The sequence below is a fragment of the Pseudochaenichthys georgianus genome, chromosome 4, assembly GCF_902827115.2.
Source record: "Pseudochaenichthys georgianus chromosome 4, fPseGeo1.2, whole genome shotgun sequence".
NCBI classification, from domain to species: Eukaryota; Metazoa; Chordata; class Actinopteri; order Perciformes; family Channichthyidae; genus Pseudochaenichthys; species Pseudochaenichthys georgianus.
In genome coordinates, this window is record NC_047506.1 from 24,437,951 (window position 1) to 24,542,277 (window position 104,327).

Sequence of the window (104,327 nt, forward strand, 5' to 3'; positions counted from 1 at the left end):
CTGCTCCTTTTCTGTGCCCTGCTGTCCTCTCTTCTCTCTCGGATGTAGTCAAGCACCTGTGGCCGACAAACTGCACCTCAGACAGCATTCCCTCTCGCTTCCTTAGAGATGTTTTTGAATCCGTTGGAGCAAGTGTTTTATTGATTGTAAACAATCAATCAATCAATCAATCAATGTTTATTTATATAGCCCAATATCACAAATGTTACATTTGTCTCAGTGGTCTTCACAGTGTTTACAGAATATCAGTATGACAATACGACACCCTCTGTCCTTAGACCCTCACATCGTACAAGGAAAAACCTCCGGAGAAAACCCACAGTTTAAAGGGGAAAATGGGAGAAACCTCAGGGAGAGCAACAGAGGAGGGATCCCTCTCCCAGGACGGACAGACGTGCAATAGATGCCGTGTGTAAATTGAAAAGATAATACATTTGAAACATAGGTAGTCCAAATGTTTGGAAATGCATGTGTGTATAATAGGAAGATGAATCCACGTGGATATGGATGTTGGATAGTTGGATATACTTTATTAATCCCCGTGGGGAAATTGTTTCTCTGCATTTGACCCATCCTAGTGTTAGATATCCATCCAGGACCAATTATCCAGGACCACAGCCACGACTCAAGATCCAGGGCTCGCGATCCAGGACACAGGACCGCAGGATCATCCATGACTCCGGATCCCGGCGTATATAGCAATTTGGGGAAGCTGGGTTAATCGGAACATGAGAGTACACAGGTATAGACAGAGAGAAGGAAGAAGTAAGATGTCCCCCGACAAACTAAGCCTATATCAGCAAAACTAGGGGCTGAATCTAATCAGCCCTAACTATAAGCTTTATCAAAAAGGAAGGTCTTAAGCGCACTCTTAAAAACGGATAGGGTGTCTGCCGCCCGAACACAAACTGGAAGCTGATTCCACAAATGTGGAGCTTGATAAGAAAAGGCTCTGGCTCCCATTGTACTTTTAGAGACTCTAGGAACAACCAACAACCCTGCATTCTTGGAACGCAATGCCCTAGTAGGACAGTAGAGTATAATGAGTTATTTAAGGTAAGATGGCGCCTGCCCATTAAGGGCTTTGTAGGCGAGAAGAAGAATTTTAAATTATATCCTGTGTGCTATAGGGAGCCAGTGTAAGGCAGCCAGAACAGGAGTAATGTGGTCCCTTTTCCTAACTCTGGTTAGTACACAAGCTGCAGCATTTTGAATCAGCTGAAGCGACTTGACTGACTTCTTGGTACACCCTGATAATAAGGAGTTACAATAATCCAGCCTTGAAGTAACAAATGCATGGACTAGTTTCTCTGCATCGTTTTAAGGCAAGATATGCCTGATTTTTGCAATGTTACGTAGATGGAAGTAGGCGGTCCTTTAAATTGATTTTATGTGGGCGTTAAAGGATAAATCCTGATCAAATATAACACCAAGATTCCTTACAGTCTCACTGGAGGCCATTCATTAATTAATGCCATCCATAGTTAGTATATCTTTAGATAATTTGTTTCGTAGATTCTTCGGGCCAAGTACAATAACTTCAGTTTTGGTCGTGTTTAACATCAAAAGGTTTAAGGTCATCCACGTTTTTAAGTCATTAAGGCAGTCTTGAATTGTATTTAGATGATTCATTTCATCAGGCTTGATTGATAAATATAGTTGAGTATCATCCGCATAACAATGAGAGTTTACAGAATGATTCCTTATAATATTGGCTAACGGAAGCATATATAATGTGAACAAAATAGGTCCGAGCACTGAACCCTGTGGCACTCCATGGCTAACTTTGGTTTGCGTGGAAGATTGATCGTTAACACGTACAAACTGAGAGCGTTCAGATAGATAGGACCTAAACCAGCCTAAAGCAGTTCCCTGTATGCCAACTAAGTGCTCTAGTCTTTGCAATAGGATATCATGGTCGATAGTATCAAATGCAGCACTGAGATCGAGCAAAACAAGAATAGAGACAAGTCCCTTGTCTGAGGCTATTATAATGTCATTTGTGACTTTAACCAGAGCTGTCTCTGTGCTATGATGTGTTCTAAAGCCAGACTGAAAATCTTCAGATAAATCATTGTTTTTTAAGTAATCACACAGCTGTTTTGCGACCGCTTTCTCAATAATTTTTGAGAGGAACGGAAGATTAGAAATAGGTCTATAGTTGGCTAAAACCTCTGGATCGAGGTTGTGCTTTTTAAGAAGCGGTTTTATCACTGCTACTTTGAATGATTGTGGAACATAGCCTGATAATAAAGACATATTCATAATATTTAATAAAGAAGTGCTAATTAATGGAAAAACGTCCTTCAACAGCTTAGTTGGAATTGGGTCTAACATGCACGTTGATGGTTTAGAAGAGAGAATCATTGAATGTAATTGTTCAAGGTTAATGGCTGAAAAGCATTCTAGTTTATTATCTAGTGTAATATTAGAACTTACGTTTCCGGGAGCTGTTGATAACACTATACTGGTCAAAGGCAAGAGGTCATTAATTTTGTTTCTAAGAGTAACAATTTTATCGTTAAAAAAGCAATACCGAACCCGCCTCGCTACCCGCACATATTGCCAATTAGTTCCGCGACCCGACCCGTCGGCACAAGATCCGCAACCCGACCCTAACCCGCATATATATCAGTGAAAACGTGCAATTATTAACACAAGCAGTTGCATATTTCTCTCAAAAAGAGGGGATGTTGGTTCTTTTCTCCATCTAGGATGACACCAAAAGCCTCCCAGACGTTGGATTTCGCTCTTGAGGAAGTGTTATTGAAAATGCTGTATTCTCCGCTAGAGAGCTTCACCTCAGCCATTTCGAATGTGGCGCGCAGAGCAGCAGATTGATGCGCTGCAGAGGTTATGATTATGCGTGGTCCCGCGGGGGAGAGGTCTGAGGATTTAAACATTAAACTAAATTATCATTATTTTAATATATTTATTATGCAACACCCGCGACCCGACCCGCATCATCTTTGTTTTACCCAGAACCGAACCCGGAAAAAAGCGTTATTAACGCGTTAACTTGACAGCCCTAATTATTAGTGTAGGACACTTTTGTATGTAGAACATCTGAAGATGTGTAGTTTTATTCATGTTTTCACAATTTTACAGGATATTGCTATATTATCACATATTGTAGTGTACACAATAATATCGATTTGTAAAACATCAGAGACTGAAAGGTATATCCGTCATTTAATGGTAAGCTATTGAAATTCTGATTCCATAGATGTGTCTCCCATCACCCAAAACCCCTGACTATTCTCTCAACTCAGTATTTACATTCTTTAATTCAAAGAAACTCAGTAATATCTTTAAAAACTACAACTCCTTTTATATAAGCTATGCACCATTATGGTGTAAATATAGCCTATCTACCAATCTACTGAATTAGTATTGATACTGCAAGGAGACGTATTGTGTGAAGAGAAATTGAAGATGTTGTTTAATTGCTGATATATTTATGATCCACGACACGTATTCAGTTTCGACGGCATTTCTTCCAGTTTGTCCAAAGGTCTTCTAATCAGGGCTTTATAAATAGAGAACTACGGCAGATGTGAAATATGTAATGCAGCCGAACCGTGTATTACAATGCCGTTATGTGATGACGTTCAAATAGAAAAGCAAGCACACTCTGAATAAAGTATTATTTTCTTTTTTAAATTTAAGTTTTCGGATTTCATATCGCATAAACACCATATCCCAATGTGCATTGCAGCTAAAACATCCAATCACCGAGCTTCAACGATAGCTGAGAATTATGGGTAGTTTGATGTTTTAGCCTATCAAAACCTCTGAAAAAAAGAAATGTGTCTCTCAGAAACGAAAGCGAAAAAACCTATGGGAAAAACACAAAAGCAGTGTACACAATTTAAACCAATTAATGTTGTGTAATTAACAAGGATAAACTGATATTTTTTAGTGGATAAGTACTGCAGATATCAATGTAAAATCATTTGACAGTGAGGGGAATACGGTTTTATTATGAAAACTTCGAGACCAGAAATACTGTTTTCACCCTGTGAGGGTTGACGCTAACTTTACATGGACGTTGCCGTCAATAGAAATGTATACGGGAAATACATAGTATATACAGTACACGTTCTCCTGGCGAGACCTCAAATCATCTTTGTAATATCTATCAAACTATATATCCTACACATCCACTGGACGTGGTTTCTAAAATATACACTTCTCGCTAGAAATCTAATCAAAAAGCATTTTAATGGCCAAACTATCCTACAATTTAGGATTTTCCAGAGAGGGTTATTTGTGAGTATACGACCCTCCGGAGCGTTTGCAATCAAAGGGAGCACTAGAGGTTGAAAACTGTAAAACGTGATTATAGGTCATAATAAGCACTTGAACTATCAACCTATTGTCGTAATAGGCTCTTGAACAATCAACCTATTTGGTCTTATGAGTTGGAGGACTTGTTGGTATGTTCAAAGACAACTTTTAAGATGGCAGGATAGCCATAATAGAGTTTAGTCGGAAAAACGTGTGTGACACTTCTTAATTTAAATCAGAGAACTGAAAATCAATGGAAAATATCTATGCAGATGAATTGTGTTAAATCGTCACTTGTTAAATCAATTCAAAAAGCCTTTTTCAAAGAACACATTTCGACCGTTCACTGTTAATAATGACTTTAATAATGGCTGAGTTCAATTTAGCTGATTTAGTGGGAATGCTGACACAGCATTCCAACTACCTGTTATGCTACGCACAAAATTATTTATTATTCCGCCGGGTTATTTTGCGCCTCTTCTTCTCCCACATTGAACATCGCAGAAACTCCGTTCAAACATCAAAACGTTCAGCTCGGTCGGGATTCGATGGCTATTACTTTTATCATTCATAACTCTCATAATTCCAGAGATACATCCCATAATTCATCACATTTTTAACATGGAAGTCAATGGAGAAACTCTTCAGACTTCAACAATCTTCATGCAACTTCAACTGCTAACTGCTCCTTCTTCAACTGCTAACTGCTCCTTCATACTTTCACTCAGAAACCTCGTTCCAACTTTAAAATGTTACACATCCTTCTGACATTATTCGTGTAACACAACTTTTAAATCTGATTCTTACTTTTAGAGATATAAAACATTGTTCAGACCTTGGTAAAGAGGCCTTCTTCAGATTTTACAGTGCGTGATGTCACAGCTAGAGTGGAGGACAGATTTCATTTTGCCTTCATATTTTCTTTTAAACCTGCCATAATTCCCAAACCCTACATTCATGAGACATAATTTCTCATGACAAACGTAGGAAATCATCTCGTAGCTTGAAAGATAAAAAATAATTAATCAAAATAATTAAACAAAATGCCTCTTGAGGGCATGAAGTGACAACAACTTTCAACATGTCTCCATTAAACCCCATTGTAAGTTCGGCCTCACCTTTCCCCACCACAGCAGCCACACACCTTTAGTTAATCTGCCAAAAAAGGCCACATTATTAACCCGAAAGTACATAAAAGGTACACTTCAGATGCTCAAGTTCCTTAACATGCTTCACGCTTTGAAATTTCACCGATATCTGTTACGGTTCTTCAACAAAACGTTCACATGTAAGAGGTTTATCTCTCATTCAGAACAATGTAAATGCTCTCCTCTCACTGATCACCATGGAAACCTTTGATCTCTGGACACATCGTTAGCTCAAATATAAACACCTGTTTCATGGAACACGATGATGTCATAACTCCAACTGACATGCTCAGAGCAGCAGACTTCAGATAATGGTTAACACAGCTCTACATCAGATCTGATGTTGCGTAATGTGGTGTTACTATCCCTCACCATAAAACGGCAGCAGACTTCAGATAATGGTGAATGGTCCTTCCCTCAACAGCTGTACATCAATTATGGGGTGTCATCATATGCCGTTTCCATGGAAGGCATGCGTATGCCTCGCCATAAAACACGATGTCGTTGTAGCTCCAATGGACACGGTCGGGTCGTCCCACAATCTTCACCTGGATCACCTCTCCATGCCTCAACAGCTCTACATCAAATCTGACATCTCACCATATGCCGTTTCCATGGAAACGCATCCCTCGCCATAAAACACGATGTTGTTGTAACGACTATGAAAAGGGTCAAAACAGCACCACACTTCAGATAATGGTTAACGGTCCAGCCCTCAACAGCTCTACGTCAATGATGGGGTTTCATCATATGCCGTTTCCATGGAAATGCATCCCTCGCCATAAAAGGCGATGTCGCTATAACTCCTATCAAAATGTTCAAAAAGTGCTCAAACTTCACATGTGTGTTAACAGTCCAGCCGTGAAGACATCTAGGGGACAGTATTGAGATTTCTTCAAATGCCGTTGCCATGGCAACACAATGGTCACCATGAAACACGGTTTTCTCGTAACTTCAGTGAAAATGCTCCAAACGGCCCAAAACTTCACAGGTTTGGTAACGATGCAGCCATCAACGCATCTAAGCGTATTATGGGATGTCATCAAATGCCATTGGCATGGCGACAGATCATTCGCCATCAAGTTAATTCAAAAGTTTGCAGTTCAAATATTCTCAAATATTACATTTCTCTAGTTTGTGCATGCTGTCTTATTCTCACTAGGACACTTGAATATGTCACAGCCATCGTTGGTGTTATTAGTTCCACCTGTGTTTATTCTACTAAGACAACTCAAAATGCCTGCTGTTTAAAATACCTATTGTACTGAAAATGACTATATTGATCCCTGATTTCCAAAAGTGTATACTCCCACAGGTCTTTTCAGTTTACCACAAATTGTATTACATTAATAATATATTAAAACACACTCCAACCAGTAGTCACCTCTAAAGTCAGACACTGAAACACTGAGTATCTCTAAAACACACTATTTGCATACATTTTCTAAACTCTAAAAGTAGGGTAGATAAGAATGGGGAAACCAGCTCGAGTGCGGTAGAATTTGAAAGTACAGGTCATGCTTTTTACAGCGCCACGGCTTCCACAGATTAAATGTTTTTATGTATTTATTGTCAAAGCATTTAATATATTCATTACTATCGGAATGTTAAGAGCATTCCATGGAATATAACAAAGTGTTTCTGAAGTAAATTACCTACCCCACCTTTAAGCTACACAAGTTTAACGTTGTGTTGTTTCTTTTGTTCACCAACAGCAGTGAAGGCCCTCATCAGAGCAAATCTATACATGTTCACTTATACTGTAGAGACATCCTCTCAGGTCAGGACATTTTACACATTGATAATGTCTGCAATAATCTATTTATTTTTACCTTTGAGGACAGCACAGCTCCACCATACCTCAATCTGAGAAGCTTAATCAGCAGGTAAAATGGAAACACCTGTGTGGGGGTGCTGGGTCTCTAGTAACCACCCACTCTTTCAGCTCAACTTTGACCCTTTAATAGCCATTCTCCTTTTTTGGACATGTTTTTAAAAAAAAAAGAAAACATGTTTTTATCATTACTCTCTCAAGATTAGACAAATAGTTTTCAAGGATGTATTACACAACTGCCCTGGATTGCGTGGCAAAATTACCCATTAACCAAAATGATATATCAGTACACATAACACATGCTCAAGATTCTTGATAGTTCCAGCCTCATAGGAAGAGAGTGTGTGGTGAAAGGTTAATTCGTTTAATGAAGCAGTTCTTCCTGCTTGGTGACATTAAACAAAACGTATATGTGAATGTCATTCAAAAAACGAATGTTTCCGGCACGACATATTCAGTTTTTAATGCCATAGTTTTCCTCAGTTTCCCCTTGGTGAGATAGGGAAAAGAGGGTATTTATTTGGGACTTGATACAGTCAGATACATACAGGAACTTCAATTGATACCAGGAGAGAAAAGTTGGACAGGTGCATCCTTTGTAGCAGTATTATGGATCATGAGTGAACAGAAAGAAAGTTTTTTTTTCTTTGCAACAACAAGCTAAAAGTTTTAATGACAACAGCAGTTTGGAAACTTTGATACATTCCCCCAATGGCCGTGGATCAATTTTCTCTTGAAGATCCTTTTCTGTCTCGCGCCTCCTTAATTTCCTGAAGCTTCCTGTCCCTTACCAAGGGAAAAGTTGCTCAATAACACAACAGTACATATCATTTCTGTGACACTGCATATCCTGTCCCGACAGTCCATTTGCATTCGACATTTCACATTGGACCACTACATCAATCCCCTTTATTCAGTTGCTCCTGCATCCTTGTACCCATTGACCAGTATCTTAAAGAGTTGTGTATATATCTGTAAGTGAAGAGCAGACTCAAAGTGAGAGATGTTTCTTATCTTAAAGTTAGCAGTTGGACGCATTTGAAATAGTTTAACGGAAGCAGCCATATCTCCTATAAAACACATTTGAATTTCTTATCAACGCACAGGTGGAGGCGCACAAAACAATTCTAGACCACATGAGCAGAACAAATTTGTTTAAGTTGTCTCCAGAGTTTTGAAAATGTATGCCGCAAGATTTGTAGCAGCTTTTTTTCAGACGTACCTAGGGGGAAATGGTGATCACGGACAGACAGTTCAGCTCAGGGGGCTCAACGCCGATAAATCATGTCTAGACAAGTAAAGTCAACGGAGGCATACTGTGGCTGCTACACCTGTCCTCCCACTTCTCAGGAAAGTCAGTTCAGATTATACATTTACTTCCACATCATTCACAATTACAGGAGAAGACACATGCAACTTTTAAGATTTTTAAAGACAGAGACGTGCAGTGAAGTGTTTGCGTATTTGCCTGCTGCTCTGCCTCATTCTGTTGTATGCATCAGGAAGATACATCATTCATTAACTCCAAACCCTCTGACTTGTGCAGTATAGTCATCCCCACCAGTGTTGGGCAAGTTACTTCCAAAATGTAATACAGTACATATTACTTGTTACTGTCTTTCTTAAGTAATAAGTAACATTACAATATTACTGTCTCTGAAATGTAATGAGCTACACTACTTTTATATTACTTTTGAGTTACCAAAATAACCGCAAAAGAATGGCTAGGTATTTTAAATACTAAAATGTAGTTTAGTGCAGCTCATTATACACAGGGCCGTCCCTGGCCAACATGAGGCCCCATGCAAAGTTATATGATGAAGCCCTCTGTGTCGCGAGCGTCGTGGGGGGGTGCATAAACGCATAGGTGTGCCACATTTTCGGCTCAGTTGAGGCACCCTCCGCAAGATGAGGCCCCCTCCGCAAGGTGAGGCCCCACGCCGTCTGCATGATCGGCCTGTAGGGAGGGACGGCCCTGATTATACATCCAGTGAAGGGCAATGTGGTATAGCATAACAACTGTGTAGGCCTAAGGCTACTAACAACTTTTATTACACGGCTTAGTTGAATACTCGATTCTGATTGTAAATTATTAACATGTGATACATTGTTAATACAGTAGTACAGACCACTGTCAAGGATTATAATGGAAGTTGCTAAGGAGGATCAAGAAAGAGAAAGGAAAAGAGGTTAAAAGACGGAGCGCTGGATGTCAGATAAATCACCAGAGGAAGGCAGAGGGGAAGTAAACAATAACAGGAACACGGAATGAGCTCTGTAGTTTGTTTAGTAGGCCTATATGGCCGTGTAATAAGCGGGATAATGTGCAGCGAGGCGCTCATTATGGGGAAAAGAACACCCGACAGGCTGATCGCAGTGGATGTCCGCTCATCATCTCAAGCTCAACCTTGACAAAACTGAACTGCTTTTCCTTCCGGGAAAAGATTGTCCCACTCTTGACCTGACTATCAACATCGGCACCTCTGTTGTTTCCCAGACCCAGACTGCAAGGAATCTGGGTGTGATCCTAGATAACAACCTGTCCTTCACTGCAAACATCGCTGCTACAACCCGTTGTTGCAGATACACGCTTTACAACATCAGGAAGATACGTCCCCAGCTGACCCAGAAAGCGACGCAGGTTCTGGTCCAGGCTCTTGTCACCTCACGCCTAGACCAGTGGTTCCCAAACGGTGTGCCGTGAGGCAAGTCCGGGTGTGCCGTGGGATTTTGTGACAACCATACGTTATTATTGCAATATACAACTACACACAAATAATTATTTTTTAATTCACTATATCAGTACTTTGTAGGTTTATATGTACGTAATCTGCGCGACTTGCGCGTCCACATCTCCACGTGGAGTGCTGCATAAACATGGCTGAGTCAGCGATAACTCTCGAGGGGTGGAGGTATGCCCATTATTTTGAGTTCATCCGAAGAATAGACAAGAATGTGACGGTGAGGTGCAAACTGTGTCCAGGCCAGAAGCTGTTATCCACTGCTGTAAACACCACGTCAAACCTCAACAAGCACCTGCAAAGAACACATGCTAAGGTGGAGCTACCGCACACGCTATTTGTTGTTTGTTTTTTCACAGTCTGTTCTTCTTCTCTGTCTTCCGGTTGTTGCCTGTTTTGAATGACGAATACACACTACCGCGGCCTGCTGGTAAGGAGAGTTATTGCCACTCACGCATGCGCAGTTCGTACGTGCTCGGCTGAAGTCTTTGCGGTGTCTGGTTCCAGTGCAACACATGGCCAACACGCAGGAGAACACGCCGACGCAACAGAGTGAGCATAGATAGACTGCGCAAAATATACAGATAGCAGGAGACAGAGAACAGCCAGATAGGAAAACATTCAGGATCTGGATCAGTCTTATGCGACAATGGAAACTGAACTAAAGAGAACATTTGAAACTTTAGCAGTCTGCGTGATCTGCCTGCAGGGAGGGGCGGGCCGGCCCTGCGAGTAAAGTAACGAGTAAAGTAACGAGTTACTTTATGTAGAGAGTAACGAAGTAGTGTAATATATTACTTTTTTTAAAAGTAATATGTAATATATTATTTTTTTTTAGTAACGACCCCATCTCTGCTGAAATGTTACATTTATAATTTGTAGTTCAGGACCATGGAAAATGCAGCTTCCTTGCATTGACAGTTCTCTGTGCTGAATGTCCTTTGTCTCATTTTTAATGTTGTGACCTGTCTGGTTTAAATGAGTGTGTTGCTGCTTTGATGAAGCCTAATTTGATAACGTTTCAAATTAATTTCTGAAATATTTCGTTAATAAATATTTCATGAGTAATATAGTTGTCTTTGTCACATTTTATTTGGCATTAGTAAATAATTATGCACATTTACAGATATTTTACATGATATGAGTGATAACACGTGTTATAAGGGCTATTTTGCACAATAGGTATGCCTTGAGATTTTTACTTGTCCTTTGGTGTGCCTTGGGCACAAAAAGTTTGGGAACCACTGGCCTAGACTACTGCAACTCCCTCCTGGCTGGTCTACCTGCATGTGCCATCCGACCTCTGCAGCTCATTCAGAATGCAGCGGCTCGTCTGGTCTTCAACCTTCCTAAATGTTCCCACACCACGCCACTCCTCCGCTCCCTTCATTGGCTTCCGGTAACTGCTAGAATTCACTTCAAGACACTGGTACTTGCGTACCATGCTGCGAATGGATCTGGCCCTTCCTACATCCAGGACATGGTTAAACTGTACACCCCAGCGCGTGCTCTACGCTCTGCATCAGCCAAACGACTCGCTGCACCCTCGCTGCGAGGGGGACCCAAGTTCCCATCAGCAAAAACACGTGGGTTTGCTATCCTGGCTCCAAAATGGTGGAATGAGCTCCCCATTGACATCAGGACGGCAGAAAGCTTACACACCTTCCGGCGCAAACTGAAAACTCATCTCTTTCGACTCCACTTCGAGCGATATAATTACTAACAAAGAACTGCTAACAGAGCACTTATATACTAATAAAGGACTGGCTTATCTATAGCCAGTTGAGTAGCACTTGAAATACTTGGCTCTATGAAACCTGATGTACTTATATGATTCTGTTTTCTTCAAGTTTGTATCTTCCTGGTCGAATGTACTTATGGTAAGTCGCTTTAGATAAAAGCGTCAGCTAAATGCAATGTAAAATGTAATGTAATGTAATGATCACCCGCACAATTTTTCTCTGGTGTCGGAATATCTCGCGATGTTGGTAAATTCTTAAAAAACAAAACACCATATCATTTTGGGTTAAAATGAATGCTGTCAAAATTATCGCGTTAACGGCGGTAATTAATTTTTTGAATTAATTGCGTTAAAAATATTTAACACATTTAACGCATGTGCAGAATGGCCCGCCCCATACATCCCACCAGTCAACACACTCTCACTCCATAATCGTCCAGGAGCGACGTTTGGTCAGTGTCAATATGAGTTGTTATTTCAGATTATGTGTGCAGTGGATGTACATGATCTTTAGTTTGCTAGTTATTACAAAGATTACTTCAGGAAATTGCGTCCATAGAACGTTTTCATTGTTACCAAGGTGGTTGCTCGGGACGCTGCTATCGATATTATTTCTGTTATGTTGTGTAACTGTTTAATGGTGTTATCTTTATTGCTACCCCCTTCCACGTCAATGTATTGTGTTGGTCCACAGCGCAAACGTATTAGTTTAACAAAATCCGCATCTAAAGATACGTTATTTCCCCCTGTGCAATTCCAGTCTAACATCTCACAGCACATCGTCATTAACAAATACCGGAAACAGACCGAAAACATTTAAAAAAAATCAAATAATACTTTATTCCGAGTGTGCTTGCTTTTCTCTTTGAAAGTCATCACATAACGGCATTGTAATACACGGTTCAGCTGCATTAAATATTACATATCTGCTGTAGTTCTCTATGTATAGAGCCCTGATGAGAAGACTTCTAGACAAACATGAGGAACTGAAAACGTGAGGTGGATCATAAATATATCAGCAGTTAAACAACATCTTACATTTATTTTCACACAATACGTCTCCTTGCAGTATCAACACTAATTCGGCTGACTTTTATATTTGATCCAATTGGTAGATAGGCTGTATTTACACCATAACGGTGCACAGCTGATATAAAGGGACACCTGGTGGTTAAAGCATGTTATTGAATTTCATTATTTTTATTATTAGATATTAATAGGATCCCTATACAGTATATTCATTACTCGTTATTCTCTACTAATAGTTAATTAAAGACTGTATATAATGACTATTTTGCACATCCCTTTCAAGATTTCAAGATTTTCTAAGGTTTATTGACATATCATATTCACAAACGGTGTAGTTATGCATTGAATGGAAAACTTGGGTCGCAGGTTCCTCAATAGTGCATTACAAGACATCTATCAATATTTGTGCATACCTCCAGCAATGTTAACTATGTTGAAGCACTTATTTTAACTGATATTATACATATGTATTATACTCTTATAAGATGTATGTAAATATTTAATCTCCGACCTTGTCAGGTATTGAACAATCAATAAATAAAGAACACAGAATTGTTAAATATAAAACACAGAATTTGTGTGATTATACTAAATGATGTAAATAAACACCACTGCATATTTACAACTGTTACACATGCTGATGTAACGCAAAATGTTTCCAACTTGGGATCAATAGAGTATATCTTATTTTAAGATGATCGATGGCTACTGCCATATTTGCAAAATGTGACTCTGAACCTTGACAAGTGCATGTTTCAGGCTTATCAATTAATGTAATGTAATGTAATGTAATGTAATGTAATGTTATCAATTAACAACAGGAGGGGTCACAAACATAAGACCAGCTGTTAAATAAAGCTCTTCTGACCTTAGCTGGCATGTGGGTATATATATTAATGCTTCCCATTATGGGCACAAGCAATTTTCACCCATGTATTAATTATATGTTTTAAATGTGAGTGTTTCCTATCCCCTAAACCTCCAGGGATGTACACAGTTTAATACTGGCAACTTCTTATTATGGGAAATACGAAAACGTCTTTTAAAACTACAACTCCCAGTAGAGACGTGCCATAGATAGAGAACATGTTGCGAAACACAATAGCCAGCATGTGTAGTTCTGGGGACGGGGTGGGGGAGGGGGGGCCGCGGTGGACCCGTTCAAATCCAGTTTTGGACAGTCTGCCGTGGTTCCATTCCATTTAAAGTGCTGTTCGACGCTCGGCGTAACCCTCGGAGCACACTCTCCAATCCCAGAGCTTGAGGACTATCACGGGGTTTGTCAAGCGAAGCGGAGAGAATACTTACTTCCCGGTGTAATATTCTCTAAAGCAAATGAGCTGCTCCGACCCTCGGTCCTGACGGACTCCAACTTGTGTTTATTAATCAAACAAATAAATAAACACAAGGATAATAATGTGTCATTGTTGAGTAAATGGAGAATTGCACAGGGGAAAATAACGTATCTATGCCACAATTTTAGATGCGGATTTTGTTAAACTAATACGTTTGCGTTGTGGACCAACACTATACATTGACGGGGAAGGGGGTAGCAATAAAGATAACACCATTAAACAGTTACACAACATAACAGAAATAATATCGATAGCAGCGTCCCTAGCAACCACCTTGGTAACAATGAAAACGTTCTATGGACGCAATTTCCTGAAGTAATCTTTGTAATAACTAGCAAACTAAAGATCATGTACATCCACTGCACACATAATCTGAAATAACAACTCATATTTCTCTCATCAAATGACATCAAAACGCATTTTAATGGCCAAACTAACTTTAAAATAGGCATTTTCCACAGAGAATAAAACGAAGTTCGATCACGTGACATAGACGCCAGCCATTGGAATGAATGGTGAAAAAAACGGGGTTTGTCAAACAGAGCACATGGTGTAGTCCTAAATGATAGCTGGGGATTCTGGGTAGTATAGTGTCTTTTGCCATCCTTTACTCCGAAAAAAACCTTTGTTTCTCCGAATCGAAGGGGAAAAATACAAAAGCATTGCACACAATTTAAACCAATCAATGTTGTGTAATTAACAAGGATAATCTGGTGTTTTTTAGTCGATGAGTAGTGCAGATATCACTGTAAAATCAATCGACAGTAAGGGGAATACTTACTTCCGGGTGTACAATTCTCCGTTATCCAATGGGAATGGACGCTCACATTGCCTTTAAGGGCAGCCGACACAAATGAATGCCGTGCTTCCATGAGCGTCAAATCCCGACGCAGATGGGAATACATTGCAATCAGTTGAAAGCTATTTGCGTCCCTTTATGAAGCTGAAGGAGCCTAGGACCGTCACAACTGCACGCCACGGACACTGACCAAACGTCGCTCCTGGACGATTATGGAGTGAGAGTGTGTTGCACCAGTGGCAGCGCTAGGGTATGGCTGGGGTAGGCTACACTAGTGATGGCGAGATGAAGCCATATGAAGCTTTTAAGCTTTCCAGCCAATTGGTTCACAAAAGGGTTCATCTCATGAGGCTTCATCATGGGCTTCATTTGAACACAAACCCCCCCTGTTGATAAAAAAAAATCAAAAAAAATCAAAAAAAATCTCATACCGAGTTCACAATGAGTAAAGCCTTAGAATAACTCTAAACAACGAACATAAAATCATATTTTCATGTTAACAATATTTTATTTATTCCAGTTGAATGATTGTGATTGAAAAGCCGAAGGAGGCTGGTAAACATTGCAAAGAGGGATTTGTGTTCCTTAATAATATTCATAAACTTAACCATGTTGTAGCCTGAGAAAGGCTAAACCATATCAAAGAATACATTAACTACATTATCTCATTTAGCTGTAGCTTTTATAAACAACAAAAAATACATATTGTTCAGTCGTCGAACCAGGGACCCTGCGGTCATGAGTCAACTGCTTTCCAGCTGAGCCACAGCACAGACACTACAGCTCCCTGAAAACACTGCAACATATGTATTCCTGTATTTATTGATGTTTTTGTTCCTACTTTTATTTATGCTTTTATTCATTAATACTTATGACATGTTCCGACCTCTATATAAATGAGGGTCTGAGCTCTCTTAATTCCTTCATGTCACCGGGCCCGGGTACAGGAGGGGTTATATTGTTATTATACATCCATGGGTATGAGCGTTGTGGTTCAACGGTTCAACCCTTACGGTACGTCCACACAGCAGCTTTAGACGAATCTTCTACCGCTTCCAACGCTTCCCTGCCCATTGACTTTGAATGGGGATGACGTCACTTTGCCTCGCTTTTCGCCGAACTGCATTGTGGGGGAGCGAAGCGAAGATTTCCAGGATTTCCAGTATTCAAAAGTTGAGCAATGTTCAACTTTTGAAGCTGAGCTGGAAGCGTCAGCCAATCAAACACGTTTATGCAAATCTGACAGTAGAAACGCTAGCCAATCAAACCGCGTGTAAGCAGGGAGAACCAGACCGCAGTTCATTTCCTCATATTCCAAATGAGAAATTACGGTAGCGAATCACCCGGTTCTTTACGACCAGAACTATTAACGGGATACGATCCGGAGGAACCAGGCATGGAGGGAGGTGGCAGAGACAGTGGGTGAAACTGGTAGGTTTCGCCTGTTTGGGGAGTTTATATATATATTAGGGCTGTCAGTCGATTAAAATATTTAATCGCGATTAATCGCATGATTGTCCATAGTTAATCGCGATTAATCCAAATTAATCGCACATTTTTGATCTGTTCTAAATGTACCTTAGAGGGATATTTTTCAAGTTTTTAATACTCTTATCAACATATGAGTGGACAAATATGCTTTATGCTAATGTTTATTATCATTTGAACAATGACAAATATTCTCATGAATATTAAACACAACAACCTCTGAACATTACAAATATTCACCTCAATTCAACCTGGAACCTCTCTCATACAATAATACAATACAAAGTGTGTGTGTGTGTGTGTGTGTGTGTGTGTGTGTGTGTGTGTGTGTGTGTGTGTGTGTGTGTGTGTGTGTGTGTGTGTGTGTGTGTGTGTGTGTGTGTGTGTGTGTGTGTGTGTGTGTGTGTGTGTGTGTGTGTGATGGATTGTTGGAGCTAAGTGCAACTCAAGGCATATGCTCAAACGGGAGCTGCCTGGACGCTGCAATCATGTTGCGCACTATCCGAGCTGAGTGTGCTGACTTTTCGTACAATGTCCCACTGTCTGGCTTCCTGCATAAAGTCAAGTGCTCGGCGCAGTTGTGTGGAAGGTCTCTCTCTCGCTCGCTCGGGCCACACATACACACACCCTCCCGGTCCTCCCAATAGCCAGTTGGTGCCTGCCGGTGAGCGTGGAAGTGTGGTCTGCTGCAAGCAGGCAGCAGGAGCGGGGCTGTCAGCATCAGCTTGTAGAATGTATTTTAAACTTGATGCTCTCTGAAACTACGGGGCGGCCGAGGAAAAAAAATGCACATGCGTTAATCGCGTCAAAATAATTAGTGACGTTAATTTTGTTTGAGTTAACGCGCTATTAACGCGTTAATAACGCATCATTAACGCGTCATTAACGCGTTATTAACGCGTTATTAGCGCGTTATTAACGCGTTATTAACGCGATGGCTTGCCAGCCCTAATATATATATATTGCTCGCATAAAATCCCCGGGGTTTTTTGCTTTGTATGTCGGGGGCGGGAGATACATGTGATTGGTTGTTGGTTGCATTGCTCGCAAAAAATCCCCAAGCTGTCAGACACGCCCAGTGGCGTTTCTATATGTACAAAAGTGGTGGGGCACAAAAAACTTAGATGTCTATATATAAGCTTCTGCAGTGAGGTTCATGGCTGGTGAGGCACTGGCACTGACTCTTCAGGTTTACAAATATTATATTTTGACCTAAATCAAAATATAATATTATTTTCAAAAGCTTTTTTTGTCTGATGCTTCAATTAATTTTAAACAGACAGTTCAACAGAAGGATACCCACAAAATGTAATTTTATCATTTAAATATTGAATTGTTCTCTCTTAGTAAGATCCCATTTTCAATAAAATTGCGGTCTTACCTTGACTTGAAGATTATGTCAATTTGCCTATCCTTCTGGACAAAAATCGCTATTACTTTTTTGTAAAAGTCCTCCTTATGTTCTTGTAGTTTCAAAAGTCTATCTAATCTAATCAATAGATTTATGATTAGAAAATTATAAAAGTAGGGTAGACATGTGGATATTATCCGGCTGAACAAAACGTTCATTTATCTAACAGGTTTGTTTCCCACAGACCTTATTTGGAGCTATTTTCTAAAATCCTATGGAGAAATATCATTGCTTTTTTGTTGAGGGAAGCCATGCACAGCTTACTTCCGGGTTTTAGGACGCCTCACTGCAGCTCTCTCGTCTCCTCTTCACACACCACACTTTTCGCGGCACACGTACTTACAGCCAATCAGCTCTGAATGATGTGAGATGACGTATGGTGGGGATGGCAGCACTATGCCCCTATGGTCATTATTTTTTTGCCACACACATTAAATAGGAAAATACTCTGCGCATGCGCAGTGTAGTTTTTACAGTCACCATTGACTTAGACAGTAAGAGGGAGGGGCAGGATCGGGTTTTGCCCCACATGGCTCTAAACAGCTCAATAGGCACACACTGTAGACACTAATTAGAAGAACACAGACTAAAACAGCAATGTACAGACGAATCAGATGATTAAACATGATCTTAAAATATATTTAATTAATTTTTAATAAATGTTTTGCATTTTTTTGTAATCATTATTTTTAATACTTTAATGCTGACACTAGGTGGGGCTGTGCCACTGGACACGCCCAGCTCCAAGATTTTCAAGATTTTTGAAAAGCTGCTGTGTGGACGTACCGTTATATGTCTATGGTTCAACCGATCTGGTATCGACAGGCAGCGAGGCTTCGTTTGTCATCGATGACATCACTGACCCAAAACGATACAAGCCTCGAAACATGCTTCACAAAAAGCTTCGGGGATTACTCGACACACGCTCCGAAGCCTCGGCGCAATACGTAACATCACTAGGCTACACCCATACCAAGAAATGGCTTAGCCTCACCATAAAAAATGATGTTAAAGTAAGCAAAATAAAGTCTGCCAACTCGCGCGGAGTAAATTGCACAGACAGCAGTTACAGTAGTAAGATTGATTTCAGTAGCCACTTGTCTGGAAATACCGAAGACCAGAAACGGTTTTGAAAACTTTGTCACGTAGGCCTAGTGATCGTCTTCTCAATAGAACATCTTTGACAATGTCTTCTGGCCAATCAGAATCAAGATAACTGCGTGGTGTTGTTGCAGGAAGTCCCGACGGAGAATACTTTTGCTGTAGTACAGGGGTGCACATAACTGGTACACAGGTTATGTGCGTAATCTGAAATGCGTACTGTCACTTGCGTCACAAAGCACATTTGCGGTGACGTACTTGTGAAGCTTTTCCAGAAGGCGGTTAGATCACCGGACGACAGAGTCGGTCTCCGTGTGCACAGACAAGGCTGCTGTTAACGTCGGTCTGTACCACGGAATTGTGCCAAAACTACGCCAACCGGCTGCGGAGGGAGACTCCCCCCTTCACTGGAGAACTGCGCTAAATCAGCTGATCACAACGTTCACACTCTGTGGTCACGAAGTACGGCCCCTACACACGGCGGCGTACGTTGCCGCTTGGCGGTGGGCGTGTCTTGACCTTGGGGAATCAACGCGAGCAGCCCGACCAACAACCAACCACATGAATGTCCCGCCCCGGACATACAAAGCAAAGCATTCATGCTACATCCATGCTGGCTAAATATACTGTCTATGCTTGCTAGCTGTCCATTCAAAACAAAATACACTGGATATAAACTCCCCAAACAAGCGAAAACCTACCAGTTTCCCCCACTGTCTTTGCCACCTCCCCCCATGCCTGGCTCCTCCGGTTTGTATCCCTGTATGTTCCCTACCGCCACGATCATTTTCTCCTCCTTTTGTTGACATATGGGAAATAACTGCGGTCTGGCTGTCCCAACATACACCCGGTTTGATTGGCTACTGCTTGTACTGTCAGATTTACATACGAGGGATTTGATTGGCTGACGCCTCCGTCGAGGCGGCAAAAGTAGAACATTGCTCTACTTTTGCAGCGAGCACCTCGAGAGAAGCTACGCTTTGCTCCCACAATGCAGTTCGGCAAATCGTGACGTCACAATGGGCAGAAGCGTTGAAGCGGCAACGCACGCCGCCGTGTGTAGGGGCCGGTACTCCACTAGCGCCCCCCCCCCCCCCCCCCTGTCGACTTTCTTGAAGTACTCCCCCGTTGATAGAAATCAACACGTAATGAATTAAGACCCCACGGTTTGATGATTGATACCTATCAAATCATCAAACCGTGGGAAAGTCTTTCATTTTGACACGCAGAAAAATGTTATAATAAACATAGATACTGTATGTTAAATGGATATATCCGCCTTCTTTCATTAATCTTTCCATTCCCACAACAATATACATAAAGAAATGGCATATTTTGGACATAATTCGAATGGTGATTAATCATGATTAATACATTTTTAAGCTGTGATTAATCTGATTAAAATTTGTAATCGTTTGACAGCCCGCCCCTAGTTAAAATGTGTTGTAACTGCGTTACTGAGCATTGTAACGGGTAATATATTACCCACATTTCATTAGTAATGCGTTACATTACTTTGTTACAGCAACAAGTAATACATTACTGTAACTGTTAGTTTTGGAACAAGTTACATCCAACACTGATCCCACACAACACATGGCCCTATTTTTCTCCAGCAGGGACACATACAGTACAGCTTGTCAGCGCCTGTCATAAAGAGTTATATGTTTATTTATAGCTGTAGAGCAGCTGGCAAGTTTAGTTTTTCTAGAAAACAAGCGCAATTAGGGACTGTCTCTGGTGGCCACAGAGCCTCAGAAACGGAAAAAATGAAGACGAGAGCAACTGGTCTTGTTCTCATCTCTGTTTCTAATGAATGGATCCTTGGATACAGTTGCATCAGATGACTCAGAATAGCCTTAAAGGGGTTTCCAGAGATTAAGTGTAGCTCTTCCATAAACTTGCAAGAGACGTTTAAACAACCTTTCAAGCTAGTGGCTCAGTGGTGCTTGATGTGAACATCAGCACAATGACATACTGAATAATTACAAGCAGGTGGCATGTTTACCATGTTTATCATTTAAGAACCTTAAGTTCACTTACAGCTGGAGCAGATTTTAATTAGTTTGGCAGTTTATAGCACCAGATGAAGAGGTTGACGATCACCAAAGTAATAAGAATGACATTGAATTGGCAATCCAGCCAATGGTTGTTGAGACACTGTCAACCAAATTGTGGTGCTACACGAAAAGTCAAGGCAGCAACAAATCATTGGAGTCCATCCTTTGGAGCATGAATGTCCATACAAAATTATATTGCAGTTGTAATTGTTGTTTAGATATAATTGTTTTTACCAAAATGGTGAACTAACTGACAAACATGACTCGAGCATAGCTAAAACTTTTAGTCCCTGAAGATCCATAAACATTGGAGGCTATATTCGCCATAATGCATGTCAATTTAGTTTGGCCCTCCTTGCCTGTTAAAAATGTACGTTTAATCTCAATGCTCCCAATTTAAAATGCAGTCATTCTGTTCAAGCCCCAAAACCCATGCTGATAACATCCCCATGACATCCTTTTGCTTATTTTCTCAAGTGACCTTTAAATATAGAGCTAGCTTTTTTTTTTTAAACATATGCTAATTATACCAATCAAATCAAAATGTACATTTCAAAAGCCACTGCTATAATCAAACAGAGTTTAATGGATGAAAATTGATTAAATACAGATTAATACACAACCCCAGAGTATGTGCATGAAACTTGTGTGAGTCTCGTATGTACCAGTAAAGTGTTGTAGAATGGAAAAAGGCATGCCTAGTAAATGATGTATAACCAGGCAAATGTATACATGTTGTCAATATTCGGCAGATATCCTGTTCTGTATGTACAACACATGTTTTCTTAGTAATAATTGTTTCCCATCAAGATATGCTGTCACAAAACCTGGTAAACTGGTTGTTACAAATATTCAACATAATTGGGGCGATGTTGACATTTGTAAAAAAGTGTTCAGTGTAATAAGTGCTTTGGTTTGAACCAATGTGTTGCTTCTAAGACTTCATTTACAGTTACCTTATGTTGGTGTGCTCTCAACAAGGAGTCCTCTGTAGGATTACTGTGTCATGAAATGTTTCCTGTGTAGATTTTCATTTAAGGAAAACATTACAGGACTTAAGGAAAACGGTGTCCTGTGTTTGTTTACATCCTTTGAAGAGACTGCTTATTTCTTTTCATAGGAGATTAATAATTTTCAATTTCTTTTTTTTAAATGGTTGGGTGTACAGTAAAAGTGAGGTAAACTCTTGCAATCACAACATCTCAGGAGTGGTATAATTTGTATTTCAGACAAATCATACTGACTGTTTATGCCAACACACATGAAAACATCCGGACGACTACATCACAGATAATGGGGGGATTCATTGCAAATAGAGTATTATACTGTACATTCATGGCTCAATATGGTGCCAGTCTTTTAGCTAAAGTATGCAAACATTTACAACTTACACAATGTTTGTTAAGGTAGACAACTTGACAACTCAACTTAAAAAGCGTAGAAGTAAAAAAAACTAAAACCTTGTTGATCGCACCACATGTCGGAGCAAAACATATTTTGAGCTCTGCCGCCTGCTGACTGGAAAATGGAGCTAAATGGACCTGATAGAGTGTCAATACATCATTACCAATATCCCCATCATCATCTTCATCATCAACAGCAGTCATTCTTTTCGTCTTCCTCGTCTCCTTTTTCTTCCGACAATCCATTGAAACCAGCTCAACAAACTGAATCACACTCAAACTAAGACGTAATAACTGAGAAAAACGAAATAAAGAAAAATTGTCACTGTCAAATTTTGCTCCTCGTGGTCAAAAAAAATGTCGTCCATTCATTCCCCAAAATGTCTTTTTCATTTAATTTTTTTGGCAAAGTTACGTAACACCCCCCTCCCCACCAAACCCCTTTTTGTCCGTCCCGTGGTTCAGCCCTCCTCTACCCTTCAGAGTCTGACTGGAGTAGGCGGCGGTCCATCATCGCTGAAGCAGCAGGCTCGCCAATGGGAGCAGGAGTAGGAGTCCACAGAGGCGGGTTTGAAACGTGGCGGCCCCCCTGGCTCGGGTTGCGTCTGGCGAGTAGTCGAATGCTCTATTTCGATGACACTGAACACCGAAACACATCCCGCTCCCTGAGCCACTGATGTCATCACCTAGGGAGACGATTACAGAGAGAGAGGAAACACATTTTGAAGTCCTTTTTCTCATTTTGGTTCAAGAAGGTCGTCCCGTTATTACATGTTTCCAAGTGGCAATCTCTTGATTGGTGACGTTTTGACCTTCATGAATGGAATCAATGTTTGAATTAAGATGATGTGTCATTAGTTAGAAGCCCTTGTTCTGGTTTAACATAAAGAATCAGGCAATAAAATAACCTCATCAAAAACATAACAGAATAGACAAGGTTTGTCACGTATAAAACTGCTTTCAGTGCAATTGTAAGAAGATGACCCACTGGCATCCTGGAAGTCCACGTCATTGCCTTCCATTGCGTTTTTCAGCCTGTTGCTCATGATTTTGAGTTGCATGATCTGCTGCCGGATAGTCATGTCTGGCTTTGTGATGTCCAGCTCCACTTCAGGGTTGTTGATCTGATTGGCCAGGCCGTCACCCATCACCTCTGGAAGGTACCTGATTTGAGGAATGGAGGGATAGGTGAACAATGTCTGGCAACAACAATAGGGCAGATATGGTTTTTAAAAGAAATATGTAAGGGTGTAAGGGAGAGGCTCTGGTTCTTGAAAGGTGTTTTAAGCACAGTTCTATGCCATTATTTGTTTATTTGAAAACAAATGCCTATCTCTGATTGTTGTGTTCAACACTTAGCTGTAATCCAACCACTTAAACATATGTGAGGTGTATGTGTGTGTGTTGGTGGGGGGGGGGTTAAGATCAACATCAAATTATTTTATAACCCATGTATACATAGATAAAGGAGGCTGTGGGGGTGGCGATGACTGCGAGTGTTCTGGATGTGAATCTCGGCAGGATTTAAAACCACTGTATGTGGAAGAAATGTCATGTAATACCACCTTAAAATAGATTAACATTTATTAAAACATTTTAAGAAATAGCCTATTGATTGATATTAAAATAATTTCCCAAATTGGGATCAATAAAGTATCTATCTATCTATCTATCTATCTATTGCATCTTTTCCCACACATAGTATAGAGATGGCCTTCAACGAGAAGAGATCTGGCATGTTTAATAGCGACATTATCAGAATCTAGTTGCTGCCTACTCTTATATTCCTGACCTCAGAAGTGTCTTTAAGTGCTGCAGGACACAGGTTTTCTGTCTGTAATGTCTTGTTGTCTATGTGCTGCATAAATGACACTTGTGAAGAACAGATTACAGACCTTGAAAGTGTATTATTACATGAAAAGGAGTTGTTTGTTTAAAAGCTTTGTTGCATGAACAATGTTAACTTCAACATGGGTTAAAGGATTCTAATCAAAAATGCATAACAGCAAAGAAAAAACAACCTAAAATATTTGAATTAACTTCAGAAGAAATGAATTGTCAAAGTAAGTTTTGGTTACAAGAAAGTATTCTAATGTTGACGTGAAATTAAATGTTATTAGACCCTTTTTTTTAAAGCTGATCCTAGTTGCTATTCTTTTTATTTATTTTTTACTTTCTTTTATTGATTTTTTCACAAGGTAAAATTACACACAAACAAATATTACATTTTAGAAAGAACAGTGGAGACAATCTACATAATATTGCTTGTTTTTTTATGACTCCTTTGTTATGTACCTTAACCATTTTTCCCAGCCCTTAAGAAATGTGTCTTCCATTACTTTCAACTTGTATGTGATTTTTTCCATTATTAGGATATCACCAATAATATTAACCCATTGTCTGTAGCTTGGTGTTTCCGCCTTTAGCCAGTTTTTAGTGATGGCCTTCTTTCCAGCAGCTAGGAGGATATTAATCAGGTATTGATCTCCGACATGTACAGATCCTTCCATATGTCCCGGGTATAATACCAAACAGGTTTGAGGGATTCTATAGCCTAATACCTTGCATATAACAGAGTGTACACAGTCCCAGAAAGGTTGGATATTACTGCAGCTCCAAAACACATGTGTATGGTGAGGTTCCAGATGTTTACAAAGTCTACAGCATGATTGTTGAGTGTTTGTTTGTTTACTATTGATTTTGGGTGTCTAAAAGAAACCAATTTGGTTTTTCCACAGAAATTCTCTCCATCCGTGTGACTGTGTGCATTTTCCACATATAATACCACATCTCATCTGAGATTCTTTTGTTTAGTTCTTGTTCCCATTTAGTTTTTACATAGAGAATCTCTTTTGGCTTCCATCTAGCATGAATACAGGGTAGACACAACTTTGGGAATATCAGCATGGAAAGCTTGTGCAATAATCTTTACAATAGGTTGTATGTCATCTTCATTTTCCTTTTTTGTATAGTAGTCCCTCATTTGCATATATATGTTTTCTAGGTCAAAAATGTTTGTCAGGTCTTGGAAGTTTCTAATTTCTGCCTCCTGGATAACCGTGCATATGGCTGTTAAACCCTTTTCTGTCCATTGCTTGAATGTCATAGCTTCCTGGTTTGAATCCTTTGTCATAGGCTATCCAGTCTAATAGTCCAAGTTCCCTTCCCAATTTCAATTGTTTAATAATAGAATACCATTTTTCTAGTGTAAATGTTGTTATTGGGTCGAGGTCTCCCTTTTCTTTAATATGGGGAGGCATTTCTCTTTGCCCTATGAGTGGTTGAATTGGGGACTCATATGTAAGTATTTCGATGTCCTTCCAGCGGGCTATATAATCGGAGTTGCACCAGTCTATGAGTTGCACCAGTAAATGAGAGGACGTATAGTTGTGCTGCATGATAATATTCCTTTAGGTTTGGAAGTGCCAGTCCCCCTTTTTCTTTAGGCAATTGCAGTGTGGTATATCTTATCCTAGGTCTTTTACTCCCCCATATCAATCTTGATATAAGCTTATCCCAACTTTGGAACTGAATCTGCGGTATCTTAGTTGCTATTCTGTATCTACTTATTGTACGTTGCTTTGGATAAAAAAACATGTAATGTGATGTTTGGACGTTGTAGGGATTTGATGGACATTTTGAAGATTGAGGATCAGGTAAACTAGATGTCACATTTAAAGATTAAATAACTTGTGTGAGGTCAGTCAGGTCAGCAGGTTTCTTCCTCACCTGGCTTTAGTAACCCCGTTCCAGCATTTTTCCTGATTGGCGCCCCCTGCTGCCAGTTTGCTGCAGAGAGCCACAGGGAGCTGGATCCAGTACTGCCGCATCTCCCTCAGCTTACTGGACAGATCGGACACCTGAGGACAAGGAAAATATTTTTTTAATTTCTGGTTATACAATCGAAAACAAATAATTTTAAGTTTTAAATCACATTTAATATCATTTCAAAATGTAACCGGGGCAGAATAGCTATGGTACGTAAAATATATGTAAATCATGAATCAAAATCATTATAATAAAACAAGATATAGCCAGGAATGTATCTGTTTTCTATAAAAAAAACACGATTCATAAACAAAACTAAAAAATCGGTGATTAAACTCATCTCATAATAACCCTTTCATCACTTTTCACTCATTACATCTTTACCTTTAAAACTAAATCCTGCTGTGCCCTAAAATATTTCACGAAAAAGCACATTAAAACAATTTCTATGACTTTATTTTAAATCTTGTCATTCAGAGTGAGACATGTGCGTAGACATATATGATACTTGTATGCGCACAAACCTGCATCTCCAGTCTGAGCCCAGCGGTTGGAGAGGGTTTGTACTCGGATGCGGTCAGAGAGCTGCTCTTTTTCCTCTGCTCGTGAACACTGGGACTTCCTGTTCCTAGTTCACCTGGGTTTCCACATGTCTGGTACACCTACACACACACACACACACACACACACACACACACACACACACACACACACACACACACACACACACACACACACACACACACACACACACACACACACACACACACACACACACACACACGCACGCACGCACACACGCACGCACGCACACACACAGACAGATTTACAGACAGACATCAACACAACGATGCATTGCAACATTTCCGCGATATTGAAAATGTCCACGAGAGGTCACAATACACACGTCTTGCTTGGGGACAGAAATAAACAGACTCTAGAAATATTCCACTATAATACAAATATGAGAATATAACACTGCTGGTATTAAAACAAGGTCAAGAACGCTTATAGCTGCAATTACTGCTTGTCCAATAAATGTGACGGTGATATATAGTTCGGTATAATTATGGCAGCCCAGCAATTTAATAATGCTGCCCAGCAGCCTAATTTGAAGGATACATCTATAAAACCAATACATCTAGTGGTGAGAGGGTGAGCGTGTTGCTGCTGCAGCTTTGCTTCTAATATTCTCAAGGTAAGCCTCCTTCAGACTATCGCTCCTGATATTCTACCGTTTCTCACCCATTTCATCAACACTTTCCAAACAGTCTTAAGGAGGCAAGAGTAAATCCTCTCCTAAAGAAACCCACTCTCAACCCGTCTGATGTTATAAACTACAGGCCTGTCTTTCTACTCCCGTTCCTGTCTAAAACACTTGAACGCGCCGTATTTAAACAACTCTCCTGTTATCTCCATCAGAACAACCTTCTGGATCCGCACCAGTCTGGTTTCAAGGCAGGTCACTCCACAGAAACTGCTCTCATTGCTGTCTCTGAGGAACTGCACACTGCAAAAGCAGCATCCCTCTCCTCTGTCATGATCCTGTTGGACCTGTCTGCTGCATTCGACACGGTGAACCATCAGATACAGACATTGTACATCCAATATATATCTAAACACGCCTTTTCTCCTCCTTGACTCTTTCATGACAAGGCAAGGCAGCACTCCTCAGCTGACAGCGTGCGACAATTGTTTGGAGGTTTTTTCGACCTCGAACGATCAGATTGGATTTAATTGATAGTTTGTGTGGACGACCCCCCCCCCCCCAAAACAGCTCTGCTGTCTTGGCCCCCCTGACCGTGTGTATTGACTTGAGTGACGTAGGATTACAAACGTGCATTCAAGAATGCAGCAGCCTGCTGCTGCGGACGCGGATGAGGAAGTGGATGCTGACAGTCGAACAGCGGAGGAAAAAGTGGATAAAGAAACAGGAAAGAAGGGTGATAATACTGAAATAAAGCACGGCCAAGGAAGGAGTGGAACAACTGAAACTATAAACAAAGATGATAAGTGTGTTAAATGCGACACTGGGGAAAAAGAGCTTATACAGTGCGAACGGTGTGACGAATGGTTTCAAATACCAGAACATACCGGCAGCCATGGGTAAGGCCATAAACAAATTTGCTTCATTACATTGGTACTGCCTATCGTGTGAACCTGCTGCAGTCCAAGCTGCTAGGTTAGCTACCAAGGAACTGTTTAGCCAACTGTCGATAGACAAAACAGCCGAGGCGATTTCGAAAATAGTGTCCCAAAAAGTAGAATGTCTCCTGGCAGACGCAAAGCAGCAGATACACATTTCATATGCCGACACAGTGAAGACCTGGGCAGAAATGACCAAAGCAAGTGAAACATCTGCACCATCAAACTTTAAGAAAATAATGAAAGAAGCTAGAGATGAACAGCTGAAGGAAACAGATGATCGTGAATCCAGAGAGAACAACCTGATCATTTACCAAGCAGATGAAAGTACTGAAGAAACCCCGGTAGAGTTCTTTGACAGTCTTTGTGAAAAAAAAATTGAAATACGGATACTTCAGACCAAACAGGTTATCAGACTAGGAACACAGGCTACCCAGGGCCCCAAACGGAACAGACCATTACAAATTGTACTCAACAACAGGGATGACAAAGAGAACATATTCAAGAATGTGAGGAAACAAAAAAACAGTGAAAACAAGTATCAGAGAATAAGCATTTCAAATGACTACAACAAGGAAGATCGTGAACTCATCAGGAATAAAGTCGAGGAGGCCAAGGCAGCCGATGAGTCAAAAAACTACGTCTTCCGAGTTCGCGGTCCACCCTGGAACCTGCGACTAGTCAAACTAAGAAAGCAAGAATAGATCTCGAACCCATAACCCAATATAGAGAAAACGGACACCCAGCAACCACCAATAACAATGTAATATTGACAACTGAAAACCAATCTGAAATCAGTGACCAAGAAGTGAGTGAAAGCCTGTCAACCATAAATACAACCTCTGTGGATGACTCAGCCAACAACATTGTAGGGACCACAACCAACAGATATAATCAATGGCGAACAATCTTGATCAACTGTGGTGGCGTAAAGGGCAAGACCCCCAACCTGCATGCTCTCATCGATGACACCACCAGATTGCATAATTGGGAATGAGACATGGCTAGATGAAACCATAAAGAATGGTGCGATATTCCCCAAACACTATACTATCTTTAGGAAGGATCGCAATATAAACGGAGGTGGAGTCTTCATCGGCATAAAGGAATGCTTTACAGCAATAAGGATTGCAACCACAGACACAGAAATTGAAATCATGTAGGTCTCGGTCAAGGTTTCCCGAGCGAGCAAAACATTCTACATTGGTAGCTTCTATAGACCACCAAGTGACCATCACACCAAACTGGATGAGCTTTGGAAATCAATTTCTCTATTGCCTGGTGACGCATCAGAAAAAACAATAATTCTAGGTGGTGACTTCAACGCACCTGGTATAGATTGGGAAAATGAACAACCAGGGACAAACATAGCATATATTTTAGACATAGTCAAATAATACTCACTAACACAAGTACAACTCGAGCCTACTCGAAAACAGAACATATTATACATGATATTCACTTCAAATCAAAAGCTCGTGCAAAATGTGCAAACAATACCAGGCATATCAGATCACTGTGCTGTCATGATGGACTCTAGTATACATCCTGTATATACAAAGAAAGCCCAGAGAAAAATTTACAAATTTCAATTAGCAGACTGGGAAGCCATCCAAACTGAGCTGGAAGTGTTCAGCACAGAATTTGTTAGAACAGAAAACCAGCGAACTGTGAATGACAACTGGAATATGCTCAGAGACTAACTGTTTTCACAGATGGATAAGCATATCCCGAACAAGTTCACTACCACACGGCACAATCTGCCCTGGCTCACTCACTGCATGAAACGCCAAATAAAAAATAAAAAGAAGTTATACAACAAAGCCAAGCGATCAGGCAAAACTCGTGATTGGGAAAACTTCCGCAACCAAAAGAAACATGTTCAAAATAACCTTCGCAGTGCACACTGGGACTATATCGAAAACACACTCACCCAGAGTCTTGCTGAAAACAATACCAGACTATTCTGGAAATATGTCAAAGAGTGTGGAGCGGACAACATTGGAGTCTCCCCTATTAGAGAGTGTGAAGACCTCTACAGTAGCAGCAAAGACAAGGCTGAACTCATCAACAAACAATTTCAATCTGTATTTACTAAGGATGATGGTAGCCAGCCCTCTATATCAGGAGATCCAGCCCCGCAGATAGAAGACCTGATCATCACGACTGAAGGAGTGACCAAACTACTGGCAAATATTAAGATCAACAAGGCTAGCGGCCCAGATGGTCTACCCAATCGTATACTCAAAATTCTGGCCCCCCAAATAGGCCCACTGCTCAAGTGCGTATTCACGCAGTCACTGCAAACAGGAAATCTACCTGATGACTGGCTGCAGGCAAATGTTACGCCTATATTCAAGAAAGGGGACCGGCACACCGCTGCAACTTACAGACCAGTTTCTCTGACAGTAGTATGTTGTAAACTCCTGGAACACATAATTTGCAAATACCTGTTGAATCACCTGGAAAGGCATAATATTCTCACCCCATTCCAGTATGGATTTCGGCAAAACCATTCGTGTGAAACTCAACTCCTAGTCACAATGCATGACCTGGCAAAATATCATGACCAGAAATTGCAAGTCGATGTGGCAATCCTTGATTTCTCAAAGGCTTTTGACACGGTTCCACATAAGCGCCTGTTGCTAAAGCTGGCCCACATGGGTATAACCGGCCCAATACTTGATTGGACCATAACCTTTCTCATGCAAAGAAGCCAACAAGTAGTCGTAGAAGGGGTGAAACCTGCGACGCTGTCCCCAGAAACTGAAGGAGACAGCTTTTGTGGCCCTAGAACATTCTAAACTAGAGTACGCCAGCTCGGTCTGGGACCCCTACACTGATAAAGCCAGTGATGCCCTGGAATCAGTACAAAGAAGAGGTGCAAGATTCATTTTTGGAGATTATGAATGGGACAGCAGTGTCACAGAAATGCTCAAGCGGTTGAACTGGGTGGAATTAAGTGAAAGGCGGCGATTGGCTCGTTTGGTTCTCTTCTTCAAGATTGTCCATAACATCTCCGCCATTGATGCATCAATGTACCAGTTAGAAGAAGTGCAACCCGCAGTGCAACCCGCAAAGCCAACTCTTTGAAGATCGAGCACATTTTTGCAACTAGTGACACTCTTAAATACTCCTTCTTTCCGAGAACAATCAGAGAGTGGAACTTGCTACCAGAAGAATCTGTCATCGCAGAAACCGTGGAGTGCTTCCGACAAATTTTAAGAGACATTTAGCGGGGATCATCCATCCCCCACTGAGTGTGATACCTCTGGGTTCTGCTCAGTATTAATCCAGATCCAGATCCAGATCCTCCTTCACACTCTCCAAAAACTTGGAGTTTCAAGCTCTGCACTTTCCCTCCTCACCTCATACCTCAAAGACCGTACCTACAGGGTAACTTGGAGAGGGTCCGAGTCCGACCCTTGTCAATTAACTACAGGGGTCCCTCAGGGCTCTGTTCTTGGTCCCCTCCTCTTCTCCCTGTACACAAACTCGCTCGGATCAGTCATTAGCCCGCATGGTTTTTCATACCACTGCTACGCTGACGACACCCAATTAATTCTGTCCTTTCCCCGCTCAGATACCCAGGTCGTCGCACGCATCTCTGCTTGTCGAGCTGACATCTCTCAGTGGATGTCTGCTCATCACCTCAAGCTCAACCTTGACAAGACTGAACTGCTTTTCCTTCCAGGAAAAGATTGTCCCACTCTTGACCTGACAATCAACATTGGCACCTCTGTTGTTTCCCCGACTCAGACTGCAAGGAATCTGGATGTGACCCTAGATAACAAACTGTCCTTCACTGCAAACATCGCTGCTACAACCAGTTGCTGCAGATACATGGTTTACAACATCAGGAAGATACGTCCCCAGCTGACCCAGAAAGCCACGCAGGTTCTGGTCCAGGCTCTCGTCATCTCACGCCTAGACTACTGTAACTCCCTCCTGGCTGGTCTACCTGCATGTGCCATCCGACCTCTGCAGCTCATCCAGAATGCAGCGGCTCGTCTGGTCTTCAACCTTCCTAAATTTTCCCACACCACTCCACTCCTCCGCTCACTTCACTGGCTTCCGGTAACTGCTAGAATCCACTTCAAGACACTGGTACTTGCGTACCATGCTGCGAATGGATCTGGCCCTTCCTACATCCAGGACATGGTTAAACTGTACGCTCTGCATCAGCCAAACGACTCGCTGCACCCTCGCTGCGAGGGGGACCCAAGTTCCCATCAGCAAAAACATGTGGGTTTGCTATCCTGGCTCCAAAATGGTGGAATGAGCTCCCCATTGACAGGACAGCAGAAAGCCTGCACATCTTCCGGCGCAGACTGAAAACTCATCTCTTTCGACTCCACTTCGAGCGATAGAATTACTAACAAAGAACTGCTAACAGAGCACTTATACTAATAAAGGACTGGCTTATCTATAGCCAGTTGAGTAGCACTTGAAATGTTTGGCTCTATGAAACCGGATGTCCTTATATGATTCTGTTTTCTTCAAGGTTGTGTCTTCCTGGTTGAATGTACTTGTTGTAAGTCGCTTTGGATAAAAGCGTCAGCTAAATGCAATGTAATGTAATGTAATGTAAGCACTCCTTGAAGATAGTAAATGTGAAATTGCACACTCCTCAATTATATTTACCAAGGGAACAATCTAATAAACAGTTGAAAGGTGTCACTAATAATTCTAAGGGAACAGGATTGCAGACATAAACTAGAATTACACTGGAGAGGGAAATATATATTCTCCCATTTTCCCCATTAAACTGTGGGTTTTCTCGATGTGAGGGTCAAAGGACAGAGGGTGTCGTATTGTCATACTGATATTCTGTACAAACTGTGAAGACCACTGAGACAAATATATAAATAAACATTGATTGATTGATTGATTGATTGATTGATTGATTGATTGATTGATTGATTGATTGATTGATTGATAGTGAGTGATCAGACAAAGTAAGGTGTCTTACCTTGTCTGTGAATTTGTCCAGGTTTTCCTGCAGGAAGTGAACAGCCTCATATATTCGAGCAGGGATAGAGGAGAGAACCACATCGAGGCTTGGCTCCGTGCTGAAGCTAGAGGCCACCTGGATCATGGTGTCTGAATGGAAGAAATAGGAAGAGACATATTTTTGGATAAATTCAGAGGTTTTTTGGGAACAATACTAGATTAGTCTCAAGTCTCTTTGGTCACAAAATAGTATAAGTGACCAAGTGCCACATAAGAAGGACTCTGCACTGTACTAGTGGTTATTGTACAAGGCCTTATTGGGGCTTATTACTTCACATTATTTATTTTTTGACTTTCAAAATTATCTTTTAAATTGAAAAACATCATATGTGTAATTCGTGGCACAATTCAAACGGGATCGAAAGATAATCTCTTTCTCTCTCCATTGACTTCAATACATCATTTTTTCGAAATAAGGTCCCATGGAGGTCCACCGGAAGGGGAGGGACTTCGCCACTCTATACACAGCGACAGAACTGATTACCCAAGATCCTCAGCTATGGTTTAAGCTCGCTGATTGGATGTTTTAGCCGCAATGCATGTAGGGATATGGTGTGTTCATGCCATATCAAATCCGAAAAACTTTTTTTTTAAAAGAAAATAATACTTTAGTGTTTTTGCTTTTCTCTTTGAAAGTCATCACATAACGGCATTGTAATACACGGTTCGGCTGCATTACATATTACAGATCTGCCGTAGTTCTTTATTTATAGAGCCCTGATGAGAAGACCTTTGGAAAAACTGGAAGAAATGCCGCCGAAACTGAATACTTGACGTGGATCATAAATATATCAACAATTAAACAACATCTTCAATTTCTCTTCACATAATACGTCTCCTTGCAGTATCAACACTAATTCGGCAGACTTTTACATTTGATCTAATTCGTAGATAGGTTATATTTACAACATAACGGTGCACAGCTGATATAAAAGGACTTGTAGTTTTTAAAGATATTACTGATTTTCTTTGAATATAAGAATGTAAATACTGAGTCTGAAATAATATAGCAATATGCTGTAAAATTATGTGAAAGCATGAATAAAACTACACATCTTCAGATGTCGTACATACATAAGTGTCCAACACTAATAAAGCATGTTATTGAATTATTGTTTTTATGTGTTATATTTGATGAAAAAAATATTAAGAGTACATACTTTCATAGGGGGAAAGTAGGTCAATGATAGAAATATAGAATATAAAAAATAAATAAGATACTATAAGTGATCTCTACAATAAAACAGTTTAGTGCAGGATGTACAAAGATATTAATAGGAGGATGTGCAAAACAGAAAAACGAATTAACCTTTATTTAAACATTAAATAATACTTTAGATTAAGGTCTTCTTTTTTTGGGGGTATCAAAAAAAATATTAAGCCTGACAAAGTACTTAACGTCTAATATATTGCTTTCCTGCTATGTTAACTATGTTGAAGCACTTATTTTAACTGATATTATACATATGAATTATACTCTTATGTATGTAGATAGTATAAGAAATGTGCAGAATATGACAGTTTAATGGTGGAGGTATACACACATATTGATAGATGTCTTGTAATGCACTGTTGAGGAACCTCAGCTGCGACCCAAGTTTTTTATTCATTGCATAACTACACCATAGTTGTGTATATGATATGTCAATAAACCTTATAAAATCTTGAAATCTTGAAAGGGATGTGACAAGTAGCCATTATACAGTCTTTAATTAATTATCAGTAGAGAATAACGAGTATCGAATATACTTTATTACTCGTTTCCATTCATGTCAATTGCAGATACATGTTTAGTCTTCTCAAGCACCAACTATCAAATATCTCTCCTGATTGTTGGCACTTGACAATCACCTTCCCTGAATTTTACTCAGGTGTAACTAAAGTCTGCTTTAAGGGTTGTTTATATTTCACATCATTAATCAGAATCTGCAAAGTAACTCAAATAAATGTAGTGGAATAAAAATACCAGGTTAACCTCTGAATTGTAGTGGAGTAGAATTACAAAGTAACATGTGGGTATATATTAATGCTGAGCATTATGGACACAAGCGATTTTCACCCATTTATTAATTATATGTTTTACATTTGATAACACCAATGTGTTTAATACTGGAAACTTCTAATTGTGGGAAAAATTAAAACGTTCAGTAGAGCCGTCCCATAGAACATTTTGCAAAACACAATAGCCAGCATGTATAGTTCTGGGGGGGCGTTCGATTCCAGTTTTGGATAGTCTGGCGTGGTTTTGTTCCATTTCAAACAGCTGGCGTAACCTTGGCGCACTGCCACTCCAATATCCAATCCCAGAGCTTGAAGATTAATCACAGGGACAGTAGTCCTAAACGATAGCTGGGGATTATGGGTAGTGTAGTGTCTTTGGCCATCCTAAACTCAGAAATGTTTTTCGGATTTGATATGGCATTAACACCATATCCCTACATGCATTGCGGCTAAAACATCCAATCAGCGAGGGAAAATCGTGTTGGTGAACACGAATTAATAGATTAAATGTCGTGACTATAACACGAAATGCAGTGAGACTGGGTTGAAATACGCCATAAGCAGAGGGCAAATATTTTTAGCTGGAAAAAAGGGAAGGCATGAACATTGTTCAAATCTTATCAAAATATATCATGCAGGGATGTGATAAATAAAATGAAACATGATTCAAATGATTCAATCCCATGGCCCAAAATGACTACCAGTGTCTCTTCAAAGACATCAAACTCCATTGAAAAAAAACTGTAATTTTAGCACGCAGAACACAGGAGTTGCTGCCAGGATAGTTGGGTATGTTGTGTAATTGTGTGAATCCAAACTAACCAAACTTTGATTTGCATGCTGTCACACTGACTATAGATAAGTAACTCATACAACCCCACTTCACCCATCCAAACCACCCCTTCCATCTCTGAGTCTCACCTATAAGGTTCTGCCACTCCGGGTCCAGGTCAGCTTGGTTGGCCAGGCAGCCCTTCATGACGTTGGAGCAGTAGTTGGAGCAGGGTTTGAGGGAGGCCGTGCCGCGGCAGTGGGGGCAGTACACCAGTTTCATCAGGGCCTTCGTACACTCTGGACTCAGATGAACCTGGAGAGGTTAGAAAAAAAAATATTAGTATCATCAGAGTCAGTAGTGAAAGAAGGGCATTTAATACTGCAAGAGTATGCTTTACTACAGTCCCGATTCTTCTTCTATCCCTTTAATGCACTGTTGATATGCACAGTAGTACATTGTGGTTGTTTAGCTCTTTCCTTCTCCTTTCCATTGGAGACTTTTCTCCATAAGGGACATGTACACACATGTACAGCTTAAGGAACATGATGAACAGTAGAGGGCAGTATTGTAAAATGATATGGGACACAAGAGAACAGAAAAGCTGTGATGGCCTTCCTTATCTTCATACAGTCCAGGGTTTCTGTTACACTGTCAGCTTCTGAGTCGTGAAAGGTGTCCAGTTCAACAGTGGAATTTTTTTTAACAACTATCCTGCAGAGATGTTATAGACGGACACCTCTAAGAAGGGGGGAAGGTAGTAGAGGTATTACACCATGTATGATAGCAAGATGTAAGATCCAGTTTTGCTTACTATTGTAAAAGCATGCTATGCAGTTTTTCATATTTGAAGGCATATTCTGACCAGCCTTCATGCATTTATTTCTGTGCAGTTTGAAAATCAGTCCACCAACTAGAGTTTTATGTAATCCATCACTGTCGACATCAAGTCTGCATTCATTTGTGTCATGATAGTACATCACGGTTGTGCTGAAGTAACAAGTCTGCCCTCATGACAATGGTGTAGCTATTATCAAGCAGATTTAAATAGAATCGTATTTATGCCTGCCTGGTACTGTAAGGATATTCACATTTATGCATGATAGAACAAGCACCCAGTCACATCAGTCACTTGTCTCTGAATGTTGGGAAATAACTGCATTGAGAGCTAGATAAACATCCTCATACCCATGTTTGACAGCAAACTGTAGTCGTCAAAATGATAGCTTTGTTCTGATGGCAACGTCTGGAGCTTAATTTTCTGATTTTTTTAGGGTGGAGACATTTTTATCTGACAGTTTTGGTGTGACAAACATTCATCCATCATATCTGATTTCCTAGGAAGCAGCCTAGCAGTTCTTTCAAACAGACATGATTTTCTGTAAATAATACACAAACTCTCATCAAAAACTCATCCTGTCTCTCTCGGTCTGACTCGCTCTTTCTCTGTTTACGTCTTATGTACACACACACACACACACACACACACACACACACACACACACACACACACACACACACACACACACACACACACACACACACACACACACACACACACACACACACTCTTCACCCTAAAATTAAAGATTCCCGGGACCTCCATTATGTCCCCATAAGGGAGGCGAGTCCCCACACGTGACTGTGTAAACAGATGTAGGTCCCCACAAGCAGGGCCGTATCCAGGATTTCCTAAATACCGAGGTCCAAACATGCTAGGGGGGTTCAGGGAATTCCCCCCCGAGATTTTGGGGATTTTCAGGATCTAGTTAAGTGCTTTTTAAGTCCTGTGGGGGGTCACACATTGGATAATATATTGATTTCAAACCATGTCAGTGGCCTGACAATGTCAGCATCAATTATTTTTGAAAGTGTAATACATAATAAGAATCAGTTGATTGTTACTATTAATGATCTGGACATGCAGAAGAGGCTAAAATGATCACAAAACATTGTCAACATTCATTTTCCATGTCTCTCTCCTTTCCATAACCTGCCCCCTCTCTTCCATCTTATTTAGTCTCTCTGTCTTCTTCCTGTTCATTACTCTCTCTGTCCTCTACTCTTTCTCTTTGTTCAATCTCTCCCTTGTTGTTTACTTTTTGCTCCTCCTCACTTGTCGCTCCTGCCAGTGAATTAAAAGCAATTCAGCAGTTTAGTTAATTTCACAGGTTTGTTTGCATTGTTTTTTTTATTTAAATCTGTTTTGTTTGATTCTCAAAAGAGAACAAAGATGTAAGAAAATTGTGTTTTATACAATTGTATGTTATTATGACATCATAACTGCAATAGATGTATGTTGTTTAAAAAATATGCCTATTGTAAATGAAGACTATTGTTATAGATATATAGATAGATAGATGGGGTTATTAAGCCTACATTCTTCTGTCCGACTGTACCTGCAGTTCCTCCCTGACTTCCATCTCTTTCTCTCTCTCTCTCTCTTTCTCTCTGCCTGTCCTGTCTCTCTCTCTTACCAAAGCTGAGCTTCGACTGACGTAGTCTTTTCATTATATCTGAGTCAGTGTAAAAAGAAAACAATACAATGTTATATCTTCAATGTTTACTCAAATTGAAATGAAAGAAAAGCATTACAACGTTTGTTAAAAGGTAATCCTTCTGACATTGGATGAATGAAATTAACTTTAGCTCTCTAGCTAGTTTATTCACGCAATTTAAACCAAAGTATAGCCTATAGCTGCAATATTAGTTAGTGTGCATGTTGTCGGACGTCCACTGACTAACGTAGAGCGTTCACACAGGATCTGCTGGTCATATGATGTCCTGATGAACAGAAACACAAGCAGCCCGCTGGACTCAGATCTCTAGATACTTCATCACTCCTCCGCTGCTCCGGTACAAGTCCGGTCTGCGGTGGTGTGTTGATACCATAGACTGTATATATAAATGGACGTAGTATCCGTGACGTCACCCATAGGATTCTGCAGAGTTGCTGTGAAGCCCTTAGTAGGCGGAGTCGGCCACTAACGGCTCGACTGTGACGTCAGAGTCTAATCCCGCCTGCTCCAAATAAGGGCAAAGAGGCGGAGCCGAGGCGGGACCTGCTGCCTCCGAACTGGAAGTAAACAGAGCTAGCTCAGGCTAAGAAGCTAAGCTAACATGAAATACATGCATACCAAGTTACTGCTAACAGTGTAGTTCCCCTATATATAAACGTTACATTCATAATCAAATGAGACAATCTGCAAGAGAATTAGCTATATTTTGTTATTCTTAATGCTTGTCATTCACACGTTGAGAAAAGACGGACTCCACCGCCCGGACCTAACGGAGCCGCAGGGGGCTAGCTCCGGGACACCGGCTGGAGCTAGCCCCCTGCGGCTCCGTTAGCTCCGGCGGCCACCACTGGGATAATTGGGTCCCCTATTAACATTTGCTCCCGTTTAGCATTATGGGCGTCATAGCCATAGACTATAAAAGTCTTACCCAAGGCTGAATCATAAACTAAAATGTATATGTATGCATAAAGGGTTACGTCCTTAGCTGGCTAATAAGTAACAAGCTAAGCTACCAAGCACACAAACACCTGCGAACGGGGTTAACATGTATAATATTATCATTTCAGACTTCTTGGAAGTTCTGTTACTACATTCAAGCGCACAGCACGACATTTGAATTGTCTGGTATTTGTAACAATATTCCCTAAAAGGCACAATCACCACGAACACGGCTAAAGCTAAAGGGTCAAGTACAGTACTATGACTAACTAACGTTGTAGCAGAGTGGACAAGTTGCTGTTAGCTGACAGTGAGGCATGTACGTGTCCATCAACGTGACCACGCCCTAATTTATGCAAAAACGTTAAGACCTAATATAAATAAAAGGGTCGTGTTAGAAAACAATTCACTCACAGATTCATAATCATGAAGGTGGAATCTAACTATATTGATAATAATATTTATTTCATCCATGGGTAGAAACATGTTTTTTTCTGCTGTAAAGTTGGGCATTTTAACATGGGGGTCTATGGAAATTGCTCCTTTCTGCAGCCAGTCCCTAGCGGCCCATGTATGAACTGCAGTGTGTGGCACTTCCGTATTGGCTTCCCGGCTGTTCCCCAGAGTTTGCTGCTTGGTTGATACATGTCATCTTCTTCTGTTTGCTTTAACAGAGGCTACGTAGTTATGCAGCGCCCCCATCGTCAGTAAATGGAAGTACTACAAAGAACCCCGTTTAGTGCAATTATTTCACAAGTTTTGTTATATACACAGCTCGAAAAATATTACCGAGGTCCGGACCTCGGTGACCTCAATGGTAGATACGGCCATGCCCACAAGGATAGTAATGCTAGGCAACACAAACACACACAGACTCTCACCTGGGAGACCTTCCTGACCACCTCTCCGCTGATGATCAGCCCCTGGACAAACGACCTGGCTGTGACAAAAGCACGGATCAGCTTCGCCTTCATGTCCCGCGGGACGTCACCAAATGGCCGCAGCGTCTCCTGTTGCTTAGCAACACATTCAAGATAGTCGTCTGACAGGGTGACCTGCGAGAGGTGACAGGGAGGGGAAATGAAGATGTTATTAGTTATTTTGTTTTTGCCTGCTACAAAGGTCACCGGCCAGGAACATTGTGATTACATAAGCCTTGTAGTTTAACAAAGTATGGCACTATAAGAGATTCAGAAATGCATCTACTCTCCATGCCACTGGTTATCCATTTAAAAATAATAAAATATGAGGATTCAAGACAGGTGATGGGTCTAAAAATGTAACTTTTGGAAAATTATTTTCCTTATGAGTCAGAAATAAAGCAGGAACTGAAGAGAGGGAGAACTGTTAGCAGCTGAATGGATCAGGAGAACTATTTCACCAAATCCTTTAATCGTGTCGATTAACATTTCAAGCACTTCCATTTGAATATAATTTGGTCTATTTCACATGATCGTTATCAAGATTTTATTAAATATCCAAAACAGAGGCCATAATGTGAACACGTATTTAGAAGGTCACTCTGGTTTCTGCTTTACTATTTAAATTATTATCTTTTCATCATCCTGTACATCACCAGTCCCTTTTTCATAATGTGGCATAATGTCTTCTACTTTCACTTCTTCACTCACATCTGTAGGAGCAGAGATTTTAAAGGTGCGCTCCAGGAGTTGGGACCAGAACTCAGTGAGGGTCTCGTCCAGGTTGAGAGCGGAGCCCCTGTAGTACTGTCGCAGGTCGGTGTAGAGATCTGCGTAGAGACGCGTGTTCTGGGAGTACAGGGGGCCGAGTGGAGACAGCACCTCCTGCAGGGAGCGCTCAGAGCGGCCGTGCAGCTCAGTGAAGTAGGCTGGAGGAGGCGAGAAGAGAGAGAGGGACAAAGGAAAGACAGAAGGAGAGGAGAAGAAAACAACAACAATAGAGATGAGGAAAGGGGTTGTTTCTTCACAGTATTTATTTGTTCTGTCTACCTGACTGTTGTAGGTCAAGCATTCACTCCGTTTAACTCAGTGTTTGCCTTCACAAACTCCTACACCTGGTGAATCCTGTATATATTGGTGCTACTGTAGGTGTGTAGCGTACAGTGGGTTTATTACACTGTTTCCTCTGTAAACATCACTAAGAAAGTGGAGAGACAGTGAAGTTGTTTACCGTAAAACTAAAACTCTCTGTACAGCTGAGAGACGGATGATTATTCTCTGTGAGATTTTCGATATGTGCGTCCCCTTTTACTTTACACACACTGATTTGATTCATTGTTAGTGAAAAAATATGGATTAATGCAGTATCATTTTATTTTGTAGAAATGTATCCAATAACTAGCAATTTCAATTCTTATGGAGGATAATTAATCCAATCCAACTTTATTTATATAGCACATTTAAATACAACAGAGTTGACCAAAGGGCTGTACATCAATAAATATATAAAAAGCAGCATAAATACATTTAGACAAAACCAATAGGAGAAAAAACAAATGTAAACACGCGAGACCATACATAAATAAAACCATACTTATAACCACAGACTGAAAAACTCCCATACTATGTAAAAACAATATAAAACACGAGAAAATAATTAATGCCATTTAATGTACCAGATTTAAATATTCAACCCATTTATTTTACATTTAAAGGTTTCCCAGAAATGTCTCTTCGCAGCCAGGTGGATACAGAGCGATAAAGAGGTCAAACTGAAAGAATAAGAGAGTCAGCTCGCTGTCTCTGCAGTAAATTGGTCTGGGCTTTTCCACCCGTGCTTCAAAGGCTGTGGACCGGTGCCAGCCTGTTCTAACCACAACCAGATGGGCGGACACATTACTGCTACTGAGGTGGCCCGCTGCCTCCAGACTAATAATACTGTCCTCCTCCGCTGACAAGTCCTCCTGCTTCTCTTTTTTCTATTTTCTGCTTTTATTTTTCATTTTTATTTTAAAAGACTCTACTAATGACACATTTCTCACTTGCTGCATTTGTCTGTCTATCTGTTGTTAGTGGTCACACTCAGTCTTTCCTTCTCTTTCCTCCTCCTTCCATCAATCTCTTCCTCTGATGTGCAGCGATCTGCAGCCTCGGCTTCTCAGTGGGTCAACTGCTCATTAGCTGAACCAGCCACTGCCCCGGGGGACACCCCTCTGTGTGTGTGTGTGTGTGTGTGTGTGTGTGTGTGTGTGTGTGTGTGTGTGTGTGTGTGTGTGTGTGTGTGTGTGTGTGTGTGTGTGTGTGTGTGTGTGTGTGTGTGTGTGTGTGTGTGTGTGTGTGTGTGCCCCTTTGAGATCAGGGGATCGGCTTATCACGTTTCATTGTGTCTGGCTGACTCTGCTCTCATTATAACACCCAGTCAGGAGTCCCCTTGACGCACACACACACACACACACACACACACACACACACACACACACACACACACACACACACACACACACACACACACACACACACACACACACACACACACACCGTCATTATTGAAGCGGCAGTATTGAGCGCGAAGCACAGTCGGAGCTTGTACCAAGCACAAATTTACAAATACAAAACATAGTAATGTCATACTCCTCTGGGCACACTGGTGAAGCTTTGGTATTGAGCTCAGCTGGTAATGAGCATCTATCATTTGAAAAAAAAAAAACACACACACACACACACACACACACCCTACTTACTGTCAAAACTCCTGTGGAGAGCATTGAAGGCGGACTGCAGTGACCTGCCGGCCTCTCTGATCAGCCCCTCTGTTTCTCTGCTGCTGAGACCCGCCAGGTTCTCCTCCATGGTGGTGGTACAACAAGTCGGACCCTGAGGGCACATCCTCAGATGTTCACCTGGAAACATGGGGAGAAGACACAGTCAGAGTTAATTTACCTAATTGTTTTATTACATAATTCAATCACTGCATAATTCAGTTTTTTCCCATGCACATTAGCCACTAAATCAACAGCAATGTCAAATAAAGTGAAGTTTATGACCAAGTAATTGCAAATGTAGCTTTTATTAACAACACTAGTGGAATGGCTTTATGTATCTTTGGCGATGTCAGTCGATCACTCAATTTGTTCAAGACTAAAGGATCTCAAAAACTATTGGATGGACTGCCATTAAATTCTGTTAATTGATCCCGTGACTTTTTGTCTTGCACCAAGATGACATTTGTGGCTTTGAGAGAAATGTCTCAAATATCGAATTGATTGCCATGACATTTTTTTCAAGATGTTGATGTCAACATCATGATGAATTCTAATTAAGTGTCCAATATTTTGGGGCATTACTGAATAAAGTTTACAGATAATTGAATGATCTACATTTGAAGTGCTGTAGAGCCCAACATTTAGTTACCATCCATCCCTTAAAATAATGTCTACTTATAACCTCTGTTGACATGTTTCAGGTCTACCCGTTGTGACCAGTTGAGCCAAAGAGGAATTTTTGTTTAGTTTGAAGTCAAATTGTCGAATCTATCAATAATTGAGCACTTAAGAACCAGTTTGTAGTAAATTCAGTACTTTAACTGTGGTTACTTGTATGAATTGATTTTCTAAAATGTGTTTAATTTTGACTAATTAAAATTGAATGCAGGACTAGAGTGTTTATCCAACGTGCTTTCGCTGTTGCTACAGTAAAGGTTTTCAGTGGCTCTCACACCACAGCATCAATCATTAATGGGAAATCCTTTTTATATTTAGTTACCGACCAAAAAAGCACTCTGTACAATAAATACAGTACACTTGATCTATACATAGCAACCGTTTGTTGTTCAGCAGTTCCTCTGTTCCATACCGACTGTTTGTTCTGTAGCCACATGTACCTTTACATAGAATACTGGGAATCACTGACAAACAGATTCAAATCAACTGTTTTCATGTTTCAATAATACGTTTAAATTTGCAATTAAAACCTATGGGAGCCTGACAGAGGTGTTTTTTTTTCTTTCTTAGATAGATTTTATAGATCAAGTGGCAATATCACATTATATAAATACTGTTTATTAAAAGTAAAATTCCTACTAATATTGTATTATTACAGATTAAAGGTGGGGTAGGTAATTTTGGAGAAACTAGCTCGAATCTGCCACTTCCTTACAGAGCCCCTCCTCCAACACACACAAACGCATAGATATATATAAACACTAGATGGCTCATGGGAGATTTTCCAGTGTAGCTGACCGGCCGCCATCTTGCTACAGTCAACAGTTACTCTGATTCGCGTTATGGTAGCTGTTGTCAGGTGAGTGATCTGCACAAAAATACTCTTAACTCACTGAAATCTTGACTGATTTACAAACGGTTTGGTTTATTATAAACATGATTAGCATGGCTATGATACAGGATGCTTGGACATGTTGAAATTGCAGCTTTTCTTTGTGTATGTGGTTGTATTTATTAGCTGGCTAATAACAAGAGGCTGTCAGTGAGACCTAGTATTACAAAGTTGACCCACAACTCCACCAGTGGGAGAGGCAGAACTGCTCTTTCTTTCAACACAACTTAAGTTACACATGATTTCTTCCAAGTGGTTTGGCTTGTTAAAAACATCTTGCATTATGATACAGGAATTTGCTGGCTTTGTGTTTACAGAAGTACCTGACTATGCCGGACTTTTGTGCAGCCTACGGATGCTCTAATCACCGCAGTCTGGAAACAAGAACCCGTGGGATCACCTTTCACGTGTAAGATATGACAATATTATGACTACAATTAGGATAATCGTTAATTACTTAGTGGATGTATGTACATTACAAGTCCTGCTACACAGGATCAGTGGGGCTATGTGAGATAATAGTATTGCAAGATTGTTGTTGACCCAGCCTCTTTAGAATATGTTGTTACCATTTCTTTACACAAGTATTTAATGTTTCTATTGGACACCTTTTTTATTACTCTTAGTGTGGTTGTCTTATTCTTAAAGTAGGCTATACATACATGCATACATACCAAAAATATGATAATTTCGGTGTGTATTTTTGTCCTACCCTTAATGTTAAAGGAAAGAAGGGAGGAACATGTTGACAATAATTTATATATCTGGCTACCTTTCTCATGTTTTTAAGGTTTCCCAAAACCAAAGAGAGGAGGAGGCAGTGGGAACTCGCCCAAAGAAGGGACGGTTTTGTTTCCTGTGACAGGACACTGCTCTGCAGTGAGCACTTCAGGAGTGAGGAGCTGGCAGGAGACGCAGCACTATGTTCCCCACATATGTTTATGTTTGCTCAGTCTAATAAACCCATAACATGGTTGTGAAAGAATACCAAAGCTGAGGCTGGACGGTGATTGATTGTTGGTGTGCCATGTGTTCTTCTTAATAATAATAATACATTTATTTTGGGGGGCCGCCTTTCATAACACCCAAGGACACATGGGATAGTTTATGTTTAAATTGTTCCCTATATTGCATAGGGGCAATATAGGGAACAATTTAAACAGTGGATTTTGTGATATATCAGCCGGGGTGAGACAAGACAAACCACAAATGGACTACAGAAGGACACAAAAGGACACATGGTACAGTTTATATTATTCTTGGTCTTTTTTCAATAACATATTTCAAAGGTTCTGGATTTGTTTACAAATCTAGAAACTAAATACAAAACTAGGATGATATGAAGATCTCATGTCAAAAATAATTGTGATAAATTAGACAGAACTGGCCTGTCTGTGAGCACATTTTATGTTGGTTTGGTTCTTCTGATAAAGGTGTGAATATCTAAATAATATACCAACATATGCTATTGTCATTAGTTGTGTCCCTGTTCTTAAAGCTAAGGCATTGCTAAATTAACAACTCTTGGCTTACAGAGTGGTAACATGAGACCGATTTTTATATATAAAATATAAATGTATTTTCATTTTATAATTTATTTGAAATATTAACAATATAATAAAAATAAATGGAAATATATACACCGGCAAATATTTAATATAAATACCTTGTGTGTGTGTTTGTATAGCTATTGCTTTATCTGATTAATGTTATTTTCATATGAAAGTCCATGATTATAAGTATGCAGTATCATAACTACATCTTTGATGTTTATAAAAAACCAAACCGTTTGAAAATTGGTTGAAAATTGAGCAAGCTATGGTTATTTAAATAGTAAACCATAATGTTATGAATGAGAGAACTGCCTGTAGCAAGATGGCGGCCAAGTGGCAAGTCGGTCTCAATTGGCCAGCAGCGCGGGTGAGTCATCTAGTGTTTATATATATCTATGCACAAACGCGCACATGACCAATGAGGGCACGAGATAAGTTTGTGCACATATGGAAGGCTGACAGGCAGGTAGGCCATCCAGTTATTTTAGCCGGATCGGCTAAAATGATTGGTCGTGCTTTTTACAGTACTACGGCTTATACAGATGACATTTTTTAATGGATTTTTTGTCAAAGCACTTAAGATATTCATTGCTATCGGGATGTTAAGAGCATTCCATGGAATATAACAAAAAGTGTATCTCGAGCCAGTTTCTCAAACTTACCTTTAGCTATTAGCTAAATTGGTTTGTTTAATGTGATGTATTAAAACAATTTAGTTTTTAAGCTTGTGGGTTGTTTTTATTAAACAATCCATCACATTATATAAATTAATGTTGACAATGTAAAATCTGAATCCGAAATATCCCGGTCATTTAAACTGTGATTTTAGCCTAAAATCTATATTTTAAGACGTCGAACAGGAGGCAAAAAATATGCTCACCTTCAGCTTTTAATCTATTCTTATGGGTTTACTCTCATGAGGAGAGAATACATACACACACACATGCACACACCCACACAGAGACATGGACACACGCACATTTGACTTGACTCACACACACTTAGAGAGCAGTCTGCAGAATCAGTCTCTTGACAGATGGGATGTGTGTGTGTGTGTGTGTGTGTGTGTGTGTGTGTGTGTGTGTGTGTGTGTGTGTGTGTGTGTGTGTGTGTGTGTGTGTGTGTGTGTGTGTGTGTGTGTGTGTGTGTGTGTGTGTGTGTGTGTGTATGTGTGTGTGTGTGTGTGTGTGTGTGTGTGTGTGCGCGCGCGTGTGTGTGTGTGTGTGTGTGTGTGTGTGGGTCGGGGGGCAGAATTTGTTCACCAGGGCAAGTGGAGCAGAAGAGGAGACGCCTTAATCATCCCTATTCCATGAATCTTTCATTGCCACTGGCTGGTGTGTGTGTGTGTTTGTGTGTGTGTGTGTGTGTGTGTGTGTGTGTGTGTGTGTGTGTGTGTGTGTGTGAGTGCGCACGCGCGAGCGTGGATGTGCGTGTGTGTGAGTGTGTATTTGACACAGAGACCGGCAGCCATAAAACAGGAAATAGCAGTTTATGTACCTCCTTTCTTTTTTCCTATATCCCTGGGAAATGTTAAGATTCCTTTTTTCTTTAATATAAGAAAAGATGAAGCTGGATTTGAACCCTCACACACACACACACACACACACACACACACACACACACACACACACACACACACACACACTTTCACCCCACAGATCAACAACAAAACTTATTATAATATTCTCGTCTCTTAAGGGTCCCATGCCATGCTTTTACGGTTATTCCCGTCCCCTTGTGTGTTATGAAGGTTTTTATGCATGTGAACGGTCTGCAAAGTCACAAACCATCAAAGTACACCCTGTAGCGAGTACAACTCTAACACAGAAAAGACCTGTCTATGTTGTCCCAGAACGCCTCGTTGGAGATTTCTCTTTTTCTTCCTGGGTACAGTGACGTGCCCATACCCAAATGGACCCATTGGTCCAAATGGACCAATCCATGGAGCCATTACGTTACGTCCGCGGAGCCGTTACGTTAACACACACACACTCAATCTTTTCTCAGCTGCAGCTCCGCCGATTTCTCCTCCCTGAGACGGCGGGATGCGGCAAGGCTGTGAGTCGGTGTGTGAGCACACACACAAACTCCCAGCCAGGCTGCGGGTGTGTGTGTGTGTTCGGGCTGGTTTCGGCCTGGGTTTTGCTGTGTCTCGCTGTCTCGCAGACGGCCACTGGGCTCATAGGGAGGGGGGGGCAGGAGCTGCAACAAGCCGTTTAGGACAGAGTGAATACACATACTATACAGAGATGCTGTATGAGAAACCAATTTGATTTTGGAAAATTGCACAATATAAATCTATTCTAGTAGACCTCAACAATGGAATTATGATCAGTAGAAATGGCCATGACATGGGACCTTTAAGAAATCTTCAAGTGTCAAGAATAATAGATATAGTTTTATTCTGAGACACTAAAACACTTCACTCTTCTGAACCCAAAATACATCAGACAAAATCACTTCCTGCTAATCAAACCAAATAATTCCCAGAAAGCACTACTGCATCACCTGTACCTCTTTGTATTCATCAGTGATTTCTCATGTAACCATGATTGTTAGGCTATTGACTAACTCAGACCACAGATAAGTTTAAGGTTGATTTGGAATTAACTTTTAAAAAGAACAAACAAATCAGTGTATTCTGTATATATGTTGTACTTCTTAGTTTAGACTATTTTCACTGGTTCTTCTGCAGTGATAACATTGGGGTTCTCCATAAGGTGTGAAATTATTGAATGAGTGAATCTGATTTTGAATTGAGTCACGGAATACAAAAAAATTGTTTGGTGCATTGTTAAATGATGTCATTGGAGGGAATAAGGTAGTTAGACAACAGTGAGAGCAGAGTGCACATGGTATAGTTATATATATATTTGAAGATTGGGTTTAATAATGTAATAACTAGCTTTGCAAGATGAAGTTGAAGTATGTTTTTAATCTCAAAGTGGAGTATCAGGGTTACAGCAAATTAAACATTAGTATACAATAAGTAATCAAAAACAACCAAAATCTTAACTCCAAACAAAAGCCATGGCACTTTTGTAGCAAACCAGTCTTAAAATGTCAACCGCTGCTGTAAGGCAAGGCAAGGAAAGGCAAGGCAAGGCAAGGCAAGGCAAGGCAAGGCAAGGCAAGTTTATTTATATAGCACTTTTCAACACAAGGCAATTCAAAGTGCTTTACAAAAAACGAAAGACATTAAGAAAATGGCATTTAAAATCAGTCATTAAAAAGAAAAGCTAATAAAATAAACATTAAAAGAAAAAATACATGGATACAAGTTACAGTGCAGTCTAAGATGTGAGCAGTTCAATTAAAAGCAGCGACAAAAAGAAAAGTCTTCAGCCTGGATTTAAAAGTAGTCAGAGTTGCAGCGGACCTGCAGGTTTCTGGGAGTTTGTTCCAGATATTTGGAGCATAATAATAACTGAACGCTGCTTCTCCATGTTTAGTTCTGACTCTGGGGACAGAAAGCTGACCAGTCCCTGAAGACCTGAGAGATCTGGATGGTTCATAATTTAGCAGGAGGTCAGAAATGTATTGTGGGCCTAAACCATTCAGTGCTTTATAAACCAGCAGCAGTATTTTGAAATCTATTCTTTGACACACAGGAAGCCAGTGTAAAGACTTCAGAACAGGAGCGATGTGATCCACTTTCTTAGTGTTAGTGAGGACTCGAGCAGCGGCGTTCTGAATCAGCTGCAGCTTTCTAATAGATGTTTTAGTGAGACCTGTGAAGACACCATTACAGTAGTCGAGTCTACTGAAGATAAAAGCATGGACAAGTTTTTCCAAATCCTGCTGTGACATTAGTCTTTTAATCCTAGATATGTTCTTTAGGTGATAGTAGGATAGCTGTAGAATAAAAAAAATGCCTATCCAGAGGCTTCAAGCTGTCCAAAAAAAAGGTGTCAACAAAATGGCTTGATTAATGGCCGCAGCAGCATAATAGATCATGTTTCAAATTCAAGCTTCACTTAAATCAACACCTCTGACACACTCTCCACAGAAATGGTGCACCATAACCAGAGGAAAAGAGGAGAGGGGAAAAGTGACATAGCAGAGATGTGAGCTATCAATCAAAGTAATTTAGCTTCACCATGTCACCGCTCTGAAAACGTCTGAGAGCGCTACACAATCGGGCAGAAACAGGACAGATTCCTCTGAGGCGGTTTAATCCAGACCATCAGAGCTACACATGTGGGTCAGAGACAGCAGACTGCATCTTTGAGCGCTCATGTGCTGCAGCTAATGTTAGCATTTAGTTGTTGGTTAGCTTACCAACCTAGACGTTGCAGGGCGTTTACCACAGACACTTACGCTTTACTGCATTCCTGGGTTGCTGGGTAATGGAAGCAGCTGGCATCCTGCTATAAAAACTTAATTCACTCGGAAAAGACAGAACTTAGCACAGTAGTGCCACACAAACACATGTTCAAAAAGTCCGCTTGCCAACATGCTAATACATGCAAGCATAGACAGGCAGTTGAAAGGACTAGATCTGGGAATAAACGCCTTGCTCAAGGGCTTTGGGATGCGAAATGGAAAGCCTTTGGGCATCTGACTGCTCATAAAGAGTGACTGAATGAGACTATCAAAATGGTGGAAAATCTTTTAAGGCAAGACAATTTGAAGTGTTGCTGGGAAAACAGGAGAAGAGATCAGAGATTTGGGTCGGACCAGTTTCTAGGAGATTTGGTAGCTCGCATTGCTTTTTTTCCTCAACCTTTTAGCATATAGGCTATTTTTTAAAGCTGCCACACACACTTCATTGACATTATACATTCCCAAGTGTCACAGCTTCATTCAGAACGGAAATGCAAGATTCTACAGTAAAAGTATTGGAAACTAACCTCAATAGTTGCCTTGAGAAGATGTTAATGGTTAAGCACTGTGGAAAACATTAAGGGTGGCACAGAGTGAGAAAGCGTGCACCTGGCCAATTGATGCTCAAGTAGGATTCTGGTGTTGCAGATTTTATAAAGTAAAAACAAAGTCAGAAGAGGTTTCAGACGCACTTATGTGTAGTCTCTCCCGATAAAAAGTAAAGTGGTGTCTAAACATCTGCGGTAAAGATTTCCACCAGCTATTATTGCCTCCTAGAGGGGACCTGATCAGCAGAAAGAGACTTCCTGCAGCCCTGTAAACAATGATGAAACTTGAGAGAGTGCAGCTACAGGAGAGACTCTCTCCCATCTGACTGATGCGAATTTGATGCTCCTGGCAGTTAAAATGGGTTGAAGGTAAAAAAAACTAAAAACTCACTTTAAATCCTCCTGTCTAATTATTGCCCACTCATATTTTGAACATTCATGGATGCAGGAAAAGGTCAGATTGGCTCCCATCCAGTACAATTCTGCTTCATATTAATGCAATCATCATCACAATCAACCCTGAGTGCTTCTTAGCTCCATTACAGCCTTTTATCTTTGGCCACTGCTCAATTTCTTTTCTTACATTTTACCCGCAGCATAGGGACTCAAACAGACAACGTTATCGCCTCAATCAGCTTTCCATAAACTCTGAGTCAAGAATGCAGTCAAGGCAACGTCTTGTTAAACCCAGATTACCCTGATTATTATATGAGAAATAGTTTATTCACCTTGTTACACTGGCATGAATCCTGATGAGGTAAATTCTTTAGTATTGATTATGTGGAGACGTCTGATGTAATATTTATGGGTATACATTAATTTAAGGCTTGATATTGTGCCAAGTACATCAGAGTCTCCCACAGCCCTCCCGAGCTAAGTGCTGCTTTAGAGAAACTGCAGAGCCTTGTTCAGCTGCTAGGTATTTTTGCACTTAATCATTAGTATTTCCACTTAATTAAAAACTTGTTTTCGGCTTGGCCTGCAGACGTTTAACAGCTTACACAGGTCGCCATGGAGACCACATCAAGACAACATTGCCTAGCCATTCATTTCCTCTTTCCATCAAAGGCATCTGGCTCTCACTTTCTTCTCCCTGTCACACCCTCCTGCTCGGTCTGCTTTTTATTCCCTGCATTCCTTGTGGCAGCCCCCACATACCTGAGCCCGCCTCAACAAGTCAGCCAGAAATCAAATCAGCACGTGTGCCAAGCAGGTGAACAGGTACGCTGTGCCAAACTGCAGGCGGACAGGAAGCCAGGCGGCAAAAAGCTTAATCCAAACCACTCAGTGATAGGAAGTGTGGAATTTACAGACCCTTCAGTTGTTATGTATCAAATGCAGGTCATTGAAAATGTTTTCTCTCAGTGATTGTGCTGTTATGTTAAATGTTTGTTATTTGTTTTTCATGTATTGTTTCTTGATATTTGTCTATGTTGATGTTACACATGGAGCTGCTGTGATGCAAGTCAAATTTCAGACTTTATCTGACAATTAGTATTAAGTATTATCGTATCGTATTATCGCATTGTATCGTATCGTATATACACAGCTTAGTTGTATACTGATCACAATTCAGAACATGTGACACGTTGTAAATATAGTAGTACAGACCGCTGTCAAGGACTATTATGACCGTTGCTAACTTAGGAGGATCAAGAGAGAGAAAGGAAAAAAGGTTAAAACACAGAGCGCTGGGTGTCAGATAAATGAACAGAAGAAGGCAGACAGGAAGTAAACACTATCAGGAACACGGTATGGGCTCTGCAATTTTAACAAACAGTTACATCAACGACATGTTTGGTCTGTAAAATGCCCGAAAAGTAAAAGAATGGGAGATAAATATCCCAAAGTCTCATTTTATAATATTTGTAATGTGTTTCTGGTCCTCTTTCAGTTGAGACAGTGTAGATCAGTGTTTCTCAAACTTTTTCATACCAAGGACCAAAACACTCGCGGACCACCTAACTTCACAAATATCCAAAAACACATAGTTTTTTACAAATCGCCTGAAAATGGTACAAACAAGGTGTTTATCTGGACTATATCATGCAATTAAAAGTGAAACTTAAGCTCGCTCCATTGCAGAGATATTCCCGCGAGAGTGCGGAAAATTTGAATAAATTAATTTATTTCAAATGTGAAATGTTACCAATATACTCACAGACCACTAGGGGACGCTCACGGGGCACCAGTGGTCCGCGGACCACACTTTGAGAAGTAATCACACTAAATGCGCTATTGCCACACACACACAGAGCCGAGCTTGAATGACACAAGCACACGTTTATTTCCATGCAACTCTCTGATTGGTCTGGTGTCATGCCTCTGTTGCATTCACTGAACACGGGAAATTACAGTCCTGCGGTCCTCTCTTGTGTCATGATGAAGTTCACGTAAATCACGGTTAATGTATTATATTATTGAGGGAGAATTGTCCGGGGCTACAGAAAAAACAGGCCCAGGCCAGGCGACGCCACTGGCTCAGACACCTTTGACTACAGTAGAAGTACATTGAAACCATAGATTGAAACTCAAAGCAAACTCCCATCGAGCCAAACAAACTTTAATATTCAAATATTCTGGCAACAACCAGTTTAAATCAAAGACAGGACACTGTTGATACAGCAATTGATTTACACACTTAACAGCAACTGTCTGTTTATCTCTGTTTTGCAGTTTAATTAATGCATTTCTTATTTTTATAGTGTCATGGTGCTATACTTCTGGTTCGTATGAGAGACAGCGTTATTGGCTTGGCTCGAGCCTACAAAGTGATTATTTCTATTCCCTCTCGTTCATGTTTAATCTTCATGGGAATTTTTGTTGTTTTCTCTCTGCTTAAAGAATGATTATACAGACGCAGCATCCAACGTTCATCACCAACTGGAATGTTGTTTTAGGATCCTGTCATAATAACCTGATTTTGTGTTATTATTATTATTCACTGCCAAATTCGATGGGTAATCACAATGTGAATTTGCATCCGCCTTTTAATGCACAATTTTATTTGCGTTTTTTTTGTATGTCTTTTACTGGGAAGAAAAAATAACTGCTTTAAAACAGTATGGCAACGGAAGAAACGGGATATATTTTGCTTCCTCCGACATCAAAACACAATGCCGATTGTTTTTAATTACTTGATAAGATTCATACACCTAAAATGAAAAAGGACCTATTTCCATCACTTTGTGGGGTCTTATGAGAAGACACACACACACATATACACATATATACACACACATATATACACACACAGATATACACACACACACACACACACACACACACACACACACACACACACACACACACACACACACACACACACTATCGACACACAAAAGGTAGTGAGACAGTGATTTGACATACACAGACATAATATCCTGAGGCTGTGGGTTACGCTAAATGGAATGTACACACAGGATAATCTCTTACTGTATCTTTCAGGCACACACACATACATATACATACACACTAGTGTTGTCACGATACCAACATTTTGGTTTCGATACCGATACCAAGTCAAGAATTGCGATTCCGATTCTTTTTCGATACTTTTCTTAAAAAAAGGGAAAGAGTCTTAAATATAATCAGGGATGCAAACTCATCAGGTATGAAAAAGGTGACAAGGATCCTAGCCCCCCGACCCCACGGAATATCGGCTTTAAAATTAGGAATAACAGGATTTTAGCAGTCAGAACAACTAAAGCAGCAGTGTTAATAATAACAGAAACGCCAAAGAGTCACATATAATATAAATATATATAAAAGCTTTTATTTTAATTGTGTAGCAGTCAGTTTAGAATTTTGGCAGCACTGTTGAGCATTTTGAAAATGTATTTTCATGCCTCTGTGCAAGGCTTAGTCTTTCTATCTTTATAGCCACTGGTGTAAAGTAACTAAATTCATAAACTCAAGTACTACTTGGGTACAATTTTTAGATACTTGTACTTTATTTAAGTATTTCAATGTTTCTTTTGCTACTTTGTACTTCTAATCCACTACAGTTCTGAGGTACATGGTGTACTTTTACTCCACTACATGTATGAATCCCTTTAGTTACTTCACAGATCTGGATGAATGATGTGAAATCTAATCAAGTGTTGAATCAGACTTTAGTTCCACCTGGAGTAAATCCACCAGCTACCCTGCAGTATACAAAGTACTTCAAACTAGCTGCACCTTCACCAGCTTTGAGAACACTTTCATGATCAATCATTATAAAACATATCATACATATTATTCTGAAATGGACCAATCTGCACAATGACTACTTTTCCTGTCGCTACTTTAATACTTTTACTTGAGGAACATTTTGAATGCAGTACTTTTACTGTAACAGAGTATTCCTACACTCTGGTGCTTCTAGTACAAGACCTGAGTACTTCTTCTTTTACTGTCGCTACTTTAACTATATTTTGAAGATAATACTTTTGTACTTTTATTTGAGGAACATTTTGATTGCAGGATTTTTCCTACATTCTGGTACTTCTACTTTAACTCAAGTACAAGACCTGGGTACTTCTACTTTTACTCAAGTACAAGATATATACTTATACCACCTCCGTTTATAGCCTATGAAAAAAACTAATAGAAAACGAAGGCTAAAGCTAACGTTAGCAGATAGTGATGCTAGTTTGCTAGTTAAGTTTGCTCAACTATAATATTGCGACAAAAAAGCTGTTCAGTGCACATCACGCTCTGCCGCTCCGACAGGGAGCTCTGCTCTGAACACCTGAACGGCCCGTTCACAGACTTCTGGCGTCTTTTTTGTCAACAAGCCGAGGCGCAGCAGCAGTTGCACTCCCACTTGCAGCCATGCTTCTTTCTCACATGCTCTGGCAGCTAGCGCGTGGCCGCGTGCACGAGAGAGGGGAGGGACTTAGAACGTGCTTGAGAGGAGCGGGACTGCAGGCACGGCTGCAGTGCAGGGAGTGGAAGCAGAGTACTTTTCCCCGTCATTCTTAAAGTACCGATACTAATGAAACGGAGGAATCGTACCGTTTTTAACGGCAGGGTATCGCGGTACCTTTCAAGTATCGGTACACCGTGCAACACTAATATGTTATTAGTTGAATGGTCTCTGTAGCTGCTTTTGGCTACAAAAACCAAGTAAGTGTGTTGCTGAACTTAGCGGAGAAAGGCAGAAAAGTGAAATTATTTGAATCCAAATTGTTACAGCTCAAATGCATTGCAATGACTTTGTTGAAAACTTGAAAGTGAAATGTTAAACTGGAAGAGTAGGAACAATAGTGAAGAAGCTTAATATTTAAAAGAAAAGGTTTAAAAAAAGGTATAAACAACAACATGTATAGCCTCAATGTCCTGAAATAGCTGAACAAGTTAATAGTTGAATGGTTTCTGTAGCCGAAAGTAGGCTGAAGGAGTTAGATATGAAATGTAAGTAGTAGTGAATGAATGTGTATTAAGAAGAGAAAAGAAAGTAAAAACACTTTGAAAAGCAACAGAATATTTTAACTGCAAACGTTTGAACTAAAACCATAGGTCACTAATAATGTATAACATATTTGTAAACAGCATTCACACTAATGAACATCGTAACTTACTTCACCGAGGTATGAATACATCTCTTTTTTTTTTTTAAAGCCAGACATTGTAATTATAGCTTTAATCACAATAAAGTACCAAAATGGCTAAACTTTGCTGACCTGAGTAAAAATGTTTTTAGAAAGTTGCACTTTCTGTAATTGTATTCAATTAAAGACTACTTGTGTAGCGTGGAAAATACGAGATCAATTTTGCTATACTTGAGAAACTCAGGCGATGTTTCCAATATCTGGGATTGTCGAGGCATCTAGCTGGTTAAATGAGACGTGTAAATCCAATTACACTTTCAGCCCACTAAAGTGCTCCATCACACATCTAACCTGCAGCCACACTGCAGACTAATCCCTCTCACAGGTCGGCAATATAAACTGGAGCTGAATCAGCACACTGTAAAGCATAACTGAAGTTTCTCCAATGACTAGTTTCCAGATGTTAGCCCGTTGCTCAACCTGTTTCAGCTGCTGACAAAGGAATACAACTACAGTTTGACAAACACTTCTCTTCAATTAAATGAACGAAACAGTCAAGTCTCTAGGTGATAATTCCTGTTTATTACAACACCAGTCATACTTTTAATCGCTCTGGCCATCATTTCAGATATACAAACAGTGCGTTCACCAAGGGAATTGCAGTAATTTGGAAATGTGCGTCAGCAAGAAATGCAAACAATCACAAATGTTGAACAAATGGTGCAACTGTGTGTTTTCCTCCTAAACTGGTTATGGATGTCTGCCCCAAATTCAGTACAATATTTGTTGAGACATGCCCCTCAAAAAACCAAAATGTCAAACTGCTGATGGCACTAGAGGAAAAGTCAAAGGATCACAGAAGTCAGAAGGTTTGTCCTTATGGAGATTTCAGTTTGGATCAAGTGGTACTGGCTAAAAATGAATAAGATGAACTCTTGTAATGGAATGAAGTCACTGTGGATCGTTGATCATATTCTAATTCAATTAATCAATGTTCAATGTCATGCAACACCCAATACTATAGGATAAAACACATCGCACTTTCTTTCAATTGTTTTTAACTCCAATCTGGTCTAATTTCCTTTCCTCTTATGTCCACCACTCATCCCTCTTTTTCTTTTCTCCTTCCTCTCTCCCGCTGAGATGAAAGTCTGTTATAGGAAGTGACCTGGCACCGCGGTAACAGTCTGTCTCATAATAACTATTCTGACCTCTAACCCTTTAAACTAGTAAAGGATTTACATGTAGAGTACATATTGAAGTGCACTCGTACTGTATAATCTACATGATACACGCAGAAAATAACAAGATACTGTGATCACGATTAAAAAAAAGTGTAACATCTGTGTTAGGAGATGTAACTACCACTCTGACACACACATACACACACATACACACGCCCTGAGTCTGCCCCAGCCCTGCCATCACACACCACATCAAAGCGGCTTATTGCTAAGCAGTAAAAGTGGCGCACTGGTTTGAATTTATTCCCTTCAGTCAGACGTTTATTCGCTGCTTCCCTTTCTTAATGACCGTCTTACAATAACCCTGTCACTTACTGCGGCAAATTACTGCTTCCTAAATGAGGGGCTGATGGTGCCTTTGTGTGTGTGTGTGTGTGTGTGTGTGTGTGTGTGTGTGTGTGTGTGTGTGTGTGTGTGTGTGTGTGTGTGTGTGTGTGTGTGTGTGTGTGTGTGTGTGTGTGTGTGTGTGTGTGTGTGTGTGTGTGTGTGTGTGTGTGTGTGTGTGTGTGTTTTCACCTCACACTCTCTTAAGGGCACCTGTATGTGATTTAGCGTTCCACATGGCCTTTCTCCCAAAGTACACTTTTACCTTTTTACTATCCACCCAAAAGCGAGGGGCGGGGGGAAGAAGAGAGAGCCACGGAGCTGTAATGATGAAAGAAGAAAGAGATGGAGGGAAGAGAAAGCAATAACATGGAAATGAAAGGAGAGGGAGCGGTGGGAGAGAGGAGATCAGCGGAAGAAGAAGCAGAGAGAGAAAAAAGGGGAAATGGAGTAAATTATAAAGCTGTAATCTACTTCTAAGTGTCTAATAAATCTCTAGCTTACATCTTTTCCCTGTGATTTTGTGATTTAAGTCACACTTGCTGATATATTCACGCTTTCTCTTAAACTGACAGCGTAATTGATTGACACTTCATTGAACATGATTTTCTATCATCACAAAAATGACTTGCACTGCAGTTTTGTGACGGTTCATCAGATTTTTTCCACAGCAAGCAAAGCTGGTCAACATGCAAATCAATGAAGCTGCTTGTCTTATATCAATATTGCATGTTTATTGGAAAGGAACCTGCAAAAGTCTCTTGTAAATGCAAATTGCATTCAAAGTCAAGGTGGAATGATTTATAATATTTTTGATGATTTATTAATCTAAAGTCTGGTCTCTCAACAAACTTTCCCGAGGTACAGTTCTTTAATGTGTGCTTTACTTTGTTTTATGTGACTTGAAACAGAATCATTTTCCGATCATATATTTTCATGTCCATAACCAACACACTCTCACTCCCTAAGCGCCCAATAGCGACGTTTGGTCAGTGTCCGTGGCGTCCAATTGTGACGCTCCTAGGCTCCTTCAGCGTCATAAAGGGACGCAAATAGCTTTCAACTGATTGCAATGTATTCCCATCTGCGTCGGGATTTGACGCTCATGGAAGCACGGCATTCGTTTATGTCGGCTGCCCTTAAAGGCAATGTGAGCGTCCATTCCCATTGGATAACGGAGAATTGTACACCCGGAAGTAAATATTCCCCTTACTGTCGATTGATTTTACAGTGATATCTGCACTACTCATCGACTAAAAAACACCAGATTATTCTTGTTAATTACACAACATTGATTGGTTTAAATTGTGTGCAATGCTTTTGTATTTGTCCGCTTCGATTCGGAGAAACAAATATTTGTTCTGAGTAAAGGATGGCAGAAGACACTACACTACCCAGAATCCCCAGCTATCGTTTGGACTACACCATGTGCTCTGTTTGACAAACCCCGTTTTTTTCACCATTCATTCCGATGGCTGGCGTCTTTGTGACATGATCTTGAAATTTCTCCCTGCAGAAAAAGAAAACATGGCCGAACTTCGTTTTATTCTCGGTGGAAAATACCTATTTTAAAGTTAGTGTGGCCATTAAAATGCTTTTGATGTCATTTCATGCGAGAAATATGAGTTGTTATTTCAGATTATGTGTGCAGTGGATGTACATGATCTTTAGTTTGCTAGTTATTACGAAGATTACTTCAGGAAATCGCGACGTTTTCATTGTTACCAAGGTGGTTGCTAGGGACGCTGCTATCGATATTATTTCTGTTATGTTGTGTAACTGTTTAATGGTGTTATCTTTATTGCTACCCCCTTCCCCATCGATGTATAGTGTTGGTCCACAGCGCAAACATATTAGTTTAACAAAATCCGCATCTAAAGATAGCCTACGTTATTTTCCCCTGTGCAATTCCAGTCTCACATCTCACAGCACATCGTCATTAATAAATACCGGAAACAGACCGAAAACATTTTAAAAAAATAAAATAATACTTTATTCCGAGTGTTCTTGCTTTTCTCTTTGAAAGTCATCACATAACGGCATTGTAATACACGTTTCGGCTGCATTACATATTACATATCTGCCGTAGTTCTGTATTTATAGAGCCCTGATGAGAAGACCTCTAGACAAACATGAGGAACTGAAAACGTGACGTGGATCATAAATATATCAGCCATTAAACAACATCTTACATTTCTTTTCACACAATACGTCTCCTTGCAGTATCAACACTAATTCGGCTCACTTTTATATTTGATCCAATTTGTAGATAGGCTGTATTTACACCATAAAGGTGCACAGCTGATATAAAGGGACACCTGGTGGTTAAAGCATGTTATTGAATTTAATTATTTTTATTATTAGATATTAATACGATCCCTATAAAGTATATTCATTACTCGTTATTCTCTACTAATAGTTAATTAAAGACTGTATATAATGACTATTTTGCACATCCCTTTCAAGATTTCAAGATTTTCTAAGGTTTATTGACATATCATATAGGCCTACACAACTGTGGTGTAGTTCTGCACTGAATGAAAAACTTGGGTTGCAGGTTCCTCAATAGTGCATTACAAGACATCTATCAATATTTGTGCATACCTCCAGCAATGTTAACTATGTTGAAGCACTTATTTTAACTGATATTATACATAATGTATTATACTCTTATAAGATGTATGTAGATATTTCATCTCCGGCCTTGTCAGGTATTGAACAATCAATAAATAAAGAACACAGAATTGTTGAATATAAAACACAGAATTTGTGTGATTATACTAAATGATTTTCAAATAAACACAACTGCATATTTAACTGTTACACATGCTGATGTAACGCAACTGTTCCAACTTGGGATCAATAAAGTATATCTTATCTTAAGCTGATCGATGGCTACTGCCATATTTGCAAAATGTGCCTCTGAACCTTGACAAGTGCATGTTTCAGGCTTATCAATTAATGTAATGTAATGTTATCACAGGGGTCACAAACATAAGACCAGCTGTTAAATAAAGCTCTTCTGACCTTAGCTGGCATGTGGGTATATATATATTAATACTGCCCATAATGGGCACAAGCAATTTTCACCCATTTATTAATTATATGTTTTAAATGTGAGTGTTTCCTGTCCCCTAAACCTCCAGGGATGTACACAGTTTAATACTGGCAACTTCTTATTATGGGAAATACGAAAACGTCTTTTAAAACTACAACTCCCAGTAGAGACGTGCCATAGAGAACATGTTGCGAAACAGAATAGCCAGCATGTGTAGTTCTGGGGACGGGGTGGGGGAGGGGGGACGCGGTGGACCCGTTCAAATCCAGTTTTGGACAGTCTGCCATGGTTCCATCCCATTTCAAGTGCTGTTCGAGAATCGGTTTAACCCTCGGAGCACACTCTCCAATCACAGAGCTTGAGGACTATCACGGGGTTTGTCAAACAGAGCACATGGTGTAGTCCAAACGATAGCTGGGGATTCTGGGTAGTGTAGTGTTTCCTGCCATCCTTTACTCAGAACAAATATTTGTTTCTCCGAATCGAAGGGGAAAAATACAAAAGCATTGCACACAATTTAAGCCAATCAATGTTGTGTAATTAACAAGGATAATCTGGTGTTTTTTAGTCGATGAGTAGTGCAGATATCACTGTAAAATCAATCGACAGTAAGAGGAATAATTACATCCGGGTGTACAATTCTCCGTTATCCAATGGGAATGGACGCTCACATTACCTTTAAGGGCAGCCGACACAAACGAATGCCATGCTTCCATGAGCGTCAAATCCCGACGCAGATGGGAATACATTGCAATCGGTTGAAAGCTATTTGCGTCCCTTTATGACGCTGAAGGAGCCTAGGAGCGTCACAATTGGACGCCACGGACACTGACCAAACGTCGCTATTGGACGCTTAGGGAGTGAGAGTGTGTTGCCATAACATGGCATTTCTGATAGAAAATATATTGGTATTTTAAACTAATGTACCTGAACGCGTTCTGAACACTGCTTTTTTTCCCATTTTACTATATAATTAATACAATAATTGAGAGAATGCTCATTTGACTAAAAACCATAATTAAAATAAAGGTTAGTTGTCCTTTATTCAACAAGACCGTCTACCGCCATGAATTCAGCTTTGTAAGGTTGAATGTGGTGTGTGAGCTAAATGCTAACATCAGCATGCTAACATTCTCACAATGAAATGTGTTTTGAGATATTTCAGTCTGAAACAAAGTGATGGGGACTGGTATTTTTTAGCTTACATAGCGGTGTTATGCTCATTCTTTATATAACACATTTACTGAGCTCATTACACATACATGTTGGGTTTATTGTTTCCAATACAGGCAATTTTAATGAGAACAAACAAACAAACAAACAAGACCATGAACAATGTAATTGCTGATGCTTTGAAGGCCTGGAAACCCGACTTGTAAACATGAAATAAAAAGGGAATGAAAGGGTATAAAAATGAGATAATGTTAGTTTAAAATAAAAGACAGAGTACATTTGCTGAGAGAGGAGCAGTGGGAGGTGTAGGCTCACTGTTCTGGGGTGGACTTTAGCTTATTTTATACTATTACTAAACTAAAAATACCCCACCGCCCCACAGTCCGTCCCTGTCTGCAGCCCAGCAAGTGTGTGTGCTCACTGGCACCAACTCCACCGTATAATACCATAATTCTATGTCATTTCTGGGAGTAGTTAAAGGCTCTTAAACTAAGTACTACTTTTACTCCCCTTTACTCAGACTGTAAAAAAGCACAAGTGGCAACTGGTGGGTGCCACGCTGTGGAGACTCGGAGTCTGACGGTGCACGTTTGTGTAAGTATGAGGATAATTCTACTGAGGGCAAAGATCAAGACAGCTATCTTTGATGCTGGGATTAACCCTTATTTACAGTTGACCGTAAACAAGAGATCATGTCCACCTGTGACCAATCCGAAGGAGAGGAGGAATTAAAATGAGAGTATAAAATAATCACAGTTTCTGCAAATGTAAACATGCCGAAAAGGTCAAACAGACAGAAACAAATATGGAATAACGCAGGGAGAGATTTAGTTATTCCGTCTACGGCAAGGTCGGTGCATTAGCTGTCATGCTGCGAGCTAAAAACATGTAGATTAACAGGCCGGGATTAGCAGGAGATTAGACATCAGTTTCTAATCCAAATGCACAGCGCTGTTGGTGTGATGGGAAGGTGGAGTGTGGGAGTGTTTGGATGTGAGGGGGGGTAACGAGCACATCAGAGGCCGATTCTCCATCCCTGCCTTTCTCAGCGGGGAGCAATACATCTCTGAGGGGGGGGGGACGTTGGGTCACAGCCTCAGGTCGGCCGTTTCCAGGTCAAGTCCTAAATGTCAGAACAGTGGACAAACTAAATGAATGTGGCACTTGCTGCCTGATTAGAGCTGCTGGGTGAACAGGCACATCGTTTCAGATTGACGGATCAATGGAGATGGATATTAGGGTTATCTTAAGTTTAACTAGATTAAAAAATAATAACATGTTTGAAAAATACGCACAAACGCACATATGTAACCAACAAAGTGAAACTAGCTTCTGTTCTTGAAAAACGTCCTCCCTAGCTTTCATGCAGTTGTTAAAGTGGGCGTTTTATGGAAAAACCAGAAGTGTCTAAGGGGAACTTTTGAAGGTGATTTTTGATGTTATTAAAAGGGGTGAGCACCCCTCGTACTTTTCCGTTTTCACCTCAAATAGATCGCATCATTCACACTCTGATCATTTGATCATTCAGGGTTTGAATCAGGTTTGCATGCAGCAACATGTAATCAAGACAGATAACAAGAACTGCAACACTGATTCTAAAACCATTACAATATATGTGCATGGAAACTCTGGTTGAGACTAGGCAGAGACTGTGGTTGTGGGCAATAAAATATGGTTAAGCTCTGTTGCGGGAACTTGAGTTTCTTCTGCATGCCAGCCTGATGTGCTAAATGCTACTTCATCAGCCAAACCTCTCCTACTCTCCGCCTCACTTTACATAGCACGCAACTTCCTGCATTTGTAACATTGGCTTTGGATGTAAATCATGTGCTGAATTGTCAAATATGTTCATAATCCCTAGGGATACGGTGCTGGATCCTAAGATTTGCAGGGCAAGCAATACCACCAACAAACCACTAACATCCTTATTCTGTAGCTCTGGAAACCAATGGGTCACATTTTCAGAGACCAAATAACCTCTGTAGTACAAGAACATCGCCAATGTGCTTAAGATATCATAGGTATTTATCAACAAAAAAGGGCTTTTTCAGCAGAAAATCTGTTTGATTTACTGATGTATGGAAAGACTGTACTGTTGCACTTTTTTGACAAGATTCAAAAGAAAAGTGAGGAAAAGGTAAAGTATATAATTACATTTCATTGAAAGCACTTGTGTCTTCAAAATGTTATGAGCCAAGGAGCAGTTTTTATGCAGTACGCCACCTCTATCAAATAAACTTCTCCATCAGTCCCCATGGCAAACTATCTAATAAAGCAGAAATGCCATAAAATAACAATAAGAAATAACATGAAATGGCCTCGGAGCTGACACTCGGGAGACTAAAAGGATTCTGTGTTTATGGAGACTTGCTGTACGGAGCAAAGTAAAGCTCAGATAAACACAACATTTAGAAACATGTCTAATTATAGGACGCACATGCACAAACTGACATTAAAACACACACACGCGGATTCTTTCTTCAGATGCAGCATTTGGTCTCATATTCTCTATTAGTTATCCACACCTCCAATGATATCCAGAGGGGTGACATGCTGCAGTTGGAAACACTTTGAGAGCTACAGCATGATCCCTTATTGATCTGACCTTTAATATACACACCTCTACATTACGATCAATCACCTTTTCACTCTACTAACATGTGTAATAGATGATCACTCCTCTCGGTTGCTATGTTTTACCTTGTAGAGCCGTGACAGACACACCTGCTACAAACGGGTGAGATCAGCCTCCGATAAAACTCTCCACACACAGGTCAGGGGTCAGGGAGTGAGTGAGCATGCACATGTTTGGTAGTGACTTCTGTCAGGACAAGTTATCTTCTACAAAATCTACTTACAGAGACAATTCAAGCTTTAAAACGGATAAAAACCCTACTGGGGTTTAGGAAAATACTTACAAACGACAGTATGTGATTATCTATAATAATGTAATGTCTCCCCTGGCGACTGTACAGCACATTGAACAAAATGATCATGTTCAACACACTGAATCCAATATGAGGGGGAAATATTCTTGGCTGCTAACTGAGTACGAATTCCAACATAAATACATTGTGTCTTATTTGTGATTTCCAGGTTTATACTTGACAAATCATATTTAAATGTTCTTTTATTCCAGGGACTGGTCAGCTTTCTGTCCCCAGAGTCAGAACTAAACATGGAGAAGCAGCGTTCAGTTATTATTATGCTCCAAATATCTGGAACAAACTCCCAGAAACCTGCAGGTCCGCTGCAACTCTGACTACTTTTAAATCCAGGCTGAAGACTTTTCTTTTTGTCGCTGCTTTTAATTGAACTATTCATATCTTAGACTGCACAGTAACTTTTATCCATGTATTTTTTCTTTTAATGTTTATTTTATTATCTTTTCTTTTTAATGACTGATTTTAAATGCCATTTTCTTAATGTCTTTCATTTTTGTAAAGCACTTTGAATTGCCTTGTGTTGAAAGGTGCTATATAAACTTGCCTTGCCTTGCCTTGCCTTGCCACGCCACGCCTTTTATAAATGTAATCAAGGTCTTAGTCCTGTCAATCAGCTGACTCTGTGTAGCAGCATCTTCAGGTTATTATAAAAAAAAATGAAAATCAGTACAATAATGACAATTATTAAGTTTATTTGCATAAACAACAACCTCACAAGTCACGAAAGCTGAATTGTGCTTTGTTGAGCTGATTTTTAAATCATTAAAACCCAATGATATGACTTATAACCAACAATTAGGTGCCATGGTACACCAAGCTAAATATGTAAAAATAATAGTTAGTCCTGCAATAAATCTATTAAAATGTTTAGTTTTCCCTGTTTTGGCTCAATTTTATGGACCTTATGGGGGCTGTAGTGTGTGCTGCTAGTAAACTGTATTGCATTACAATAGCAAGTGCTTCTATTATTTGGTCCAGCTCATTTATAAAAATCAGGCTAGGTTGAATAACCGAAGAGCCTCTCTGCACCCTGCAATAAATCCTCCTCCATGAAAATAGGATTTTTGTTTCCGGACCGTGGCCAATGGCAACTGATTGTGTATTATAATTATAATATAATTGAGAACAATCAGTTCATTACAAAATGATAAATCCCCATCGTTGAAAACTGGACTGATCTTGTTTATATCTGATGAAATATATGCTGTACTAATGACTCAAATTAACAACAACAACAACAACAACAATATAACCAATCGTTGTAATAAACAATGGATAGAAATGAGAGGCCCTGTCGAGCCTCACTGTACATTCTCTAACATTGTAGATAACCCAGTGAGAGGATTTCAGTCATGTCCTTTGCTGAAAATACAAACCACAATGCATGACTGTTAAATGCAGAGCTAGGAGCTGTGAGCTGAAACGCAGGGTGAGCTCACTCAGCTGATCCACGCCTGTCGAATCCGCTGTCATAAGAAGTTATACTTTTTAAGTACAAATGAAGTATGTGTGAAAACTATTTTGCACCTTTATAAAAATATTGTAGGATATAACTTAATGAACATGAGCTCATCATTCTTCTTAATCAGATGAAAAAGATACAGATGTCAATTAAAATGCACAAGGAAAATGGGTTTCAACCCTTTCCTGAACATGCATTAATCAGTAGGCAAGGCAAGTTTATTTATATTGCACCTTTCAACACAAGGCAATTCAAAGTGTTTTACAAAAAATGAAAGACATTAAGAAAATGGCATTTAAAATCAGTCATTAAAAAGAAAAGATAATAAAAGAAACATTAAAAGAAAAAATACAAGGATAAAAGTTACAGTGCAGTCTAAGATATGAATAGTTCAATTAAAAGCAGCGACAAAAAGATAAGTCTTCAGCCTGGATTTAAAAGTAGTCAGAGTTGCAGCGGACCTGCAGGTTTCTGGGAGTTTGTTCCAGATATTTGGAGCATAATAACTGAACACTGCTTCTCCATGTTTAGTTCTGACTCTGGGGACAGAAAGCTGACCAGTCCCTGAAGACCTGAGAGATCTGGATGGTTCATAATTTAGCAGGAGGTCAGTAATGTATTTTGGGCCTAAACCATTCAGTGCTTTATAAACCAGCAGCAGTATTTTGAAATCTATTCTTTGACACACAGGAAGCCAGTGTAAAGACTTCAGAACAGGAGTGATGTGATCCACTTTCTTAGTGTCAGTGAGGACTCGAGCAGCGGCGTTCTGAATCAGCTGCAGCTTCCTAATAGATTTTTTAGTGAGACCTGTGAAGACACCATTGCAGTAGTCCAGTCTACTGAAGATAAAAGCATTTGAATGTAGTAAGTTGAATGTAGTAGATATTTTCTTCATTATAAATTATTCCACAGATTATTTTTCCAAATGTATTCAATTCACCTTTGCCATTTGCAATAACATTGTTAAATATTGCATTAACGCTGTTAATCGTATAGCTAAATAAACAGATATTTAAATATGACAGATTTACTAAACTAATTGAACTGAACACTAGAGGCAAAAATAACCAAATTATGAAAGGTATAAAACATTAAACTTATACTAGTCCTGACATTGTTTTACTTGTGATTTACACTTGATAAAAAGGAACATTGTGCAGCCCTATTATCAACTAATCGTTTGAGCTCTTATTGAATGAACATGCTATTTGATTACATTGTTCAGTAGTCTTTTAATGTAACAGCTCGGAAACCACAAACAACCGGTTCTGCACCAGTTCATTTCACTATGTAAATCACTGCTATACCAATACATCTTCATCCTTTCAGCACAGCTTCACACACACACACACACACACACACACACACACACACACACACACACACACACACACACACACACACACACACACACACACACACACACACACACACACACACACACACACACACACACACACACACACACACACAGTGTATATGGCGGTGAACATTGACTCATAAAGCAACCAAGCACCAAGTCCACCACATCAGACAAACAGTGCATCTTTTCATTTGGAAAACAGATGGATGCTCGACTCCCAGAGAGGGGGAGAAAGATGAGAGGAGGAGGAGGAGGAGGAGGAGGAGGAGGAGGAGGAGGAGGAGGAGGAGGAGGAGGAGGAGGAGGAGGAGGAGGAGGAGGAGGAGGAGGAGGAGGAGGAGGAGGAGGAGGAGGAAGAGGAAGAGGAGGAGGAGGAAAAAGTAAAAATAGCGGCTGATAAGAAGGAGGAAGCAACATTAAAGGGCGGGTAGAGAACAAAGAGGGGAGGTGTGAACCAGAGCTGTGGGAGAGAGGAGAGGAGGAAAAGAGAGACAGAGGTTATCGAGAAACGATGGTGGTTTGTACCACATTGATTTTAGTTGCAGAGATTGATGTTGATTTGTGCTTTTGCTCCTCAGTTCTCCCCCCTCCACCACACCACTCCTCATACAGTATATGTGATCAGGATGCAGGAGGGCCTTACGACCCTGGCATTTATCGCTTTTACTCATTATCTGTTGGCAATGGAGGAATTTAATCTATTGGGCCTTTACCCACAGTCGTTCTGGATAATAGCTATGGGTTCCTCCTGAATGTAAATGTGTATTTTAATGTGGGAGCATTACATACAGAATATTAAGCTTCATCACCAATATAAACATTATTGCAATGTAAATTATAATTGTTTTGCATGTTTACTGGTTTGCTATCTTATGGAAATCTAGTTGCCATGGCTGCCGCCCTTGATTACTGAATTCAAAGTTCTTGCGAGTCAAATACACTATTTAGATTTAACTGGATATTCAGAAAGAAGAAAAGCATTATGGCTTGACTGTTGATTTAGACTGTGATAGCATCGAGGACCAGCTTCCACACAGAAGGGATTTATTACAGAGTAAATCTGCTTTACATGTACAGGGCGTTATTTAACGTAACCTGTAATGCTCTTATATTACAGCCAAATCTGATATTTGGCCTGTAAATCAACCCTGTAGGTAGTAGGCTAAGCTAGTTAGCCATACATGCAACATGTGCAGCTTACATTAGAGCAAATAACCTTATTTAGTACATTTCTTACACTTCTGCTCTTGTGATTTTGGTTTAGAAAAGGAAAGAAAACGTACTCAAAACACCTTAAATGTATTCTATAGTTAATTCAAACCTCTTTAGCATCTTAAGAAATCCAAAGCTTGACAGATTAGCCTTGCAGAGCTAAGCTATAATGATTACACTGCTGTTTGCTGGACAACCAGGCATTTCATAAAAAGATGGCCCACTATTAGTGAACAGGAAACATGATTATAGCAGTTGGAACGACGTCCATTTCATGTCAATGGGAGTTGTTATGTGTCCTCCATGTCAATGAGGGAGACATGACAGAGCCTTCTCCCTTCTTCCTTTTGATCTCCTCACAGCCCTTCTCCTCCTCACCTCTATCGCTGACTGTATTTCTCTCATGTCGCTGCATCAGACATCATGAAAGATTCACAGCTCTGCTTTTAACACATCTTCCAAACCCCCCCCCACACTCTCGCACAAACACAAGACAACCGTGCATTCATATATCTGAGCCTGTCTAGGAAAACAATGCAGGGATGGAAGTTGGAATTTTACAACAAGGGAAAAGAGGGACAAGTGCAAAACATAAAGAATTGTATAAAGAGATTGTGTCTGTGTATGCGTGTGTATGCGTGTGTTTGTGTGTGTATTTGGCGTTCCACTTGGTGGCTTGTGCTAGAGCGCCTGAGTGAGCATGTGATGTGTGACAGATGACGGACAGTATCAATTTCGTCTTTCACACACACGTAAACACTCACACACAGACACTTTGGACAGATAGGAGCAAACACCTCCAGATGCTGCATCAGGTAAAATATTGATGCTGTCATTTCCCTTTGGCTTCGTGGGCAGGTGCAGTATTCTCAGGTTACGTAAACTAACGAAAAGCAACATTTGATTATAAAGCAGGATTTTTGAATGCAGATATTTTCCGTAGCAGAGGTTGTAAAAAAGGAAACAAAATAAAAGAGAACATACAGGAAGAGGGCGGGTTTTCTGAGGATGGGTTTGTCATTGTATTGAGTCCATACATTGTTTTTTGGGATAATCCAACTCAAGGGAGCTCTGATCCATTGTGTAGTTTGTTTCCAGAGTACTCTCATTGATGATTTTTGTTTCAAGCACTTACCACATTAGGTTTTGAAGATGTATTTGAGTATTCTTCCCAGATATGACATATACAGCCAGTCTGTTGATGTTAGCATAACAGTATTTAATGAAAACCCATAATAATTAGAATGTTCTATTGCATTTTGAACTACTCCCAAGCTGCATGAACGATGTATCTCAAAAATGGTAACTGACTGAATGGAGGCTCCTTTGCTGACTCAGCCTAGTTAAGGAGTTATTGACTGGTGACCAAACCGGTAATGTATCATAATCTACAGGTAACCTGACCTAAAACACTGTGTATCAGGTTAAACTCTGACATTCATACACACAGCCTTTCTCTTTAGAATTAGCAACAACGTGATAAAAACTCAATATGTAGGCTACATAACACACACATGCGTCAAAACTCAATACCTCCTACTGCAGAATATGAAGCGTGCAGGATAGATATTCCCCTCGGTTACTGCGTGTCATACGATCGTATGGGTGTGTGCTGACCTGCATGGACAATGCATGTGTGAATGAATCTAAGTGTCTTCCCTGGAGAAGGTGTTGGCTTTCACTGACTTTTAAACACACACACACACACCCACACGCACGCACGCACACACACACACACACACACACACACACACACACACACACACACACACACACACACACACACACACACACACACACACACACACACACACACACACTAAAGGAAGAGCTAGTCTTTAACTATTGACCAGGTACAATGTGTGTGAGTTAAAACCGCTCGCAGGCACAACGGCAGACAGGCAGACAGCAGGACAGAGGACTTCCATTCACATGATGTTAAACCTATAGGACAATAGCTGTGACAAGAATAGGTTTTTTTAAACTCTCTAGGGGATTAAGAACATTTACCGATATAATTATACACAGTTTACTTTGTAGTTTGCTATTTATTATATCATCTTACAAATACAGATTTAACTTCCTGTTTGTACCTGTTAATACTTACTGTCATTTCAGCTAAGCTCTGTTGGTTTGGCAAAAACAAGTGAGACAGATGGATGTTGAATACTTTTCCCAATGTAACAATTTATTGTCACCAATGTGTGACTATGGTAGTACAATATGCCAGAATTCAGCTACGAAAATCTAAATGTATGTTTGATGGAAGAACTAATCACAATGTCAACACACTGCACATTTTGAAATGTTTACTAAAATAATGGTTTTTGTGTTGATATTGTTCCACTAATTGGAGGAGCTGTTTGAATGACAAAGAAATAGAAAACAAAGGGTTTCTTATTAATCCATGTTATTGTTTGACCAACTAACTTTATTTGAAGAAAAACTGTAGTAAATGTTAAAAAATGTACAAGTATTTATTTTAACCACTGGGCCGAGACATTTGTCATTTTTATAGTGCTTAAGGAAAATATTTTAACAAGAAAAATAGTAGATAAAAGGGCCATCAAACTTGAATGTCATCATAATTAGGTCATTGTCAACCTTAAGGAGAGAGTGAATATAAAACAAATGACTAACAGCTGTTAAAGAAAATATACAAATGGGAAAGTAGTCACTTTTTACCTCTAATTTGGTCTATTACATGCTTTCATTACTAATAGTGGATTATTTTTTTTAGCAACTATAACTTTAAAGTATCTGTTTAGTGACTAAACAGATACTTTAAAGTTATAGTTGCTAAAAAAAGTCCAAATGCAATTGCTCCTAATGGTGGTAAAGGTGCACAAAAGGCATTACATTAATGAATGAAGAGCTCTCCAGGTGCAAACATGACCACTTTACATAGTTGCACTAACATGTTGTTGTCTGAGGAGCCCTTTCCCCGGTTGACACTAACACCCTCCAGAGTGACACTGACACAGGATTGCAGGGCAGGGAGTCTCTTTCTCCCTGAGCAGAAAGCTAAATTTACCGACCTTGGGTCCCTGAGATGATAAAGATTGAAGATCCCCTGTTCTGGGGAATTCTGCCGCCAGTCGCAATCTCTCTGTTTCTATCTGCTTGTCACTTTTAATGGGTTCTGGGATGGAAAACCTCTTGCTCAAATAACTAGAGCAGATCAAGGTCCAAGTGACTGAAGCCTTGTGTTTTTCATCTGTCAATAAAAGATGAGGTTTTAATGGAAATGGAGGGAGAGAGTCATGTCGGGTCTGACAGAAACCTTGAGTGACTTGCTCGCTCCGTCTCGGCCAACCCACCCCTCTGTCTGCCTCGTTTTCTTCTTTGCCTGTTTGTTTCTGTCTCCACATTGTCTTTGACTCACTCTTGTCTTGTTTGGTCTATATTTCTCTCACACGCCCACCAACATCCAATATTAATAACTCACCCGCCCATATAGGACTATATTTGCTGACACACATGAAATGACCTTCATATCCAACACACCAAACACACACACACACACACACACACACACACACACACACACACACACACACACACACACACACACACACACACACACACACACACACACACACACACACACACACTACCTCAATCTCACCTCACCTTCATCGTATCTTCTTCTGTACATCTTTAGGTGAAATACAGCATAGACAGAGCTGCCTTAAAGGGGAATACAGCTCAATTACTACAATTTCCATCTGCATTTTCCTCAAGGCAGGCCAGTTTAATCAGTATGTGTGAAGAGGGGAGAACAGAGAGACTATACAGAGACTTTAATGTCTGACTGAGTGGCTGGTTGACTGAGTGTGGAGCTGATTGATTCATTGACTGGCTAGGTAGATGATTGATTGATTGATTGATTGATTGATTGATTGATTGATTGATTGATTGATTGATTGATTGATTGATTGATTAAATGCATGATTGCTCCATGAATTGGATGCTAAGTGAGTGATTAGAGAGGGTGAAACAAAAGAAAGACCATGCGAAACCATACTCTCTTCAACTTTGTTAGAGCACATTACGCTGTGAGCCTGCTGAGCTGTACTTGTTTCTGGATATTGCCCCAGGGCGGTTTAAATTATTACTTTATGCGAATGGCTAAACAGGCCATTTCAACATCTATTGAGTCACACACACACACACACATGCCATGTATACATCACTTCAGGGGACATTACATTGACTTACATGCATTTCCTGGAGACTTATCCTAACCTTAACCATAACCAACACATGCCTAACCCTAACCCTTAACCTAACCCTTACCCTAACCCTAAACCTAACCAAGTCTTCACCCTAAAATGAATGATTGCCCTCATGGGGACGTCCAATTTGTCCCCATAAGGGCGGCGAGTCCCCACACGTGACTGTGTAAACAGATGTAGGTCTCCACAAGTATAGTAATGCTAGGCCACACACACACACACACACACACACACACACACACACACACACACACACACACACACACACACACACACACACACACACACACACACACACACACACACACCCTACACCTGCAGTTCCGAGCAGACAATGAAAAATGCCCCAGGACACATTAGTGCACTACTGCTGTTCAACACAGAGTACCACCAGGCGAAAGAAAATCTATATTTTCCTCTGTAGTTTCTATTCAAATCTGTTCACACGTGCAGCGCAAACATCAGCAAACAAATATAAATGCCCTGAATAGACCATGATAGCTCCACGAGACACATAGCCTACACCCACCTGCAATGCCTTCAGCTGCAGACAATGAAAATGCCCCAGAAAGGACTTTAATAGAGATGTGCAGGAAACCGTGGGAAACACCTCAGTGAGGATGGGTGCATTGTTCAGTGAGGGGATAGGAAAAAAGGAGTGTATATTTCACAATACATAAACAGAGATGTAGAAATGTAAGCACACCTGCCTTTTAGTTAATGCAACTTAAAACTTGGCTTAAGACGCTTGTTGTGAAGATGTTTTCGCAGTGCACTTCATTTAATTCATCCTTATGAAATAAAATCAAGGTAGGCTATTTAAAGACAAAATATGAAAACAATACTTTCTGTTTCCGTATAAAAGAAATCCCAGAAAATAAGGTGATGTCAGAGAAAACTCATTTTTTATAACAATAATATAGCCTATTTGAGAATGTTGTAGAACATTGTAAACTCTGACTTAGTAAGTGTTGTGAGGTGAATGAAATGTTGGGGTTTTTTCTGTTAAATGTCTACAAAACTCACCAGAGATCTCCGTCTGTGGCACTTCCACCAGAGTGAACCCTTTCCCGGTGTAGAACTGCCGCAGGTCGGTGCAGCTTTTGTCCGCCCCGGCCCCGGACACCGGGCCCGGTGCTGCAGACACACACAGCAACACACAGAGGAGCACCGGGACACGCATCTTCCCAACTGTTAGTCCCGTTATTGTCTTGAAATCCTGAAGATGTCTGGTCCGAAGAAAGAGGTTGCTCTCTTCAGTGTTGCGTTTTTTTAGAGTTTTCAGTCTGTCAGGAGAAGCAGTGTTCCCTGTAAAACTGCACTGAGCTCCGGTTACTCACGCACAACCTGGCCGGAGAAGAAGGCACCGTGGCGGGCAGGTCCTGGGTGTTTCTGCGGGGAAGAGAGCTGTACGCGCGGCTGTAGGTGTCAGGTACACCCCGCTACTCCTCCTCCACCACCTCCCCCTCCTCCTCCTCTTCAGCACTGCTGGCTGTGAGCTGCAGAGATGTCAGAGACAAAAGACAGAGAGAGAGCAGGTGTCGCTCAGTCAAAGCCGGTGCAAATACACGCGCAGACTACCGGTTCATGATTAAGGAAATCAGACGGAACAAAAGAGCAAAATCCGTTTTTTAAAATAAGGTTTCAGACAGGAGAAGAACTGTCCGGTGAATCCCTCTTTCTAGGATTTCGGGACAATGAATTGAGTGTTTGAAGGAGTGTGCGCTTGAGTGTTGATGCTCTCTCTCTCTCTCTCTCTGTCTTTCTCTCTTTGTGTGTGTGTGATGAGTGTGTGTGTTCTGCTGGGCTAAACAGTGCCACCTGCAGGTCAAGCTATTAGAGGGAGAGCGCAGAAAACTCATCGATTCCAGGGATTCCCCATCAAAAATGTATAATATTAATTCCCATTAATTGAAAATGACAAAGTACACAATGGCTTCATTATTCCTGCACACGACTCTCAAAATGAAGGCTTAAAACATAATAACTCACAAATAAGGAAAACCTTCTCTATTGTATGATATCAAATTGTGGTCTGTGTTTCGAATCCTAAATATATTTAGTAGTCTCGAGCCATAACTCTGTGTGCAAATGAAAGTAGTACATTTATAAAGAAAATAGGAGACATTCTCTGCATACATTAGATCAGTATAGATTTAAAAATACAGCATGTTTAAATGAATGTCTTTAATCCAGGTACTGTACAAGGTGCTACCTAGCAATATATGAAAAATCAATTAAGCATTACAATCATGAGAAAAATTGTCAAAGTCTAGGCAGTCAAATAGTGTGCAATAAACACAATCAATAATACATATTGGAAACTTAACTGTATAATGTATACTAGTTCTTTAAAATATGAGTTCTGAGAAGTGTTTTAAAAGATGTTACTGATTACATTGCGACTTTGTGAGTCTCGGATGGTCAGGCAGGGGGTTTGAAAGCTAGAGGGATCCTGAATTAATTATTGTTCTCCCACACAGTGTTCAGTCGTCCTGCAGCGCTGGAACATCAATCGAATCTTTAACCGAAAAAACGTAAACAATGATATCGAGGTCAGGATTTGATGTCTCAAGGACACATTTTCTTCAGCAAGTAAATATATAAAATGGGGAGAAAAAAAGATAGGAAAATAAAACCGTCTGAAACCAAACCTGACTCACACAAACACACATAAAGCTCAAGACAAGCTATGTATCCCTGCAGGGAAATCAGCGGCTGATAGGGATTCAGAGCCTTCCTCTGGCTCCATTTGGCAGGGTTGGTGGATGTGACCAATGAGCTGTCAGGCGCTCTCCAATCTTACATCCTACATCCTCCCCAACAGCAGCGTGGGTCCAAAGGCGGACAGGGAAAGGTCACTGGCAGCCTTGAAATCCAACTCAGAAAAGCAGCTGAAATTAAATCAAATTGTAGGTGAAATTAAATCCTCAAAGGGTATAAATATGCTTTAATTAGTTTTAAATTGGATGAAGCAGAGCCGTGTGAAACCAACTAAGTGTGAGTGTTGTTAATGCTACGCAGGTCAGACTCAGGGTTAAGGCATGTTAATTATTAATACAGCATGTCGTACATTAGCAGAACGCACTTTACTTTAACTCGGCCTCTATTCTTTGTCACAATGTTCTCATAAGAAACTCTGAACACACTTTGATGTGTATAATCATACAGTGAAACACCACTGTTCCACCCAAATTAACATACATTATATGGCCAACAAATATGTAAACGCCCCTGTCTCAAGCCATCTTTTTTATGGTTCAAGTCTAACCTCTCAGATCGAATTTACACTACAGCATATTATAATATTCCAGACAACAGCATGCTTCCAATGTGCTTCTATTTTTTCCCCATGTGCTAAGTGGAACTTAAAGTGCCTGCACAGAGCCCTAACATCAACACCGTCCAACACCTTGGGTGAACTTGACGGCAGGCCAAGCCTTATCGGCCAACATCAGTGTTGGACCTCACTAATGCTCTTTTGGCTGATTTGGAATAAATCCCTGTGTCTTTGCTAGAAGAGTGAAGGATGAAACAGCAGTGTACTAAACACACATGGTGTTAGATTAAGACGACAACAACAACAACAACAACAACAACAACAACAACAACAACAACAACAACCTAATGGTGTTATGTTAGAAGCCCCAGTTTGACTCCTGCCCATGTCATTTCCCATGACAGCTTAACGACTGTATTGGCTGTCTGAGCCTTCAGATCAAATACTTTGTTGTTGGCTGGAACATTTACTAATCAAACCAACAGGTTGAGCCCAACACACTCTCACTCCCTAAGCGTCCAATAGCGACGTTTGGTCAGTGTCCGTGGCGTCCAATTGTGACGCTCCTAGGCTCCTTCAGCGTCATAAAGGGACGCAAATAGCTTTCAACCAGTGGCGTTTTCTCCCGGAGGCCAAGGGAAGCCAGGCTTCCCCTGTTTTTTTGGATTGTAGTTATAATTTAAATAAATAAATAAAAACACTTTGTTTTGTTTCTGTAATTCTCCTTTCATGTGTGTTCCTGCCGGACCGTCTCTCCGTCTCTCCCCCATTCTCATTGAGTATTTTACAAAGAGTGAAACAGCGCCCCTCTAGATGTCATGGTGAAACAGTAGATTGCATTCCCTGTTGCGAGAGGAGGCCAGCAGAATCTAGTTTCCCTTGGTGACATTTTTTTTAGGGATTAACCAATCAGATGAGGCCCACGTGATGCCCCTGCCAACCTGTGATTGGTCAGGGCCATGCCAGGGGAAGCCAGCCGCCTCTAGCTTCCCTTCAGGGGCGGCTGGCGGCTGGCGATTTGATTGGACACTGCCATCCAATCACATCAACATCAATTTTAATACTGTAACTGTCATCACCGCCGTTAGAAATTATCAAGCAAATTAAGCATTATGGAGGGAGGAGATTTGGCGTACTTAATTAAGCATAACTTCACTAAACTTCCGCTACAGCAGCAACTAAAAATTAAAGCAGATGGCAGGACAACGCCCACACTCGAGCTGTGTACACACTACACAGAGGAATAAGGGATCTAATCGGACATTCAATGAGGACAATTATGTCCGCACGGAGTGGCTAACTGGAAGCGCCAAACTTCAGCGTCTATTTTGCTGGCCATGTCTTCTTTTTGACAAGGGTTCGTGCTCCCTGAACAATCCTTGGGCAACTTCAGGATTCATCGACCTTGCCAACCTGTCACGGGCAATTGAGAGGCACGGTAAATCTAAAAATCATATAGATTGTGCTGTGAAATTAAAGCTTGTTGGACGTGTCAGGATTGCTGTACATGCTGTACAACAACAGGTTGTTTCACAAGCCACCAGGAGAGCTGATACAGCTTCTTATTGAGGATGACCTACAGGGCACACTCTCCGAGGTCTACAAGCTGCTCCAGCTCATGCTCACGATACCAGCCACCAGCACATCAGCAGAGCGCTCCTTTGTCTAAAAAGGATCAAAACGTATCTGAGGAACACGTGTGGACAGGACAGACTTGTCAACCTAGGCACAATATCCATTGACTCTGTTGTTGTGGAGGACCTAAAGGCCGCTGGGAAGTTCTATGACATTGTTATTGACCACTTCGCTACCATGAAAGACAGGAGAATGGCCTTCCTCTTCAAATAGGGTGAGTGAAATGCACACCCCTTTCTCTCTGTGCATACCTGTTGCCTGAACGGCCCGTGTAGCTATGTGTGCAATTTCTGATGTAGTTCTGTTGGTTATTGTGCATTGCTTGCCTGGATTTAGCTGCAGGTGTTCAGTCTGAAGTAGTTGTTTTATTGCAGTTGTTTAATTAGCACAGGGTGCTGCTATCCGAAAATCAGCACCGCAGATAGCATGCCACATAGGGCCCGATCACCTGAATAGATGAGATTGTTTATATTTTTGTGTTACTTTTGGACTACGGACTGAACTAATTACAAAGACGAGGACTGTTGCTGCACTTGCCGTGTGTGTTAGTGTAACAGATGTAAATATGCAGTGGGGTTTATTTAATTTAATTTTGTATAATCACACACATTCTGTGTTTTATATTATTTTATTCTGTGTTCTTCATTTTATTGAATGTTAAATACCTGGCAAGGTCGGAGAGCTGTGCTCAGGAGTTTATTGTTGTGAGGACTTTCATTTCCTTTCTTTGTGATTTTACTTTTTGTATATATTGTGTCCCTCACGTTTCCTCTTCCCTTTTTGTAAACGTTCCAAGCAATGAGAGGAGTCACTGAGGGAAATGTATGTACAACTGATCATTTTATCTGTTATCAGATTCAGACATTAAACAGAGATCGTCTCAACTTTACGCTGACTCGGCGGGTCTCGTCCATTATCAACACAACGCATACTGATACTTTGATGTGAACGTAAAACTTTAAAGGTCTCCTGATTTAGTTTGTGAATGAATGCTTCTTATTTATTAATTACCGAATCTGCACTGCGCATTGAGCGGCTGGTATTGCATTGGTGGGAGGAGGTTGGCATAAATGAATAAGAAAATGCTTAAATTAATAAGACGAGAGAGTTTCAGCTGGAGAGTGCGTGCGGACCTGTCGCTTAGATAACAGGCGTGTACAAGTCCTGCATCTGTATGATACAAATGTGTGTAAAATGTTACCGGGCGCTGTAATCACTCATCTGGTTACGTTATTGACCACCCCCCCGACCCAAAAACATTGGCTTCCCCTACATTTTTCCCCACACCATGCTACTGCTTTCAACTGATTGCAATGTATTCCCATCTGCGTCGGGATTTGACGCTCATGGAAGCACGGCATTCGTTTGTGTCGGCTGCCCTTAAAGGTAATGTGAGCGTCCATTCCCATTGGATAACGGAGAATTGTACACCCGGATGTAAGTATTCCTCTTACTGTCGATTGATTTTACAGTGATATCTGCACTACTCATCGACTAAAAAACACCAGATTATCCTTGTTAATTACACAACATTGATTGGCTTAAATTGTGTGCAATGCTTTTGTATTTTTCCCCTTCGATTCGGAGAAACAAATATTTGTTCTGAGTAAAGGATGGCAGAAGACACTATACTACCCAGAATCCCCAGCTATCGTTTGGACTACACCATGTGCTCTGTTTGACAAACCCCGTGATAGTCCTCAAGCTCTGTGATTGGAGAGTGTGCTCCGAGGGTTAAGCCGATTCTCGAACAGCACTTGAAATGGGATGGAACCATGGCAGACTGTCCAAAACTGGATTTGAACGGGTCCACCGCGTCCCCCCTCCCCCACCCCGTCCCCAGAACTACACATGCTGGCTATTCTGTTTCGCAACATGTTCTCTATGGCACGTCTCTACTGGGAGTTGTAGTTTTAAAAGACGTTTTTCGTATTTCCCATAATAAGAAGTTGCCAGTATTAAACTGTGTACATCCCTGGAGGTTTAGGGGACAGGAAACACTCACATTTAAAACATATAATTAATAAATGGGTGAAAATTGCTTGTGCCCATTATGGGCAGTATTAATATATATACCCACATGCCAGCTAAGGTCAGAAGAGCTTTATTTAACAGCTGGTCTTATGTGTGTGACCCCTGTGATAACATTACATTACATTAATTGATAAGCCTGAAACATGCACTTGTCAAGGTTCAGAGGCACATTTTGCAAATATGGCAGTAGCCATCGATCAGCTTAAGATAAGATATACTTTATTGATCCCAAGTTGGAACATTTGCGTTACATCAGCATGTGTAACAGTTAAATATGTAGTGGTGTTTATTTGAAAATCATTTAGTATAATCACACAAATTCTGTGTTTTATATTCAACAATTCTGTGTTCTTTATTTATTGATTGTTCAATACCTGACAAGGTCGGAGATGAAATATCTACATACATCTTATAAGAGTATAATACATTATGTATAATATCAGTTAAAATAAGTGCTTCAGCATAGTTAACATTGCTGGAGGTATGCACAAATATTGATAGATGTCTTGTAATGCACTATTGAGGAACCTGCAACCCAAGTTTTTCATTCAGTGCAGAACTACACCACAGTTGTGTAGGCCTATATGATATGTCAATAAACCTTAGAAAATCTTGAAATCTTGAAAGGGATGTGCAAAATAGTCATTACATACAGTCTTTAATTAACAATTAGTAGAGAATAACGAGTAATGAATATACTTTATAGGGATCGTATTAATATCTAATAATAAAAATAATTAAATTCAATAACATGCTTTAACCACCAGGTGTCCCTTTATATCAACTGTGCACCTTTATGGTGTAAATACAGCCTATCTACCAATTGGATCAAATATAAAAGTGAGCCGAATTAGTGTTGATACTGCAAGGAGACGTATTGTGTGAAAAGAAATGTAAGATGTTGTTTAAAGGCTGATATATTTATGATCCACGTCACGTTTTCAGTTCCTCATGTTTGTCTAGAAGTCTTCTCATCAGGGCTCTATAAATACAGAACTACGGCAGATATGTAATACGTAATGCAGCCGAACCGTGTATTACAATGCCGTTATGTGGTTGACTTTCAAAGAGAAAAGCAAGCACACTTGGAATAAAGTATTATTATTATTTTTTTTTTAAATGTTTTCGGTCTGTTTCCGGTATTTGTTAATGACGATGTGCTGTGAGATGTGAGACTGGAATTGCACAGGGGAAAATAACGTAGGCTATCTTTAGATGCGGATTTTGTTAAACTAATATGTTTGCGCTGTGGACCAACACTATACATTGACAGGGAAGGGGGTAGCAATAAAGATAACACCATTAAACAGTTACACAACATAACAGAAATAATATCGATAGCAGCGTCCCTAGCAACCACCTTGGTAACAATGAAAACGTCGCGATTAATCTTCGTAATAACTAGCAAACTAAAGATCATGTACATCCACTGCACAAATAATCTGAAATAACAACTCATATTTCTCGCATCAAATGACATCAAAACGCATTTTAATGGCCAAACTAACTTTAAAATAGGCATTTTCCACCGAGAATAAAACGAAGTTCGGCCATGTTTTCTTTTTCTGCAGGGAGAAATTTGAAGATCATGTGTAGTGTCTTCGGCCATCCTAGACTGAACAAATATTTGTTTCTCCGAATCGAAGGGGAAAATTACAAAAGCATTGCACACAACTTAAACCAATCAATGTTGTGTAATCAACAAGGATAATCTGGTGTTTTTGAGTTGATGAGTAGTGCAGATATCACTGTAAAATCAATCGACAGTAAGGAGAGTATTTACTTCCGGGGTAAAATCCTCCGTTATCCAATGGGAATGGATGCTCACATTGCTATCCGTAATACAATAAAGGGGACAGGATCAAATAGGAATATAATGTTCTTTTAAAAAACGTTAACTAAAGGGAACAATCTATTTGACACAGCTGAAGCTCTGGCCTTCCTTAAAAACTAACTTATTTAATAAAAATCACAGTTGTATTACACACAATGCACTGTTTTTTGAGAACAAAAATTCGTAAATAATGCACCATAATACATTCTGACGAAAAATTTAAATTATTATGAATACATATAAAATAAAAGAAGCCTCCCGCGAGTTACTACAAGCTATAAAGTAGATATTAAAAACGTTTTATAGAATACAAGCTCACTGCAGGACGTTGTAGAAATGCGTGTGTGCACCACGACAAAAGAGCCTCATTCACTTTACATTGGGGTTGTTTGCGTGGTGCCGACACGTAAATGTAACAAAGTTCGTGAGTCCACCACGCAATGCAGTGTTAAGGAGTCGTGGTGGAGTCACGCATTCTGGTGATATCAGGTTGATATATGTACCTCTGGGAAATGGTTTAAAGTGATAGACAAATATGTAGGTCATTTATTCATGAAACAATACAGATTCTGTCTTTGGAAGAATACAAGTAGTTTCAACTTTCCTTTTGGCATCACGTTTGTACAGGATTTTCAGTGCACAGGCCACTAAACTGAAGTATATCTACATTTTGTCAATAAGGTAAATTAGGTCTTTTGTGCTGAAATTACACGGTAATCCTGTTGCAGTCAGACATAACAAAAACATTCCCACCTCAGAAACAGACACCTGGGGCCTGTACTACGAAGCTGGTTCAACCTAACCTGGATATGTTTAAGTTAGCCGGTTGGCCTAATCCAAAAAAATACGCGCTCTCGCTAAACGGTACTACGACGCGGGTTATCAAGTGGATCGCTCAAGCCAGCCGTGTCCTATCTAGTTAGGTGCGCGTTCACATGAAAGGGGTGGTATTTGGAGCATTCGACCAATCACAAACATGAAGAAGCGTACTGACAGCGCAGCGTCATACTTCCTGAATGAAAAGTCAACTATAATATTAGACATATGAAGAAGTTAAACTTTAAACATCCATGACTTAAACACTTTATCCAGGATCAAAGCCACACAGCTGCACCTGCAAGGTGAATACAGCTGGTAAAAGAAAAAGTGTTTGAATGCATACATTAACAGGTTTATGATATCACTGCCCCGTCTAAGACACGATCTGACTTTAATTACATTTGTCTCGAGTGTTTCGTCAACTTATGTGTTGCTTAAAATAATACTTCTGCATACAGTATATGACACTGAGTGTTGCACGGCCAGATACGGCTCAGCTGACTCGGATAAGGAGATATATGATACATTATGAAGTGATATGCCGCGGACTGTACTTAATGTTACTCTGATCCGGTTACTTATGTTGTGGAAGATATGTAAGTAAGCTTTCTTAACGCTAATGTTATAATAGTCAGATTGCTCTGAAGATGGAGGTGATATTCTATTAATGTTCACGTTCACACAGTCGGTGATTTTTGCCGGCCGTCTTTCCTGCAACGGCAGCTTTTCTGTATTTCCTTTCTCCTGTAATATGACTTGATCGCTTTAAACTCCGCACACTGAGCTCTGATTGGTCAGCAGGCAGTGCTTTCACTGAGTTGAGCTCTTAGCCGCTAAGCATAAGTTACCATGGAGATCTAGCCTGCTAAAAAGAGAACCAGCTTCGTAGGACCGGAAAGCCGGAGTTTTCCCTGAATTTAGCCGGCTAAGCGAAAATCCTGCTTCGTAGTATACCCCCCTGAAATAACCGCTGGATTTAACCAGTTTCAGTGTTGTTTTATTGCTTTTTTCTCCTCCTCTAATGGAAATAACCTATTTTACTGCCCTGTTTGATCTGCCCTTAACTGAACCCACACACTGTAGAACAAGTTGTTGTAATACTTTAATACTTGCCATCTTTTAACATATTCACTGTACGCCTCCTTTGCACCTTGCTCTTCACACACACAGTTAGCCTCAGAGACATCTTAGGGCTCTGGGTTTCCAAGAGCATGCTCCAGATGCATCAGAGCATGAAGATGTCAGGAAAAGAATAATGGACGACAAGGCAGCTTAGCCTGTTACAACCTGAAATGTGTACATGTTTCTGTTTTACTCACTTTCCTTTCAAGACTGTAAGCCAGAATGACAGATATTTCCTTCTCAGCAGATTTTAAACCATTGGCTCTTGACTCATATGTCAGTCATTCTTGCTAGTATCTGCAGTGCAGGACTGAACCATGGATTGATACCAGTGGTGTAGTCTACTTTTTTGTAGTGGGTATACTCTAATAATTGTATTCATCCATCCTAGAGCGACACCTGTCTCGAAGCAACACCTCATGAACACGATCACACTCACTAATGCATAACTAGTCTTGAGACTGGTTATGTGTTATCAACATGTCAATGTATTATAAGCATTTGTATGTGACTTTTAACTGCCAGTGACATTAACAATACAAAAATAAAAGAATGAACAATGATGGAAAAAGCCCACTTATCTTCTAGGGTTGAACAATTAATCGACATTTTTATCAATATCTCAATATGGCCTACTGCAATTTTCAAGTAATATACAATAAATATGGTCATGCTACAGATGTCCTGGCCCACACATCATATTCTACACTTAAAAAAACATCTGTGTTTCGCATTGATCTGCACAAATATCATACAATAATCATTTTAAACCTATTTTTCAATGCATTAGTTTATTCAAACTTGTTCAGCGCTATTATCTTCCATAAATCATTGTCAAACTATGTACTGTATCAGCTTAAATGAACAAGCAAACATCCTTGAAGTGCTACAAGACAAATTAGCTTCAAACAAGAAACAAATTAACAAATAAGCTTCACCTCAATAAATGAGGGTTGAAAAAGCACTCAACATGTCCATACTGGATTCACTGGGTTAGTCCACTCGCCCTGCAGATGTAGCCTCGTCAATGAGGACAGACAACTTGCTTGAAGATGTCACAATCCTGTCCACCCTTCTCCGTGAGCTCCTGGGCTTATGTGTGCTCTGGAGTCTGGACGTCTCATGTCGTCTAATCTATTTACCTAACTTTCTGTCCCTCCACTCTAACCAAGGATGCCTGTTCTTAAATTCCATAGCCTGACTTTCAGTCCACAAGGCTGGCCAGGAGCTCTCATCTGTGTCCGAAACAAGGAGATAATATAAACATTGTGTTCTGACCACACAAACACACACACACACACACACACACACACACACACACACACACACACACACACACACACACACACACACACACACACACACACACACACACACACACACACACACACACACACAGTATCTCCCTCCCTTTCTCTTCCATTGATCCACCACACTAACGTTGATCAAGTTAGCTAGCAAGTTAGCAAGTTAGCTACAGTTACGTTAATGATATCACCTGTAGGACAGCCACCTGACATGGCTCTTCTTCTATAGTGGTAATCGGGGAAAACATTGAAATATTGTCGTCTGTTTTCGTTTCATGTTTGCTTCCTGTTTAGCGCTCCGCGAACTTGAATGGTGGACGGATCAAATTCTGATAACGTTAGAGAAACTTGGGGTTTGTCAGAGCCGTGTGTTGCTGTTGCTTAGCAACAGGCCACATGCGACGGAAGCTCCAGACGTCCAAAAGTATTAACGAAGAGGCGAAAGCGTGAAAGCGCAGTCACAAAATGAAGTTGTTACGTATCATCGCTCATTTTTAAGAGGGTATACGGAAATCACTGGCATTTTCTAGTGGGTATACGGCGTATACCCGCGTATCACGTAGACTACACCACTGATTGATACACCTCAGTGGAGGGCTGTTGAAGGCAGAGCATGCACTTTAACATGCGAAGGGTTAGATACTGAACACAAGCTAACAAACATAAATCATAAGGAATCATAATCAAACTTTAATATCTTACCATCCAAACTATCTGTCATAGTGCCCTGTTACTTCCTCCTTTTGTGTGTTTTCCCGCCCTCATCAGCATCTGCCCCGCCCCTGATTGTTTCCACCTGTTCCCACTCACTTCATGTTTAAATAGTCCTGTCTCCCCCTGTCCTGTGTCAGTTCGTCTTGTTTGTTTCCATGGATGGTCGTGCCAGGCTTCAACTAAGAGAGGATAATTTCCAGTCTAGTCAGGTTTTGTTATTTTGTTATTTTTGTAAACTTAAGTTAATATTAAATTCTCTTTTTGTTACGCTTGTTTTTTCCTCCTTGTGAGCGCTTTTTGTTAAATCCAGCACCTACTCTGTTAAGAGGGATTTTCTGTTTTCTTGAAATTAAAAAGACATTTTTTACTACATTCAAGACTGTCTCTGGGTCGTGCATTTGGGCTCTCCAGTTTGTGTTAAGGTCGTGACAGAACAAACTGACCAAAGATGGACCCAGCCGACCCAAAAGCGCTCTAGACTGCACTGTCTGGAGTCTGATCCACCAGCACCAAGAGCAGCTAACAGCCATTGGGCACTGATTAAGATGCTTGAGGGACCGCCAGGAGGATTTTCAGACCACCGAAACTGCACAGGTCAATCAGCTGGCGACACAGCTTCACCAAATCCTCACCCGTCTAGAGACTCCACCTGTGCTGATGGCGACACCTCCCGTCGATCCTCCCGAGATTCGTTCGACATCCCTTCCATTACGGTTGGCATCACCAGAGGGGTTTTCCGGGGAGTCTGGAAACTGTAGAATGTTCCTGGTCCAGTGTGATCTACACTACAAACACAATCCAGCAGCGTTTGTTTCCGAGGAAGCCTAGATCGCCTTATTGGTCTCCCATCTCACCGGCAGAGCAGCAGCATGGGCCACGGCTGAATGGGCTCGATGCTCTCCCATATGCAGGTCGTATTCCGATTTCTATGACACTATGAGCCGGGTGTTCGAACAGACCTCAACCTCCAGGGAGGCCACCCGGACTCTGATGCAGATAAAACAGTACTCCCACCCAGTCATAGATTACGCCATAGAATTCCGGACCGCAGCCTCAGACAGTGGCTGGAACACCCCCGTGTTGATAGACGCATTTATGAACGGACTGGCAGATCCCATAAAGGATTTCCTGGCCCCATTGGAATTGCCTCAAGACCTGGACATATTAATTTCCATGGCCACTCGAGTGGATAATCGCCTCAGAGAGAGGGAGAGAGAGGCGTCGAGCCACACCTAGACCTCCAAGCCACCAGGGGCGTTCTCCTGGGAATTCTTCTTCATGGATTCCGCCGGCCTCTGCAACTCCAGGAACAGCGCCTCCACAAGCACGGGTGCCGGTGAGCAAATTCCCCTCTAAATAAAAAATCGAACTAAAACTCTGCTGCACGGTCCCCTCGTTCCTTGGAAGAGGCGGAGAGGTGGGTGTTTGTCATCTGCTGGTGGACTACCGGAGAGAATTACAGTGCTTGCCTCGACGGGGAGGGATTGCATTGAATTACAGCAGCAGGAGACGCAAACGCTTTCCTCGGGGAGGAAGAAAAAGAGCCACAGCGGAGAATAAACAGAAGGGCAACCATGCGCAGGAAGTCTTATTCGCTGCTTTTGTGGCAGACTACAGCGCCACTTACAGGCCTGGCATATGTACTACAGCGTCTTTAGCGCTTTCGAGCGGCAATGGCCGACCGTGGCCCAACCCCACATTCTCCTGATAGGTGGAGAGTTGGCCATATAGGCGGAGCTCCTCGTTCCTGACTTCAGATCATTTTCAAATCTGTATCAGATCCGTTGCAGCCCAGTTTTTAGAGATTTGGGTATGGAGGAAAAGAGAGAGGGTTGTGTTTTCTGACACTTGGTGAGTTCCCTGACACACCAGGGACACAAATTCATGTATAAAAGACGTACAAAAGTGCATTTTGCATGATAGGTCCCCTTTAAGGTTATTCCTTTGCCCCACCTCATCAATGCCAGTGCATTAGATGGCCGACTAATGTGTCAAGTCACTCATCATACCGAGCCCGTTCAGGTAGTCATTCAGAATCATTCGGAAATGTTCAATTCCCCTCAGCACTCACTTGTTTTAGGATTCCCCTGGTTAAAAAAACACAATCCACACATTAGTTGGTGCTCAGGCCAAGTTAAGGGATGGGGAGGCGAATGTGAGCAAAATTGTAGGGTTCCTAATTCGCCTCGCCCTGCTATAACGCAAACCCCAGCGATCAGACTTCACACAGTCATCATGTCCGGTAAAAACTCAGATACTAATTAAGTCTCTTTGAGTTAATGGTTATGATGAGTATCCTGATTTGTCTAAAGTCCCTGCTTGTTATCACGATCTGAGAGTGTTTTTTAATAAAACCAAGGTTGTGTCACTACCTCCACATCGACCTTTTGATTGTGCTATCGATCTTCTACCCGGCGCACCCATTTCTAAGGGACGCCTTTATTCTATCTCCGGACCAGAGCGATGGATGAATACATCTCGTCTTCCCTGAAAGCGGGAATCATCTGCCCTTCCATTCTTCTTAAAGAGTAAAAAAGATAGCTCACTCAGGCCATGTATTGACTATAGCCAACTTAATGCCATTACCACTAAGAACCGCTACCCCCTGCCATGAATTTCATCAGCGTTTGAACTGCTTCAGTCCGCTAAAATCGTTATCAAACTCGACCTCAGAAATGCTTATCACCTGGTCAGGATAAGAGAAGGGGACGAGTGGAAGACGGGGTTTAATACCCCCAGTGGACATTATGAATACCGGGTCATGCCCTTTGGATTATGTAACGCTCCTGCTGTCTTCCAGACCTTCGTCAATGACATTTTAAGATACTTATTGAATGTATTTGTGTATGTATATCTGGATGACATATTCATCTTTTCCCCGGACAGTCAAACCCGTGTTCCACAGATTCGTCAAGTCCTCCAGAAGCTACTGGAAAATCACCTATACGTCAAAGCCGAGAAGTGTGATTTTCACGCAGCCACTGTTTCTTTTCTGGGACACATTGTAACCGCCAACTAGGTACAGATGGACCCTTCCAAGGTTAGTGCTGTGGCTAATTGGCCCACACTAACCAACAAGAAGAAGGTGCAACGGTTCATATGGTTTGCAAACTTTTATCGTAAGTTTATCCGAAACTTTAGCTCTGTTGCCGCTCCCCTGCATAATCTCACTTCCTCCAAAGTCTCTTTTCAGAGGAGGCCCCAGGCCGAGACCGCCTTCATGACTCTTAAGGAGAGATTCACCACGGCACCTGTTCTTATCTTACCGTCCCAGACTCCCAGCGACAATTTGTGGTGGAGGTGGACGCCTCCAACGTGGGAATAGGAGCAGTGATCCACCAAGAACAGCCAGATGCATCCCTGCGCCTACCTGTCCCGTAAATTGTCCTCAGCTGAGCGGAACTACGATGTAGGTGACAAGGAGTTGCTAGCGGTCAAGGCAGCATTAGAGGAGTGGAGACATTGGCTAGAGGGGGCAGAGCAACATTTTATTGTTTGGACAGACCATAAGAACTTGGAATCAGGAAAGCCAAGAGACTTAATTCACGTCAGTCCCGTTGGTGTCTGTTCTTTAACAGATTCAACTTCACGATTTCCTTCCGCCCGGGTACTCAGAATGGAAAACCAGATGCACTGTCACAACTCTAGAGCCAGAGCCTACTGCTAAGGAACCAGAGGCAATCTTTCCACTGAACTGTGTGGTTGGGGCGGTCTCCTGAGAAAATGATGTAAAGCAGGCTAATGTTGTGAGCCCAGCACCTAGTGGGTGTCCGAATAATCATTTGTTTGTTCCTGTGTCATTACGCTCCAAGGTAATCCACTGGGCTCACACCTCTAAGCTCACATGTCATCCAGGTATCTGGTGAACGATGTTCTCCATAAAACAGCGTTTCTGGTGGCCAGCCATGATAAAGGAGGTGACTGAATACGTGGCTGCCTGTCCCGTGTGCGCCCATAACAAGACCTCATCTCAGGCTCTGATGGGTCTACTTCAGCCTATGTCCGTGCCCCAATGCCCTTGGTCCCATATCTCGCTGGACTTTGTCACTGGACTACCACCTTCTAAAGGTAACACTGCCGTCCTGACGGTAGTAGACCGTTTCACCAAGATGGTTCACTTTATTCCTTTGCTTAAACTTCCCTCTGCCAAGAAAACTGCAGAGGTAATGCTGACCCACATATTCAGGTTCCATGGTTTCCCCAGCGATGTTGTGTCCAACCAAGGCCCCCAGTGCATCTCCGTCCTCTGGAGGGAATTCTGCCGGCTCCTAGGTGCTACTGTCAGCCTGTCATCCGGTTACCACCGCCAGTCCAATGGCCAGACAGAACGCCTAAATCAGGACCTTGAGACCTGCCTCAGGTGCCTCGTGTTTCAGAGCCCGAGGTCATGGAGCGACCAACTCACCTGGGTGGAATACTCCCACAACACTCTCCCCTCTGCCTCTCTCCCTTCCAGTGCGCCTATGGATATCAACCCCCGCTGTTCCCAGCCAACAAGGAGGAAGTCCCGTCTGCGCACGCCGTGGTCCGACGTTGTCAGAAGGTCTGGGCCGGAGCCCGGCAGGCACTCCTTCGGACGTCCGCTAGGATGAAGTCAGCAGCAGATCGTTCCCGCCGCGCGTTTCCCCGTCTACAGACTGGGCCACTGAGTCTGGTTATCCACTAAAGACTTACCCCTACACGTTAATTCCAGGAAGTTGGCACCAAGGTTCGTGGGTCCTTTTCCTATCCAAAACATTATTAACCCTGTCTCGGTGCGTCTCCGACTCCCCAGGTCTCTTCAGGTCCTCGCCACATTCCACGTCAGCAAAATCAAGCCTATTCAGGAGAGCGCCCTGGTTCCCGCCTCCAAGGCCCCTCCAAGGCCCCTCCACCGCCCCGAATCATCGACGGGGGCCCGGTATACACGGTCAAGAAGCTACTAGCAGTAGCAAACGGGACCGAGGAGATCAATACCTGGTCGAATGGGAGGGATACGGTCCTGAGGAGCACTTATGGGTTTCCCCCTCGCTAATCATTGATATGACTCTGATCAGGGACTTCGACGATCGTCGTCCTGATCAGCCTGGGCCGTCAGGAGTCATCCCTAGAGGGGGGAGGGGTACTGTTCTGTCATATCAAATTTGTTAGTTATGTTTATGTTACGGTGTGTGAAGCAGGCAGGACCCAAATGCAGATTAACGTGAACATTCCTTTATTTCAAGGCTATACTAACAAAGACAGAACAGAACACTCACAGAGGACAAGCCAAATCACAAGACGAACCGACACTGAACACAGGAAGAGACAAGACTAAATACAGGGAGGGGTAATCACAAGACGAGACACAGCCGGGCAGGGGAGGATAAACACAAGGGCCACAGGTGAAAACAATCAGACACACCACCAGGGAAACTAACGACGGGAGGAAAAACACAGGGAAAAGGACCAGACAATATACCCAGAGGAAAACATGACAGGGAGAACAGCAAAACACCCAAACCAAGACATAGAAAACGTGACATAACACAATAATCGTAACAGTTTATGTGTTATGTCTGTCTTTTCATGTTATTTCACGTCATGTCATGTCTGTCTATTTGTCATTTCATCTCTAGTCAAGTCCCCGTGTTTCATGTCATGTCTTGTTTTCCATTTCCTGTTTTCTTTTCTTTTTGCCTCTTGTCTCTCATTTCAGGCCCTGTTACTTCCTCCCTTTGTGTGTTTCCCGCCCTCGTCAGCGCCTGCCCCGCCCCTGATTGTTTTTACCTGTTCCCACTCACCTATTGTTTAAATAGTCCTGTCTCCCCCTGTCCTGTGTCAGTTTGTCTTGTTTGTGTCCATGGATGGTCGTGCCAGGCTTCAACTAAGAGGATAATATCCAGTCAAGTCAGATTTTGTTATTTTTGTAAATTTAAGTTAATCTTAAATTCTCTTTTTGTTACACTTGTTTTATCCTCCTTGTGAGCACTTTTTGTTAAATCCAGTACCTACTCTGTTAAGAGGGATTTTCTGTTTTCTTGAAAAAATGTTTTACTACATTCAAGACTGTCTCTGGGTCGTGCATTTGGGTTCTCCAGTTTGTGTTAAAGGGGAAAGGAAACACCAATTACAGTTATAATATTCCGGTAGTTTATTCATTTTACAATGGATATTGATCGTAATATTTATTGTATATGTTATTACTCGCCAAAAGAAAATTAATTATCCGCCGGCCGGGTGGGGAATTCCGGGACCAGGCCGCCGCCATTAGGGGAGTCCCAAATGGTGACGTCACTGGCTGTGTTTTCGCTCCACCTGAAGTCAACACAACGTAGCAGATATGGCAGCGATGGAGGAATTTTGCAATGAGATCGACGTTTTGAACGATGAATTTGACTATTCGTCGGGAGATGACATTGATGTGGAAGCATCTACAGTTACCAGGCATCCCATGGCCTATGCTTATGAACCGATTCGGTCGAATAGAGTGGCATACGATCCGGAATAAAAAAATTAAAAAAACACAATGCTAACAGTGAGCCTCTGAATTAGCCCCGAGCGAAAATGCTAACCTATTACTGCACTGAAAATCACTCCTAGCTCCCTTATTACTTATCCTAGCCGCACATCCAACACATCGTTTATGATCGCAAGGAGACACAGAATCTAACGGTGCCCACCTCAACACTGAAAGATACAAACTCGCGAGGTTATCCACAAAAACGTACATCAAAACAAGTGGCGCTAGGTACTAACATACGCCAGGCTAACGGCTTACCTTCCTCATTGTCTGGTCTAAACTGGTCTTCAATGGCATTACAACGATAAAAACGATGACGTAGTTAATCCATAGGTTAATATCCAATGGGGCTGTGTCCCCTTTGAAATGTTCTGATAATCTATAAGCAATACAACTGCAATTCCGTTATCTGCTGTCCGCTCTGTGCTCCGTGCGCTCTGGGTCCTGCAATACCATCCATCAATAGCAATACTAGCCTTTTTAGGGCTGTTTTCGACAGATGAGCGTGTGTATGCCAGTTTAATTAGTTGAGCTATAGAACACCCCCAATTCTCTATTGTGCGTCATAATAATAGCTACCATTTAGTTTGGACGCGATTGCGTTAATTAATAAGGTCACACTGTGTCAGTAAATACATGTGTGAGCTAGTAATCTGGTAGTGCTGCAATATGTACCTCTCTCTCGGCAGCTGAAGCAACTCGTTTGGTGGCTCGAACTTCACGTTTGTTGACACTGTCATTGTCTTGCGCGGCCGACGTGCTGGGACGGTCGGTGTTCCCGACTGCATACGTTGAGGAATCGAATATTGTGGGAACAGATCCTGGCTTCAAATCCAATGTTTTGTATTGAACCAGGCATCCAGACTGGACTTTGAGCAGCTTCTCATCCTTTAGTGGCAGCCTATGGAAATGTACTTCTTCCTTCTTTGTATAAAATCCATTTGTGCAGCCTGGGGCAATACAATAAACTCCTGACGACGACCGTTTTCTTGTAATGTAAACTACTGGTGCATTGCACGCCATGTTGTTTGTTATTGAGCTTTGGCCCAGGAAGCCGTACCCAATCAGTGACGTCACTGGAAAAGTCCCGGAGCAATGGAAGCGCCCATGGTCATTAGGCACGTATTTCAAAAAGTAAATTCGCGTATCTCGATCGTTTACATTGGAAATAGACTAGATAAATACATTTCCTAATGGTAATATTGTCGCATGGAAAGCAGTTTGAAAAGTGTTTCCATTTCCCTTTAAGGTTGTGACAATATGTATAAAGGCAACTTTTCTACTAAAAAGTGATCATGTATTTGTTTTAGCTAACCCAACCTAGAAAAAAGAAGGGAAATAAATATTGGAGAGTTACCAGAAATAGTTATTGGTCTAGAGCACTGTGGGAGGATTGAGATTACGTGGGTGTGTTAAGGTGAGTCAGTGCTTAACTGATGTTAAAGTGCCCGTCAGCAAGACACTTAATCCCTGATTGCTTCAGCAGAGCTGCTCCGCTGGCATTAAAGACTGTACTGTAACAGAGTGTAGGAATACTCTGTTACAGTAAAAGTACTGCATTCAAAATGTTCCTCAAGTAAAAGTATTAAAGTAGCGACAGTAAAAGTAGTCATTGTGCAGATTGGTCCATTTCAGAATAATATATGTGATATGTTTTATAATGATTGATCATGAAAGTGCCAACTACTGTAAGGTTGATCAGCTTTCAGGGTGAAATGAGTCCTAGACACCAAATCCAAATTTAGACAAGTAACGCATTTCTGCAATACAGAGTCATTCAGAAGTCTTTGATATTCAATGATATGATTATACACCCAGAAGCATAAGGAAACAATGGTCTCTTCACATCACATTCACAAAGTATCTGAAATATTTGAACTCCTGAGGGATAAGAGATCCAATATTGGTCAGTACAGCTTACTCTGATTATAGAACTTAATGCGGAGAGCGAATACCTTATGCTTCAAGGTATGCAGTCCGTTCAAAACACTACTGAAATTATAACTTGTGTTGGGCAAATCAGAAAAACTCAAGGTAAAGATACACAGATATACAATACATTCTGGCTAGTGCAGGTCACACTCACACATTGTATAATTGAACCTGTCGAGCTGTTAAAAATCAATTTTCAATCCAGTTGTGTTGTTGTATATCAATAAAAGGCAGGTGTGTTTCCTGCGGTATCGACACATGGCTCTCGAGACATAGAAAGCTTCTAATAATGTTTTTATATCTAAAGCCATAAAACCATGTGAAGCTGCAACAGCGATTAATCTGATATGTGTGTCTCTGAGACTGCAAACACTGGCAACGACAGGAACATAAATATGATTTATACAACACACATCTCAATTATGACCCTTGGAAAGGGTTAAAGTAATCAGAGCACTGATTGCATTAGTGCTGGCATAGAGGAAGGATATTATTCAGCAGAGCAACCTCACCGGCTTGTTGAAACAATATCCTACATATACCTGGTCTCACGGCTTATCTCCTATGAACTTCAATTCACCCTCTTCACCTCTCTTCCTGCCTGATGCCTTTGTTTATGTCAATACTTTACGTTAGATTTAAGCAAAGTATACTGTCCCTTTGCCTGAAGTGCATCTAAAGTCTGCTTTCAGGGAATTAATCAAAACGGCACGTTTTATTGTAAAAAAAACCACACCATTCCCACGTGGGGAAAATACAATTATTAAGCAACAAAAATGAATACAAACAGCATTACAATTAAAAACACCTTTTAATCTTAAACTGTTACAGAATAATGTGTGAACATCAGGATAAGAAATGGAAGCACACCACCTTCTCTGCCTTTTATTTTCTGTGCTCTCCCTCTCTTTCCGTGTTTTCTCTCCTTCACAATTTGCATTCAATTATGTCTTTATTTCCCATCATCCCCTGGCAGTTTCCTGTGCCAGCCAAGTTATCTGTGCCAACTTCCTGACCGTGCCAATCCAATCACAGTAATCTCTAAAAGGGCCAAAGGCCAAAGAGCTGCAGCTGTGTTCCCACATATATGTACACATAAGGCTCTGATGGCACCAAATTGCTCTGTTTAAACCCGTTAGCCAACCCAGACATGGTGGATGCCCTGACGGTAAAATATACTGCCAAACAAACAAAAAGAAAAACAAATATGTTTCTAAATGAAGTCTCTATTTTGTGTTAAAATAGATGGCAATTCCAACAAGCATATCATCTGTATGGAATTGCCCAAATTACAGTTTATAATTTGAATTTAAACCATTTCAAAAAATGTATTATGCAGGGAGCCATGTGTAGACAGAACCAACAAACTTTAAAAAAAATTCAATAACATTAAAATGATCCATATATTATTATTATTATTATTATTAATAGTATTATTATTATTATTATTATTTAAAAATAATGTTTGCTACTGCATCTTGTCTCCTTATGGCTCCAAAATGCATCTCACACTGGGACTATTGCCAGAAATAAAAGACAAAATACAATGTGTATTTGAAAACGGTTTATTATTAGGATATTAGGCTGAAGATATTATTGACAAAAAAGAATAGAAGGACACAGTGTATTACAGAATGTCTATTCACTTATCACACAGGAGTCACTGATTTAGTTTATAGGGGGAGAGAAACCATACTACTATAGCAACTGTAACTTGTTATTGCATTATGGTAATCCTATATACAACAACATTATAATTCTACACAAAACGAGATGTTGAACCTTGAAAAAGTACCAAAAGATAATTGCTGTGACACATTAAAGTTCCTTCCATGACACATGGCAACCATTATAACAACACAGTATAAGAGGAACAACAGAAAGTCACTTCTATGCTTGATATGAAAAACATTGCTCAGTCTCATTTACAAATATACACTAACAAGATTCACACTTTCTTTCATTTCTATTCATGACAGTTTTCTCAACAATTCAACTTACAATTCACAGTTTGTAGCCACATAGGGACAAATTGTAACAACAAATTATAATGTTCAGCTTCACTTTCCAGATGATTTCATTTCAAGATGTAAATGCGTATTATTTCCCGTTTTGCTAAATGTATAAGCATATGAATTCCCTTTTTGAAACCCCAACATTTCTGTCATATCCCACTCTTGTCTTATACCAGGCTGTGAAAAGCATTTCAAATGTACTTATCTGTATGTGCATTGGTGTGTGTGTGTGTGTGTGTGTGTGTGTGTGTGTGTGTGTGTGTGTGTGTGTGTGTGTGTGTGTGTGTGTGTGTGTGTGTGTGTGTGTGTGTGTGTGTGTGTGTGTGTGTGTGTGTGTGTGTGTGTGTGTGTGTGTGTGTGTGTGTGTGTGTGTGTGTGTGTGTGTGTGTGTGTGTGTGTGTGTGTGTGTGTGTGTGTGTGTGTGTGTGTGTGTGTGTGTTGGTGTTTAGTTTATGTAGGATGTACTGTATAGCAAGAGCTGTCAAAGGTGAAGTGGTTGGCTCACATCCAAAATCTCATCTCCTAAATCTAATTTGGGTTACAATGTTTAAATAGTAATCAAATAATGGCACACTTTATGGTGTAAAAGCATCCCGCTAACTTACATGGTGTTTGGGCTCAGTGCCCAGATAGGTCATGCATGTAGGCTCTTGATGTTATTCCTTTAGTCGTCTCAACTGTCGGGCACATTCCTTCATGAGAAAGGTGATGACGGTAGACACATTTACGCCTGTTTCTTAAGACTACACGGGAAAATATTGAACGTAAAAGTTATTCACAAGTTGGCACACAGTGTCTTCCTGCTGGTTTATTTGTTCCATTTCGAACGTTTTAATCAGTATTCTAGTTGTCTGTCCTGATGTTGTGTGCAGTTTGAAACTCAACAGAGAGCCGGGAGCACTTGATGGTCCTAATTACCATGAATTACATTTAAATCATTTTGATCTTAGCTGAGCTGTATTCTGATCACTTACTTGATACTCTTATCTCTCGTCTCCGCTGGATACAGAGACAGACTGTTAACATGTGTCAAACTGAGAAATAAATCAACATATATAGTATGTTGTTGGGTGCCCTAAATACTCTATAACTATTACAGTAGTCATTAATACATTTGGAGACAAGCTGTATTTGAAATCAATAGGACAGGAGTCTGTGTACGTGAAAACAAGATGTCAAAATATTCATTGTTTAGACTAAGGTTTGTGTCTTCTGGATCTTAAATTAGGGCCATATATTCTATTTCATTGTTTTTTTGTTTTGTTTAGATAACTTCCATATTTAGGAGAGCTCCTAAAGACTGTGACGGCCTAAAAGTTGATTTAAAGTTGAAATATAAGCTTTTATATGCCTCCCTGTAGTGCATTTACCGTTTTGCAGACTATGCATCTTGAGAAGAACATAGCCTTAACTCAGATTACGCATGCAACACAATAAAAGGCATTATATGTTTATACACGATAAACTACCTAAGGACACAGTTTCCTGGGAGAAGTCATTAAAAAGTCATTTGTGGAGGAAATACAATTGTGTTAAACAGTTCAACTCTGCAGCATACTTGCCCAGCTTGCATGAACAATAGAGCATGTTGGTGTGAAAGAAAACAGTGCCGGATGGGCTTCAGTCTGCAGAGACGTACAAGCCAAACTGTCAACTTCTTCATTATGCTCATGGCCATCTGTCAATGGTCTGAAGTGTCACATAATTGGTTGTTTTGCTCATGGAGTGCTGAGTACTCTTATAATGTGTGTGTCTTCACTGTAAGCACCTTGCTGCCACAGTGGAGGCCTCAACTTGAATCATAGCTGTCATAGATCTAAGTGTTTCTGGGGGCTACATAATGTAAATGTCAGACTAAACAAAACACCCCATTACATCCAAGTCAATCACTTCTGTTCTATATTAATCTCTATTTACACATAGAGCCATCGTTATCTATAGAAATCCTTTATATAAATATATAATATATATATATTTGTATTTACATCTCTCTTCAAAAAAAGTCAGTAGTGGTGTGCAATCTATCCTATCAAAGTTAAATACACATAAACAAACACATGTAGAGGTCAGTACAGGTAACATTAAACTGCATACTGTGCACCTGCCACATAACAAAACATTCAGAGTGCTTCCTGCTTACAGAAACTCCAAATACTCATCTTCACCACCAAACACGTGTGGTTGTCTTTCAGTCTTTTTGTCTCTGTCAGACAGTCCCTCTGACATCAGCGGTGTTCCCACGGTGACAGCAGCAGGAGCAGAAGGGTCGACAGGGTCAAAGGTGTAACAGACAACGTGTGGGCCGAGCCTCGAACTGCCACCTGACGAAGATTTAAAATCGTATTAGAAGGCAAATAGAGGAATTAAGAAAAGGAGAGAATGGATGTGGAAGGAGGAGCGGCCATGACTTACCTGAGGAGGTGGGAGATGTTTGGGGGGGACGGGGCGACGAGGAGGAGGAGGAGCCAGGCCCTTTGTCGCTGGACTCTGACCGCTGTATGTATCACCTGTCTCTTCACCTGAGCAGAGGCAAATACATACATTAAGTATAGCTGTATAACTGTATTCATTCGAACAGACTTCAGACTAGATGTTATCAATAATACAAAACTGCGGTGTGTTATTTATGAACTAGACTAGACATAGTGATCCAGGAGTTATCCATGTAAGGCTTTGACATGGTTTACCTTTTTCTTCCCCTTTAATGTATGTTTGATAAAGTCTGAAAAGATTTAAATCAACCCAAAGTTCAAGCCTTTGCAATCAATTTGATGAATCTAGTTTCCATAAAGAAACATGTCCATAAATTACCAGTCCAGATTTGTGGAAGTCATTTCTGGTTCTATCTTTGATCTCATGGTTGCACAAATTCTTGCATTATTTATGGCTGTTTTTTGTTGTTGTTTAGGCAAGAAAGATGTATGGATACCACCCCACCCATCCACAGCTTCGCACAAATGTGAATGCAGTTACCTTACACACACAGACAATCAAACAACTGCACAGACACCCCCTCCCCACACACACACAGATGTGTGAAATGTTGCTTCATTTAATAAGCAAACGGCTTGACTTCGCCAGCTGCTTTACCACTTGTCTATCCATTAGTGTGTGTATGTGTGTGTGTGTGTGTGTGTGTGTGTGTGTGTGTGTGTGTGTGTGTGTGTGTGTGTGTGTGTGTGTGTGTGTGTGTGTGTGTGTGTGTGTGTGTGTGTGTGTGTGTGTTTTGGCAGAACTTCAGTAATAAGGGAGGAACTCAGGTAAATGAGTGGATTAGGACAGCAGGGAGACAGACTGTGCTGCCAGCTAAATGCACACACACATTCGCACCCCCCCCCCCCCACACACACACACGCACACAAACACACACATGCATACACACCCCCCCCCACACACACACACACCCGCACACACACACACACACACACACACACACACACACACACACACACACACACACACACACACACGGCCAGAAATCTGATTCTGTCTCTTACAATACACATTGTCCTTCAGTACAATAGACAAAGAGCCTCTTTCAGTTGCTGAGGAATGAGGTGAGTCGTTAATGTTCTCACACTAAGAAAACTATTATATCACAATATACAACATACACGAAGAAAGCAGGAAAACACCCATATAAATACACACACACACACACACACACACACACACACACACACACACACACACACACACACACACACACACACACACACACACACACACACACACACAATGTTAGAAAACCATAACACAGACACTCTCCTGTGAATTCAAATCTGTTTCAAAGACACATGATGTGTTTTTGTTTTGGTCTGTCTGTGATAACGATTCAGATGATTTACTCACAGCGGAATGTTTACCAATTAGAAATCCGTCTATTATTGTGTGCTGTCGTGACAAATAGCTGCATGGTGCAATATGGGACCCGGGGCTCATGGCTTTGGAAATGTGTGTGGGTGTGGGTGTGTGGGTGTGTGTGTGTGTGTCTGTGTGTGTGTGTGTGTGTGTGTGTGTGTGTGTGTGTGTGTGTGTGTGTGTGTGTGTGTGTGTGTGTGTGTGTGTGTGTGTGTGTGTGTGTGTGTGTGTGTGTGTGTGTGTGTGTGTGTGTGTGTGTGTGTGTGTGTGTGTGTGTGTGTGTGTGTGTGTGTGTGTGTGTGTGTGTGTGTGTGTGGTCTGTTCTGTGTCCATCTGTTCCCATCAGAAGTCAAAACCTTGTGTCACATCTGGTTTGAACCCCGTTTAGGGATCATAACCGCATCATATTTTTAATGCTTTTTCCACGAAAACAATTGTAGTATGATGAATTCATGTTTCAGTTTAGCCCAATATTTGTTACTTTCATCACCATAGCTATTACTAATTAGGAAATATGCCTAACGCTCTTACAGGGAGAAAGCTGGGATAAATAAAGGGCATGTTAATTTGTTTCGTTCCTTCAATTAGACCAAAAGGAACATCAGCAAATGCCTAACATGTCAAGAAAGAGATTACATTTAATTAAGAGCATGGGCAATACAAAAAACACTCACATGTGAAGGTAAATAAGGTGGCATTTGCGTTACAATTAGCTCCTTGATATGTGAAGGTATGGAGTGCTGCAGGGATGGAACATGTGTCTTCATTAGCATCGCCCTGCGTACCTTGACAAAAGACAATGGGATTGGATTTATGTTTTTAATATCATACTTTAGAGGCATGACTGTCTGAAGTACAGTTTTGATGTAGGCCTTTTATGTGCTTCAGTGAGCACCTTGAACACTTCCTACACCACTGACTGACACTACCTTACAATGCAGCTGGATTCTCGCAATATCACACTAGAATCACAGGTTCAAAAGATCATACAAAAATCAATCTGGACAGGCTTCACACCAGTCAGTGCTTTTTTAGGTGCTACTGGCAGCAACAGGGTTGGTGTGTTTGATACACAGAGGCAACAATGGCAGCTTCTAAACAGGTTCGCATAGATTCTGCAATAGCATCAGTCATATCATCACTGCAGAGTAACTTCCACGAAAGAAGGGTAAAGAATGGTACTGAGAGCTTCTCAATGGAAACAAATATTTGAGCTCTGGTAGACAGATGGTTCATCCAATTCATGACAGCTTCTCAGACGCAAATCCTTTTATTGATTATGAATGCACTACCGTAGAATAAGGTGCATTATAACACTCAATCAGTGGCACACCAACTTTGATTGGCTGCCTTGTTTGTGCATATGCATGCTCGTGTTTGTCTGTGTGTGTTCTGAAAGCGGATGGCAACACGCAGTCTCCTCCTACATGCCCTTCGGTATGTTTGTCTCTTAGCAACAATCTAGTACATGTCACATGTGGCAGATTGGCTACCACTACGTGCACACCAACACACACACACACACACACACACACACACACACACACACACACACACACACACACACACACACACGCACACACACACACAGCCAGAGATGAGTGATGAACAATGTCCGTGGTCATACTCATGGGGTAGTTTAACCTTTACTATAATGAGTAATGAGTGTGTTTGTGTGTGTGTGTGTGTGTGTGTGTGTGTGTGTGTGTGTGTGTGTGTGTGTGTGTGTGTGTGTGTGTGTGTGTGTGTGTGTGTGTGTGTGTGTGTGTGTGTGTGTGTGTGTGTGTGTGTGTGTGTGTGTGTGTGTGTGTGTGTGTGTGTGTGTGTGTGTGTGTGTGTGTGTGTGTGTGTATGTATGTGTGATAATCAGAATGCAGGAGTGACATTTGGAGTAACCTGTTGGTAAATTGCAGACTCTTGGTCAGTCGGATCAGCCAAGAGTTTCATCCTCTGACGTGCAGTGTATGAAGAGCTTACACTTCCATTCATTCACAGTTTGCATCCTCAGAGGCAGGGACGTGCACAGACATTTGGAGGGGCTATTGCTCTAAACTGACTATCAACTAAATTGAACAGTAACAAAATAAGTTAAGGTGATACTTGCATTCGGTGACTTGATTTTAAAAATCAAAACCAGGGCCATTTTTTGTTTTGCGGTCCATATCTCATTAAAATATCTATTGTTAGTAACTATTAAAGACAACATGGGGACAATTCTGTTCTAATGTAGTTTGATCATTGTAAATGCTGTGCAGTCCAGACATACTGATAAAATAGGGCCTCTAACTAATTACCTTAAATAAACTCACTAATTAATGAAACCAGTTCAATACGCATTATTCTTATTCTTATCATTCTTTATGAGCGCAGTAACGGTAAGGTATCTAATTACTTATTTATTTAGTATTCCATAACTTAATAACGGAGATGGTCAAACTAAAGTGGTAGAGACATGGCTGATATCCTACAATGAAGCGGGACATTGAACTGTTCACCCGTGAGAGGGCGATCAAGAAAAGAGAGCGAGCGGCCCCGTTGAGGGAGTTTATAGATGAAAAGACACAGAAAGACAGAAGCACAATAACAACAACAACAAGTAGGCTATATTTAGGTGTTTTTTTGTAAATAACTGACAATATCAAGAGGAAGTAAAGTCCCCTGGTTTGTCCCTTATACCCTAACTGCTATGAGACAACTCAAAATCAAGTTTCCAAAATCCGACACTGAGGTGGTCTTAACGCACCGGCAGATGACAGCGCTGACAAAGCGTGTTTCCCGCAGCGAGACGCTACAATACTAATTGTGGGCTCATCATGTTGATTCGGCCACAACAGAAAAAGAAAAACAAACTCTCGAACAAACTCTCTCTCCAGAGGGGCAGGTCAGCCAAAAAGGCCAAAGGGGCCGTTGCCCGGGCAACATTAGCCCGTACCTGTGCACGTCCCTGCTCAGAGGAGCTGAAGTGACAGTTTACAAAGGACAACAATGGTTACCATGTATTGTAAAGGCGCAGGAGGAGAGTGACAGTGATACAATCATCCCCTCCTATCCAACCAAATAAATGTGTCCTCTTCACCGTTGACTTGTTATTAAGACATATTTCCAAAATAATAACGTAAACATGGAATTGGAGTCAAGTGAAGCATTCACCCTGGGGTGACCCTGGGGTAAGAGCTGAAAGCAGTTGAAGCAGGGCAATAAATCAGAGCTATGGTGACCCACAGGAAACAGACTGGCTGAAAACTGCATCTCTCTCTCTCCGATTATCCAAAAACACCATCTGTACCTGTAGTGCTTTAATCCATTACAATACTCAGGCTTTAACAACCCAGCCTGGTCTGTAACAAGCATCCCAAACTATCTCTAATTCTCTGTCATGCATTCCTCCAGTCTGCCGTCTGAAACAAAACCCAACTGACAACACAGAGGCTTTCTAATTACAGAAGACAAAGTGACTGTGTGTGTCTATAAACACTGTGTGTGTGTGTCAAAAAACAT

The 104,327-nt window shown here is 40.8% G+C and overlaps 2 protein-coding genes and 1 long non-coding RNA gene across 6 annotated transcripts in view; 1 reads left to right on the plus strand and 2 right to left on the minus strand.

The window, feature by feature from the left end:
* Window positions 1-21,563: 21,563 nt before the first annotated feature.
* Window positions 21,564-75,496, minus strand: gpc1a (glypican 1a). The gene is made up of 10 exons (XM_034080483.1): window positions 74,822-75,496; window positions 43,219-43,377; window positions 41,189-41,406; window positions 40,439-40,612; window positions 36,249-36,414; window positions 33,286-33,416; window positions 26,693-26,830; window positions 26,130-26,260; window positions 23,389-23,564; window positions 21,564-23,086 (listed from the first exon to the last, which is right to left on the minus strand). Exons 1-10 carry the CDS (start codon window positions 74,976-74,978, stop codon window positions 22,911-22,913), a joined length of 1,626 nt encoding a protein of 541 aa, XP_033936374.1. The 5' UTR covers window positions 74,979-75,496; the 3' UTR covers window positions 21,564-22,910.
* LOC139433716 (uncharacterized) lies at window positions 44,711-45,819 on the plus strand. Of its 2 annotated transcripts, XR_011643109.1 has the most exons (3): window positions 44,711-44,776; window positions 45,127-45,218; window positions 45,600-45,819. It is a non-coding gene; the product is annotated as an uncharacterized lncRNA (long non-coding RNA). The 2 variants fall into 2 exon arrangements; XR_011643108.1 differs by having other exon boundaries at window positions 44,721-45,218.
* A 21,886-nt stretch (window positions 75,497-97,382) lies between the features above and the next one.
* LOC117444950 (glypican-5-like) overlaps window positions 97,383-104,327 on the minus strand; it is a 120,970-nt gene continuing 114,025 nt past the window's right edge. For all 3 annotated transcript variants that reach the window (XM_034080336.2, XM_034080335.2, XM_034080334.2), the window contains 2 exons: window positions 99,381-99,487; window positions 97,383-99,289 (listed from right to left, as the gene is read on the minus strand). In XM_034080336.2, the coding sequence (XP_033936227.1) occupies window positions 99,194-99,289; window positions 99,381-99,487 (203 nt within the window). In that variant the 3' untranslated portion in view covers window positions 97,383-99,193. The remainder of the gene's footprint in view (window positions 99,290-99,380; window positions 99,488-104,327) is intronic.

Excerpts from the sequence above, each read along its gene's own strand:
- gpc1a (XM_034080483.1), bottom strand. The coding sequence starts at position 74,978 with ATGCGTGTCCCGGTGCTCCTCTGTGTGTTGCTGTGTGTGTCTGCAGCA. Across the intron at positions 36,415-40,438 it reads TGGTCAGGAAGGTCTCCCAG|GTTCATCTGAGTCCAGAGTG; the intron begins GTGAGAGTCTGT and ends TAACCTCTCCAG. Across the intron at positions 26,261-26,692 it reads GGCTCAGACTGGAGATGCAG|GTGTCCGATCTGTCCAGTAA; the intron begins GTTTGTGCGCAT and ends CCTTGTCCTCAG.